Source organism: Pinus tabuliformis, chromosome 1_2 (genome assembly GCF_031772625.1).
Source record: "Pinus tabuliformis cultivar Carrire ecotype Pingquan chromosome 1_2, CPIR1, whole genome shotgun sequence".
NCBI classification, from domain to species: Eukaryota; Viridiplantae; Streptophyta; class Pinopsida; order Pinales; family Pinaceae; genus Pinus; species Pinus tabuliformis.
In genome coordinates, this window is record NC_142298.1 from 240,356,337 (window position 1) to 240,500,515 (window position 144,179).

Genomic DNA, 144,179 nt, shown 5'->3' on the forward strand with positions numbered 1-144,179 from the left:
GAAGGAAGGACATAGCTCTGTTTTAGAGCAGTGTTGATCGTGGAGCAGCATGGTTGTATTATGCATGCGTTGACCAGCGAAAAGGAGGTTTGATTGCATTCTTGGGTTGGGAAGCCTCTCCTAGGCTAGCCACATTGCTGGGAAACCAAACACTAGCCTGTTTGACCACAGATTTGACCAGTGTTGACTAGTTAGGGCTGACCGCAAAGCTACAGTTCCATTGACTATTGTTTGACCATATTTTGTGGACTATTTTGGTATGCTTACTATTGTTGTTGGAGGCCAAGTTATCCTAGGTTGACTTAAGGTCATTTGGGAGCTATTTGACCAGTTTTGACCTTGCTAATTTGTATTATACTGCTGCTGTTGTAAAATCACAAATTTTTTATATTGTGCTCTCTCTCTCTCTCTCTCTCTCTCTCTCTCTGTTGAATTATTGAAGAATATAGAAGAATTGATCAAAGGGTTTCCGCGCATTGGGGTTTATTCCTTTCTGGTGCCACATCTTGTGTCTCTTGTCTTTTGTTATTTACATTTATGTTCTATCTGCATTTTACTATCATGTTGATGTGATTTCTATATTGGAAATTGATATTCGGCTAATAAGAAGATTTGAAGTGAATTTCTCTTAAGCATAGAACATACCATAATTTAACATGGTATCAGAGCTTAGGTGAAGAAAAAGCCCAAACAAGAGAAAGAATCAATCGTCGAAGACAGTTGGAAAAAGTCAAAAGGCTTCATGGGTTCCTCATCACAAATCCCCGCCGAAGACAGTTGGAAAAAGTCAAAAGGCTTCATGGGTTCCTCATCACACATGCCCGCCGAAGACAGTTGGAAAAAGTCAAAAGGCTTCATGGGTTCCTCATCACACATCCCTGCCGAAGACAAGCTATGTGATAACTCTGACTATCACGGATAGAAGATGCCTCTTGATCTAACATTGGAAGGGCAGGAAGTGTTGGACCATGTGAGGGGTATAATTTCAGAGCCTCCATCAAATGCATCAGCTGCTACAAGGTAAAAATACACTAGGGGTGAATTCAAAGCGAAGAATATCATCTGAGACTCAATTGACAAGCGTCTGGTGGCCTACATTTCTGAGTTTAACACCTCCAAGGAGATCTACGATAGACTGGTAAGCTTGTTTAAAGTTAGTGATGCAAACCAAGTTTTGTTCCTCAAAAATAAGTTGAAGGATATTAAGAAGGGAAAGGATGAAGATATTCAATCCTCCTTCTTAAGGATCACTGAGATAAAGAATGATATTCTATCAATTGGAGAAGTCATTTCTGACAAAGAACTCGTTGGCATTATGATACAAGTGTTGTCCTTGATGGCAACTCACTCAGAGGTTGGTACAGGTGATGGCAACTTAATCAGAGGACAGATCTTAGTACAGCAGGCCAAGAAAGTTCATACACACAAGTTCATTAAGCCCAAGTCGCATATACAAGCAGGTTCACTATATACCAAGTCGCGTATACGCAGGTTCGCTATATACCAAGTCGCGTGTACACGCAGGTTGGCTTCAGTAAAAGAGCGTGTATGTGGAAAACTTATCTTTGGTCCGTGGCGGTTATTCCTTGGAAGTTGTGCCTATAGTTTTGGACCATGGTGTCTCGACGGACGTGTTGATCTCTAGATTTTGAAGCTGATGGTATTGTGTTACTATGGTTTTGGACCGTGGTATTGTAAAGGGCCTAAGGCTATATAAGGAGAAGATCATTAGGCAAGTGGGAGCATGCATTGTGTGTCTGACGAAGTGAGAAGACCTGGTATTACTGTTTATCTGTTCGGGACGCTTGGCAAGGGTCAGATCTGACAGCGAAGGCATAAGTAATTATTTCTAGATCTGCACGCGGGTTGCCTTTGGAGAAAGCGCGTATACATGCGGTTTTGGTACAGTGAAGTAGCGTATGCATAATAAGATCTGATATTTCAGGTTGCTATTGATTCTGGTGGTTGTTGCAGAGTTCTGGGCTCTGGTTTGGGTTCTGTGTTCTTGATGACATGGTTTCAGTGATTCAGTATTGGGTTGATTAATGAATTATGATGCAAGTATAAGTTGATGATTGTATTGCAGTAATGTTTGTTTTGTACTCTTGGATCCAGTCTGAAAATTGATGAAACGTGGTCCCTGAAGGAAAGAAGGTTGTAGGGTCAGCACCTACGTACTAGTAAATGGATCAGCTAGTACAAGAGCTGAGGGGGTTGTAGCTCCCTTCCAGAAGTAGTTGGAAAACGAGAGAGGGTTGTAGCCCTCTACAGGTTGTAACCTGCGTACTGGTATAAGGTTGCACCAGTACAAAAGATTGTAAACTGAAGTTTCTTATTAAAGAAAGAAAGAGACGACTTGCAGCAGGTGGTTTTCGCCCACATTGGGTTTCCACCTTATATCATGGTGTTCATATGTGTGGCTTTTGTGTGATGTTATGTTCTGTTATACTGCACCTGTTTACTTTTAATATGCTTAATAATGTTCTGATGCATTTACTGAAGATTAAGCTAACTGAATTATAAGATCTCTAGATATACGCTAGTTGCATTAGACACAGTAGCGTGTACACGCGGGTTCACTTAATTGAAGTAGCGTATATGTTTCTGAGTATGAAATTGGAAAGGTTTTACTGATCTGATAATATTGATTCACCCCCCCCCCCCCCCCTCTCAGTATTATTTCCAACAATTGGTATCAGAGCAGGTCCTTCAGAGGAAGCTTGATTGCTTGAAGGAAAAGATCCATCAGAATGGCTAATCCAGAAAGAGAGGCACACATCAGGCCACCAGTCTTTGACGGGAACAATTTTACTCACTGGAAGATAAGAACCACTGCATATCTACAATCACTTGGAGCAGAAATTTGGGGAATCGTAGAAGGAGGATACAAATTCCCATCAGCAACTCCTACAGATCCAGCAGAGAAAAAGCAATATGAGCTCAATGCCAAAGCTGTTACTGTCCTATTGAGTAGTTTGACACAATCAAAATTTATGAAGATCATGCATTTCAAATCAGCTAAGGAAATATGGGACAAAATCGTCACAAGCTACGAAGGAGATGATCAGGTAAAAAGAGCAAAGCTTCAAACTCTCAGAATCCGGTATGAAACTCTTAAGATGCATAGTAATGAAAGCATAGCTAATTATTTCCTGCGTATGGATGAGATTGTGAACTGTATGAGGGATCTGGGTGAAGAATTTGAGGAAGTTGTCTTAGTTGAAAAGGTTTTGAGATCTCTGTCTGCTAAATTTGATTCTAAAGTGTCTGCCATAGAAGAAAAGGAGAATGTGCAGAAAATCACCATTTCACAGCTTCACGGGATCTTAACTGCTTTTGAAATGCGACAAGAGGTACCACCAGAAGCCGCATTCGAAGTGTCAGAGGAAGAAGATGAGGTAAATTTTGTCAAGAATCTTGAACGGGGAACTGGACGGTTCAAAGGTAAGCTACCTTTCAAATGTTTTCTATGTGGTAGAGTTGGTCACTATGCTGCTAGATGCCCTCATAACAAAGGAAAGATATCTGAAGAAGATGGTAGAAGCTATTATACCCATATTACAAGTTCATTCAATGATAGTGAAGATATTAGAAGTCTCATGGCACATGAAAAGAAGAATTCTTCATCCAATAATAGCAAAGATATTAAAAGTTTCATGGCACATGAAAAGAAGAATGCAGAAACTGAAGAAGTTACCAAATTAAATGAACAATTGGAGACAGTAACCAGGGTAAGGGAGCAATTGCAGGATGTAGTAAAGGATCAGAGCATAACTATTCAAAGGCTTGAATCAAAGATCCTCTCTCTAAAAGAAGATCTTAAAAAATCAAGAGAACAGAACAGAGAAACTCTTGAAGATCAAGAACATGAAGTGATCAAACTAAAGCGACAAGTGGAAGAAGGAAGAAAAGCTGAAGAAGACCTAAGGAATCAGTATCTGAAAAAGGAAGAACAACATCAAGTTGAGGTAAATATCTTGAAAGGTAAACTAGAAGAAAAGGATAAGCTTTTACGATTTCAAGATAGTACTAAAGTCTTGGATGATATTCTTAATAGCCAAAGGTCTCCTGCTATCAAAACTGGTCTTGGTTTTCATGAATATGTTGAAGGTGAATCTAGTTCACAAGGTGAGGCAAGAAATTCTAAGGAGAAACCTGAAATGCTCAACAAGGAACAACCAAGGAAAGAAATTCCTCAAGGAAGATCCTTTAATCCTAACTATGGACGTGATAGACGATTATCTCCTCCACTGAATAATGTTGAATGTCATGTATGTCATAATCTTGGACATGTTGCAGCCAGATGTAGAAGTAGAATGGTTCAAGACCATTACAAAATATCATTGCATCCCAGGTATTTCAGAGGATATTGCTTTGCCTGCAATGCATATGGACACAAAGCAATTGATTGTGAAAGAAGGAACATGAAATATGTAAGATGTTATACATGCAACAAATATGGACATAAAGCAAGGGAATGCAGGAGCAGATTTCAAAATTCAAAACAAGAGGACCATACATCATCACAGTTCCAGGAATTGAAGAAGACAGAGACAGAAAAGTGTGGCATAACTCAGTCAGCTGACTTAACAGACACAGGGGAATCTGAAAGTGATGAATTTTAGTATTCCTTGCATACGCTGATATAATGAAGACAAGTCGCATATATACGCGAGTTACAGGCTGCAAAGTCGCGTATATGAAGAAAGGGCAGCAGAACAGACCCAGGTTCAGTCATGGTTGGCTTAGGCTCAGGGGGAGCAGAACAGACTCAGGAAATGGTTGGCTCACACTCAGGGGGAGCATATACTTCAAATAATTTATTGTTGGCATTATGGTTAGAAGTTGCTGATGAAACTAAATGATACATCTTGTTGTTTGATCAAAGGAATAGTATTGCAGACTGATGCTTATGGTACAGATCTGAATGGCTGGTCTTAGAACCTGCATCTTCTCAGGGGGAGCATGGATAGATTGGTACACTTTGGCATAAACAAAGGGGGAGCCAAATCAGAAACTTCAGCATGTACTCAGGGAGAGTATGGACAGCAGAAGGTATACCAAAGAAGAAAATATCTTGGTCCGCCCTTTGCCCTTGATGTCAAAGGGGGACAGTGACTTGGTGTGGTGGTTGCCATCAAGTCCAAAGGGGGAGATTGTTGGCATTATGATACAAGTGTTGTCCTTGATGGAAACTCACTCAGAGGTTGGTACAGGTGATGTCAACTTAATCAGAGGACAGATCTTAGTACAGCAGGCCAAGAAAGTTCATACACACAGGTTCATTAAGCCCAAGTCGCGTATACAAGCAGGTTCACTATATACCAAGTCGCGTATACGCAGGTTCGCTATATACCAAGTCGCGTGTACACACAGGTTGGCTTTAGTAAAAGAGCGTGTATGTGGAAAACTTATCTTTGGTCCGTGGCGGTTATTCCTTGGAAGTTGTGCCTATAGTTTTGGACCATGGTGTCTCGACGGACGTGTTGATCTCTAGATTTTGAAGCTGATGGTATTGTGTTACTATGGTTTTGGACCGTGGTATTGTAAAGGGCCTAAGGCTATATAAGGAGAAGATCATTAGGCAAGTGGGAGCATGCATTGTGTGTCTGACGAAGTGAGAAGACCTGGTATTACTGTTTATCTGTTCGGGACGCTTGGCAAGGGTCGGATCTGACAGCGAAGGCATAAGTAATTATTTCTAGATCTGCACGCAGGTTGCCTTTGGAGAAAGCACGTATACACGCGGTTTTGGTACAGTGAAGTAGCGTATGCATAATAAGATCTGATATTTCAGGTTGCTATTGATTCTGGTGGTTGTTGCAGAGTTCTGGGCTCTTGTTTGGGTTCTGTGTTCTTGATGACAGGGTTTCAGTGATTCAGTATTGGGTTGATTAATGAATTATGATGCAAGTATAAGTTGATGATTGTATTGCAGTAATGTTTGTTTTGTACTCTTGGATCCAGTCTGAAAATTGATGAAACGTGGTCCCTGAAGGAAAGAAGGTTGTAGGGTCAGCACCTACGTACTAGTAAATGGATCAGCTAGTACAAGAGCTGAGGGGGTTGTAGCTCCCTTCCAGAAGTAGTTGGAAAACGAGAGAGGGTTGTAGCCCTCTGCAGGTTGTAGCCTGCGTACTGGTATAAGGCTGCACCAGTACAAAAGATTGTAAACTGAAGTTTCTTATTAAAGAAAGAAAGAGACGACTTGCAGCAGGTGGTTTTCACCCACATTGGGTTTCCACCTTATATCATGGTGTTCATGTGTGTGGCTTTTGTGTGACGTTCTGTTCTGTTATACTGCACCTGTTTACTGTTAATATGCTTAATAATGTTCTGATGCATTTACTGAAGATTAAGCTAACTGAATTATAAGATCTCTAGATATACGCTAGTTGCATTAGACACAGTAGCGTGTACACGCGGGTTCACTTAATTGAAGTAGCGTATATGTTTCTGAGTATGAAATTGGAAAGGTTTTACTGATATGATAATACTGATTCACCCCCCCCCCCCCCCCCCTCTCAGTATTATTTCCAACAGAACTAACCATCACTACCCTTGGAGGGCTCCCATCCAAATGGTATATATTTAGAACCACTTTTCTCAACAAAGACCGAATTCTAGGATTTGAAGAATTGATGTCGAGATGCATTCAAGAAGAGACAAGGATGGTGGAGCAATAAATGCCTTCAAGCAAAGGCAACCCCACTGCTTTCTCCTCTCATGCCAAAAGGAGAAATAATTATGGGTCTAAAGGTCACTTCAAAGGAAAGATTGAATCAAAGGGTGGAAGGAAGGGAAGTGGCTTTGTTTGCAATAAATTTGGCCACTATGCAAGGGAGTGTCCAAATGGAAAGGACACATCACATGATGATGATCAAAATCACTCCCCAGGAAACTCCAACCACAATAAGAGGAATGGAAGTTTCAATGGAAAAGGAAGTGGTCAACCCTCCAAGAAAGCAAGGAACTCTAGGTATGAATCAAATGTTGTTAACTGATTCAAATGGATCCTAGAAAACCCTCTAAGTCTTCAAACACTCGAAAATATCATGAAAGAAGAACTTGAATAAATAGCGGATAACACTATCAAAAGGAAAAAACATGGAGAAAGCAGTGAAAACAGGGTTATCGAAGGCTTAAAGTAACTTTGTTTCAGAGCCATCAGATCTGGTCGATCAACGGTCCAGATTCGATCGGAAAATCACAATCGACAGTGACAAGCAAAGGCTATCAGTAGAGACCACATGGTATATGCGATAGCAATCAGCGGGGTTAACGAGGACCGTCGAACAAGCGCGTAGATCAACGGCCCACATTGCACCGCTGTATCGCATCGGCAGATGACATAGGAGCACTTACCAACGACCTGGGGCTCGTGCGACATGCGATTGCGACAAGGCGCATCGCAAAGTCGCATCGGAGCTACACAGGGGAGCGGATATATATATATATACATATATATAGATATATATATATACATATATATAGATATATATATATATATATATATATATATATATATATATATATACGCGATGCGATAGCCAGACCCGATAACAATATAAACAATATTCCATATGTTTTGAGATCCGCCCAACAAACAGTTTGTGTGTATTTTCCCATATTTCGTTTATTAAACGAAATACGAAAGGAGGCGCCAATGCGATGAAACTCGGACCCAAAAGGGTTTGCGAATGAAAATACATATTATTTCAAATCCCACTAAAGCCATTTTTACAGGTTTTTAATTTTTTTTAATACAAATGGAAATCATAATACAAGCGGGATTTCGGGAGGCCAAAAGGCTGTAAGTGGTTTGGGTCAGGCACCTCCCAAGCCCATACAATGGTTGCCACATGTCCAGGCTAAGGAGAGAGAAAACCACCCTCATTGAGTGGTTAACTCCCGTACCAAAAGGAGTCGCCCGAAATGAACCACAACCATTGGATCTGGATCACTCAGATCAACTGTGGAGATGCAATGTCGATATACAGACGGATTCGATAGAAGTTATAAGGCGGATTCATAATGTTTCAAGTCCGATAAACAGAAATTTGACGGAGTTTCACAGTTTGACTGTATTTCTCTATGTAAACAAAGAATGGTTATTTCGGGGATTTCAAACGCCCGATGACCCATTCCGTTACAGTACAAGTGGCCACCATCCTTGAGAGCATTTAGCAATGATTGCTAACGCTCAGAGGGGGATCTGAGCGGACAGAGATCGAGAAGCCAGAGAGCCCAAGAAGGTGAAATGAATAGACAACGCCAATTGGCTTTAAAGCTACAAACATAGAACAAACAAGGGAGGCAGTACTGAGACAGAGAAAAGACAGAGATAGAGAGTGATAGAGAGAGTTTGTGTACTCAAAGAGGCTTGACGGGTTCAAGCAAAACTCTTTTTGTTGTATCTATTGTGTTTTGAGACTCAATTTGAGCTCATACTATTGTAAAAATCTGCTTCTGAAGACATAATAGAGAGGCCACCACTAAAGGTTGGACCAGGAGATGTAGCCCAGGAGTTTTGGCTGAACTCCATATTAAACTTGTTGTGTTTATATGTGTTTATCTATTATGTTCATTAACTGCTTCATTGTCTATGTATTTCGCAATCTTATCGATCCATTGCACAAAGTAACATAGGCAAATCCATGCACATGAGTCTGTAATACCTTATTAATTGTCTAAGATCTCATTTTCAGATCAACTGGTATCAGAGCTTTAGGTTGCTAAGGTTAGACAAGCTTGTGTTGGATTGTTGAATGCTAACTAGGTCAAAGCTCAAATTAGGAGAAGTAGAACTAGTTGAGGCTAACCCAGAAATTGGAAGAGTCTATCCTTGGAGGAAAATGACAGAAGAAATTCCCTTAGAATCAGAGACTATCAGTTCATGGGCAGTTTCATGACCATGAGAGCCATGGTAGAAGAGATGTATCGAGAATTTAAGAAAGGTTGAAGTGAAGATACTTCCACCTCCAAACAAGACAAAGGAACAGAGGAACCTCTTCTAGATGGCCATTCAGAAGGCAAAGGGAAAGGGAAAGAGCCTCCTCTATCAACACCTTCTTCTAGCCCTTTGATTAAATTAGATGTAAAATTTGATTTGCCAATATATAATGGAGAATTAAATGCAGAAAAACTAGATAACTAGATTAGACATATTGATGTATATTGCAGGGTGCAGAACATCGATTCAGAAAGGAGAATGATTCAGCTGGCTAGCCTTCGCCTTGGAGGAACTGCCCTAGTGTGGTGGGAAGGCAGGACACAAGCTAATTTGAAGAAGCATGGTAAAATTCTTTCTACCTAGAGTGAATTTGTTTCTGCCATTAAAAAAACAATTTTATCCACTAGCTTATATGCAGCAAGCCATGATGAGTTGGCAAACTCTTCGCCAATTAAAGGGGCAAAGTGTACAAAGCTATACCCAGGAATTTAGAAAAAGATCTTTAATTCTAGGAATTTCTCTAGACTCACCTGAAACTTTGTTGAAGTATATAGGTGGTCTACATAGCTATTTGAGGCACATCATTCTCATGTTTAACCCTACTAGCATAGATTAGGTATCAGTTCAGGCTACACATCTAAAGGCTAGAGGCAAGATTGTGAACCCAGAGATTAGGGGATCATCAAAACCCACTACAAGCAAGAACAAGGAAAAGAGGAAGCAGAAATGGAAAGAGAGGAAGGCATACGTTGTACAGAAAGACAAACCTTCATGCACTCACTGCAAGAAGGTTGGACATGATGATGAACATTGTTGGTCTTTGCATCCAGAGTTGAAACCCAAGAAGTTCGATGGCAAGAAGAAGAAGACTTTTGCTGCTATTTAGAAAGATTTGGGGTCAGACTCAGGTAATGAAACAACAGTCATAGCTGCGGGTATAAAAGGTAAAAATTCTGAAGCATCTACTAGTAATTCTACACAATCTATTAATAATGAAGAAATTAAGAGGAAAAGACATGAGCTTTTTCATATTAGAGTTATTTCCAAGCATCAAAAGATTGATACTTTATTTGATAGTGTTTCACAAGTAAACTTGATTTCTGAAGCAATTGTAAAGAAGTTGGGATTACTAATCACACCTCACAAGAAGCCATATCCATTAGGTTGGGTATGTGATAAAGCAAAGTTACAAGCAACTAGACAATGTAAACTTAGGTTTTCTTTTGGGTCAACATTTGTAGTTGAGATTGAGTTAGATATTGTTCCCTTGGATATATGTGGAATTATTTTAGGAAGTCCTTACTTGTATGATAGAAAATCCATTTTCTATAAAGCTAAAAATAAGTATCAACTCACCAAAGATGGAATGGAATATATTGTAAGAGCTCATAAACTCAAAAATAATTACACTCTCATAAACTCAGGGCAGATGAAAAGAATTGTGAATTCATGCAAGCAATTTTTACTGATGGTTGTAAAGGAAAAGAACCCTGATAAAACCAATGTATTTGAAGTTGTGATGCTAAACAGAAAGCTGATTTAGAAAAAATTGTTTCAAAATATGATATCATATTTCAAGAACCTAAAGGTCTACTACCCAAAAGGGAAATTGTACATGATATTCATTTGCAGCAAGATGCTCCATTTCCTAACATCGGAATGTATAGGTTATCCACTTTAGAGAATGCAGAGATCAAGAAACACGTACAGGAGCTGATCGAGAAAGGGTTCATAAGACCAAGCACATCACCATGCAGATCTCCAATCGTGTTGGTGAGAAAGAAAGATGATTCATGGAGGATGTGCATTGACTACAGACACTGAATAAAATAACAATCAAGAATCGTTATCCCCTTCCTCACATTGATGATCTATCAGATAAGTTGAAAGAAGTTGTTTACTTTTCCAAGTTGGGCTTGCGTAGTGGCTACCATCAGGTCAAAGCAGCAGAACAAGATGCATGGAAGACAACTTTCAAAAGAAAGAAGGGGTTGTATGAATGGCTAGTTATGCCTTTTGGTTTAACTAATGCTCCTGCCACTTTCATTAGAGTTATGAATGATGTACTCAAGCGTTTTATTGATGATTTTGTAATTGTATATTTAGATGACATTCTTGTTTTCAGTGAAACATGGGAATAACATTTAAAGCATGTAAAGCAGACTCTAGATGTTTTGAAAAGAGAAAATCTCTATGTTAAGCTATCAAAATGTGAATTTGGCAAAACATCTTTGAATTATTTGGGTCATATTGTAGGGGGTGGTGCACTAAAGATAGATCCCTCTAAGGTTGAAGTCATTGTAAACTAGCCTAAGCCCAAATCTGCTACAAAGGTTAGAAGCTTCCTAAGAGCAGCACAATATTGGAGAAAGTTCATTGCTAATTTTTCCTTGATTGCAACTCCCTTACATGATTTGACAGGATTGAACGAGGTGTTTCAGTGGGGAGGAAAACAGCAAAAAGCCTTCGACACCTTGAAAGAAAAGATTAGTACAACACCAGTACTAACATTGCCAGATCTTCAAAGACCATTTGAAATTGAAACAAATGTCAGTGACTATGCCATGGGAGCAGTGTTGATGCAACATGGTAAACCCATATGTTATCATTCTTAGACATTTAATTCTACAGTAGTTAATTATCCCCCATATGATAAAGAATTGTATGCATTAGTACAGAGTGTGAAAAAGTGAAAACATTACCTATTGGGCAAAGAAATAGTTATTCATATTGATCATCAACCACTTCAATATTTACACTCACAAACTAAATTGCAGCAATCAAAACACTATAAGTGGATGGGTTTTCTACAACAGTTTCATCTTGTCATCAGATATAAGAAAGGCATGCACAATAAGGTTGCAAATATGTTATTTAAACATAATTCAGTATTGCATGAAAGCTACATTGAACAATATGCTCAAGATGTAGATTTTAAAGATGTATATGCAACTTTAAGTCATGGAAAACAAGTAGAAGAATTGGATTATCATGTTAAGGACCAACTCTTGTATCATTTGGGAAAGTTATGCATTCCTCAAACTTAAAACATAATCCGAGAAGCACATACTTCTCTAATATCAGGTCATTTTGGTGTAAGTAAAACAGTTGCACAGCTGCAAAGGTTCTGTTATTGGCCAAGAATGCATGAAACAGTTTCTATATATATTAAAGGGTGTACCATGTGTGCTAAAAGCAAGCTGAGCAAAATAAAACTAAGCTTTTACACTCCACTTCCAGTTCCTTCTCATCCTTGGGAAAGTGTTTCCATGGACTTTGTTGGGGGATTGCCAAAATCTAGAAAATGTCATGATTATTATATGTTATTGTGGACAGGTTCAGCAAAATGTGTATTTTAATACCTTGTAACACGCAGATTACAGTTGAGCAAATAGCAAAGTTGTTCTTTCAGCATGTATGGGTTCATTTTGGGTTACCCACTTTTATTGTATCTGATCGAGATTCCCGATTTGTTGGGAAGTTTTGGTCAAGTCTATGGGAGTTGATGGACACCAGATTGAAGAAGAGCACAACATTTCATCCACAAACAAATGGACAAACAGAGGTGGTTAACATGACAGTGGTCCATTTGCTCAGGGGCTATTACAACAAGCATCCCAAGCTTTGGGATGAACATTTATGTTATGTACAACATGCTTACAACCGTGCTAAACATTCTTCTACACAAATATCTCCTTTTGAGACTTGTTTTGGTTTTATACCAAGGTCTCCCTTGGATTTTGTCTTTAGTAAAGACTTAGCGGTTGATGGACATAGTGATGTGGACAAAGCAACCAAGTTCATTGAACAGATCCAAGAAATTCACCAGGCAGTGCAGGAACAGCTGGAACAAAGCCAGGCCAAGTACAAGGCAAGGTATGATAAGCATCGAATTGAGCATAGCTTCCAAGTTGGTGATCAAGTATGGTTGTACATCAGCAAAGATAGAATGCAAGGTGAAGGTAAAAAGTTGAAGCCAATAAGGTATGGGCCTTTCAAGATACTTGAGAAAATTGGTGAGAATGATTTTTGCCTTGATTTGCCAACTTACATGCACATATATTTAGTAGTTAATGCAGAGAACTTGAGACTGTTTGAACCTTCATTGATTGAAGATCCCAAAGAGAAAAGTCAGTTGCCTCCTATTAATGATCTGTTTCTTGAATATCTCAATGAGTTGTAGGAAGATACAGTTCTGGACAGGAAGGTGAGAACTACACGCAAAGGGGATGTTGAGTACCTCAAAATCGGACTCAGAGGTTCAAAACCAAGCAGTGCAAGATGGATAGAGATTGGGAAAGTGAGGAAGTTGTATCCTCACTTGATTAATGCTTAAAAACCAACTTTTGGTGGTCCAAAATCCTTTTTCAGTGGGAAAGCGTGATCCAAATGGATCCTAAAAAACCCTCTAAGTCTTCAAGCACTCGAAAATATCGCGAAAGAAGAACTTGAAGAAATAGCGGATAACATTATCGAAAGGAAAAAACATGGAGAAAACAGTGAAAACAGGTTTATCAGAGGCTTAAAACAACTTTGTATCAGAGTCGTCGATCTGGCCAATCAACAGTCCAGATCCGATCGACAAATCGCAATCGGCAGTGGCAAGCGAAGGCTATCGGCGGAGACCACATAGTATATGCAATAGCGATCGGCGGGGTCAGCGAGGACCGTCGATAAAGCGCATAGATCGACGGCCCACATTACCATATCGCATCAGCAGATGACATGGGAGCACTTACCAACGACCCAGGGCTTGTGCTACATGCGATTGCGACGAGTCGCTTCGAAGCTACACAGAGGAGCGGATATATATATATATATATATATATATATATATATACGCAACGCGATAGCCAGACCCGATAACAATATAAACAATATTCCATATGTTTTGAGATCTACCAAACAAATAGTTTGTGTGTATTTTCGCGTATTTCGTTTATTAAATGAAATACGAAGGGAGGCGCCGATGTGATGAAACCCGGACCCAAAAGGGTTTGCAAATAAAAATACATATTATTTTAAATTTGACTAAAGCCATTTTTATGGGATTTTAATGTTTTAATGTATTTTTTTAATACAAAGGGAAATCATAATACAAGCGGGATTTCGGGAGGCCCAAAGGCGGTAAGTGGTTTGGGCCGAGCTCCACCTGAGCCCATACAATGGCTGCCACGTGTCCAGGCTAAGGAGAGAGAAAACCACCCTCATCGGGTGGTTAACTCCCATACAAAAGAGCCGCCCAAAATGAACCACAGCCGTTGGATCTGGATCTCCTAGATCAACAGTGGAGATGCGATGTCCATATACAGGCGGATTCAATAGAAGTTATAAGGCAGATTCATAATGTTTCAAGTCCGATAAACGGAAATTTGGCGGAGTTTCACAGTTTTGACTATATTTCTCTATGTAAACAGAGAATGATTGTTTTGGGGATTTCAAAGGCCCGATGACCCATTCCATTACAGTACAGGTGGCCACCATCCCTGAGAGTGTTTAGCAATGATTGCTAATGCTCAGAGGGGGATCTGAGCAGACAGTGGTCGGGAAGCTAGAGATCCCGAGAAGGTGAAATGAACAGACAACGCCGATTGGTTTTAAAGCCATAGACAGAGAGCAAACAAGGGAGACAGTATTGAGACAGAGAAAAGACAGAGACAGAGAGTGATAAAGAGAGTCTGTGTACTCAGAGAGGCTTGAGGGGTTCAAGAAAAACTCTTGTTGTTGTATCTATTGTGTGTTGAGACTCAAATTGAGCTCATATTGTTGTAAAACTCTACTTCTGAAGACATAATAGAGAGGCCACCACTAAAGGTTGGACCAGGAGATGTAGCCCAAGAGTTTTGGGTGAACTCCATATTAAACTTGTTGTATTTATATGTGTTTGTCTATTATGTTATTTAAACCGCTTCATTGTCTATGTATTTCGCAATCTTATCGATCCATTGCACAAAGTAACATAGGCAAATCCATGCACATGAGTCTGTAATACCTTAAAAATTGTCTAAGATATCATTTTCAGATCATTAACAATAAACAAGATGAGTATTATCTGATATCGGCCCTCTCCACTACCTCTCCTCCAGACTCGATGGGCAATTGGTTTATTGATAGTGGTGCCTCAAGGCACTTCACTGGTTACAAGGAAGCTCTCTCTAATCTGATAGAGAAGTAGACAAACTTGGATATTATTCTTGGAGACAATTCCACCTATACCATAAAGGATGTAGGGAATGTTACTCTTCAATTAAATCAGGGTAACACAATTCATTTGCAAGAAGTCTTATATGTACCTGATCAAGAAGAACCCGGTGCCCATTTTGGCAATGGAAGACAAAGGCTACAAGGTGGCCTTCATCGATGGCAAGGTATGTGTGTGGAAAAAGAATTTTAAAGATGCCTTTACTCTTGGCTTCCGGGTTGACTCTTTATATCAAGTTGGAGGAAGTTCGTTGGGAGTCATGTCTTGCGACACATCTCTTCAGTTTGAGCTATGGCACTAGAGGTTTGCCCACCTTCATTATAAGGCTCTACCGGATGTAAGACAGATGGTGACAAGGATGCCCGAGTTCAAAGTAGAGCATGAAGGAGTATGTTCGGGATGTGCCGAAGGAAAGCTCAAAAGGGGACCATTCCCCTCTAGTCATAGCAAGACCTCTCACATTTTGCATTTGGTTTATTCTATCATATCTGGTATGATGCCTGTGAACTCTTTGGGAGGATATTTATATTATCTCACTTTTACAAATGATTGTTCTCGCAAGACTTGGATATACTTCTTGAAAAAGAAGGATGAAGTGTTCTCTTGGTTCTGTCAATTCAAAGCCTAAGTTGATCGAGAATGAAACCAAGAAGAGGATCAAGATTTTAAAGACTGATAATGGGACCAAGTATGAATCCAATGAGTTCCATGAATTTTGCAAAAAAATATCCATTAAGAGGGAGACCAAAACACCATACACTCCTGAGTAAAATGGTGTGGCTGAGAAGAAGAATTGTACGATGGAAGATGTTTGTTCCATGCTCCATGATCAAAGGCTTCCAAAGTTTCTATGGGCCGAAGCTGTGAACATTTCCATATATGTTCAAAACCGATGCCCTCATCAAGCATTGGATTCCAAGACCCCCGAAGAGATGTTCACTGGTAAGAAACATGATGTCTCTCATTTTAGAATTTTTGGAAGTCTTGTATATTTTCATGTGCGGAAAGAGAAAAGAAGAAAATTGGGTGCATCTGGAAACAAGCGAATCTTCGTGGGCTATAGCGAAAATTCTAAGGGCCATAGAATATATGTGGCTAGTCAAAAGGAATTCGAAATAAGTCATCATGTCACCTTTGACGAAGATATGGCTCTTAACAAGGTTGACAATCTTCCTATTCTAATGAAAGATAGATAAGTTGACACCGGGACACCGGATGACAAGGAAGATGAGACGATGCCCGATGTGGAAGAACCTATGGATCCTATTGATCCCCCTCCACAAGAGCCTTCCTCTTCTAGGAAGAGGCCCTCATGGCTTAGGGGGACTCTTGAAGTTGCCGAGAGACGTTGCACCCAGAGGGACTTTCCGTGAAAGTAAGAAGCCGACTAGGTATCAGGGATACTTGACTATTATGAGCACCATCATTCAAAATGAGCCTTCATCGTTCGAAGAAGTCGTGAAGCATCAAGTATGGAAGGATGCTATGAATGAGGAATAAGAGTCCATCGTGAAAAATTATGTCTGGGATGTGGTCCTCAGACCCTAGGACAAAACAGTTGTCACCTCGAAATGGCTTTACAAAATCAAGCATGGCGCTGATGGGAGTGTTGAAAAGTATAAGGCTCACTTTGTTTCTCGAGGCTTCTCTCAAAAGGAAGGTGTAGACTATGATGAGATATTTGTCCCTGTTTCCCAATACACCACTATCCGCTCAATCATAGGCCTTGCCGCTTCACAAGGATGGAACCTACATTAGATGGATGTCAAGACTGCATTCTTGCATGATTCAATTAAAGAGGAAGTCTATGTGGAACAACCCGAGGGGTTTGAGATTCATAATCAGGAATCTCATGGATGCAGGTTGAAGAAAGCTCTCTATGGGCTGAAGCAAGCACCCCGAGCTTGGTATGAGAGGATCGGTAGCTACTTGATGAAGTTAGGATTCACTAAGAGCGACATCGATCCAAACCATTACTTTAAGGTTGAAGATGATAAGCCTCTCACACTGGTGTTGTATGTTGACGACCTCTTTTTGACAGGGGCAAACCCTCTCATTCACAAATGGAAGAGGGATTTGGCATCCGAATTTGAGATGAAGGACCTAGGACTGATGCATTATTTCCTAGGGTTGGAGGTCTAGCAAAAGCCAGGAGAAAATTTCCTATCTCAAGGAAAATGTGTGGTGAAGATATTGGAGAGATTTGGTATGGTGGACTGCAAGTCCATTACTACCCCAATGGAGCTTAACTTCAAGAAGTTATGCGGTATTGTTGTCGGGCCTGTTCTGGGAAATGCTTATGAGTATCGTCAACTCATAGGAGAATTGATGTTCTTGGTGAACTCCCATTCGGATATATGTTTTGCAGTCAACACGTTGAGCCAATATATGGTTGAGCCTCATCACTCACATTGGATTGGTGCCAAGAATATTCAGAGATATCATTGGGGCACAATCACTCATGGGCTAAAATACACTGCCGGAGATGTGAGGCTACATGGATATTCCGATGTTGATTGGGCAGGCAGTATGGTGGACCGAAAGAGCACTTCCGGGTGTTGTTTATCTTTGGGTTCTGCTTCAATATCCTAGATGAGCAGGAAGCAGAAGTAGGTGGCTTTGAGCACCGCTGAGGCAGAGTACATTGCTGCGAGTATGGCCTTCTGTGAGGCTTTTTGGTTGAGGAAGCTCTTCAGTGAGCTGTTTGGACATACATTGGATACGACTGTGATCCTCTTCAACAACTAGAGTGGGATTCGTTTATCATAGAATCCCGTCTTTCATGATTGCTCCAAGCACATCGATATCAGGTACCACTTTATCCGGGATATGGTACAACGAGGAGCAATGAGGCTCCATCATATTGGGATTGATGAGCAGGTCGCAGACATTCTGACGAAGCCCCTAGGAAAGATCAAATTCTTGACTTTCTGAGAACAGCTAAGAGTTATGGAGGGTCCTGTCTGATGCATACATTGAGCTCTGGGAGCTCCCGGGGGCTTGGGGTACTTCTTGGAGTGACGAATGACCATAGGGTGACTCACCCTCCCCTAGTGGTGCGATATGTACAGAGTGAATGATTCAGCCTTCCCCTATGATACCCAGTGGCGACATGTAGGCAAGATGAGTGGTTCATCCTTCTCTTGCTGAGACATCATACCCATGTAGTCTGGGACTCATGGGAAGTACCTCTCATCTGGCCAATGAGTAGGGAAATGAGGATAGGGACCATAGTAGTACCGATGGATGCATCGTGTATCTACCGTACTCCCTATGCTAGGATGACATTGATCTAGGATCAATTGGAACTGACTTCGAGTCAGTAAGAGTGATATAACTCACTTTCTTTTGCAACTGATTTCAGATCAGTAAGAGTGGTATGACACACTCTCTTCATTGGGACTGACTTCGGGTCAATAAGAGTGCTATTAGACACTATCTTTTATCTAGGACTGACTTCGGGTCAATAAAGGATGGTATGATACATTCTCGATCATTTCTTCTTCTTCATAGTTCAGTAGAGCATAGCAGTACAGTGCAGGGAAGTGCATTTGATCGCAGAGATAGTACCAACAGACAGATGGATTAGCAAGATGGAGTTCTCCCTAATTGAGAGGGAGTGCTAAAACTGGAAACTAGGGCCAAACTCCATGTGGATCACCTCATTTATGGTAGCTGATATTTTTCTGGGATTCCTCTCATCGAGAGGTGTAGGATTGATCTAACGATCATCCAATTCCAACATGTATTCATGGAGATGTGAATTTATTTGTATTTCTTGACAATTTGTCAAGGTCGGCCAGCAAGCAAAATAGTGTTTTACACCCCCAGCTTATCCTCAACGTGGCATATAAGAAGAGGAGACCTTGAGGCATTATGACACTCATCTCACCATCTCATTCCTCTCTCTCTCCTAGTCTCTCGGGTATGCATAGGAGGAGGAAGGCACTCACACATGGGAGAAGGAAGGACACGGGTTTGTTTTAGGGCAACGTTGACCTAAGGTTGACCATGGAGTAGCAGGGTTGTATTATGCATGCATTGACCAATGAAGAGGAGGTTTGACTACATTCTTGGGTTGGGCAGCCTCTCCTAGGCTAGCCACATTTCTGGGCAGTGAAACGATAGCCTTTTTGACAACGGATTTGACCAGCGTTGACTGGTTAGGGCTGACCGTAGAATTACAGTTGCATTGACTGTTGTTTGACCATATTTTGTGGATTGGGCTGCTTACTATTGTTGTTGGAGGCTGAGTTATCCTAGGTTGACTTGAGGTCATTTAGGAGTTGTTTGAACAGCTTTGACCTTGCTAATTTGGATTATATTGTTGTTGTTCTAAAATCACATATTTGTGATATTGTACTATCTCTCTCTCTCTACTGAATTATTGAATAATATAGAAGAATTGATCAAAGGGTTTCTCCGCATTGGGGTTTGTCCCTGGCCGGTGCCACATCTTGTGTCTCTTGTCTTGGCTTGTATTCTGTTGTTTAGATTTATTTTCTATCTACATTTTACTATCATGTTGATGTGACTGCCATATTGGAAATTGATATTAGGCTAATAAGAAGTTTTGAAGTAAATTTCTCTAAAGCATAGAACATACCATAATTTAACAAGAATTCACCCACACTTGTGAACAGGTAAATTTATTTCCATTTCAGTATTAAAACAAATATATACATATTGAATTTCGTTATATGTTTTGGTCAATTTTGTTTTATTGTGTGGTTATTTTTTTCTTTTAATTGTATTTGTTTTTGCTTTTATGTATACCTAGCTTTGTCTTAAGTCACAACTGTTGTTACCTAAGTCATGACCAGTGTTTCCTAAGTCACAGTTGTTGTTACTTAAAATCGCAATTGTTGTTACCCAAAATTATCATTGTTGTTACTTTTGCGTCCTCCTCTATATCCAGTTTGATCTTTGTGTAATAGATCTTACTTGCAAATATATAAAAATGAAAATAAACCTAGAAATAACAAGATAGAAATATATAAACTTCAGATCTTTATTAATATCAAAACCCTTGAGGTAAGGAAACACCATACAATCACTCCTTAAGGAAGGAGAATACTCCACAAGCTATATGATTGTCCATACAATAGTTCTTGACATCTCTCAATAGGGAGTCTTTAGCCTTTATATATGATTCATGCATACAATACCATGGGTCATTACCATGGTTCTCTCAATACCATATATCTAATACTACGGGTTTACCTTATAACTATGGCCCATTCCATTATTATATTATTCCCTTTGGTACCTCCCTCTGTACCCCATACTCCTCCTAGGTATACTACATTTCACCCCCTTAAACGTGTTTCGTCTCCGAAACATAAAAAGAACACAAATAATAAAATCTACTCAAAAGAGTAGTCCACTGGTACCATGCACATGCATCTAGTCATCCAAGAGAAAGGTGAACCCTCGATGTAGTTGGTGTCTCGCTCGCTTGAGATGGAAGTTGACCCTGGCGGCTTTTCTGTGTTGATGTGTTGTAGGTGGATCGTCACCCCTCTCTATCTGTCATGTGGGGGTTGTTGTCCTTGTGGATAACTTCTTGTCATCATATTGGTTGTTTTCTTGCGGGGTGATGTGGGTGGTGATACGCTGAAATTTTACCCAACGGTGTATCTTTCTTTAATTCACCACGTAATGGAACCTGATTGGTATCTAGTACATGCTGTGGCGTTTTTTTTTGTTTCTTATCTCCCAATATTACTTCAACTATGGATTCCTCATCTGATGTGTCCGTACTTGCAACCTCTTATGCTTCAGCCTCCTTGGACTGACCTGTTTATTGATAGAAATATCCTATAATGTAATTTTCTTCTTTTTATACCAAAGCTTCAGAAATTTCTTCTGCATATTAATATTGATAGTATTAATAGATTTCATCCAAGCGTATCCCAAAACAACATCCACATTATCCATATCTGAAGCATAAAAATCAGAATGCAATACATACTTATCCATAGAAATCTTCAAATCTTTATAAACTTGAACATCTTCATTATCAACTTGTGTGTTTTTCATGTTTTTTGCTGGAACTTGCAATTGTTTGTCAAATTAACATTTATAAGATTTTGTTTGCAACTAGGATTTATAGACACAATGATCTTTTCCTTCTGAATATATCCATGAACCTGTGATAAGAAGATACCAGTAGAAAATAACTCCATATGTTTCTCATTATCTTGTTTTGCAGCATGAGACCATTTGTCTAAAAGGAAATTTTCAAATTCTTCATCTGAAAGTTTGTACAACTTCTTGATGTCAAGTGATCTCCACCATATGGAAGCCTCATCTTGCCAACCAAACCATACGAAACCTTTCCAATCTTTCCCATATTTGCATTCTTCAATGCTTATAAATTCTTCAATAGTAGGGCTATCATCTTTTCCTGTGAAAAACAACTTGCTAGAGGTCAAAGTTTAGTCAATATTGCCAGAATCCTTATTATGACCTGTTTTCGGAAATGGAACAGTCAATATGCATCTTCTCATGTGATAGAAATCGCGATCTAGGCACTGGAATTTCAGATTTGCACTGCGATTGTCCCGCCCTCACAAAAATTTCTAAAAAAAAACTATTTTTAAATCAGTGATCTCTCCGTCATCCGGACTCCAATTCGACCATTTTTATTTTTTTTTATCTTGGGTAATTTGTCAAGAGAATCTCAGATCTTCAATTAGTTTCTCAAAATTCCCCACAAAAATGAACAAAATTAACTGGATATCCGTCTTCCATGAATTTTCATCAAAAAAATTCTGCAACAGAGCTAATTTTTAACTTAACGATATCTCCCTCATCTGGACTCAGATTCGGCCGATTTTTTTTTTTGAATTTGGATATTTTCTTGCAAAGAATCCAGATTTGCAATTAGATTCTGAAAATTTTTCACCAGAAGTTTCAGATCTGATCTGCAAACTCGCTACCCCAAAAAAAAAATTGCAAAATAAATAAATAAAATCTCCTTGTTTGCCCAAGAAAATGCTCTGATACCACTTTCAATAGATCGGATTTGCAAATATATAAAAATGGAAATAAACCTAGAAATAACCAGATAGAAATAGATAAACTTCAGATCTTTATTAATATCAAAACCCTTGAGGTAGGGCAACACCATACAAGCACTCCTTAATGAAGGAAAACACTCCATAAGCCATATGTTTATCCATACAATAATTCTTGACATCTCTCAATGGGGAGTCTCTAACCTCTATATATGATTCATACATATAATATCATGGGCCATTACCATGGTTCTCTAAATACCATATATCTAATACCACGGGCTTACCTTATAACTATGGTCCATCCCATTATTACATTATTCCCATGAGTACCTCCCTTTGTACTTTGCATCTGCTAGTGTGGAGGATGACCCCTCAAGAGTATCACCATCATCAAAAGTGACAGGGTCTAGCACTAGGTCATTAAAATCCAAGTTGACCAATGCCAACTTAACATTGTTGTCCAAACCCATATCATCAAGAAAAATATCCCACATATTTTTCTTTCGCTTCAACCACTCCTCCCTCTACTTCTAAATAAGACGAAGGTTGGTGTGCAAATACACCATTGTCTCTACCCTACACTACTCAAGCTTGTTTTTCTTCAAACTATACAGATTCCCACAAGTGCTCCAATTCCTCTCGCAACAAGAGGATGAATTAACCTGAGAGAGGAGCCTCATGGCTAACTATTGTAGAGGAGGGCATGTTTCCCACCAAGAATAGGGCTTCTTAGCCCCCTGTCTCTAATAACATTATAGCCTGCAAATTGCCTAATGCCAATGGAAAACTATGCTAAGGCATCCTCGACCTCGTCAAGGGATTCTCTATCCTGAAATCTCTGTCTCAATGCATCCTTCCTCCCTAATGAAATCTCACCATCCATGTGAGAAGGGAATCTGCATGAAGGTCCACCATTCAACCACTCATGGTTGTAGTATTTCGATTCAATGAGTGAGCCAAGCAATGCAAAGGTGTGCAATTCTTGCCCCGCTTGTTGACAAGAATATCTTGTATGGTGGTGAAGAAAGCCTTTGTTGATGTCTCATACTCAGGGCACTCACTCTGGGAAATAATGGTCCTCGCAAACTTGTCATGGAATCTCATCCCTCATAAACCTCTCCTAGGATGGGTTGGTCTGTATCCGCAAATCGCTACAAAGCAATGATAGGGTCCATGATCTTAATAGTAAGATCTACCCTCTCCCATTAAGCATCATCTAATATTGTGGCCTTGACTCTTTTTAGGCCGCTTGATTTGTCTCTCCCCAAAAAGACCAAAACTTTGAAATAACCATGGCTCCAAGAGCGGTCTTGACCTCCCTCAAAATCTTCAGCATGATGAATTCAAAGGAAAATTGTGTATCTGCAATTTTCAACAATGATATATGTGTGTACTCTTTGTAGATTTTGAAGGAATTAGTATGATTGTGTTCAAAGTTGCGGATATGTCGTGCATCCTCGATAAGAGTTCCAATCCAAGGCACATCAGAAGCAATATATTTAAGTGCTAAATTCAAGGAATGGACAATGAAAGGTGTCTATAATACTTGTGGATATTTCGCTTTCACAATCATGCCAGCGGCTTTGCAAACAGGTGCACTGTCTGTAATGATTTGCACACAAGAACCAACAACTACATCTTCAATAAATTTAATGAACAACTCACCAATATTTTGTGCATCCTTATATTTTCCAAGAGCATCCACTGCTTTCAAGAAAATTGGTCCATTCAAGGAAGACGTCATGAACTTGATGAGTGGATGGCATGCTACATCTGTCCATCCATCAAAAACAATACTAACCCCAGATCTTGGCCATATTGATTTAATGGGCTCAAGCATTTTATCCACCTCTTTCTTTGTCTTACTCAACAATGTAGTTCTAAGCCTCTCTAACCCAGGAGGCACATACCCTGATGGAACCACTTGAGCTAGAGTTTGGCACATCTCAATAAATAAAGGTGATCGTGCAATATTAAATGATATGAAGTTGAGATAGAAAAAGAAGACAATGATGATATAAATCTCTTATCACCCCTCTTGCTGAAATTCTTGTCCATTGGACCAAGTGTCCTCCTTTTTGCTCCTTGACTTGCACCCCCATCGAAACTCCCAAATGGATAACTAGCATTGGTTTTCCTCAGGAATGGAAGGGGATCCTCATCCTTGTTTTTCTAGATGATGTAGCCACCATTGCCACACCAACATTGGCCTCTCTTTCTAATTCTTTCCTCTTATATGCAGTCACTCCTAAACATGCTCCACTTCCACAAGATAGTATGCCCAACAAATGTGCTTTCACACGAAAATGCATGCTCTTGAATTGAGTGTTGTAAAAGTTGCATATCCAAAGAACACCTACTCCCTTTAACTTGTTGTCCGGCCCTTGATCTCTTGTAACATAGTTCCACAAGGGATATTTACTTTCTTGACCCTGTTGTCTTGCTAAATTGATGTTTCTCTCAAAATTTTAAGTTGTTGCAGCCCCATTTCCAACAAATGGAACATTAGCAGACCTTGATGAAATTGGAAAAGGGGGGCTTACCAAAGGGGATATTCCTCCCCTTTTTTTGGCCCTTCCCTGCTACCCTTAATTGAGCCATGATCGCTGTAAAAATAAATAAAAAGTGTAAACAAAAATGGGCAGTCAAATTATTGTAGCAAAACTCAAAAACGCGCCTATCTCCTTTGCTAGTCACTCCCACAACTCTGAAACCATGATTGCAAATGAGCAAAAACAACCCAATTTTGGTTGTTATCAATTTCACGGGTCACTTTTTGGTGGACACGTGTCAGAAAAATCGTGATTCTTCGTGGGCGTAAATCGGACTCCTGTAGGGCAAGAATCTCGATTTTGTCACACGCTCCAAGTTAAAATCGAACACGTGTCCCTTGAGAATCGTGTATGACACAATGGATTCGTGACACATTGGGGGGGGGAGAATCCCGTGACTTAATCAGCCACCATACTTCCTCCAGCCACAGAAAATCACTTTTCACCATCCCACCATATAAATCTCTTCATTATGATTCCAACGAGCTATTACACTAAGGTGTTTCTCCAAATATTCCCCTTCAAACAACACTTTTAGCGTTTTTAATTAAACTATGTTGATAATAACCCCGTTTTGCGAGATTCATCAGAATACAATGGAACCAAGAATGAACTGTGAGAAACTACCCCCGGTGATGAAATATAGCAAGCAAACTCCATCAAACCCCATAAAACTCATCCAAAACCCTTCGGTCCCTCCAATGTCGTAATCTCCCTCATGTAACCTAGTTGTCGTCAGCCCTGGAAGTCCATCCTAACTGCATCACAAGGGAAACTGAAATGGGGACATTGAAAATCCTCCCCCCGAGGATTGCTTGCCCTCATGCAATCCACATTGATCAATTGTAAAGGTGTCTGCACACCAATACCTAGATCCCATATGTACCACTATACTACATCATGCCTGCATGCCATCCAACCATATGTGGATCCCTCGATACCTGGATCCCAAACAAAACCTTAGCTCATCCTACCACCAATAGACCTGTTAGCATTCCAGGAAGCTCTTCTAGATTGTAGCTCAGAGATTCTTGGAAACATATAAATCTTCAATATCATTCTCTGAACTATTGGAATGGATTGGGGTTTGGATCAAATCAGATCACTGTTTAAACTCTATTTTCACTCAAAACATGCATGAACACCCTCAACTTGACAAGGCTTTCAACCACTAATGCTCAATAGTTTATAGATTCAATGAATAGATGGAGAAACATGACTATACCAGCAGATACATACATAAACACATATGAATGGCCAACTACAGAAAGTAAATGAAGCTTACAAATCTAATTTATCAACGCAGAGATAAGATGACAGTTATCTGCCATTCGACGGAGAAGAAAACATGAATAGCCCATTCAAGTGTAAGCTTAGAACAGAGGAAAAGATGGTGATTGAACATATAACAGCAAAAGAAGCTCGTATTACTAGAATGAAGATGAGACACTGAGAGGAGCAGAGTCTCCACAGTCTCCAAAAGTTGAACCCTTGTTTCTTCTAACTTTCAGCCATTTATAGGATTTTTACAATGCTCTGGGGCTCTCTGAGGCTCAAGGTGTCTTAATCTATCCCCTCTGGCTTCTAACCGCTTGATGCCATAATTCTACATACATGAGCCAAAGGTCTCTTTTTCTAACAACACAGTAACGAAATTCTGGTAATTTTGCCGCGATGTTAGGTGGCTCGCTCAAGCCAACGATGCTCCACGATCACTTCTGTTAGTTCGGTTGCATCGTGATGTGGCTTTTTCCCCTTTTCGGCTTTCTGTCTCTCGGCCTCTATCCGCTCGAATCCCTCTTCTAGTGTTAAATAATCATTGCATAATGCCTTAAGGGGAGGTGGCCACCTATTCTGCAACGGATGAGTGCATCGGGCCTTTGAAATCCCTGAAATCATTGCTTTCTATTAACACATAGAAATGCATTCAAATTGTGAAATTCCACCAAAACATTGTTCATTTCAAACTTCAAAAGTCCTTAACTCCAGTCTATTTTCCTATCGGGTCCTCCCTCAATCGCTATCGCGAGTCGCTTCGGCCTTGTTTCCAAGGTTTCCTTTTGTATTTTGAAATACGTTAAAAACACTAAAAATCCTGAAAAAATGGCTTTGGTGGATCTGAAATATTATATATTTTCATTCCCGAACCCCTTCGGGTTCGGGTTTTATCGCATCAGCGCTGTCTATGTATATTTCGTTAAATAACAAAACATGCGAAAATACATTAACAAATGCCTTTCGGCGGATCTCAAAATCTATGCAATAATGTTTATATAGTCGTCGGGTCTGGCTAATTGCATTGCACATATACATGTGTATAGGCCCTGCTCCATAATGTTTCTCCGATTGCGATTCGCAGATTAGATTTGGACCGTTGATCGTCAAATCTGACGGCTGTTGTGCCAAGTTGTTGTAAGTCTCCACTAAGCTTTATTTCATTGTTTTCTTGTGTTTTTCGCCTCCCGATAGTGTTTCTCCGCCTGTTTGAAGGTTTCCCTTATGCGATGGTTTTGATATTTTGAATGATTTTAAGAAGATTTGAAAGACTTAGAGGGTGTTTTGGATCTGTTTGGATCAGCACCTCGGAGCTAAAACAAGGGATATTTCCGCTAAAAATAGCAGCACTGCACCTCAGGGGCTAACACTGGCTCCTTCTGGGGATGAAAGTCTCCCTGTGAGGTTTCAAGAACTGCAGACCACTGTCTTTCTAGTAACAACCAAAACAAACTTATCTCCTAGTGTTCCATTGGGCATGGAGTTTATTTGCATAGAAAACAAAAACTGAAAAAAACCTATTACAATATTAAGGCCTTAAAGCCTCATATGAAGTAAAGTTTCAAAAACCGCCCATTGACTGGGCCAGCAAAAACACCTTCACCCTCCAAATTGTGCAGAATGAAAGTATTGTTCATCTGAACTTGAGCAATGACAAATAGTCTCATCCATAAGGCATCAAATTTACCATGGTTGACCTTCTTTTCCTTCAATGCATCCCATTTGAGGATCCAGTTACCAACCTGAAAACTGTCCATTTTTGCCTTTTTATCAAAGGTTTCTTTAATCTTCTTCTGATGAATTCTTGACTTCTCAACCAGATGTTCTCTGGTCTGCTGTAATTCAACCAAGTTACTCATTCTCCTTGCCATGCCGTCCTCTTCATCCTATTCTTCTTGCAAGAATTTGGCCACAGGGAGAATCAGCTGGATAGGAAAAACAGCATCAGCGCCATAAACCAACTTAAATGGAAAATTTCCTATGGACTTCTTGTTGGTAACTCTGTCAGCCCACAGTGCAAACATCAACTTGGAATCCCAGTTCTTTTTGTTGTCCTCCAACAGCTTTTTTATTATGCTTACAAGACTCTTGTTAAATGATTTTGTCGAGCCATTGCCTTGAGGATAATATGAAGTAGAATGCACCAATTGAATGCCCATGGATTAACTCATGTCCACCAATTCTTCCGCCCTGAAAGTTGTTGCATTATCAGTGACTAGTTTGGTTGGGCAACCGAATCTAGTGAAAATATTCTCATTCAAGAACTTTATGATAACCTGATGATTAGCGTTTTTAGTGGGTATAGCCTCAATCCATTTAGTGAAATAATCGGTGGCTACCAAGATCCATTTGTGATGGCCACTGGAATTTGGATTGATCTCACCTATGAAGTCCAAGCCCCACTATTGGAAGGGACCATTGGTGTGTATTGGCTTCAAGGGCAGAGATTTTAGTTGTTGTCTTCCTGCAAACCTCTAACATTTGTCACAAGACTTCACAAAAGAAAACACATCAGAGAACATAGTAGGCTAATAATACCCAGCTCTCAGGATCTTGTGGGCCGTAGTTTTCCAATAATGATGCCCTCCGCAGATGCTAGAATAGAACTGGTGCGTGACTTCCACAGATTGTCCTTTGTCTAGACATCTCGAGAGGATCCCTGATGGGTCTTTCCAATAGAGCAGGTTTTCATTAATGCAGAATTTGGTTGATCTGAACTTAATGGCCCGGACTTGACTTGAGCTATGCCCTGGAGGGACTTCTAGCTTTTACAAAAAATGAACTACACTGGAATACCATTCACAAGTGGCTAAATTTTCAGCCAAAGACTAATTCTGCTCTTGCTCTTCTGCTGCTTCCTCTGTCTGCTCACCACCTGAATTTGAACTTATGCAATTGATGTCTAACAAACTGCAATTTTCCTCAACCATAAACTTAGCCAAGCCCTGGCCTTTGACAAGCTTGGTGGGCTTCACCTCAATGTTGAATTCTATGAATTTTGCAATCCATTTAGCTCTTTCTCCATGAATATCTCGCTGAGTTAGGACGTCTTTTACTGAGGCTAAAGGTACATACACAACCACTTTGGAATGCAGAATATAAATTCTGAATGCCTTTAAAGATTTTACGAGAGCATAAGCTTGTTTTTCAATAAGGTCATACCTTAGTTCAGCGTCCCTCAGAGTTTTGCTGAAAAAGGCCACAGGGTGTTATACACCTTCATCGTTTTTATGCGATAGAACTGCTGCAAGTGTATCATAAGAGGCAAAAGAAAAGATGTAAAACTCCCTGGTATAATCTGGGCTGATTAGAGTGGGAGCTTCCATGATAGCTTGTTTGATGGCTTCAAAGGAGCTTCTTGCACCATCTATCCATTTTATTTTTGATCCTTTCTTTAGCATGGAAGTGATGTGTTTCACTAACTCTGCGAAGTTTGGAATAAACCCCCTGACAAAGTTAGTTAATCTTACCCAGGAAAGATTGAATGTCCCTTTTTGACCTTGGGATGGACAATGTCCGAATTGCTTGAACTCTTGCTGGATCGATCTTCACACCTTCAGCAGAAACAATATGTCCCAACAGAGTCCCTTCTTCTAAAGAAAATTGTGACTTCTTTGGGTTCACAGAAATTCCAAAACGTCTGCACTTTAGAAACACCTTCTTCAAATGCTGCAAATGGTCCTTGTGACTGCTGGAAAACACTATTATGTCGTCAAGGTAAATAAGGGCAAACTTGTCCTTCTCTCCCACAAAGACTATGTCCATGGCCCTCTGAAAAGTAACCCCAACATTCATCAGTCCAAAAGGCATCTTGGAGTACATGAAAGTGCCCCAAGGAGTAGTGAAGGCGATCTTTTCCTGATCTTCTAGATGTACAGCAATCTGATTGTAACCTGAAAATCCATCTCAAAAAAGCAAGACTCTAGCCCCTAAACATTTTGCAGCAAGTGTTCCATATTAGGCAGGGGTAGTTGTCTTTTTTTAGAGCATTTGTTCAAATTCTTGAAGTCAACACAAAGTCTGATTTCTCTATTCTTCTTTTTTACTACCACAAGGTTAGCTATCCACTTTGAATACCTTAGGGGAACTATGATCTTGGCATCCAGCAGCTTCTTGATTTCCTTGTCAATCAAAGACAATAAGAGAGGGTTGATAGGTCTTAATTTCTACTTAAAAAAGATGGTGTTCTTCTCCAGTGGAATTTTATGCTGAATGATGTTGGTGTCATAAGTTTTAAGCTCATTGTACTCCCAAGCAAAAATATCAGCAAATTGTTTCATCAGGGTGCAATACTCGAAACTTTGGGCAAAAGATAAGTGAGTGGACAAATTTATGTACTTTGGATGGGCTAGACTCCCTACATTATGTTTATGAACAGCAGACTCATTTTCTTTTTTGGCAATTTATAAGGTACATCATTATGATCAAACAGCATCTCTAGGGGCACCAATCCTTTGGGTATATGGTTACTAGGCCGTTGAACAATGCTATCCTGCCCAATCTCGTCCTTTAGCTTGGACTGGTTGCATTCTTCAATGGTTTTGTTTTCTTAGTCGATGTGCATTTCAGAAAATTCATCAACAACTTGTAAAAACCTATTAATTTCATCCTCATCTTCAAAAATTTTCCAGTGTTTAACATTGTCAAGCAGAGATGGTCTATATTTCACCTGAACTTCATAAGTCAATCTAGGAGGCAAAGGAGGAATAAACATGCTAGCAGACACAAGAAGGGAATTAGCGAGTTGGTTCTTCATTCTCGGGATGTAAGAAATGCTAAAAATATTAAAAGAGCCATTGAGCTTCCATACCTCATCTCTGTATGCTTTCAGCCTTGGATGCTTTTCTTGGAAAGTTTTGTTGACCTGCTAAATGATAAGCTCTGCATCTCCAAACACCTTCAGACCTTTTATGCCCATTTCTTTAGCAGCGTTTAAGCCCAATATCAAGGCTTTGTACTCTGCTATGTTATTTGTGACCTGAAAAGTTAACTTGAAAGATAAATGAATGCATTCTTGTGTGGAGGACACAAGGACTACACTTGCCCCTGCAGCTTCCTTAGAGCAAACTCCATCAAAGAACATGTCCCAAATTTGTGGGCCTTCTTCCTCTGTGATCTGGCAAACCAGTTTCTTAAGTTGTGTGGAGGCCAACTGGGATTCTTCAATCTGAAGAATACAAGCTCCAAAATCAGTGTCGACAACATAGATGGGATGATTAGTGGGATTCCTTTCATCACTGATGATATAAGCCAACTGAGCTTCTCTGTATAATCTCCTACTCTCACCTCCAAAAACTGGGACAATAGCATAGGATAGATCATTTTGCAACGTTCCACCTAATCTCTTGATCTAACCTCTGGAGAGCAACATGCCAAACTTGGAGGTTACATCTGCTACCACAATATCCATAAACATGCTCTTCATGGGCATTTGAGACAAAGTGATGGCTAGGCCTTTGATTAATCCCAAACATTTCACTTTTCTAGAGTCAAAAGAAAACAGGTCATGACAAGACTAGGTAATGTCAAGACCCAACTCATCCATGACAGCCTTGGGCATTAGATTATGGTTGACTCGTGTGTCCAGAAGGCAGTTGTGAAGGATTTTTTCAAGAATAATCAAAGAGACATAGAATGATGGGGAGTTGTCATCACAATTTTCAATCATTGGGCTGAGAACAACAGCCGATTTGTCGTCTTGCAGATTTACATAGTCAGTGGAGGCTTGGATGGCTTTAGGCTCAAGGGCCTTGAGGATAGATTTCTTGAAGGACTCATTCTTCACTAGTTCAATCAGAGGTATAGGTATGCTTAGCTTCTGAAATTCTGATTCAAAACTGAAAGGAGAAGGAGACTTGTCAAGGCCTCTTACCTCGTGAGCTGGAGGTTTGAGGATGATGGGATCAACTGCCGGTCGTTTCTGCTTTTTAGGTTGTTGTATTGCAGGGACAGCATCTCTCTGAATAGGAGTTTCCTTGGCATTATTTATCTTCGACCTCATATTATATCTGTGTTGATCCTCAGTTTGCAGAACAGCTTCACCATCCCACTCTTGGTTGATCTGATCATTGAATAATGACTTTTCATAGGCAGCTGAGGTCAAAAAGGAGGCACGGCCTTTGTCTTCCAGACAATGGATCTCATCATCTTCTTCAAACTTCTCTTCTTCCATGACTACATTCTGAAAAGGGGTCTTCACCCTTTGGTCTTCATTGACATCTTTGCTTCTTTGCAGAATCTGCAACCGCTCATTAGCTCTTCTATATGGATTTGGATTTCTAGGAACAAAGGTATTAGGAACTCTTCCTTTCGCAGGGTGTTGCTCAACCTTTAATTTGGAGATTTCTGAGGCTAATGACTCTATCATCTTGGTCATTTTATCTATCTTGGGATCTGAAGATGATGAAGATTCGCCCCTCTGTCTCCTTCTATCAACATTCCCCTTGAGCTTCTTTGCAGCCATGATGTTTGATTATACTTCCAAGGCTGCATCCTGCATATCAGCCAAGGTAGCACATCGTCTCTCCCTCAACAGTAGACAGAAGTCATAATCAAAGGCACTGGCATATGTGAGTTTAACAGAGGTAGTGGTGGGTTTTACTTCAGCTGGTATCTTGTTGTACATGCAGTTAAACCTCTTATTAAAATCAAACAACAACTCACCATTTTCCTTATTTAAGTTCCCAAACTCGGTGTGGTAGTAGAGTAGATCCTTCTTATCCCCCCAATGCTTTAGGAATGCATCATCTAAAGCCTCAATATCTGCTATAGACCTTGGGGTCAGTTCTCTGAACCATTTTCTAGCCTCTCCATCTAGACTTTGGACAAAGACTCATCCATACATCATCTTCACTAATGTCCAGGTTATCAGCATAACTATAGAATGATTCAAGATGTTCCTCTGCTGAAACACCTTTAGTCCTAGTGAACTTAGGCCTATACTTCTGATATTCTACAGTAGGCATGGCATTCAAAGGAGTGGATAGTACTAGAGGTCCATACCTAGCAGCTATGATTCTTTCCATTTTGGTAGGTGCTTGTGGACCTACCATAGCTGTGGTGGCTACAAGGGTACTGGAAGTCTGAATGACAGAGGGTTGAGGAGTGACTGATAAGACTAAAAGAGTATGATGGATAGGAGGATAAGTTTCCTTTGGGCTTGCAACAAAAGGAGAACCTAAAGAATAAGGAGCTGTATAAGTCTCTGATATTTTTTCTTCACTGCTAGTATTAGATGTTATACTCTCAACATGTATTTGTTCTATTACAGGATTTTCTTGAAGAGATATAGAATATTGTTTAGAACTACCTGAACCTGATGCTCCTTTCTGCAATGCCTTTCTTTCTTTGATGATTCTTTCAGGGTCAGGTACTAGGTCAGCTTGTGGCCTCTGAGGATTTCTCCGAGTATGCCTCACAAACTGAGCCAGAACTATGAAGTGGAGTCGCCAAGAGGTTCGTCCTCTAGTAGAGTCGCCAAATAGATGATTACAACCCAAATAGTGTCCAACTTTGTCTATCATCAAAGTTGGATCTGTGTCGTCCCCCAGGGACGCTGAGCTTCAGTCTCCTCTCCCCGGCAATGGCGCCAATTATGTTAGCACTCCAGGAAGCTCTCCTAGGTTGTAGCTCGGAGATGCCTGGAAACATATAAATCTTCAATATTGTTCTCTGAACTATTGGAATGGATTGGGGTTTGGATCAAGTCAGATGACTGTTTAAACTCTATTTTCACTCAAAACATGCATGAACACACTCAGCTTGACAAGGCTTTCAACCACTAATGCTCAATAGTTTATAGATTCAATGAATAGATGGAGAAACATGACTTTACTAACAAATACATATATAAACACATATGAATGGTCAGCTACAGAAAGTAAATGAATCTTACAAATCTAATTTATCAATGCAGAGATAAGATGACAGTTATCTGGCATTCGACAGAGAAGAAAACATGAATAACCCATTCAAGTGTAAGCTTAGAACAGAGGAAAAGATGGTGATTGAACATAGAACAGCAAAAGAAGCTTGTATTACTGGAATGAAGATGAGACGCTGAGAGGAGCAAAGTCTCCACAGTATCCAAAAGTTGAACCCTTGTTTCTTCTAACTTTTAGCCATTTATAGGCCTTTTACAATGCTCAAGGGCTCTCTGAGGCTCGAGGTGTCTTAATCTATCCCCTCTGGCTTCTAACCACTTGATGCCATAATTCTACATGCATGAGCCAAAGGTCTCTTTTTCTAATAACACAATAACGAAATTTTGGTAATTTTGCCGCACTGTCAGGTGGCTCGTTCGTGCCAACAATGCTCCATAATCACTTTTGTTGGTTCGGCTGCATCGTGCTGTGGCTTTTTCCCCTTTTCAGCTTTCTGTCTCTCAGGCTTTGTCCGCTCGAATCCCTCTTCTAGCGTTAAATAATCATTGCATAACGCCTTAAGGAGAGGTGGCCACCTATTCTGCAATAAATGAGTGCATCGGGCCTTTGAAATCCCTGAAACAGCTGCTTTCTGTTAACACAGAGAAATGCATTCAAACTGTGAAATTCCGCCAAAATAATGTTCATTTCGAACTTCAAAAGTCATTAACTCCGGTCTATTTTCCTATCGGGTCCGCCTTCAATCGCTATCTCAAAATCTATGCAATAATGCTTATATAGCCAGCAGGTCCGACGAATCGCATCGCACATATACATGTGTATAAGCCCCACTCCATAATGTTTCTCCGATTGCGATTCGCCGATCAAAACTGGACCATTGATTGGCCAGATCTGACGGCTTTTGTGCCAAGTTGCTGTAAGTCTCTGCTAAGCCCTATTTCATTGTTTTCTTGTGTTTTTCACCTCCTAGTGTTTTTCCGCCTGTTTGAAGGTTCCCCTTATGCGACGGTTTTGATCTTTTGAATGATTTTAAGAAGATTTCGAAGACTTAGAGGGTGTTTTGGCTCTGTTTGGATTAGGGCCTCGGAGCTAAAATAGGGGACATTTCCGCTAAAAATAGCAGCACTGCACCTCAGGGGCTAACAAGACCCACCTGGATCCCAATCCCACTAGAGCTAATCATCGTCACCCATGCCCTATGGCTCCAATTATGCTATACCCCTAGCTAAGAATATCCTCCCAAGAATCACCCCATCAATAGAATACCAACTCATAATCTCTCACGAATCCATCATGTGGGAAGGATTGAATGCATGAACACCTGCACATGGAACAAGTCTACTATGTTAATGCTACTCCATGCTCACTCATGTTGATCTGCCCTGCCAACCAACAAGATCCACCTAGGAAACTTTGCCCCTCTCTCCAATGTATAAAGGTGGGTTGATAGCGTTGCAAGCCCTATCGATGTACTCTTGAAGAGGGCAACTCCCAAGTATGCTCCTCTTATTGCCTTGTGAGAGACTTTAACCATCCCTCAACACCAAACTTCTTGGCTACTGACTCAGCACATACCACTCTAAGCTCCTCAATTTTATTGTTTTGTTGCAAGATGGTACCCCGAACTGTCTGGATCTTCTGGTTCAACACCATAAGATCTGTCCTAAAATGTGCAATCTTCTCTTGGTGGCTACCATCTGAAAGTTTTGGAGCCTTGCTAAATGCCTTTGCATCCATTTACACCCCATCAGTGGTTGGTCCCAAAGATGAATGCTCAACTCCCTCAACCATGACTCCAACTTGTGCCTTTAACAAGCTCTCCAATGATGACCCATCATGCACACTATGTACATCATGTTCTTCCTCCATTTTACACCCCTCTAAGTGCTATCCACGTTGGAACATCACTAGTGGCTCATCCCTCAAGTCTCCCTGAATATTTTCTCCTTCACACATGGGATCAATCTGTTGTTCATCATTTTCAGCCATCAAACATGAATGCATAGGTGAGCTACTATCAACATCTTCACATTGCTCATGCTTTTCAAAAGTAACCTCATGAAAATCAATGGACTCAAATATAGTAGAAGAATACTCGTCGGAATGGTCAAAAAGAATCTCCTCCATTTTCCATGAGCATGAGTGATTAGGCTCCCAAGGCCCCTTCTAGTTGAAGCAAAAAAAATTCCTCCTCAATTCATTCGTGTTGCTTGCTTGGACCTTTGCGTCTTTGTCTTCTCCACCAACTCACATCCTCATCAGTCCTTCCTTGGTCAATTGCCTTTTGAACAGTTTTAAGTTTTTCTTAACCAACCTTTCGACTAGTTCAAAAGCCGTGGATGAGACAAACTATTCCTTCCTCCAAATGGCCAATAATCTAGACTGCAACATCTTACAAATGTCATCATAGTTACCCATAACTCCAACCATGATTTCTAAGATCTTGAGCCTCTTTCCACATGTAGGACCTAAGGTGTCATGCAGCCCTTGAAAATTTTCTTCTATCAGCTGAAAAACTTCCCCCATAATATCATCATTGTAAGGAGGCATGGGTGAAGTTATCCGAATGATCTCACTAAGATAAGAAGCAACAATAAGTTTGACTGCCTCACAAGGGTAGTCCAGGTATTTCTATTGTATCAAGGCAAGTATTGTTGGTTTTAGAGCCCGAATTAAAATCCTCAAATCTGATTGCGTCATCTTGGAAAGTTGTGAGTCCAATTCCTCCAAATTAAGGAGGGCTTTCTCGATCACGTTCATGTTCTTCAAATCGAACCCAAGTGCAAAGAACCAATTCCCTATCTCCTTTTCTTTCTGAAAATCCCTCAGCTGCTCCAGCTATAGAATAGCATAGATTCCCTTTGAGAAGGGTCTTCTGTTCTGTTTTGTTCTTTGGCCCAAGGAGCTTTGCAGCCCAAAGAACCAAGTGCAAGTGTTGTCTTGAACTGTTGTTGATTCCATCTTCTTTCGGAGTTATTAAGAGTTTTTTTGAGGTCTTCTAGGGTTTTTTTTAATTTCCATCATTATTTAGCAGCAACATGTACAAGGTTATAGCACAAAGCTATACAAAGTCAGACTCTTGACTCTCAACCTCGATCAACTCAGCAAGATTTTGACCCATAATCAACTCAACCAACACACCCTCTGACTGTCATAGCAATAAACTTTTGCTTACATGGCCAACTGACTCAAAACATAGACTTCTCACATCAAGACATAGTAGCATAATCATGTACTCTGACCCCCACTTTTTTTTTACAGGGCCTCGGGACTATGACAAAGACATAAATGATCATTACAAACTCAGCCCATACATCTCTTCAGTACAACAGCACATCCCTACTCATAGAAATAATCACCAATTTTTTCCACTCCAGACTCTAGCAAGACTAACAATATAAAACCATACATTAAAGCTACAGCCATAATTCTGTCATAAACAAACAGCTGCATACACTCCCTCAAATACATGGCTTATATCATTTGAGTTGTTTTTAATGAGACTTTTTTGAAGCTTTTCTGGTAGGTTTTTCCGGTCTAATTTTTCTAAAATCCGGCAAGAATTTATTGAAATCACAAGTTTGGTGGGTAACCCCTGCACAATCGCAGTGCCCTAGGGGTTTTCCAGGGTGCTGAATCCATATATACAATCAAAAAACCAGTTTAAATAACACATATCAAGATTTCACCTTAATGCTTTCCGCCAGATTCCGGCACCGGAGAGTCCAAAAAGTCGCACTAAAAACAACTCCTATATCATTACATTACATTGGCTCAGACTCAGCCATACAAAGACACCACTGCTACAGTCAAACAATCTCTTTGTTACAACAGATCAGGCTCAGCTATGAACCCTTAACCTTATAGATTTACAAGGCAATATCCCCACAACATAACAAAGACAAACAGTATGAGAATCAATTTATGGACAGAACAACCTACACATTATTACTGTCCACTAAAATTAGGGTCTCGGCCCTTCTTCACAGCTCAGACTTTTTCAGCCCTGTACATGGAGATTTACACACAGCCATATGCCCAGAACCACAAAAGACTCCACCAGTAGACCTACAAACTCGCCCATTCAGAACCTGAGATGCTCGTTCAAGGAAAGACAAAAAATTTGATGAAGTATATATGAACCTGGGGACTGCTCCTTGGAAATCTGAAGATTAATTAGGCTCCTCTGCTACATCCAACTCGACCTGGGTACTATAGATAACTTGGTCTTCTAAGAGTGGTAAGCTCAGCCCCCTTGACAGCAAGTTTGTTTCTCTGCAATAGTTTGACCCCTCTGTAGCACTAAATTCGGTGTACCTATAGCAAATACTAGTCTGAACAATAGCTTGGCATTACCTTCGGCCTTCTGATGTCAAGCAGAATAGCTCGGTCCAATGATAAAATCATTGATAGAACCCCGGAACTATGTCCCGCAAAGCTGGTCCAACTCGACCTCTGAAAATCAGCACTAAATTCAGCAATAACTTAGCCAAGAGGGAACTCAGCCTGATGAATAACGTCTGCAAATTCTGCCTCCAATCAATACAATGACACTTGGTCTCAGAAGATTAAATGAGCAACTCAAAACTAAAGATAAACTCACCCCCCCCCCTGGATGTCAAATTTGACGTTCTGAATATGAGAATTTCAGCCCTCTGAAATAATTTGTGGGCAATGTTGTCCTCCAATTGAACACAGTTCAGTCTTCAATTAATGCAAAGGAATGCTGGACTCGCCCTCTAAAGTGGATCAGCGTATAAACTGGCTCTAAGAGGACTTCAAACCTTGAAAATATGACAAGATTTGGTCTCTGAAAAGGGCGATATTCAGCCTCCATCAGATTAATCTCAGACCCCTGAATTTATACCAGCTAAGCTGCAAGAACAAAAGGCTCGATTGCACCTTCTGCAGATCTATAGGTGAATATGCAATCTAATATGATTCCATACAGAGGTCGTCATATGTACAGGAATGTACAGAAGCACACAATACTAGATTCACACTAGTGATTGTTCATTTTATTAGGAGGAGAATGCGCACAACATTCTCAGACTTCGAACCAACACTCATTTGAACTCAATCTACCTGATACTTGACTATGTTAGGCACTCAGGTACTGGCTTTTCACGTACAAATGGGCAGCATTCTTGAAAGCAATTGCATAAAATAGTTCAGCGGTCCCACGTTGGCTTAATTTGCTCGACGTCCTTCAGGAGACTCACACCTGTAACAATTGCATCCTCATCGACTTTGTTGGCTCTGCTTCGACAATATGATTCTATCGGCCCACATTATTGACCCCTTCGACCTGGTTATGGCTAGCTGGTTCTGGAAATTCTCATGAAATTAGATCAACCTCTGACTTGCCGACAACCACATCGCATTGCATCAGTCGATTTAGCAATTCGGCTCCCGACAGTTCAGATTACACGCAGATTGCCCCACTCAACGTATTTGGGCACCTTTGATTTACATGTCGATCTAATTTACTCACAAGCAAAACAGTCTCGGCCTCCCTAATGAAAATACGGGTCATATTAAGGAAACTTGGCTCTGCAATGCAACCTCTGTCTTCCACGGTCAGCAAACTCAACCTCTGATCCTTAGCATCTTGATTTGTTGCTCACTCTCCAAATCGACCAATAATACAATCGGAAAATAATATGCTCGACCAAAAACTCGACAGGTGCCCATAGCATCGATTCTAATTGCAATATTCGACCCCCTTTTTGTTTCTATTGACCGCTACTCCTCAAGTGCACGCTCAGGCAAACATGCACAATCAATTTCTTACGCCCAGCACATTTTCCGCCGTTCCACCAAGCTGCGATATACCACGAATCTGGGGGAGTCACGCTATCACCCCTGACATGGAACGATTCTCCCTTGCGTTTAGAATGGCAACTTGCAGAAATAAATTATGGGTTCCACTGACGATATAGAGGAACTTTGGCATAATTACAATGCCCCCGCACAACGACGGCTCAATGGTGTGCAGAGTTTGACCTCTGAAATGGACAGACATTCCCTCTAATCCACTTCAGAACTTTATGTAGAAAATGCATGAAAATTTTGATTTGCTTGAATGAACAAATCTGAAACTAACTTGTAACCCAAGACACAAAATTTTCTCTACTTAATTTGCAGTGGAATAGGAACAGAAATAACAGAGTCACACAGTATCAAAAATACAATTTTTCTAGGAAACCCAACTAGGAAAACCGTCTGCTTGATTGAGAATTTTATTGATAGAAAAATGAGCAATAGATCTATTACAAAAACAATCTTGTTTCAATAGAAACCAATCTAATTATCTCTGATTGTACCAAGCTGAAACACCTACAAGACTCTGATCCTTGCTTCACTCTTTCCTTGTTCAAATCCCAAAGAAATTCTCCTATAAATCTGCGCACAAGCCTCTCTTGGTAAACTGATCCTCTCACAAGCTCACACACAAACACGAATCTATGTTCTATACTGCCTCGTCTCACCAACTCTACTGCCTTGTCTCACCAACTTGTGCTACAAAACAATGAATAACAATGTGGAGACGAGAACTGAGCGTCCCACTCCAGCACATCCGTCGAATTGCTTCATGAATTGCCCTAACTTATAGGAATTCTCCCTAATTTTTAGGAATTCATAATTTTTAGGAACTCGTGCATGCTAAAGAAAACTGCTTCTTGGTCTCTTTGACAAGGCACAAGTCAAAGAAAGACCTTTCTTGCTACTATTTTCAACACCTTTTAGTCGGTGCTTAGACATAATGAATTCAACCAGATCACGGGATTGCCATAGATCTCTATGCTTTCACAAACTCGGGTAAAATTTTGGTCAAGAATTCAGCTTCAACACAAAATGATTTGGACACCTGCAACAACTGATAAACCTGGCCCAACAATTTGATAAGAAAACCTTCATGCTTGCAGGAAAACCAACTCTGCTACCACTATAATATCCCTTTCACTATTTTTGACACAATTACTAGGGAATTTTCTTTGGCAAAAATTATTTAACGAATTCCATCCAAACACCATACAATTATGCAAAATTTAACACAATAGATGTTGCTAGCAAATAAATTGAATTTGCAATTAAACCCAGAAAAAAAATGAAGATGTTGCGGCAACAAACTCAGGTTTATTATATTAACCAGAATAAGGTTTAATATGATAATATAAACTGGAAGATAGTTGAGACATAATAAATGCGGCCTCCAAAATATTTGCTGCAATACTGAACCTGGCCTCTAAAACTGTCACTGGAAATGACGCCCAAATTAGAGATCTTGATGATCCCCACTCCAATCTCCAGATCTGTTCAACAACTGATAACAAAAGCTTTATGAGGTTTCTGAATGAAATCTCCTCAATAGTGGGTTGAGGTTTCATTAAACTCACCAAAACACCCTAGGGTTTTCGTCTTGGGGCTGACTAAAGCTGAAAACCAAGTTCTCCAAATGTCACCAACAGAAAATATAACCAATCCAAGATGTCCGCAAATGACCTGATTCTCCTCCTTTTAAGGGCTTGATGGATCTTTCTCCATCTAGAAGTGCTTTATTTTATTCTCACTCTAGAGGCTTCTCTCCTTTTCTTAATTTAAGTGACTTTTTTATTTTATTTTATTTTATTAAAGTCACTTTCCTCTTGGCCTTTTCTCCAATTAAGCAATTTTCCCCCCTTCTATTTAATTAAGAGACTAATTAAAGTCACTTTTAATCCTCAGAAATAACTAATCGACCACCATGCTTCCTCCAACCACTAGAAGTCACTTTTCATCATCCCACCCTATAGAGCTCTTCATTCTAGTTCCAACGAGCTATTACACTAAGATGTTTCTCCAAATATTCTCCTCCGAACAACACCTTTAGCGTTTTTAATTAAATTATGCTTAAAATAACCCTATTTTATGAGATTCGTCAAAATACAACGGAACCAAGAACGAACTATGCAAAACTGCCCCCGATGATGAAATACAGCAAGTGAACTCCATTGACCCCATAAAAATCATCCAAAACCTTTTGGGCCCTCCAATGTCATAATCCCTATTAAACTTCCATGAAACTCTGCAACTACTTGGATGAATAACTAAAAACAAGGCAACTGAAAACTGAAACCTAGTTTACCTTCACCAAGATGCATAGTTTCTTAACAACTTAGAAGCAGTGAAATAAACACCAGAGATTAAAAAAAAAACACATCACACAAATTGACACAATTGTTTACCCTATAAACCCAAAAGGGAAAACATGCTTTCTTTGTTGTGATATTACATTATTTGTTCTTGAGCAATTGGAACTATTACAAAGCAACCTGTATTTGAGAAAGCATTATACTTTTTTTCAATGTTGCACTAATCGTTATCGGGATATTATCGGCGCGGGGAAAAAATCGGAAAAAAATTGTAAAAATCGGGAAAGAATCAGTAAAAATCGGGGAAAAATCGTAACATACAAAAATATTCATTTTTTGCAATTTTTTTATATCTAAAGCATCTACAACATAAAATATATACATTGACACATAAATATGATAAAAAAACTAATATATAAGATGTTTAATATCATTTCTAATGCCACATCACACATAACAATGAATCATGTCCTAAATAGTAAGTCCTGACTCATGACTCCCAACTCAGCCTCAAAATATCAACAAAAAATATAATAATGTATCTCATACCATGAGTCATAATGTCATATACAATGAAATGAACCAAATAACTAAAGTCTAATACTACTAATTTCCTTTGCCATCTAGATGTAGATGTCGGTGGAGTTGGCAGTAGATTTTGTTGTGCTCTAGAAGCTAAGGAACTAGGAGCTACAGGAGGTAGACCACGTCCTCTACTGGTGACAGGGGTAGCTTGGGTCACCTCCTCCTCCTCATAAAATAAATAAATTTTCCACGATTTTTTCCCAAAAAATCGCGATTTTTTCATAAAAATCGGCTAAAAAAAACTTTATTTTATTGCCTGATTTTTTTTTTTTTGAAAAAATTGCGATTTCTTGGCAATTAGTGCAACGCTGCTTTTTCTCACTAATCTCAACTAATACAATTGATCTCGACCCTCTAGCACGCAACTATTCCCCTACTTCCTCCTTGTCTTGCCTGCCTCTTACTTGAATCTACTCCTCCTTCCTTGTGCACTAGAGCCCCTGTTTCCTTGTGCACTTCTCCTATTTACTTGCGCACAAGGAGATCCTATTTCCTAGCGCAATTTTGGCTCCTATTCTCTTATGCAAATATCTACAGGGATCCTATTTCTTAGCGCACTTATGGATCCTATTTCTTAGGACACAAGCTTCCTCAAATCTGCACACAATCAATCTCCTAGGACCTTGCGCACTTGCAATCTCCTATTTTTAAGGACACAAACTCTCTGCTCTCTCCACAATCAAGAATGATCTCACAAACTCAAGAATTGTCTAGTCTCACAAACCTTGTGTACAAAACTCATGATTCCCTGTGCCTTATTCCTCCTCTTTATAGACCCAATTCAAGCATGCAAGGGGCCTAGCTCAATTTAGAAACTCGAATGCTGATTGACAAGTTAACTAAGAGTCCAATTGATTCTCTCTCCAATCAACACTTGGAGTATTAACTCGTTCTCCCTTCAATCAAGATTGAAGACTAACTCACTCTAATTGAACTTGTAACTGCCACCTCGTTTTGTAGTCAAACTGATGAAGACTCCACTTAACTGAAGCTCCAACTCTACGCATGCCATCTTGATGATTATTCTAGTAAACTGGAAATAAACTCATCCTAACTGAAGTCTAACTCATGAGCTCACACTCATACTGAGAGAAAGACAAATCGAGGTCTTCACTGGCTAAGGCACAAGCCAGAAGACCTTTACTCGCTACATTTTAATTTTTTAACAATCCCACACCTGTAACCTGGCTGTCACCAACCCTGGAAGTCCATCCTGACCGCATCATAAGGGAAACTGAAAATTGGGACATTACAGCATATTGGGTTTGTCACTAAGTTCTGTTGGATTATTTGGCTCCAGTACTTCATTTTAAAGTGGCTCCCTCTCTATAATTGCACATATAGACAACAAAGAACTGCAAAAGATCAGGAGAGCTTTTAAGATCACAAGAGGAAATGATCCAAGGTAATAGAACTTCCATATCAACTGTTACAGCCAAGGTGCATTATAATGAACAGATTGCTTCTATCATGAGCACTCTGGTTCAATTAAAGCAGTAAACTGCCACCCTTGACACTGAATGTGATATAATAAGGAACCTGGTTGTCAACCTGCAAAAAGATTCTCAATCCGGGGCATCCAATCAGAGGATGTTTGTAAGTTCAGGTCATGGATAACCGCAGGCGGGTACAGTGCAACAGCTCTTTGTGGGTATAGAGATGGGGGCTGTGCCAACCAATATTGACCTCAAAGAGACCAAAAGCGGCCATATTTTCTGATAGATTATGTTTCTAGAGTTAATAGAATACAGGAGCAGTAAATATTGGGAAATTTTGCCAAAGACATGTAAATTTTGTAGTCTGATCTGAAACTATTTATCTTGTTAAAACTTGAAAATAATATACTGCTGTTTAGCTCAGCTACAACCTTTAATTAATATAATTTACTCAGTTTTTTATTAAACACATAAACCAAAATTAAATAAATGAAAGAAAAATGGGAGCTTCAAGGTCTTTATATTTCATGTCTATCCTGAACAGGAACAACTCTGGTATTAATGTAAAGGACTTTATTCTGGACAAGAAACTCCCAAACTGCACTCAACATAGCATTATTGTAGTCAGTAAATTCTTTTCCCACAGAGACATTCATGTTGTCAAATAAATAATATTAAAACTACAGATTCACTCCGGCTACTCATTCTAGTAGGTGAAATACTGATTCATTAAATAATAATATGGGATGAAGTGCTCTTTTATTGCTCAAGAGTGGCAAGACATACCATTGTCCATCAACAACCACAGCACCTATGAAACATCTGTTTTTTAGTATTAACAAATATACTTCCACTTCAGCCAAACTACGTGTCACAGTTGTCTCTAGAGCAACCGTCCTTTATTTTATGTACAAGCTCAAGGTTCCAACTTGAGAAGAGATATCTTACAGAACTTCCCAGTCTGAATCAGAGATTTCAGCACTAGGACATTCGTTGGTGACTGCAACATCTACAAAAAGGTTAGAAAATGATTCATCAATTCCATCCCCAGTCTGAGCATATTCCTTTTCATACCAATAAGCAGTTTGTTCTTTTTCATTAATTTCTACAGACAGACACTCTTTGAGATCCCCTTCCTGCACCAGACAATAATTTCAAAAACGTTATTAATTTAGGGTCACACATACACCAACGATGACAGAAACATAGATATTATATCATATATGTCTAATAGTCGATAAGGAAATGAAAAGAATTCTGTACCTTAGAGAAACTAGGGGTGTTTGCAACAGAAAGTTCAACAACAGAAAGGAATCTTTTTGCGTCTCCATTTAAGTTATCCAGTTTAACAGTTACAGTTTCCTCGAAGTTCTCCTCCAATGTCCTTTTTTCTCTAATATGCCTGTCCCTGGAACTTAGGCTACCTCCTAATTGCATTTTACATGCATTATCCAAACCTCCCATACCCACCTGTTCTGCAAGGCCTTCAATTCCTGCAGCATACAAACACAATTTTGCATTCTACATTTTTCAGCAACTCTTGTTTGCCCATGAATAATAGATTTAACATCTCCATCAAATATAGTGTTACAATTGATCAAGAGAGAAAAGAGAAATGTTGAGACTGTGTTCTTATGGGTTTGTGACATAAATTTAATACAAAGCATGGTCACACATTATGATAATACAAACCACGAGACTCTTCAATCAAATTTAGAAAATCTTTATCTTCTATACCAATGTTGCTATTGTATGATGCTCTAAGAATAGCAAGAAACACTGTTTCTAAAATGCAGGTGCGACCTGTTGTAAATCAATAATTTGAATAAGAACATCGATTGTGTGCTTCCCACTAGGAATAGGGCCACCTATCAGAAAAGCTTTACTATCTTAAATTGAGACCATTTTAAGAATCATGAGATAGAAAAGGCTTGATAAATCAGAGCAATGGAATTTAAATGAAATTGCACAGCATACTGTCTTTGAAGTACAAATACACCTTATGACAAGGCATCATCGTGTGGGCATTATTGTGACTATGTGGGCTATCATTTCTATGGATTTCATTGTGGGGTTAGCAAAATCACGTAACAAATCAGTGATAATGGTAGTTGTTGATTACCTTTCCAAATATGCTCTTGTGCTTTACAACATCCACTCAAGGCCTCCACAGTAACACAAGTCTTCATGAACAATATTTTAAACTGCATAGCTATGTAGCACGGGGACCCATCCCCCCAAAAAAAACCCACGTATCCTGCATCCCCAGGTTCTGGGGACATTTGGACCCTTACGAAACATCCCCAAACTGTTGGGGACTTCATCAGGGACTTGGTGACTTCCTGGCCGTCGCCAAACTACTGGGGACTTCAACAGGGACTTGGGGACTTCCTGACCGTCCCCAATATGTTCTGGACAGATTTCAGGGACGTTCCGAACAGATATCAGGGATGTTTTTGGCAGATTTCAAGGATTTTCTAGACAGATTTCAAGGATGTTTTGGGAAAATTTCTGGGATAATCCAAGCATATAGCTTCAGTTTTGACAATCAAAGACATTGATGATTGAACGATATGATCATTTTTCCTGTCCATTATTTTTGTAATGCATGAATCTAAACTTTTTGTACAAGTTGCAACTCAAAACATAGGTTTTGTATGATTGGTTTCAATTTGGATTTCTGATAATTTAGATATTGTATTTTCAACGGGAATATTACAAGCAGCAGCCCGCATGTCAAGAAAACAGAAAATGCAACATTTTAAAAGGCTAATCCTTATGGTTATTGCTCTTCTTTTTCATTTCTCGGATCATCTCAGCTTTTACATATTGTACATAGGTTTCGAGGATTCATTCAAGTTCAATGCTTCCACCATCCCAACCACAATCATTATGAAAACAATCAAATAGTAGTGACTTGGATTGGATACTAAATGTTTAAATAATTCCTATTCAATCCCCTTCTTAATCTAAAATATTAATTTAATCTCTTTACAAAACCAAAATATTTTATAGTGGTTTTCAACACAGCTGTAAAAAATTGCAAAAACAATTGAGAAGTGAATGTCTTTCACGTTTAACACAGTCATCATTAATAAGAAATAAGAGGACAGAAAAAATAATATAAAGACAGTTCTATGTTTGATAGATGCTTTATTGACCTTATTAAAAATTGAAAGTAGTTACAGTTAAGTTTCCTAAAGCTAAAGCTAATGTCTAGTGACCAATTACGGAATGTCACTCAACCCTTTTTTAAATTGCTCAGGATTTTTAATAAAGTGGTGTTGATAATTTCGGCGATTTTTCGCAAAATATCGCGAATATCGCGATATTTTCTGGCAAATGATATCTCACCTAGAAAATATTGCGATATTTTCTCTTTTGAAAACATCACACGATTTTCAAAATATCATCGATATTTCGCTAAAATCTTGCGCGATGATGCAAAATATCACCAAGCGTGCAGAGTCGAGCTACAAAAGTGTTTTTGGTGGTTTTTTTTGTCATTTTGCTTTGTTGGTCTTGGAGAAGGAAGGGGAAGAGCTTTGTGGTGGTTCTTGTCAAACCAAGCAGTAACTCCTCAAAATCAATTCATTCCTATTCATTCAGGTTGGCCTTTATTATATACATGAGGGAGACACTGTTCACTTCATCTCCCGGTGACTATTCATATTTCTTATTATTTATTTACATCAGTTACACTTATTCACCCAATCCTAATGATTAGGTGTCAACATTCCCCCCCTTAATTTGAAGGGATGTTGGTGAGTCCAAGCATCGTTCTGAATTGTTCAAGCTTTTCTCTTCCAAGCGCTTTGGTGAAGATGTCTGCAATTTGCTCATTAGTGGAACAATGGCGGAGATGGATTGTTTTGGCCTCAACATGATGTCGAATCAAATGATATTTAGTATTGATGTTCTTCGTTCGATCATGGAACTTTGGGTTCTTGGCCAACTTTATTGCCAAGGTATTGTCAACCATGAGTGGAGTCGATTGTACTTGTTTTACCTGCAAATCTTCAAGAATTTTCCTAAGCCACACAATTTCTTTTGTTGCCTTAGCTACTGCCACATATTCTGCTTCTATTGTGGAATCTGTTGGCACTGATTGTTTGTGTGATCTCCAGGAGAGAGCTCTTGATCCAAGACTCATAGCATAGCCCAAAGCAGATACCCCAGTTTCTTTGTCTCCATCGAAGTCTGAATCACAGTATCCAATCAAGCTGAAGTCGTCCACCTGTGTATACTTGATTCCAAAGTCTTGAGTTCCCTTCAAGTACCTTAGAACTCTTTTTGCAGCAGACCAATGTCCCTCACAAGGCTTTTGCATAAACCTGGAGAGGATTCCAACAGCAAATGAAATGTTTGGTCTAGTAGTAGTTGGGTAGTTGAGACTTCCTACAAGCTGTCTATACTTTGTTGCATCCTCAAATTCTTTTCCTTCAATGGATGTGAGCTTTAAGTTTTGTTCCATTGGAGTAGTAAGAGGATTACATTCTGTCATGCCAAACCTGTTCAACAGATCTCCAAAGTACTTTTGAGAAAGAAATATGGACTTCGAATGTTGAGTTACTTCAATACCAAGATAGTAATGAACATAGCACAAATCAGTGATTTCAAAACCTTTCCTCCATTCCTTCTTTATGGATGCAATGTAGCTTTCATTGTTCCCTGTCATCAAAAGATCATCTACATATACCACAAGATATACAACTGTTTTGCCAATTTTCTTGACAAATAAAGTTGCATCATCAAGATCATAATGTTTGAAATTGATTTCAGAAGATGCTCAGTTAGTTTTTCATACCAGGCTCGCGGTGCTTGTTTGAGGCCATACAAGGATTTCACAAGTTTGCATACTTTATGTTCATGTCCTTTCACAATAAATCCTTCAAGCTGGGACATTAAAACATTCTCTTTTAGATCTCCATTCAAGAAAGCAGTTTTTACATCCATTTGATGGACTTTCCAACCGTTCTGAGCTGCTAGGGCAAAGAGTGTCCGGATGGTAGCCCATTTTGCTGTGGGGGCAAAATTCTCCTCATAATCGACCCCTTCCTTTTGTGCAAAACCTTTTACCACAAGCCTAGCTTTGTGCTTGTCAAGTGAGAGCCATCAGCTTTATACTTGTTCTTGTAGACCCACCTGCAGCCAATTGGTTTGGTTCCTAATGGAGGATCAACTAACTTCCAAGTGCCATTCTTTATCAGGGCATCATACTCCTTTTGCATCGCTTCTTTCCATTCATCATGAGAAGCAACTTCTTTGAACTTTGAAGGAAGTTGGTTCGAAATCTATAGACAAATTCAATTCACAATCATAAGAAACATCCATATCAACAGGTGAATCAGAGTCATCTACATCACCTCCATTTCGCCGGTTTGAATTTCTAGTTCCTGTCTTTCCAACCTCATCAGGATGAACACTTTCAAGTGTCTTTGTCAGCCACTTTGGGGGACCTTTCTCAAATGGTCCAGGATGCTCCGTTAATTGAGTTGGGACTGAATCAAGGTTGAGTCTCCTAATTCTATCAATCACATCACTTAAAGTATCATCCGTTGTGGGAGTTTCATGCGGGGGAGAGAGTTTTTCAGAAGAAGATTCCACAGGTTGATCTAGTATAGGAATCCGCCCTTCAAGATGTGGAATCTAATTATCAAATTCTTGAAATGATTTTGCATTTGCGAATCTATCCAAGCGATCAAGTTTTCGCTCAACAACATTGTCAATTTTGGATAATTCAAGAAAGATTACATCTCTAGATACAACAAACTTTTTATTGACTTCATCATAGAAACGGTATGCTTTCGAGGTGTTTGAATACCCCAGGAAAATACACTTACGAATTCTTGCACCAAGTTTGTTTCTATGTACCTTTGGTATCAAGGCATAACAGGTGGAACCAAAGACCCTGAGATGCTTTACCAAAGGAATGTGCCCATACCACATTTCATAGGGAGTCTTGTTTCTGATAGCATTAGATGGACATCTATTCTTTATATATACAACACATAGAACTGCATCAGCCCAAAACATCAATTTTACATTTTTGAAAAACATCATGGAGCGCACCATATTTAAGATTGTCCTATTCATTCTTTCACCTACACTGTTCTGTTGGGAATTATAAGGCACAGTTGTTTGATGTTTAATCCCATGTTGGCGAAGATAGTTTTCAAATTCATTTGAAGTATATTCTTTTCCATTATCAGTGTGAATAGAGCCAATATGAGATTGTGCATCATTTTCAATCCATGTATGAAAGTTCTTGAATGTTTGAAAAGCATCAGATTTGTTCTTCGATAAATAAACCCAACACATTCTGGTGTAGTCATCAATAAATGTCATCATATATTTATTTCCATTTGCAGAAGGAACAGGCCTTGGACCACACAAATGTGAATGAATGAGCTCAAGTTTTCTATGTGCTCTTGAATGTGAATCATGAAAAGACTATTTGCTATGCTTTCCTAGAATACAAGCATCACATTGCTTAAGTTTCCTGGGAATTGTAAGCAAACCAGCAACACCATTTTTCTTTAACAAGCGAAGGCTGTCATAGTTCAAATGTCCAAATCTAGCATGCCATAACGAACTTGATGGAAGTGTACCTTCTGCATAATAAGAGTTGTATGAGAAATGTTGTGCACGAGCAAAGGTACCCTGCAGCTTGAGAAGCCTTTCTTCTTCTACCCCCCTCATGACAAGTGAGTGGCCAGATGCTTTTCTCACCTCAAGCTTGCCATCAAACATATGAATGGAGTGACCTTGCTGGCGGATGTGGACCAAGGAAAACAAGTTTTTCTTCAGCTATGGGAGATATAGAACATGATGCAAAAGAAAGTCTGGGAGACCAGGCAATTTGAGCCTAATTGTGCCAAGCCCTGATGGCTTGAGTTTTGATTGGTCTGCAAAGTATACTGCTCCATCAACATTGTCAGTAAATTTTTCAAAAAAATCTTTTCTATGAGTCATGTGGCAAGTTGCCCCTGAATCAAGCAACCAATCATTTTTCCAAGAATTAAGTGAAGCATTAAAAAAGTCTTCGTTTACTCAAAGATTACATTGTGCCACAACATAATGAGCGGATTCAGGTGCTTTACCTTTGTCTGTGTCATTAGTTTTACCTTTGGGCTGGTTTCTTTGCTGCTCAATTTTGTCCCAAGGTAACTTGCATGTAGAGGCATCATGTGATCCATTTCTTTTGCAGCGTATGCAGTGCAAATCTGACTTTTCTCCTTCAGAGTGCCTGCCCCCCCTGCCTCTGAAATATCTTCCTCTTCCTCTTCGACCACCTCTTCCTCTAGAAGAATCTTGGGCAAGATTCTTTTCTTTATGAGCAAGGCACACAGCCTCTTCAGAAGAATCAAGGGTTGTCTTCTTTCCAAAAGATTTCTCTTTCAACAAATTTTTTCACAAGAGTGTCAAAGGTAATATCTTTGAGATTTCCATTTGCTTGAAATGACTCAAGATAATTGGAGTAAGTAGGATAAAGTGCCTTGAGAAAAGCGATAAGAGGAATGCCCAATTCAACCTTAGTGGCTTTGATATCATGCATTATAGATTTTACTTTGGATGCAAGAGCAAGAGGATCATTATTTTGTAATTCAAGTGAAGAGTTTAATCATGAGTTGAACAACTTCAAGTGCAAAATGTGAGTCATAGAGTTCTTTCAGCTTTTGTAAGGCTTCGAAAGCAATTGAAAATGGCGAAATATGGCGACTCACCTCTTCACTTACAGATGTTGCAATTAATGCATAGGCTTTGTTGTTCTTATTTTCCCAAATGGCGAACTCTTTGTCTGAGGTAGGTTGTTCTGGCTCTTTGTCTCCGTCTCCAACACACACTCCTTTCCACAACTCATTGAAAATGAGGGTGTGTTTTAGCATCCGAGACCACTCAGGATAGTTCTCCTTGCCAATGAGAACTATTCCCACAATAGATGATTGAATGCATTGTAAAATCTGTGTACAATGAGAAAAAAACTCACTCTTCTACTAGTAAAACAATTTGCACTTGCTGTGTAAAAAAGAAAGAAAAAAATGCACTGTAGTAAAATATAGCTCTGATGTATATATCAGAGGTACCGTGACAGCGTATGGAGGAGGGCAATATATGATAATGGCGGAGTCTTCAAAACACTTTACTATCAGCATGATACCAATTTAAATGAAAATTGATTATTATAAAACATTTCCCAAAGAAATATTCAGATCAGCTATGCACTCTCAAAAAAATTTCAAATCTCTTCCTTATCAGTTTTTTTTTTTTTGCAGGTTATAGCAGATAGTAATCAGCACCAGAGTATGGAAAAAATTGCTTCATAATCTGCCAATTCGCTATGTTTGCCTTTCACAGATGCCACACGTAATCTTTCTTTGAAACCTCGTCAGCGCCCCCACAACCGAACGAGCTCTCCACGCTGTACGTAACCATATAATTGAACAACCGAACGAGTTCTCCATGTTGTATGTGACCATATAATTGAAAAGATTAGATGAAATAGAGGTGGTATGGAGAAACTGATGGTATGGTAACCGGTGGTATAAGTGGAGGAGGGGCCGCATTGTGGAGAGGCCGCATTATATATTTTATGCAACACGCAGGGTTCAGGCCTGGGATCTGTTACCGGGACTAGGAGGCGTATGGTATGATTGTTGCCGGTGTTATGTCAACCAAGGGGGCGGAGATATATAACGGTCTTTAACTGTGTAGAGGTATGAAGGTCGTGGTCGAGGTGTATACTAATTGAATGGTATGGAGAGCGGATGGAGAGGTCGAGGTGTATGACGCAATTTTAATACATGAGTACAACTCACAGCGTGCAATTGTGGGCACTCATAGAATATGGAACTCACAGCTAAAGGGTATATACCACTGCAGAATACAATCACGATATACATACAACTCAATGTTTAACTCTATTCGGTGCTCGAAAATAACAGTGTTCTAACATAATACCATTTGCACAGGAAGAAATAGCACCTCCAGGAAGAAATACCATACACCACAGCACCTTCAGCTTCAATGCACCATTCGATGCAACAACTAGCTCCAATGCAATGAATCGACTCCTTCAACAGTAAGATTATTGCTGAATATGACATGCAGTAACGCACTTCAACGAATGTATTAAACAATGAATGAGATTTCACAGGGATTTGACAGAGATGTCAGCCTGCAGAACATGGGCAGAACATGGGTAGAATATGGGCAGAATAGGCAGAAGGGAGTTACAAAGCAGAGGGAAGCCAAAAATGGCGCTGGCTCTGATACCATGTCAGACCAGGCAGTAACTCCTCAAAATCAATTCATTCCTATTCATTCAGGTTGGTCTTTATTATATACATGAGGGAGAGACTGTTCACTTCATCTCCCGGTGACTATTCATATTTCTTATTATTTATTTACATCAGTTACACTTATTCACCCAATCCTGATGATTAGGTGTCAATAGTTCTCAAGGAGGGATTGAGGATCAAACAGCGATTATAATCACCTGAAAAATATTTTGTGGATCAAAGATTCAAGAACAATGAGACAAGCTTCATTTCTTCCATTAATAGGTATGTTCTTAAAAATCCCTATGTTAATGATTTTTTTCATAGATTTAGGGTTATTTTTGCTTGCCTCTTTGCCTACCAGCGTTTTGCTTTTTTTTTTCCATTTGCTATGATTTTCATGCCCATGAGCCAATGCAAGGGTTTTCTCCATATTTGGACAACAAGCTTCATTTTTTTTAACTTTCGTATGCACCCTCTTATTGCCATTTTTCATTGCAAGTAACGTAGTAAAAAAAATATTTTTTAAAATGAGGTGGCTGTTATTTTTTGTGAATGGGGTTTAATGCCAATTTTTTGTTTTTTTGGTGTCGTAGGTTTGAAATTTTGAATTAATCCACTACAAATATGCCAAAGCCCTTGGACCGATTTTAGGAGTATGTGGAACCTAAAGGTGGGACAAATCGGGCATATCTAACATGCAAATTGTGTGGGGACAAGATGACAGGAGGGATTAAGCGATTGAAATACCATCTGGCTAGACTCCTTGGACATGATGTTGGGCATTGTTCAAAATCTAGTGCGGAAGTTATACAAAAAAATCTTGAAGCAATTGATGAAAAAGACAGAAAGAAAGAAAAGGTAGAAAGAAACAATGTTGAACGTGCAGGTAGATCTTTTGGGATATCTTCTGATTTTGAGGCTGAGGGTAGTGGGAGGGGTTCCACAACGTCACTTGCTAGTGCTAATGTTACTAGGAGTGGGAGGTCATCCTATTTTGTTCCACGGACAGGACATGGAGCACAACCTTCCATAAAATCAGTGGTTAAAAAAAGGAGAAGCAAGAAGTCGATAGAGTTATGGGGAGGTGTCTTTTCTGGAGTGACTTACCTCTCAACATCACCAAAACCATTCCATTTTGGCAACCAACGTGTGATGTTATTTCTATTGTGGGCCCAGGGTACAAATTGCTATATATGAGGAGTTGCAAGGCCAATCCTTCAAGTAGAAAAGCATGACATCAACTCTAGATTGGTGGAGTTGAAGTGGACATGGGAGGTGTCTAGATGCAGGGTGATGTCTAACCGTTGGACAAATAGGAAGGATAGGACCCTTCTAAATTTCTTGGTACATTGTGCTAAAGGTACCATGTTTATTAATTCAGTGGATGCATCAACACATAAAATATGCAGCCTTGATATGTGAGTTGTTAGATGGGTTCGTATGAGAGATTGGTGTGCAAAATGTGGTGCAAGTCATAACAGATAATGCAGTTAATTACGTGTCTATCATCAGGATGCTTATGGAGAGGCACTGCACATTGTTTTGGACTCCAAGTATAGCACATTGTATCGATTTGTTGCTTGAGGATATGGGGAAACTCTCCTTCATCAAAGAGGTGATTAATATGGCTAGGAGCGTCCCCAAGTTTATATATAACCATGATTTTGTTCTTAGCCTCATGAGGAGATACACTAGAAACAAGGAGTTGTGGTGTCCTACAATCACACGTTTTGTTAGCAACTTAATTACTCTCCCGTCTTTGCTTCGATGCCAATTTGAGTTGAAGCAAATGTTTGTTTCTGAAGAGTGGCGTGATTGTAGATACAGCAGGAGACAAGATGGGAGAGCCATTGCAAAAATGGTATACATTGACACATTTTGGCAAGGAATAGAAGAAGTGTGCTCAGTTAGTGAACCTATAGTAAAAGTTCTGAGATTGGTAGATGGGGAAAAGCCTGCAATGGCTTAATTGTATCATGTATGAGGCCATGGATAAGGCCAAGTACGCCATTTGTGCTTTTTAAGCAAACAAGGGTTTTGTTGGGCTTAATAGACAGATGATGTTATGGGATGTGATTGATAGTCGGTGGACAGGGATGCTTCATCAGCCCATTCATGCAGCAACACTCTTCCTCAACCTCGCATTTTCATACAAATGTGGCTTTGATTTTGATGGCAAGGTGATGGAAGGGCTCCATTTCTATATTCATAGGATAGTACCTGATCCTGAGCTTCATAGAAAAATCAATCGTGAGATACAATTTTATCCAGATTGTGTTGGCCTATTTAGCTTTGATGATGCTATTAGGTAAAGGACCTTCTTCATGCCACATAAGTGATAAGTCATGACTCACTAGAATTTTAAATTTAGAATTACTTGTTTATAATTCTAGATTTTTTAAATTCAATTACGTTTTATTTGAAAGTTTAATTATGTTTTAAGTTTTTAACTTTTTTATTTCTTTATTTTGTAGTAGATATTTGGTGGCGAAGCTATGATGCAAGGGCACCAAATTTGCAGAAATTGACCATAAGAATCCTAAGTCAAACCTATAGCTCTTCAAGGTGTGAGCGCAATGGGAGTGTATTTGAGAAAATACACTCAAAAAAGCACAATAGGTATAAATTTGAGCTTCAGCCTTCAGTTTAGCAATTACATTTATTGTAATTTTAATTTATGACCCTCCAGTGTCAAGAGTCAAGAATAATTAGTTTTTTTGACACTCTTACAAGTTGGAGTTCTCACGGCTCAATGACTTAGCGTATGTGCATTACAATCTCCGACTTCGAGTGAAGAAAATAGAAAAACCAATGGATCCAGATGTCATTTCCTTAGACAATATTGATGTATTGTCTCAATCGAGGGTGGAGTCTGAGGTGCCCATCTTGGAGGAGTCACCTACATGGTTAGAGGAACCATTAGTACAGAGGCAACAAGAGAAGGACTTGGGGGAGGAGCAGCACGAGGAGGAGAAGCAAGAGGAAGAGGAGGAGGAGGAGACTGTGGGAGCGTCAGCATTAGCACCATCTGCTATAGATATAGGAGAGCACTGCTCCATACCCAGCATTCGTTATTTGACGTTACGTGCAGAATCAAGGCCTTCTACTGCTAGGGGCAGGCCTGGCAAACAGCCCATCATGTTTTCTTGTAAAAGGGAGAGAGGGCACTGATCTTAGATAGCTAGCTGCTAGTTTTATTTGTTTTGCTACATATAACTCATGATGATGAGACACTATTATATATGTGATGTTATTTTGTATTGGTTCTCCACATTTGAGTCCTTGATTGGACAATTATCAAGGTTCAGCGGGATTTGGTATTGCCTTTGTTGTATCATTCTTATTTTACATCCACTACATCGTATATATCAGTGCTTTCTTCGTATTTATGTGCCAATGTGTTTATTTCATGTTGTTATTGCTTTATATGATTAAAAATCTTTAAAAAATAAAACAAAAAATGAATATATTATGCATTTTTTATGTTTGTCGATATTTTTCGATATTTTGCCGATATTGCCAAAAAGATGTTGTCAAGACCCTCGCCGATATTTTGCTAATACCGATATTTTCAACACTACTATAAAGCATAGCTTGTTATGCTTACAAGCTTGAAAAAATTACAAAAGTTAATATGGTAAATTCTGAATATATATAGAGAGAGATCATTTTCGTCCCCTGAAAAATTTGGGGGTGCACTCTATCCATTCCAAGGATGTGTCCCCGTCGTTCCCCTGTGTTAGAAAATCAGAAAGGCAAAAATGTTTTCTTATGTTAATAATTACTTGTGATATTTTTGCGTTCTTATTAACTTTCTTATGTTCTTTTATCTTTGTTTCATCAAGCAATCAATAAAACAAAACATGAAGATCAGCGACACTAGATGTAACCTATCAGCCAGGGCAAAAACCCCTCTATAGAGGAAAACCCAGTCAAACTCTTCCACTAGTAAATCAAATTGAGATAGACCAAGACCTTATACCCAAAAGACCTTCCTCTTCCACCAAGTCAGTCTTCCTAGTTGATTTAGCAATCTTCAGTAGTTTCTTCCTGTCTAGCAGCTTCAACCCATCAACAATCCAAAATTTAGACCCCCAGCAACTTCAGAATTTCGGCCCAGCTACAATCCAAAATTTTGACCTCAGCAACTTCAGAATTTCGGACCAACTACAATACATAATTTCAACCCCCAGCAACTTCAGAATTTTGGCCCAGCTTCAGGACTGTAGTTTCGTCCCTTCCAACAGCTCAGTAGCTTCACACGTGTGAGAGAGAGAGAGAGAATTTTGACTTTTTGTGCTTGATGAAGAACTCCTTCTTCACTAGCCCTTTCCTCCTTGTCCCTTGAATTTCGCACTTTTTCTTGTCCTAGAAATTGCATATCGAACTTGATGAGTGAGTGCTCCAAATGAGGTCGAGTTGTTGCCTTTATATAGCAGATTATGCCCCTCAATTAGGCCAACTTGTCCAGTTTGAGGCCGACTTGGTCGAGGAGGCCTAAAAGACCTAATTTATATCAAAATAAATTTGTTTCTTGGTTGACAATGCCCATGAAGGGTCTATTACATTATGACATGGACAGGGACACTTGACATAAAACCTAGAAGCCTACAATGGAGGCTTTGACCTATAAACCATTGACCCAAGCAGAGAACCCGTGCTTTAATAAGTCAAATTTCTTTATTAATAAAATTTATTTTCCTTTCTTTTAATAAATACATTACATTATGACTCAAATACAATTATGAAGACCAACACTAGTTACATTCTTCAACACTCCCTCTTAACTAGGGAGGCATTCATAATTACATATATATAGAGGTACATGGAAGATCTCAAAGTGATACTCTATGAAGGGTCACAGCACACACAGTGCTATAGATTAGATACCTGTACTCTAATTGGGTGGGGCTAAGGTGGACTCAAGTTTTAGCCACTATAGGTACCATAAGGATTTTAAGCTCTACCACCAACCCAGGGATCTAGGTGTGTATCCAAGGTCAAAGCTCCATGATCAACGCCACCCTCCCTATTTCGGGATGTAGACATCAACACATAGGTCGGCCAAATGTCCTCCCAAGCATCTTGCCATTAGATGTTTCATATCTCCTAATCAACTAAATCAAATATATCCACCAATCCAAGCATGCTTCCAACGTTCAATATTTTATGGAGAGGTCCTGCACAATCACAACCCCAATTAGTGATAAACTTTCAAATGTATAGATACAAGTAAACACAAACCTTCGACGTCCTCAATCATTATGATGTTGCTTATATCATCTTAATCTTATCGGAAGTTTTCCTTTTCCATTTCTTCAGCAACACCAAATATAGTCTCAGTACTTCTCAGGTCATGTGTTTATAACTTCATGAATCACGAACCTTCATCTATAGTACTTTTATTCATTCAGTTTCATTCTTACTTCAAGGTATTCATTATGATTGTCATAATATTCCCTCCCTCTCAACTGGAGAGATATACCCTTTCTTCTATCCAGACTGCCTCTCAACTTGGGGAGATCAACAGCTTCATAACTTCGGAGATCAAAGCTTCATTTCTTTCTTATGGCATCAAGGTCATCTTGATCATCATCATTCTTATAGCTTCTTTCATCATTCTCATCATTATCATCTTCAACTTATGAATATCTTGAAGATTATGTACCTGCAAATCTTCAACAGCGAGTACAACCAAATACAAATATACAGAAGCATGAAGACAACTATAATATGTTTATCATGTCATTACAACGGAAGCATCAAAACATTCAAACTTTAGACATAAACCCTAGACTCCATCTTCGAGACATAAAACCTTAGATATCAGCAATTTAATAACAATCCAATCATAGTACAATATATCTAAGGTTTCAACAATAAGCTTTTAGAATTACATGTCAGATTCTACTAGGGTTTGTTGCAAACCCTAGATTTTATAATCAAAACTAATTCATATCAATAATCAAAAACACTATCATCGTGTCCTAGAATATCAATCTCTACTAGGGTTTTGTTACAAACCCTAGATTTCGCAGACTAAAACATTAAGTTAGCATACCCGCATATACATATCTAAGATGCACTAGCATTTCACATCAATATCAATTAGGTAAACCCAAGACACAAACATCGATACATCGAAGTTAGATATACAACAATTTTCACCAGTCTAGGATTTTGATCAAACATACGAACATACACCAAGGGTTTCATTCACAAGATCTTACTGTAAAGGTTTAGTTCACAAACCCTAAAAATCTAGGGTTTCATTATAAGTTCTAGATTTTATCAACAACCATAAGTAGACTAGGGTTTCATTATTGGCATACCCTTAGCATCAAGAGGCTAGGGTTTTACAATAAACCCTAAAGGTTAGGGTTTCATAAGAATGATCAAAATGATAGTGTAACGAGGGTAGATTCAATCCAATGACTAATCACCCTAACAAGTATATTTAAGATTCAAAATCCTAGACATAAGATGTCAATAATATAAAGAAAATTACAAAAGAAGAATGATCGTACCTTTTACATGAATAGAACTTTATAAAAAAACTTATAGTCTAAGACATACCTTGAGTTGTTCTTTAACAAACCTTGTAGGGCATCAATTCTTGAAGGGCTTCCTTTTGCAACAGAACTTCTTCCATGTTTCAAGTCTATCCTTTAAAGTCTCCTCCATAACTTTTGTTTATTTTGCAATCTTTCCTATCAAGGAAAATACAATGAAAAGGTTATTAGTATATAATATAAACAATCTTGATATGAGAGCAAAACCAAACATAAAAAAGGAAATAAGGAACAAGATACTTATCTTTTGGTAAAATGGTGAAGGCTCCCTCTTAATCCAATCTTTCTAAGGGATACCTACAACTTATCAAAATAATTCAAAAATGTTCTAACAAGATATGTTAGACATACAAACTCTAGAGATCAAACATAAAGGAAAACAATACAAGACAAAGAAGGATATGTAAGAGAGGACTTAGTAGTATTCTGATTCTTCAGCCTTGTTCTTCTTAGGTGGAGCTTCATCGGTAATATTTTCTTGTTCCCTATCTCTCTTCTTATTCCTTGGATTCTCAAGACATTGAATTTTGTAATGACCCATCTTATGACAATTGTAGCATTCAATCTTGGATAGGTCAACTTTCTTCTTTGGTCCTTTGAACTTTTTGAAGGTTCTCTTCTTCATGTGATGAGCAAAATAGGCATTATATGTGTTGTCTTCTTCATCCTCCTTCTTTTTGTTTACTAATGATATTCAGGGTTCTTCTTGATTGCATGCATTCCACATTTGTTCGAAGGTTGGAGTATCCTTCCAACCGCTAATTCCTTATGCAAAAGCACTCCAAGGATTTAATAGACCTAGAAGAGCGGCAATTACAAGTTCTTTTTTTGGTACAACCTCATATATTGCTTGGAGTTCATCTCTTATTCTAGATATCCTTACAAAGTATGATGATACAGTATTGTCTCTTGTCATCCTTATTGTCCTTAGTACACCCTTGAGGCTTGTTATTTGACCAATGTTCTTGATGGTGAATAATTTGGAAAGAGCTTCATACATTTCTTGAGCCAAGTCTATGTTGGATATGTATGGAATTAGGTTGTCCTTTACTTCATCTACTATCAGATTCATGGCCAAAATTTCGATTTCTCTAAACTTCTCCTTTCCTGCATCATTTGTAGGCTTCTTGACCTTTCCTTGAACAAGGTCCAAAACTTTGTGCTTAGCGAAGATAAGATCTATCCTCTTTTTCCATGCTAAGTAGTTGGAGACTCCTTCTAGCTTGTTTTCTCCCTTCATTGTAGTTGACATAGTTCCTATAAATAGTAGGCTTCTCTTTGTTGATTCGGGGTGGCATCGGATGTGCTCTAGCCACGAAATTTGGCGAAGAGGTTAGGGCACATGAGATCTCCAATACCCAAAAAGGGTTTGGGCAGATTCTAAACAGATCAAGAGATATTAAAATAATTAATATTTTTAATGGAGTCCCTAAGCATAAACTTAGGGAAAATAAAATATTAATGTGTATTAATATGAATCTGTGTTAGAATGGTCCAAAAGACATGGATCAAGCCAGATCTAATCTTAGCCGTTATGTAGGGACTTAATCTTGACTGTTGATATGTCAACAGGAAAAGTATAAGAGGAGGCTTGAGGATCACTTAGAGAACACACCAGATGATCAGTCATTCTATTCTCTAGAGCGGGTTTGGTAAGAGAGATAGAATCAGTGATCGGGAGAGCAGCAGAGGGGCATTGAGTACAGAGAAACAAAGAAGGTAGAGATTGTGTTGGGAGAGCAACGCAACAGCCAAGGAGGGTGACGCAGAGACAGCAAGGGCTCACACAAGGTCACGCAGAGGCAGCCAAGTGTTGCGCAAAGCACCAGAGGGACTAGCGCAGATGACGCAGAGGCTCCCAGAGCTGACGCAGGGCCAGCGTGAGATAGAGAGGGGCTGACACTGTCCAGATTGGGCAGACGCTGGGGTTGCAGGAGCACTTTTGTGCTAAAGGGTTGCCGGAAGGATTTTCCGGGGTTTCAACCAGGAGATTTCTCTCAAACTGTGAGGTATAGCTGCTAAGGAAATTCTCTATTGGGTAGGCCAGTTTCGGCACCCAGATTGTACTCTGATATTGCTTAATAAGAAAACCCTCAAATAGCTGCACTGGTTTTCCCGCATTGGGTTTTTCCGGGGACATTGGTCCAAAAATAATGGTATCATGTGGTGTGTTTGTTCTTGTTTCTTTTAGTTGCTAATTTATAATATGTTGAGCATGCACTGGTGTTTATGTTCGGTATTTACTTTGTAAATAACTTGTTAAATAAAAATAACAAGTAGGTAGGAATAAATCAGAAAAAGTGCATGAAGGGTTTCTACACTAAGTAAACTTAGAAACTTCAACATGGTATCAGAGGGTGATTGCAGATCATTGGAGGACTAAAAGACATCAGCCAAGCGGAGCAATAGCAGCAGAAAACAGATGTCCCGAGGTGACAGAAGCTGCTTCCAGCAACGCAAAAGCCAAGAAGTGTGACGCAGAGCCAGCCAGAGCCACGCAAAAGAAGTCAGGAGTTGCGCAGAGCCTCAGAGAGGCCAGCGTTGCTGACGCAAAGGGCCAGAGGGCTGACGCAAGGCATCCCAGGGCTGACGCAGACCCATCTGGGGTGATGCAAAGCCAGCGTGAGGCAGAGAGGGGCTGACGCAGTTCACAAAGAGGCAGTTGTTGGAGTCTAGAAGGCTGCAGAAATATTGCAGAGTGGAGCTGGTGAGGTACTGTAGTCAGAACAGTACCTGATAAAGCAGGGCCAGAGGAGTTGTTACCGAGGGTTTCTAGCCGAGGAACCTGGATCATCAGTGCAATTGCACAAGACAATCAAAGTAGGGGGCATCTCGACTAGCGACAGGAGGATTTCAAGGAGGGAAATCAGGACTCACAGGGAGTCTAGAAGAGAACTTCCAAACGGGAAGTAGAGACTCAGAGGAGTCGAACAGAGAACTTCCAGGAGGGAAGTAAAAGAGCGTCATGGCACTACACGGGGTAAGAGACTAGGATAGACTGGACGAAACATCGAACTTTGCAGTCTGGAAGGCCAGAATCTTATCAGTGCTTGATAGGAATCGTGTCAAGAACTTCGCCTTGAAGGTTATAGCTATCCCAGTCGACCCCAATGATAACGACAAGTACGAAGAGGCGATGGCGAGGGCCAAGTGCATTATCCTTGATGGGGTCAAGGATCATGTAGTACCACATATAGTCGAGAAGGTAACGGCAGTTAAGATGTGGGAGGCTCTCAAAAACCTGTACCAGCATACTTCTGTGCAAAGAAGAATGTTGCTCGACAACTAGATGAGGCCATATCAGATGAAGAAGGGTCAATCGATTGACACCTTCCTCGGAGGACTAAATGAGATCCGAGACCAGTTGACTGCTATAGGAGCGACACCGGATCAGGAGCTTATGGTGAGGACAACCCTGAATGTTGTCTCATAAGATTGGGAAGTGTTTGTCCAGAGTATCCTGGGCAGAGGAACTCTCCCACCCTGGGACGAGGTGTGGGCAGCTCTTCGCCAAGAAGAGATCAAATGGCAATCGAAGACAGGTAATAGCAGCAAAGGGATCAAGGTCAAGTAGGAGGAGGAGGATGTAGCCCTAGCATCTAAGGGAAAGCAAGAGAAGCGGAAGAAGAAAGATCTTTCCAAGATCAAGTGCTTCCACTGTGGGGAGATGGGTCATTATGCGACGCAGTGCCCAAGGAAGAAGAACAAGGGAGAGTCTTCCAAGACTAAGGCAGTGCCAGCACGGGCAGAGAAGGAAGTTTTGACAGACGATGATTATGCCATGAGTACACACGTGCCACTTGAGCGGAAGTGGGGAGACATCGAGCTGTAGTCAGGAAGACTACAGGCGATGAGGGGCAGGATCCTCGAGTTACCGAGCCTCTTGGATTAGACCTTGCTACGAGAGCCCCAACGAAGAGTAGCAGGACTGGCTGAGGGGTAGAGATGGATGCGGATGGAGCGGCAGAGAGAGCTACAATGCAGGAGTCCTAAGACAGTGCAGAGCTAGCAGGTTGCAGCAGTGCGAGGGGCGCAGGAGTGTTGCACCAGTGTAGGAAGGCACAGAGAGGTGTGCAACGGTGCGAGATGCAGAGAGTTGTTGCAGTAGCGCAGAGGTCAAAAAGAGGGATCACTTCTCAGCGGCAGAGGGAGCTTCAACATCAGTAGGTGTTTCTAGCCCAACAGGGAAGTCAGTTGGGAGATCAGTTACTTACTTCTCAGTAACTGAGTTGCAGTGCAGCAGTGGGCAACACAATGCAACATGATGAGAGGAGGTGCAGTGCAGATGCAGTGTTGGGAGAAAGGACCAGCAACAGCATAGATGCAGAGGGAGTTGCAGTGCAGATGCAGTGCTGGGAGAAAGGACCAGCAGCAGCACAGCTGCAGAGGGAGTTGTCGTACAGATACAGTAGTGGCAAAGGCAGAACCATGGGCAGCAGTACAGAAGGCAACAGTGCAGAGAATGTTGGGCAGGAAGGCCTAGCATCAGCACAGGTACCGATGCCGAATGATCAGAGTAATACTCAGTGAGGAGTATTGCTAGAGCACAGTCCTCGCTAAGAGGGAGTGTTGATTTGGGGTAGCATCAGATGTGCTCTAGCCACGAAATTTGGTGGAAAGGTTGGAGCACATGAGATCTCCAATACCCAGAAAGGGTTTGGGCAGATTCCAAATAGATCAGGAGATATTAAAATAATTAATATTTTTAAGGGAATCCCTAAGAATAAACTTAGGGAAAATAAAATATTAGTGTGTATTAATATGAATCTATGTTAAAATGGTCCAAAAGACATGGATCAAGCCAGATCTAATCTTAGTCGTTGATTAGGGACTTAATCTCGACTGTTGAGATGTCAACAGGAAAAGTATATGAGGAGAACACACCAGATGATCAGTCATTCTATTCTATAGAGCGGGGTTTGCTAAGAGAGATAGAATCAATGATCGGGAGAGCAGCTGAGGGGCATTGAGTACAAAGAAACAGAGAAGGCAGAGATCGTGCTGGGAGAGCAGCGCAGCAGCCAAGGAGGGTGACGCAGAGCCAGCAAGGGCTCACGCAGGGCCACGCAGAGGCAGCTAGGTGCTGCCCAAAGCACCAAAGGGGCCAACGCAACTGATGCAGAGGCTCCCAAAGCTGACGCAGGGCCTCATGGGGCTGACGTAGGCCTAGAAAGGTTGACGCAGGGCCAGCGTGAGATAGAGGGGCTGACGCTGGGGTTGCAGAAGCAGTTTTGTGCTGAAGAGCTACTGGAAGGATATTCCAAGGTTTCAGCCAGGAGATTTCTCTGAAACTGTGAGGTATAGCTGCTAAGGAAATTCTCTATTGGGTAGGCCAGTTTCGGCACCTAGATTGTACTCTGATATTGCTTAATAACAAAACCCTCAGATAGCTGCACTGGTTTTCCCGCATTGGGTTTTTCCGTGGGCATTGGTCCAAAAATAATGGTGTCATGTGGTATGTTTGTTCTTGTTTCTTTTAGTTGTTGTCCTGTAATATGTTGGGCATGCACTGGTGTTTATTTTCAGTATTTACTTTGTAAATAACTTGTTAAAGAAAAATAACAAGTAGGTAGGACTAAATCAAAAAAAGTGCATGAAGGGTTTCTAAACTTAGAAACTTCAACACTCTCCTTATATAATCTTTTTCCTTAATGGCCTTCCTTTGATCCCCTTTTCTTCAATATATATTCAAGCTACCTCTTTCTTTCTTCTTCACCTTAGCTCCGAAACCATGTTAGAAAATCGGAAAGTAAGAAAGATTTTCTTATGTTCATAATTACTTTTGATATCTTTGTGTTCTTATTAACTTTCTTATGTTCTTTTATCTTTGTTTCATCAAGCAATCATCAAAACAAAACATGAAGATCAGTGACACCAAATGTAAGCTATCAGCCAGGGCTAAAACTCCTCTATAGGGGAAAACCCAATCAAACTCTTCCACTAGTAAATCAAATTAAGATAGACCAAGACCTTATACCCAAAAGACATTCCTCCTCCACCAAGTCTGCCTTCCTAGTTGATTTAGCAATCTTCAGTAGTCTCTTCTTGTCCAGCAGCTTCAACACAGCAACAATCCAGAATTTTGAACCCCAGCAACATTAGAATTTTGGCCTAGCTACAATCCAGAAATTCAACCTCCAACAACTTCAGAATTTTGTCCCAGCTTCAAGACTACAGTTTTGGCCCTTCCAGCAGCTCAACAACTTCACACGTGTGTGTGTATGTGTGAAAGAGAGAGAGAGAATTTTGACTTCTTGTGCTTGATGAAGACCTCCTTCTTCGCTAACCTTTTCCTCCTTGTCCCTTGAATTTCGCACTTTTTCTTGTCCCAAAAATTGTAGATCAAACTTGATGAGTGAGTGGTCCAAATGAGGTCAATTTGTTGCCTTTATATAGGAGATTTTGCCCCTCAATTAAGCCAACTTGTCCAATTTGAGGCCGACTTGGTGGAGGAGGCCTAGAAGAACTAATTTATATCAAAACAGATTTGTTTCTTGATTGACAATGCCCAAGAAGGGTCTATTACACTATGACATGGATAAGGACATTTGACATAAACCCTAGAAGCCTACAATAGAGGCTTTGACCTATAGACCATTGACCCATGCATGAAACCCATGCTTTAGTAAGTCAATTACTTTAATAATAGAATTTATTTTTCTTTCTTTTAATAAATACATTACATCATGACTAAAATACAATTATGAAGACCAACACTAGTTACATTCTTCAACACCCCGTCCCAGTACCAATGCAACATAGCTACATAGCATGCCTAAATCCACTATGACTGATCATGATCCCACCTTCAACAACAATTTATGGCAAAAGTTGTTTCAGCTGCAAGGTATCCAATTGAATCTCAGCATGGAATATATCACCACCAAACTAATGGCCAAATGGAACTAGTCAACAAATGTTTGGAAATTTATTTACATTTTTTTGCTTCAAATCAACAAGCCCCATGGGCAGGGTCCAATGATTGCCCCTCGCCAAATGGTGTATTAATACCAACTAACATGGTGCTACTAAAATTAACCCTTTTGAGGTAGTCTGTGCCTCTCTAAATTTCAAGAGGTGGACAACACTTTAACAGCCCATGTTGACATCTTCATACCCTCAAAGATAATTTATTGTTGGCTCAAAAGAGCATGAAGCAACAAGCGAATCAACAACACTCCAAACACAATTTTGAAAAAGGGGATTAGGTGTTCTTGTGTATCCAACCTCGTAAGCAAACCTCACTCAAAGAGAAGAGCCACCAAAAGTTAGCTCATAAGTTATGTGGACACTATACTATAATCAAACATATAGGTCCGGTAACTTACAAAATTGGCTTTGCCCAGCCATTCTAAGCCCTACCCAGAATTTCATGTGACCTGCTTAACAAAAATGCTTGGGTCCAATTGTAAAATTCAAACCAGCCTTCTAGAATTGCACAAGGAGAGTTCCATTTAGTTGCATCCTAAGGCTATTTTGGAGAAACCTGAAATCATCTTTGCCTATGCACCACCCAGGAATTTTTAACTCAAGGATACCTAGCTTGAAGATGTGTTGACGGTGTTGGACCCACCAACATGTAAGGGGATCTCCCAGGTAAGAAGTCCCAATTAGACCTCAGACCGTTTGGTTTAGGAGTCCCAATAGTGGGTCGTATAGCAATGCCTTGGCCGCGATGTCGCACAGAGGCAAGTAAGATAACTCTGTCAGTAGCATGGGTGTGTCTGTTGCAGTGAGTCAAGGAAGGTGCATGAGAGGTTCTAACACAAGTGGGTGAGATGAGGGTGAAGGTGAGTTCCAGGTTGAAAGGGATCAGTCCCAACTCGACTAGGAACACACAACACACAGGACATACACAACTTCCGACAGAGCAATCCACTCGGATGCGGTAGTCACAACATACAAGGTAAGATAACACGTATAGCACTCACGTATCAATTCGAACGAGTGCAATGGTTTTTACAGCAAGGTTCATGTGAAAGGTCTGTCTGATGTCCGGCAGAGCAGTCGACATAGACGAGACAACATTAACAGCATATACAACATATTTCCATTAATAGATTATGCATTACAACAAATGAATCAGTTCAAATGTAGAACACAGGTTAAAGCAACATGCATTACAAGTGTTAAAGATCAGTCTTACCACAGATACAATACATGTGTGAAAACGTGTTGCCTCTTATTATATAAAGAAGTGTAAATCATACAATACATCCCCATGTAAACCCGCTAGCCCCAACAGTGGAATGTTACAGCCACATCTGCCTGCTCCTCCAAAGAGATGAACTAGTTGTGTGCAGTGGAGAAGCCAAGGCGCGTTACAATACTGTCCAAGCTCTTTCCAAGATAGTCTTATCAGAAGCTTGGCTGACCGAAAGCCTATACAATGAGTTATGAGGGACTATTTATAGCAAAGGGTGGGGTGACCCTTGACATTCCCCTTTGTGACAATTCAACTACCCTCATGACTCTTCACTACTCTATGAATGTTACATCCAACTATTGACACTTGACTTACACTTGACATGACTCAACATTACAATGCACATGTACTCATGTGAAACAACATGGCTTGAGCAACCCTTGCAAGACATCACTAACACTCGGTTCGTTGTGATGAGACCAACCCTTTGACATGCTTGTGATGGTGAAAGTGGTGAGCTAATTCCAAGCTTGGTCGTCCATGATGGTGTGCATGCATCTCATGGTGACATCTTGTTGAAACAAACTCTTGCCTCCGTTGCAATTGGTGCATTGGTTCATCCCCTTCATCCAACTCGTATGCTAACATGCACATGGTCTTCTTGGTGCGGCTGAACCGGCAACACACGGATGCATAGTGTCCGTGTTGATCTTCAAGTGCATGCTAGTGGTCACGCGCATCAACTTGCCGAAGTACATGTTCAGCTCCCGTTGGACTTGCTTCTTGTCTTCGCCTTGGTGAGTGTGTTGAATGAGTTGTATTGCATGTGTGCACACAATGACATGAATGTTGTTGAATCCCTTGCATGGGATCAACAACGTTGCTCAACATGTCTGCTCTGTGTTAGCCGTTGGGATGGATCTTTAACTTGTACGGGCACAGTTTCATCCGTGAGTGCACGTTGCACCCACTGTTGTTCCTGATCCTGTTGCAACTCGTTCGCCTATCTCTACAACTTCATGTTCTTCGTTGAGTTACTACTTCAACACATGCAACTCCTCCTTTGTTCCATTCTCTATCTTCATGCGACCTTCATGTCACGCCGTCACCTCATAGCCTGAGTCTCCAAAGTTGCTTTCATTATCAGTGGATCTACTTGATCTTGCAACTTTGTCCCGCCTCTGTGTTGTCAACAACCTTCCTCTTACATTCGCTGTGTTCGGTATGCTGCCTTCAGCTATTGTTCATGATGTTGCTTGTTGTGATGTTGTTGTTGTCATATCTTGATGTCCTTGTCTATGAACAACTTGATGTCTCCGTGAGTAGGCAAGCTCATAGACACTTGATCGACTGCATCTCCAAGTGTGCTCTAAACGGTGTCTTCGACTTTTCTCTCTTGGAAACCATTGTACCTGCACTGCTGAGAGGCAAATGAGCACTTGCAATACCTGGGGACATGGCAACACTCATGGAAAGCAATTTGTCAGTCGAAAACCAAAATGTACTTGAGAATTGACTTGCAACATACCTGTGTGACTGATCATGAAGGTTGCGCACTTTCAGCCGGAAGGTCGGGAGACCGACTGCCAAGATTGCACAAGGCACAGTCTGGGTTGCTAGGAGACTGACCGACTGCTGGAACTGCGCAACGCACAGTCCAGTCTGGCTGCTAACTGCTGGGATTGCGCAATGCGTCTTGGCAACATGCATCTTGATATGATGCATTACTTTCTAGGGACTAGAGGTTTGGCAGAGACATAGAGAGATTTTCCTTTCTCAAGGAAAGTATGTTGTGAAGCTATTGGAGAGATTTGGAATGACGAAATGCAAGCCCCTAGCCACACCGATGGAGATGAACTTCAAGAAATTATGCGGAGATGTTGTTAGACCCAACTTGGCTAACCCCTCCGAGTACCGACAGTTGATTGGAGCATTGATGTTCCTAGTGAACACTTGTCTGGATATATGCTTTGCAGTTAACACTTTGAGTCAATTCATGATTGAGCCCCTTCATGCACATTAGGTTGTTGCCAAACACATTCTAAGATATTTGCATGGATACACTGATGTTGACTGGGCTGGAAATGTTATCGACAAGAAGAGCACATCTGAGTGTTGCTTTAGTTTGGGATCTGCAATGATATCTTGGATGAGCAAGTAACAAAAGTTTGTAGATTTAAGCACGGCTGAGGCAGAATACATTACTACTAACATGGCTAGCTGTGAGGCAGTCTAGTTGAAGAAGCTCTTTGGAGAGTTATTTGAGCAAGTCCTAAATACGATAGTGATATATTGCGACAACAAGAGTGGGATCCAATTGGCAAAGAATCTCGTGTTTCATGACAAGTCCAAGCACATTGAGATCAGATATCATTACATACGTGACATGGTGCAGAGAAGAGTTGTGAGACTCTGTCATATTTCCACTGATGAGCAGATTGTAGACATACTCACCAAGGCTTTGTTGAAAGGAAAGTTCTTGGTCTTCGAAGAGCAGCTTGGACTGATGGATGTGACCCTCCCGAGTAAGGATCCTGGTTGATCAAGGACAATGAGCAATGCTCTTCCACCTATCTGAGCTCCCAGGGTGAGGAATTGAGCCAAAGAGCTCCTGAGGTTGAGGGAACTCATGGACAATAGGTGTGTTTGATCCTTACCTCACGGTAAGTGTGTATCTCCCCTATTGTAATCTCAGGGCATTTCTGATCCTTACCTCACGGTAAGTGTGTATCTCCCCCTGCCAAGTATACCCCAGTATGCATCCTACCCACAAGTTGGGCTTGTTAGGATTGTTCCTCCCCATCTGGCCAATGGGTTGAGAAGATGACTTGGGTGTGTTTGATCCTTACCATGCATGGTAAGTATGTATCTCCCCCAAGTGCCTTAGGTTGTGTCTGATCATTACCTTGTAGGGTAAGTGTATCTCCTCCCAAGGTAGTGGATACAGGTGTTCTACCACTTGACTCTTAAGGGTCGTGATGGGAAGGTCAGCAGATGATAGGATAATTGCAATCCTTACTTCACGATAAGTTGTATCCTGCCTATTATCCTTGGATAGTGGGTTGAGTTGGGCTCCCCTATGATGTGGGTTGAGTTGGAACTCCCCTATGGCAGACGATAGGATAATTGCAATCCTTACCTCACGATAAGTTGTATCCTGCCTATTGTCCTTGGATAGTGGGTTGAGTTGGGCTCCCTTATGATGTGGGTTGAGTTGGAACTCCCCTATGGCAGACGATAGGATAATTGCAATCCTTACCTCACAATAAGTTGTATCCTGCCTATTGTCCTTGGATAGTGGGTTGAGTTGGGCTCCCCTATGATTCATTGGATACTAGGTGGTAGCAGAGACTCCCTGATGGATAGAGGGTGGTAGCTCGAGCTCCCCTACGATGTCAAATTCTTCTTTGGTTAGATTTGAGAGTGTTCAGCAGATGAGTATGTGATGAGTTGTGACGACATTTCTTGATGACGAGATATTTTGAGATGGCACATATGTTATAGTCAATAATTTGTCTCTATCTGAGAGGAAGTGTTAATTTGGCAACTCAAGGACAAATTCCCTCCTTTGGACAGTCTTCCTCATCAAGAAAGACCCCTCCTAGCCCTTGGAAGAATTTAATTTGGTTAAGGAAAAATGTATTTTTAAGGAGGAAACCCACATGTGCACAAAAGTACAGGTCGGCTTTAAAGAGAAATTGGACACCCTTGGAAGCATATAAATACAAGTCAAGTGACCCTCATTTGGACATCATCAACAATCATCTTCTTCTCTCTTCTTTGTTTTGGCTTGCATAGGTCTGAGGTTGGTTCGCGAAATTGGTTCGTATAGGTTTGAAATTGCAAGGTTTGAGCTCGCATGTGTGAAGAAGGGATTTTGATCTGTAGCTGCAAGGTTGGAATAGGGAATTCTCGGTTGCAGTCGCTCACATGATAGGGTGCTCCCTATGGCTAGAGAGCTATAGTTGCTCGCATGGTCACTAGCTCCGTGCGGCTTTGACCTAAGATACATTTTGACAGTTGACTGCAGACCTTGATTGTTGACCACAGGCTTGGAAACTCTAGTTTGCATTAGATCTATCTATTGGGCTCATCTCTTGGATATTGTTTGGTTGAATTTGTTGGATAGCCTTGTGATTGGTGAATTAGATCATTGTACTCTCTCTTTGTTGAACTTTTATGACAATCTAATAAGAAGAAGAAAATGAAAGGGTTTTCCCCCTTGTGGGATTTTTCCCTGGTCTTTGACCAAATCCTTGTGTCTCTTATTGCTCTTGATTGTCTTCTACTGTCTATTGTATTTACTATTCTATCTACAATTGCTCTTGATAATTTAAGAATAAATTGTGTTGAAAGATTACTAATTAAAGAGAAGAATTGGGCTAAGGTGATTGTAACAGCATAAAACAACGGAAAATTAATAGCCATGTCTACCTTGCACCCTCCAATGAGCTTCTCTACACCTATAAGAAACAAGTAATCTACATACAACTCCAAAAAAACAAATCATTCCCAACAAATATATATTATAAATTGGGAACCACTTCACTTTTGGTGAAGCCCATACTCTACAAATATCCATCTATCTTGGAACACCATGCTCTCAATGCTTGCTTGAGTCCATACAAGACTTTATCAAGCCAACACACATGGAACTTCTTCCCATTTACCTCAAAGCCATACGATTTCTCTATGTATACTTTGTCCTCAATGATTCCATTAAGTTATCTTTATATCCATCTAATGGATCCACCATGCCATAAATGAAACTAAGGACATAATCTAATGAAAGTGTACCTGGCAGCTAGAGCAAATGTCTCATCCTAATAAAAAGCAGCGAACATCGACAAGGCCAAAAAATCGCGATTTTGCAAATTTTTCACAATAAAATCGTTATCTTTGCAACAATGAACTAAACTACATAGCCCTTATTTGTGAAAATTCCTACACTCTGAAAGAACCCCTACTGCAGCAAATCTGAATCTGCTTCACCTACTTGATTTTTAAATTACATTCATCAAGTTATTCTTCTGAATACTGAAGCAAATTACTTTTGCAGCCTACACTAATTAAATATTTGATCTCATGAAACAGAAAACAGAGCAAAGAACAAGATACATAGGACACACTTATTTTTGGACAAAATAGTCCCAGCAAAAACCCAATGCAGGAAAACTGGTGCAGCAGTTCTGAGGGTTTATTATTATGCAGGAGAAATATCTGAATACAAATCTAGGATGCTCATCTAGCAATCCTTTACAGAGAAAATACTGGCAGAAAATCTGAGTGAGTTTTACCTCACTTCACCCGGCAGAATTCTCGTTGATCCAGCACAAGACTGGCTAACCCCGACTATTTTTGCGTTGGCTCTACATCATCCCTGCGTCACCTTCTCTACCCTCTGCGTTAGCTCTCCCGGTTGTTCCGGCAATTTTGGCTTCTACCCTTTGCATCAACTATTCTGGCAGTTCCAACTATTCCCGGTAGTCCCAGCTTCTGCGCTCTACGTCAGCTTTCCTGATTGTTCCGGCAGTTCCCAGCGATTCTGGATTCTGCATGACAAGCAGTTTTTCTGCTCTGCTGGCTCTCTCCGCCTATCTATCTGTATTCTCCGGAAAGTCCTCCCTGATTCTCACTGCCCCTCTGCTGCAGAATGATCACTTAATTCGAAATCCTTAACAAACCCTACCCTAGGAATCGAATTCTTGATCAATTCGCTCTCTCCGTGTGTGTTTCCAAATGAACCCCAAGCCTCCATTTTATAGTTTTCCTGTTGAGTCTTCAATGGTCGGGATTAAGTCTCTAATCAAGGGCTAAGATTAAAACATCACTTGATCCGCCTTCTAAATCATTCTCACCCATGTTTTGATTAATACCCATTAATATTTTAATTTTCCTAAGTTTAGACTTAGGAACCCCATTAAAAATATTATTATATTAATAAAATACAATCTGGGTGGAATTTCACCAAATGGTTTTTGGGTTCTTTAGAACTCATGTGCCTTAGCCTCTCCACCAATTTTCAAGGCTAGAGCACTTTCGATGCTACAAAAAACTAACATTATCGTCCATAATCAAAACTAAAAGCAACTTTTGACTAAGACTTTAAACAAACAAACTATCAAAATCTAAAGAGTTATTTGACTCAAGTTGGAAGGATATAGTACCAATTCCTGCTACAAGCTACTTTGCATCATCAACAAGCTCAACTTGTACTCCATAGTGTTCATCTGTTAGACTAGAAAATAACTATCAAGCTGACATCATATTACTAGAAGCCCCATTGTCCATATACCATGCATTCTTCAGAACGGTGTTGGTAGAAAGGAAAAATACCATCAAAAAATCCTTCTCAAACTTGGCAGCAAAGTCATTCACATGAGTTTCTACAGAGGCTACTACCAACTTCTATCGTTGCTCCCATTTACCCTCCTTATCTAGAGGCTATGATGCATTACGACTATGCTTATGACAAAAGAGGCACTTGGATTTACTAAAGTCCTTCCTTCCCAACTATGAGGCTAAATCCTCATTCTTTCCCTTACCCTTGCTAGGTCCTTTACCTCTACATTTATTTTTATGACCAAATAGGGCTAGGTTCTTATCATCACCCTTAATGTTGACCTTTAACTCCATCCAAGTTTCCTCTTGGATACAATCATTCTACAACCTTTAAAAGTTAGGAAGATTTCCATGAGCACAAATACCTTTGACAAATGGCTCCCGTGAAGCTACAGATCCATTCAATGCCATGTTCACTAACTTTGCATCTGCAATCTTCTCCCCAACTACTACAAGTTGATCACAAATTTGCATGACCTTCATTAAGTGACAGGCAACTGAATATGATCTAGTCATCTCTATGGATCTAAGTTTGTTCTACAGTGTCATCTTCATGTATATGTTCTCACTCTAGTAGAAGGCAACCAGCCAACAAAGTGATTGAACCTCTTCTTTGAAATTTTCTTCTCAAATATATGAGAGATCAAATGATCCTTTATAGTGTCCATGATCATCCACTTGGCCTTCACTTCTTCTTCTTGTGAACTACAAACTTTTGTGGATATGTGGCTTCCACCACAACATTTTTTGCAGTGTCCTAAAGATCATTCTCTTCCAACAAGAGTGTAACCCTAACTTAACAAAATAAGAAATTTGAGGCACCATCCACTCTATCCTCAAACCAAGGCTAGCTGATGCCATCTCTAAGATCTACTATACAAATTCACAAATATGAAAATTTGTCCTTAAAAAATATTGAAACTCTCTAACCGTTGGTCTTTCTTTCTAGTAAATGATTTACTACTACAAACCCTTGAGAATCTCAATCAAAAAGAAGCTTCGATACCCTTTATGGCATATTATGTATCTCACCTAGGATAAGTAATCTCAACTCTATAAAGTTAGGACACACATTTGGCCTTTATATATGAGAAGCTCATCATCTACTAGTTGATATGTTTCATCTTTCCACTCTGCTTTCTCTTCTGTAATCCCTCTTTCACTTGAAGATAGTATTCATCTAAAACATGAGCTTTAGGTGCCCTATTTCTTGCATCAAATTCACATGTCGTAATAACTTATGAATGTTTACTCCTAAGTGCATAAACAGTTTTACTCTCTTTTCATTTTATGTATTTGATTTCAAAACTGTATTCAAAAAGAGACTACAACCACTTCCTTTGCCTTACAATCAAATGTGGTTGGAATAAATTGTATTTCAAGCAAGCATAATCTGTTCTTAGGTCAGACTCTCTAACAATCAAGTAGTGCCTTCACATTTTTAAGGCATTCACTAGTGCAGCAAACTTCCAAGTCGTGTAGGGTAATTGAATTCATGTTATTTCCACTTTCATGATTCAAAGCAAACTACATGATCGATCTATGTAATTATATTGATTCCTTCTATGCATGCATCCTACAAGCCATAACAACTTCATTCATAACTGCTATCTTCATAATATGTGAATGGGTCGGAAACTTCTTCAATGCCTGAAAACTTTCTATATGACACTTCACCCACTCAAACTTGTCTCCTTTCTTTTAAAGAGATGTTGTACAACAACCAATTTTAGACATCCTTCTATGAATCTTTTAGTATCTTGCACATCCCATAAATAATCTCACGCCTAATACATTCTTTAAAGCAGACCATCCCATGAATACTTCAATCTTCTTTGGATCTGATGATATTCCTTTCTTAGAAATAATGTGACCCAAATATTGAACTTGTTTTTGAAAGAAGTCACACATGCTTAACTAATCACATAACTTAACATTCTACTAACTGAGGTGTTCTTCATGCTTCCCCTTCAATTCAAAATTTATAATGTCATCAAGGAAGACATGTACAATTCTATCCAATTCCTTACAAAGCATATTGTTCATGATGTGAGAACTAACACACATACATGGACAGGAATACACATGTATGATAGAGAGTGGACTCATCAATTCATTAGATGATGGAATGTCTCATTACATAGTACAAGAGAGGAATACATTATGCAACTCCCAAATACCTAAATATTGATGACTGCATTAATGGCTACACTAAATGCCCCATTATTACATCACTCTATTGATGAGCATTTATTATTAATCTAAAGTCCTAACTCCTAAGTTCTAAATATGACAATTATCTCCATCACCCTCCCATAATGGTCATTTTACATGCTTGTTCAAGATTAAAAAAAACAACAACAAAAGCTTTGGACAAGCAAGATGATTCTAGTCCACAAGATAAGATCTTCAAAATAACAGCTAGAAGTGAACTATATGCAGCAAGGTTGATGAAGTACAATTCACACCATTGTTTGACCATTGACTCACCAGTGGAATGAGAGCCAATTTTGACTTAATAGTCAACCTTCCACCATTGCCATAGAATTTGGCTTGTTCATTGAACTCACCACCTCCACATCTTAACAGTCCAACATATCAAGATTTTGCTTATGCTTGCTTCTCTGAGGAAGCACCATCATCTACGCCCTCCCCAAGGGTCTTCCTCCTTACCACTTCATCTTGACCCTCCCAAGGATCTTCTTCTTATGAATTACAACCAAAAATGCATAATCTACCTACTGTTTTCCTTCTTTGTTGATTACAACTTATTTCAGAAACAATGTCATCTAGGGCTCCATATCTTGAGCTCTATCTTCCCTAACAACTCTTTTATCCAAGCATTGTGGTTGATTTTTCAATGACATGACAGCCATTTTCTTGTTGAATCAATCTTGCATTCTCAATTTCTATCAACCAAAACAGAACCTATTATTCCACACCCACAGCAACCATCCTTTTGACATTCTTATCACCAACAAAAAAACTATTATCGTCGAAATTTATATGTAAGTTGGAGCTATGTTCCATTATACTACTCATTGAAGGTAGATTTTTCTCCAAACAAGGAACATAACAGACAGCTTCAATCTGAAGTTGTACATTTCCGTTCCTCTAACCCTATATTCTTCTCCACCAGTCAACACTTACACAACAGAATGAGACTGAGATTTATCCTCTACAAAAGCAACATACCAATCAACACTGTTAATAAAATGACTAGATGCTCCTAAACTAGCATCCCAAACAACCTTATCACTCTTTGAATCATTGTTTTGAGCCATGAACACATAGAACTCTTCCTCCTCGTGTTCAGCCATATTAACATAGTTCTTTCCAGATTGGGCATCAGAAGAACTCTCTTGGTTGTGCCTTTCATCCTACAATCACATCCTGCAAACTCTACTTAAATGTCCTAATTTTCCACAATAAAAACATCCAATTTCTTTTCTAGTTTTACCTGACTGGAAAGAGTCATACACATCATTTCCTGCCCTCTATTTGCTACCCTTGCTCTTAAATTTCACTACAAGTGCCACCTCAAAAGACTCAATACCACCGTTATTACCAAATTGCTTTTACATGTTCTGCTCCAAGAGCTTAGTTCTCAACTTGCTCGAATGTCAAATCTGTATCTTCTTCACCTATTGTCCAGTGAATTGGTTTCAATTGATCTCTAATGACCTTGCTCTTAACAAATGGTCTTGCAAGGAGTCAGACTCTTTCCATTTGAATTGAGAACATATTAGTACAAACGCTCTAACTTTGTTTGAGGTTTCATGGATCTTTCAAAGATTCCTCCACATGACGCATGCATCATTACCATCTTGAACTTCAAGAAGCATCCCATTAGTTATGGAGAGATTGATAATTATCATAGCCTCTCAATTCTTAGCATCATCCTCTGCTTGGGCATTTACATCACTCTTAATCTGCACTTCTTTTCCCAATACAAGTTGGCCCAGACATCTGTATTAAAATATGGCAAGCATCTTCTGTTTCCATGATTTTAAATCTTGAACATTAAATTTTTCATTTCCGTTCAACATTATATGGGCTAAAGTTGTCATCTTTCTGTAGTACAAATACAGCAAATAAATCTGAAATTCACAGCTACAGCTTAGCAATTCATAGCCCCACAGCTGTCCCAAATAGAAACACACTCTAAATCTAAAAATCAAAGTCTTGAACTTCTTGCTGCTCAAGTTTATTTTTTTATCTTTGTACTATGCCCCGAAAATCAAAAAGTCATTGTTCTTGACTATCACTCCATAAAAGAGTGTAGTTCTGAATACAAATGCATAATCCTTCTTCAAAATTAATGTCAACACCAATGTTGCATGACTCGTACTCGTATAAGACTTATCATGGCATTGACTCGTCGACTCGTATAAGACTCAAGAACGACCCTTATAAGACTCGTCAAAATACGGAGAGAGAGAAACAACAAATAACAAAAACAAACAAACTTAAAATATGGTTAATTTTAAGCACAAAAAAGAAACTAATGACAATTCCAATCCTTATAAGTTATAAAAACCACAATATATGCAATAATTCATAACATCATCTCATATCTATAAAAGCACACATAACATATTCAATTTTTGTAAGCAAAACATTTAGATACTAAATAAGAAAAGGACTCATGATTCCATACTTAAAATAAAAAATGTCAGCAAGTTCAAAATTCAAATACATGTCATAAATGATAAATGATTGTCTCATAACAATCTTGAGTCTCATCACTCATGGACAACCACACCTACAATAAGCCCTCGTGGAACTAGTGGTAACATCGAAAGGCTGAAGCAATTGTGAGGCAGGTGCATTTGGAGTCTCCATTTGAGATGGCAAAGTAGAGAGATCTTCAGTCTATTCATCAAGCCAACTCAAATCAGGGGCCTCCTCCTCCACAACCCAATCAGACCTAAATCAATAGTATCCAATAAAATTGGATCTGTATCCTTTGGTTGCACATGTTTTGTGAGCATTTGAAGGTTGTAGTAGATGAAAACCAACTTCTCCAACCTCTCATGCTCCAACCTATTTCTCTTTTTGCTCTGGATGTGCTCAAACACTGATCAATTACGCTCACAAGAAGAAGCACTGTAGGTTTGACTCAGAACTCTGATGGCGAATTCTTGTAATTGTGGTGACTCAACGCCACAATCTATCCACCAATGAGCTGTAGAAAAACAACAAAGGTTATCAGTTTGCAATGCCAAACATATAAAAGAGAACTAGCAAAATTACAAGCTAAGTTCTAACAATTTGCACTTACAAGGCATTTTCTTATCCTTGAGACGTTGGCTTGAGCTTAATCCAAACATGCCAGATGATTCCTTGTACATATCTCGTTGTATGTTGATTTTGTCCTAAATATCTTGATCCGGGAACATCTTCTCAATGCATATCATGACACCTCTCATCACCTCGGGACCTCTTCGAATGCTAGACCCCCCATTATAGCATAAGCTCGGATTGAGATATGCTCCTGCTGCGCGCCATGGTGAATGTAGTTGCTTATCCCACCTAGAATCAATAATTTGCCATATAGGGAGATATTTAGATTCATTTCCCTTATAGAAAGTCTTGATGGCCTCTTTGGCCGTGTCGATGCCCTCATAAAGATATCCCATTGCAGGTTTCTCTCCATCCATCAATCTCAAGACTTTCACAAGGGGCTCAGTGAAGTTGACAATCTCAGTGACTTTGTCCCACAAACTATCACAAAAGACAGATGATTTCACAGACAATGCGGTTTTGTGCTATCTTTCCAAAATACCCATTGTTGGCTACAAAACATTCTTCTCAAAGCTTGGTACTCATACAAAAGGCTTTGGAGGGAAAGAAAGTTTATAGCAAACCATGTGACAGTTGGGCGACTAAGCTCACCCTGTGTGAATTCCCTCATAAGGTTCAAAACCCAAACATGATTATAAATATGCTTGGTAATTTGCTTGCATTCTTGCACAACATCTTGCACCCACTCCAACTTCCCAATGTCCTATAGCATCAAGTTTATGCAATGGGCAACGCATGGAGTCCAAAAAATGGTGGGATATTTGGCACAAAGCAACCTTCCAGCTGCCACATAATTTGTTGCATTGTCCATGATTACTTGGACAACATTCGCAACGCCAACTTCCTCCACCACATCAGCCAACAATGAAAAAAATCAAATGTGCATCTTTTACATTTGCAGATGCATCAATGGATTTTAGGAACATGATTCCGTTAGGGCAAGCTACAACAAAATTTATTATTGTTCTACCCCTTTAATTTGTCCACCCATCAAACATAATTGTACAACCTGTAAATTTCCATGAGCTTTTAATGGTTTCAAATTGTTCCTTGACACACTCAAGCTCCTCATCTAGCTCTTTCCCCCTAAGTGCATTATATGATGGGGCTTTGTATCCAAGGCCAACACTCGCAATGGCATCCACCATGGGTTGATAAAAATAAGACTTTGCATAGTTGAATAAAAGACTGTTATGGCACCAAAACCTCCTCACTGTCATATATGCCTCCTTTCTCTTCTTTTCATTAAAACTCTCCAAGGTTGGTTGAGATCCTAGAGTTGTACAAGGACTGACGAAAGAAGAGGTTATACTCTTGTTTTCCACAACACTTGAAGAGGAGTTACCAATACTTGGACTTTGAAATTGTGTTTCACTCTTAGATGAAGATCTACCTATCCCAACAATCTCATCCTTCCTTCTTGCCCTCTTAGAATTTCCTTCTTTAATGGATTCCAAAGCAGTTGTCATTTCAGTAGTGACTTCACTAGGGAAACTTTGACAACATGCCACACCATTCCCAGGAATTTTGGCTAGGTGGTATTTCAGCCTGTTTATAGTTGCATGCATTGTGGCATTGCAATAATTGCACTTGATATGGTGGTCATTACTGGCAATGATTCGTTGACCATGTGCCCATGCCAAATCACGAGACTGTTTAGAACCCTTTGGTGGCATGGTGAAATCTAGAAGAAAAAAATGGTTTTTAATTTTTTTTTTTGGTTTTGAAATTTGTTTTTAATTCGCAAATTTTTTTGGCCCTGTGGCTGAGTTTCTTAGCCTCACAGGGTCGTTGTGTGGCTAAGAAACTCAACCACAGCCAGCCCCAAACATTAAAAAAAAATATATATATATATATATATATATATATTAAAAATTTGCAAACATAAAAAAAAAACAAAAACAAAAAACAAAAAACAAAAACAAAAACAAAAAAACAAAAAACAAAAAAAACAAAAAAAAACAAAACAAAATTGAATACATGGAAAACATTCAAACAAGGTTCATGAAGCCTACCTGAAGCTAAGTCTAATCCGATGAAGCCTCCTTCAGCCTCCTTTAGCCTCCTCCAAGAGCTCCTTCAGCCTCCTTTAGCTTCATTGCTCAACACTCATAAAATTAGCCAAACACTCAAATGACAAGTGAATGAGAAATGGAAGGGAGAGAGGTGCTTATAAAGCATTTTTTCCCTCCAATTTCCCTTTCCCTCCACCTCATTTCCAAAAAAGTCAAAAAAAAAAATTAAAAATCAAAATTCTGAAGAATTTGTGCCTTTTGAGGCTCAACGGGTCCTATACGGGTCCGATGAGGGTCTAATAGGCTACCCGCGAGTTGTATACGAGTAGTCGAGTTTAATGTTGAACCCACCGGATCCGAGTCTTATCCGCGTGTTCTATGCGGGTGACCCGACCCAGTATAAGACCCGTGTAGACCCGCAGGTACTCGCGGATCTTATGCGGGTCATCTTTCACTGGTCAATACAAGCAATCATAAAACTTATTAGTATCATTTTCCAAACTATTTTTTCTTCAAATTGACTCAATCCTCCTCTACCCCATGTGCTAACAGGTTCAAATAATTTGTAACCTCCACAACGGTGGCCCCTCCTGTTTGACGGACCGATTCCTATTCATCAGCTCAATTTCACAACTCCCTTGATGGAAAAAAAACAACCCTAACAAATTTTAATTTTCTAACCATTGACCTTCATAGCATTGTCCCCATATTGTTGTCCCCATTCATGTTCCCCATTTTTTGGATGACAACTCACACAACTCTTTTTAGGAACCCTACACCACACGACACTCAACACTTCTTTGCAGACACTCTTATCCCTGTGCTTTATCCTCATAGATATATATCAAACAACAGTTAGATATCAGATGGAAAATTGCATGGGACAAGGGTTCATCTAATTTCTTAACAGTCGACTTCTATTCACACAATCTCAATTCTTTTATAATTCCAATTTGCCGCATCCATAAACTCCTATAGCAGCTCAATTCACCATTTACAATTCTACCATGAACAACGTAACCTTATTCTCATGAAACCCCACTTGATTCTGATTTCTTCTAGCTGTTATAATCCTTATGATAGGTCACAATCATAAATTGTATACACATGTCACAAGTTTTGGCTATCACTAATTTATATTCTAGAATTCTATAATAATAATAATATATTTATCATCTATTCACTTGTGTGTGGGCAATCCTTCGATGCCTTCTCTGATCAAAGAAATCCCTTGGCACCTTCACCTGCTTCTTCCCTTCTCTTCAACCTGACTTAGATAAAGTATGATTTTACACACAGATACACAGACAAGAATACACATAAATGAGAAAGAGAGGAATAATTCATTCATTAAATGGTGCAGTGTCTTATTACATAGTATGAGAAAGGAGTAAATTATGTAACTCCCAAACACCTAACTATTAACAACTACATTAATGACAACAATAAATGCCCCTTTGTAACATCAATTATTAGCTAGCATTTATTATTAGGCTGAGTCCCAACTTCTAGATGTGACAATTATCTCCAACACAGAAGGCACATAAAGATAGTTGGTATTGTTGACCACTCTGTGTCAACGACCCCATAGCAGTACACCCCCTTTTTTTCAAAAGGGATATCGCTTAATCGATGTGTCTGTGCCGTCCAGTTATCATCATCAGGCTGATCATCATGTTATAATGTAAACCCATTCTACATGTATATGATGTAAATAATCTCAGCAGAACCGTGTCATGTATGTAAAGACCTAGGTAAACCTACCTTTCTAGTGACGATTTCCATTCTGGGAGGTTTTTTGTCTCACCGATCCATTCTCAGATGGTAGGTAGAGTTTTCCCCTCCAGTCTTACCCCAAAGCTGGAATGGATTTTGTCGCTAGGATCATAGGCAAGTCCTAGTGTTCTAGATCAAGTTTATGTAAAAATAATTTGGGAATAATCCTAACAATTTGGTTATATTATTTTATTACAGATTACTTGGTCTACTGGATTATATCTATATCGTAGAAGTGGGTAATTGTGAGGGTCTATTACAAATGGGTTTTCCCCCTTATGATGTAAAAATATGAAAATCATGATGTAAAGTGTCTCGAGGGTTGGAAAAATAATCTATCCCCTCAAAGGTTAATTAATTAAATTTTCTGGCCAAAAATTAATTAAAATCCTAAGCCAGAAATGTAATTAATTCTAGGTCCTAGGTAAATTTAAATTCTCCAAAGGCAAAATTCGTCGGTCCTCAAAAATTAAATTTTAAAAGGTCCCGGGACTAAAGTAAATTAATTATTTTGATAAATTTTAAACCTTTGATCCCTAGGGGTTAAGTCAAAGTCAAAATTTTGAGGAAATTAACTCAAAAATTTAATTTTTGAGGAAATTAACTCAAAAATTTAATTTTTGAGTTAATTAAAATGCATTTAAATGAAAATTTCGATTTTCCTCAAAAATAAAATATTTTGACGGATGAGATTAAAAGAAATTTTGATCTTCATCAACGATCGAGATTACTTTGACAAGGATCACTCGAACCACCCGTTGGAGGATTTATCTTTAAATAGGAGGTCATTTTTCAATCAATTTATCCAATCTCTGAGTCATGTGCTTAGCAAAAAGCTCGTGTAATCTTTTTCTGGATAATAAAGAAAGACTTTGGGGTTAAATTCTGCTGGTGTTACTCTTCATGAGAATACTGTAAGATGTGTTGTTTTCATGCATAATTTTTTCTAAAGCCATTGATGAAAGCTTGTGTGCTTAGCAAAAAGCTCGTGTAATCTTTTTCTGGATAATAAAGAAAGACTTTGGGGTTAAATTCTGCTGGTGTTACTCTTCATGGGAATACTGTAAAATGTGTTGTTTTCATGCATAATTTTTTCTAAAGCCGTTGATGAAAGCTTCTGAAGAGTGGTTTAAGTACAAGTATCTTGCTCAGTCATTGGGGTTTGAATAATAATCTAAATTTTGAACGTAATAACAGGTATTTCTATTTGTCTAAATTTTATTATTATTTTCTCGCGCTATTTTTTATGGCTGGATTGAGTTTTGCAGGGAAATTTTGATTTAGATCATCGGGCGTTAGGGGAAGTTTTCAGTTGGACCAGACAACCCTCGGTCCGTATTTTCTGAAGAACCCAACTAAATTAATTCTGGGCTTATCATAAGATTTTTGTTGGTGATGCACGAGGGTTTCGAGTTAGCACCTCCTTTAAAATTTTAAAAATCTTTTAATTTATGTGCAGCATAATAATAGATCTGGCTACTTAAAGCTTTCAACTTGTAATTATTGTAATTTAACTGGTTTTTTGGCTATTTTTCTAATTTCATCATTGTATATATTGTTTCTGGGTGTTTTGTTTTTGTCATTACAGGTACAGATCTGAAGGAGAAATTTTATTTAAACCCGGATCTAGGCCTTGGAGGGGAAGATCTGGCCTCAATATCACTTTGCAGGGATATTATTCAACTTTTTTGCAGTCCAAGGGTTTTAAAATTTTAAAATCTGAAAAGTTTACAAGGGTTTCAAAGCCAAATCTGAAACATAAAATATATTGGTGTGAAATTCGTTTTTTTTCTAGGTCTATTTTGGGTTTTCTGAGGCTACCGTTGGCTGCCTCGGACTACTACCTGGGTTGTTTTTATCCTTTTTGTGCAGAAAATTTCAAATTTTTTTTTAAAAACCCTTTACTCCAACCATCATCTCCCTCTGCGTTTTTCTTGCCCTTCTTCCCCTAGCGTTGGCTTTCCTCCTGCGCGGCATACTTCACATCCACGCAACTCCCTTACCCCTCTTTTTTGCGTTGCCTGCAGCATTTTCCACCTAAACAACCCTTCTCTGCGGCTCCCTCTCATTGTTGACCTGCGAACTCTCTTCCTCATCGTTGTCCAAGCTCCTCCCGCGGCTCCCTCTCTTCATCAACCTGCGAAGTCTATTTTCCATCGTTCCTTGTAGCTCTCCCACAGTCCATTCCCTTCACTGTTGTCCTAACCTCCAAATAAAACAAATTCGATTTCCTTTCTGGTTTGCTTTTTTATGTTTTCATATTTCGTTAGGGTTAGTTCTTTTTCATACAAATTCGATTTTTTTATTCAGTTTCTTTTTTCGATTTGTTTTGTTAACATTTCATTTTTTTTGTTTTGATTTTTATTTAAACACAAAAGAAATCTCAAAAATTTTAATTTTTTATATTAATTTTTAATTTTGATTTTGATTTCATTTCTTAGGTTGCTTTCACTTTAATTTTTGTTTTGATTTTAATTTTCTCATATGACTTTGGTTTTATTTGTGTTTTGATTTATTTTTTAAAAACAAACAATTTTATAAAAAAAATCATTTTCCATTTTTTATTAATGTGACTTTGATTTTTCTAGAAAATTAAATCAAAAGAAGACTTTGGGCTTTCACATTAAAAAATTTAAATTTTTATGTGGCCTTTAGCCCATTAAAAAATTGACTTATTAAAGCCTTTTGATTTCTTTACTTTTGTCACATTAAAAAATTAATTGATCATTCTCCACATTAAATTAGCTTCATAAGCTTAGCACAGTAAAAATTGCCTAAGGAATAATTAAATTGTTAATCTAAAGTTCCTTCTTGGTATCCTTTTTTTTGTGTTAAAAGTAAAATCTAAAAAGAAAATTGTGTGGTATTGATATTTTCATTTCTCTATAGTCAAACACGCTTAAATCTTTTTAATCGCTTCTTTAGTCAATCTTTAGTCAAGATTCACTTTCCTCTTTGTTTTGGTGGCTAATTGAACTTAGATATGGTAGATATGGTAGCTCTACTGGGCATCTCTCTACCATCTTGTTCACTTTCCTCTTTGCTTTGGTGGCTAACTCAACTTAGATATGGCTTGTTGTGCTTACTCTAGAACCTCAACCATGGTAGATTGAGGAATTGCTTGACGATCTTCTAATGCACCATAAATTTTAGGTATTGTAGGTGCCACTTCATTCACAGTGGTAGCCCCTTGGATATTATTGACAACTTCTGTTTTGTCTTTCCTTTATGGAGAACACTGCATCAACAAAACTCTTCTCCACAAGCATAGCATCTTGGTTGCGTTCTACTTTGAATACACTTGAAAGAATTTTTCTGATTTCTAAGGAAGTGTGACTTAAATACTTTTTTATTCTATCTTTCCTTTCTTTCCTTCTGTCCTTCCGAGTCTTTTGGAAATCATGCTCTTAGTTTGTTGTTCACAGTCTTTAGCCTTTCAAACTGCTTCCTCAAGAGTTTGAGACTTCATAATCTCAATTTAGTTGTTGTATGGATGCAAAAATCCACTCGGAAAGCAATTTATTTTCAGCTTTTCACAGTTGATGTATTTTACGTACTTCAAAAGTTTCATGTACTTTTTTCATATTCATTAACGGACATTTGGCCATACTCATCAAATTCATTGACTTACTTCTCATAGTAGTGAACTAAAAGATATTTCTGTTTGCGTTACTTTTTGAAAAGTTTCTATACCATATTTTTGCCATTAATCCTCTTCACATACATGCAATTGCTCCCACTATAAAGATACTTTTCCAGTCATATTATATGTTGCAACTATAGCCTTCATGTTTCCAAAATAATCATGGAGCTCAAAATACTTTCTCATCCCCAACATCCATGAATTAACCTCTTGGCCATATTTGATTTTGCCATCAAAAGTAAGTGACTAACCCTTGCAAAACACGTAAATTGTCTCAGTGGTATCTCTTTCATTTGTTCTGCTTTCTAAGGATTGTAGTTTGCTCAAATGGTTCCACAGATGCATAAGATGATTCCGATGGTGACAGTTGATATGCATCATTAAAGGATGACCTCCTTGACCCATGAGATCTTCAACAAGAATCCGTTCTTGAGCTACTTCTGTTCCCATCTACATGATTGGAATATGACTTACTTGCGGCTGTCTCTATATTTATATCAAACTTAGAAGAATCTTAAAATTGATTTGGTTATGCTTCTCCTGGACTTTCACCGACTTTTCATTGTCTATTCTTAAAAGTTTAAAACATTAGACTTGGACCTTGGGCTCCTCACAGTCTCGACTAAATCCAGAGGTACCTTTTGGTTCCCATGTCCAATAGTATCCATCTTCACATTCATTTCACCTGCAAGGACATCTCCTTCTAAGTTGAAAATGTCCCAAGGGCCCTGCTTTGTTGAATATTTTGAAATATCAGAAATGGTTTTCAAGGAACTAAATGTATAGGTTTATTCTTCTCTGAAATAGGATTTTAACAACCATAATTTTGCTTGAAAGGGATTCTGAAACTAGCTGCCACAGATTCCAGAATTTGGCAACATTCAAGTTTCAGCATTTTTTGTGGCGCAAATAGAGGTCTGGGGCCAACTTCTGCCCCCTGTACAAGGTAAACCAAAGGAGAACTAAGAAAAACACAATAATAAGAGCAATGTTTTAAAACTCAGACTTGGCCTCAGAAACGGTCAAGGATCAACTCAGATTCGGACTTGGCCATGACCATGATTTGGACTGGTTTGAATTTAATGACTCGATTTACATAAAATATAAAATATTTAATTTTAATGAAAAAATATATTTTGAAGATTAAAAGCCTTTAGCGACAAAATATGTCAAGTCTACTCATAGATATACCATGTAAGGGTGAATATATCAAAATGGCACCAGGTGCAAATTGCAATACATATCACAAACAAAATGTATCCATATCCGAGTTTAAAACACTGCTTCTATCCTTGATAACCCTTCCAAATTTGACCTCATATAATATTTAGCAAGTTTTATTATATGCTAGGGTGTGCTTTCCAAAAGGATATCCACTGGGAAGCATATTGTGGCAGTTTCTTGTGTAAGAGGAAGTTGTATTGCAAAAAACTGTGATAATGGGACAGTCAAAAGAAATCGCGACCAGACAGAGATACAACTGATATCACTAAGATGAACTTCCATTTGCAAATGAGTGGAAATAACACCTAATCACCAGCAACATTCCATGTTACAATCAGCACTGAGATATGTCACTGGTAGCAGTTTTATGAGTATTATTGGAATTTTGCTATCATCCATCTAGATGTTGCAGCCACTAAGACACAGCCTAGTTTTAAAAACCGGTCCGGTTGAACTGAAAATTGGTCAAACCGGCCGGTTAGCTCCCTGAGATATCAAACTGACCTAACAAATCCGATTGGTTGGTTTGTCAGGACAGATTGGTTACCAAATCGGACAGTTTTGGTACGAAACCGGCCGGTTCAGCCGATTTGGTACCTGACCGACGATTTTTGTAAAAAAACAGCCAGTTAGGAAGCCACGTGGTTGGGCATGTTGATGGAACTCCCAGGTGGTTTTTAGCAAACCTCAGTAGGTTCCCTTCTAAATATGGCCCCCTAAGCTTATAAAAGAATGCCTAAGATCCTATTTGCCTCACACATTTGATTTCTAATGTTTGTGTGCATATGAGAGCTTGGACAGTTCTGCACCAACATTGAGTTTTGGAGCAACAACAACAAGTTTGGAGGTTCTTTGTCATCTTCGAGCTAGTTTGGAGCTGTCTAGTGGAGTTGGGGGTGTTGATCCGGATTCCGAATGCAGATCTGGTAGTTAAACGAAAAGTTGAAGGAAGTCAACCAACAAGACCAAGCATGGCACATGGTGACTCGGCGAACTCTTGCTTCTAGTTCTGCTAGGCCTAGTGTTGTTGCTCATGCTACTACTAGTACTGCTATTGAGGCTGGAGAGGAGTTTGAGGAGTCCTCAAACTCTAAGCTAGATGATGTTTATGTAGCTCCTGGTGATGATCCCATGTGTAGTAGTGGTGATGAGTTTGATGAGTGATCATGTCGATCAGTGATTTGTAGTAGGCTAGTGGCCTAGTAGCTTGAGTTGTAGCATTGTTTTTGGACATAAGATGCCATTTAGAGCCTCATTGTAGTATTGTTTTTTGACTCTAGAGACCATTTAGAGCCTCATTGGTTATGTATTTTATCAATGATATCATTGATATGTATTGCTCTTGGCGCCATTTTGATATATGCACCCTTACATGGTATATATATGAGAAGACTTTTCATAGTCTGACTCTAATGGTTTGGAATCATGGTTTGTAATCTTATAAATATCTTTTTCATTAAATTTAATTAATTTATGTATGTTTTCCAATTCCGATTTATTGAATCCGGTTCGATCCGGTTTAATCTGGTTCCGATTTAAATCACGGTTAGATAGGCGACCGGTTTGAAAGCTGATTCCAGTTTTTAAAAGTTTAAAACTATGAGACACAGTAACACTCCAGTTAGAGTTAGCTGCCTATTATGGCTTGTTTCAGTGCTAAAGGGGGCTTCAAACAGAAATTCAACCTCACTCTGAATGATAAAAACTTCATAATTCCAGATCCATCCCTCAAAAATTTGACTTTTTCCTATAAAATGCACCACAGTGGGGTCTCAGACCAACTCAGACGAGTTTGACCAGTTTTATAATAACGGACTTTTTTTCTTATTTCCAGTTTCAGATGCCACAGGTGTCTCAAATAAAAAGGAGATATGAATATTACCAGTTCTATCAGCCAGCAGCATGCTTTCAGATCTAACTAAAGGATTAGCCTGCCATACCAAATGCTCTGCATTTTCATGTACACAAAGATTTTCCTGCAAAGTCCCTTTATCTTCAAATTGATCTCCAGAGGGGTCAACCTCAATATCACAATCCATCGTCTTCTTCTCAGTTGGGTTTTGTGATGTTAATTGTACAGAAATGTTTTCTTCCTGAGGACATTGACTACCTAGCTGTGTTGCAGTATCTGTAGTACCTGAAGCTGTCGTTTCAAAGACTGCTTCGTGATGAAGAAGTGTTGGCTCTGGATATTGAGAATTTTCTGTCTGAATGCTTTCTTTATCTGGCTCTGACTGTTCCAACAAGTTGCAATCTTCTGTGGAATCAACAGACCTTTTCAAAGATAAGCACTTGATGTCTACTTCAGGAGCTGGTGGAAGAATATCTTCCATAAAATCAGCAAAGAATTTCTGCACATTTGTGCCAACTGCACTCATCTGATTTTCAACGTACTTAGTTGTTTCCTGAAAACCCAAAACATTCTTCATTAAGGAATTTCTTTTATTTGAAAAATGTTATGATGGCCACATAATGCTGATTACCTTGTCATGTCAAACTCAAATAAAGAGGATCACACTTAAATCACCTAACTCAACTAGATTGCAACTTCTCCTTATGTAAGGCAGAGGGTAGGAAAAAAAATGGTTGTGTCTAGTAGATGAAACAATAATGGAAATGAAATCCCTGATACTTTCATTCTTAGAAACAAAAAATGTACAACAGAAATGCCATTATGAAGCAGAAACCAGTCATTGCATACATATTCCAGGACATTTATTAGGTGCAAAACCAAACATGAATACGTGGATTCATAGGGCCTAATAGTTTTCTTACCTGCATTAAAAGGGTATGATCTTTGTCCACTTCCTCACAAATTGCCTCAATTTTTTGGTACATGAGGTCAATCCAAGATAATCCTTTTGATGAAACCTTCAAAAATATTGGGGAAGAACTCTTGGGCACCATCATGTACAAGTATCTTTGTCAACTGCACCGTAAACAAACTGAATTTGAATAATGTCAACTAGTATTTGACTCTAATCTGTCCTGTCTGTCCTTGATTATCTGCAGGTGCAAATATGAGTTATAATTATAAGATTTCTCACATTAACAACTAATTTTCGTTGATAATATTAATTCAATTACTATTTCACTAAGCAGGAAAATAATCTTAATCTTGTTGCCACGTCCATGTAAGTGTGAAAATAAAGATGACAGGAAAATGTAAAGCTTGTTCTTATGCTTAACTTGAAAAAAAGTCACCCCCATATCACCCCCTTTAGGATAAGTTATGGATTTGAAGGGGATTTATTCTGCCAAAATTCACTGACAAGTTACATCCAGGCTCAATCCTTTAATAGGAAGCCTGTTGGAGGGCTTTATGTGTAGTATAACTAATAGACGAAAGGGTTTTTTTGGTCGGAATCCGCCAATACAATTTCTAGCGAGATAGTGATTTCTTCTTCTTTAAAATGCACTTTTGAATGTATAAATGGATTCAGCACACTGAAAATCCCTTGAGGCACTCGAACTTTGCAAATTAAACAACTTAAACTTATGATTCTCAAAAATTTCTACCAGATTTTGGCCAAAATTGACTAGAAAAATATGTCCAAAAAAAGGCCATTTTGTCTATTAGTTAGACTATGCAATAATTTTATAGCAAACCACACTTTCAGTCCAGAAACTTGATGGGATCTGACAGACATTTTCCAATTTTGAAAATAAGAAGTTGTCTTTTGTAAATTTTGACATTGCAGATAGATTCCCTGGCTTCCATTTCCATCTGGGCACTTCAACATTGCAACTACTATGATCGAACCTGCACTTCAAAAATCTGGGAAAATTCCTGCAGATCTGAGGGCAATGCACTGGAGAAGAGGTTATGTTTGGTACAAGATTAGCATGTTCCCTTATTCCTCCACCAACCTCACAAGTGAACCACAACCCATTGGCTATTTCTAGAGATATTTGACTTTGAAAAACCGCCTAAAACCTCTCTCTTAACATGCAAAGCAGATCTATGCGTAACTAGTGTTTCATGAAAATCACCAAGCAAGCACATGGTTCCCTTCCGTTACTTGTATTAACACTTTATTGCTCTTGTAACATAAAAAATTTCGAAAGCTTTGTTTCTAGCTCCAGCTATATATTGACTTATTTTACAACGATTTCAGCCTTAAAATCAGTCTTTGCATTCGAAATTTACATGTGTCCCTTCTCTACTAAAGCTTGAATAACGAAATAAGGATTGGAACTGTTCAATACTTTGCCGGATGGTGGCCTAGTATTCACATTGAAAATTTCCTAACAAAAAACTTAATTGTAAATACTAATATTTGATAGGCTAAACAGGAAATATGCAATGTTATTAGAGTAGCCACAATCGAGAGCCCAATAATCATTTTATTCATTGAACAATTCAACTAAAATCAATGGGGTCGTGGTAATGACGATGGTGGCATGCGGAGCCCCCCAGCTTCACCGCAGTACGAGAATGTGAAATCTGTTTTTCGGTTTCCTAGGCCGGCTACATGGAACCACCCTCTAATGGGCTGGGCACACTTGCAAGAGCAAGCCGATTGCAAGCAGCATCAGTTAAAATATAAAACATTTATTTTCAGTTTTAGTACTTTAGTAAGTATATAATATATCAACCCCCATTCCCCAATCACAGGTTGTTCCACCCTACCTTCAATTCCCAATTAAGAAATTCAAATAAGTTCTCAGATTGGAAGCCCTCTTCTAAATACCGAAAACAATCTGCGAACTCCAAACAAACAACTCTCTTAACTATTCACATGAGTAGGACAAGCCGACGGTTACAATGACAACAAATAATCTCTATTCAGTACTGCTTTTTAAATCCGTAGAACTATATTTGTAAAGATCTCAAGAATAAAATCGTTACAGCGAAAATTTAGTCAGTAAAATGGGCAAACAACAAAACGATTCAACCATAGAAAACCACAAGAGCGATTGCACTTTGAACAGAAGGAAAGGAAAAGGATCACCATCGACTACTTTCTAATATCTAACAAATAAATAACATTAAAGTATGATGGCAGCTTATAAGGGAAGCGGCAGCTTCAGCTATAGTGAAAAGCGTACACCTTTATACCATATGTACTGTACTGGGCTAGACTCTATCAACAATACAGGCCTTACAAATGATTTTGAGTATACTCCCAACGCCAATAATTACAACTTTAATAATCAGAGCCTCCCCTATGTAATGAACGACTTCCACCCCTTAAATTTTGATTTTACTCAAATTTAATAGGCAAGCTCGTACTAAAACATAACTATAAATTTAAATAGACACCCACATTCTCAACTCCATATTTACCATGCAACCATATTTTCACTGTGACCTGGGATGTCCACCCACATTCTCCCTGTGCTTCAGTGGTACTCGGAGACCTCACATGAACTCTCTCAACGTGAACTTTTAATCATGGTCTATGTTCTGAACATCTCAGTTCATCTCACCCTTCCGAAAATGATCCAACACAGTCGATACAGAAGGGCTTGACAAGTCGAAACCTATTACTCTGCTTTGTGTTCACTGTACAAGACTATTGATCCACCCTTTGTGCACTGTACAAGACTATTGATCCACCCTTTGTGTTCCCTCTACAAAAGCTTTAAAAAGTGAATTTTGATACCTATTCAGGCACCTTGATTGGAGCTAAGTTGATGCCTATTCATGCACCTTGATTGGAGCTAAGTTGATGCCTATTCATGCACCTTAATTGAAGCTAAGTTGATAGCTATTCAGGCACCTTAATTAAAGACAAGTGAAGAATAACAGAAATTGTGAAGTTGTTCATTCTAAAACCTAAGTTGGAAACTGGTCCTTTCATAATAAAGGCCCAATCTCTAAAACACCCCATAGACAATGATATTCATAACGAGATATTTCTAACAACAGTTGAACTCGACACCTGAAAACACAAAACCCCCAGCAGGGCAGAGGTTCCATTTTCAATAGTGGAGCCCGACTGCAATCATCATATGGAGATGATATATTTAATTAGGTACACTAGTTAAGCCGGGCGAAAACTATTCAGGCGCACAGCCACGAAATTTAACTCCTAGACAAATAAAACCGACAAAATAGACTGCGGCGTTGTTATTATAACTACGTATTAATTTATTTCAAAAACCACCATCGAAGAGCAATAACTGGAACTACAGAATCATCACACCTTCCGGAATTTTGATGGATTCGATCAAGCTCCGCTCCCTCTGCAGCTACTGGGTGATGAGAGGCGAAAGATGATGATGGATGATATGTATAACAGAGGTTCGGACTTGAAGGGAATATTTTATTTAGGTGCCACGAAAAGTGTATGGAAGTGGGAAAGCTGACATCGACAATGACATGGACATGGACAGAAGAGGAAAAATGAAGGAAAGAAAAAGACCTTACTCCTAATTTAGAGGACATGAAGAACAAGATCTCTTGAAAGCACGCATGCCACTGGGACGTGTGCCTTGTAGTCGAGTGACACATATCCGAAAACATATGCTCTGTTCAGCGGGAAGCCTGACAATACGGTGGGTTTGTTAACTTGACCGGCCCTCCAACGGGTTTGTGTGGAGTGGGTTCTATGCGGTAACGCTGCTGTGGATCGATCGCGAGGCCTTGCTTCGTGTTTAAAGTTGAAAGAATCTAGCCAAATAAACTTATCCACCTACACATAAAATTATGATGCTCGCTTATAAAAATAGACTCTACAGTGCATGGCCTCTGAATAAAGGAGGAGTGCGGCTTCTCATTTGGCTTGCCCTTCCTCCCACGATAAAACAACAAATCCATGTCTATTTCAAATGATGTCTAATCCAATTCATGTCTATTTCAAATTTTATGTCCTCTCCTCTACTTTTCTGTAGGATGTGAAATTACTTGTTCCTCTCCTTTCCTGTAGGCTGTGAAGTTACTTGTTGCGTATGACACGAAATAGACGAGTGACTTGGGCTTTAAGTCTGCAAAATAAATAAAAATTGCCCAGGTTGACTATGATAACTTTGTCTGAGTAGGCCACCCAATCAGTTAGTGATTTCAACTCTGAAACACTCGTTAATTTTGATGGTTTCCGCTAACTTTAGTGCTCGTTTTCATCATTTTTTAGGTAGGAAAAAAATCTTCTTGTTTTCAGGGGCAAATCACCCTAACCAGCAATTCGCCCATTTCCCGTAGAGTTACATCCCCGATACCAATGACATTTATTCATATGATTTGTTTAAAGTTATTTATTCATATGATTCGTTTAAAGCTATAGTTTAATTGTTACATGTTTTGGAAGGTTTAAAGTTATTTATTCATATGATTCGTTTAAACTATAGTTATTTATTCATATGATTCGTTTAAAGCTATAGTTTAATTGTTACATGTTTTGGAAGGTTTGTTAAGTTTATTTTCTAGTTTAATTTGTGTAAAATTTATTAGGAATTTGTAGTTGTGAATTTTGATTGTCTCAAAAGAAATTTAGGTGTTGAATCCATATACAATCAAAAAATCGACTTTAAATAATAAAGATCAAAATTTCAACAACAACGAAAAAATTCCACAATCTCAATACCCAAATAATTTTTCAAAGTACTAAATTTTATATATAATCAAAAAAAAATTTAAACAACAAAAGTGGAAATTTCACTAAAACAAATTTTAACTAAAAAAGTAAAAACTTCTATTACATTTAGTCAACTCCATTTGGTAAATAGAACTTGCTCACAAACTTTTTTATTTTGAACTTGCACATGATCAAGTGAACTTTTTTTATTTTGAACTTGCTCATCATCAAGTGTTTTTGGATTTTCTCAATTTGTTTTCATTTTGAAACGGGGCCGTGCTAGCCCACAATTCATGCCCATATAGCATCACTGAACAAACTAGAGTCCAAAAAGCACTTTAATCATTTTCCAATCGCCTCTCTACATCTATTTTGAAGAGCATATAGTGCTTACCACCCTCCTAAAATTCTCTTCATCTACTTTAAGAGCATATAATGCTTTCCACCCTCCTAAAATTCTCTTCTTTCTTTCTGCAGTCCTCCCAATTGAGTTTGTTGTTGAAATCAATCCCAAAGTACTTGTACTCATTTACTTCTTCAAGAATGTTGTCTTCAAAGAAGAAAGTATGTTGGTTTTGCTTCCTTTTATTAGAGAAAATCATTATTTTGGTATTTGCTAGTATTGACGTGCATCCCCACTACTCTGCAAAAATGGTAAAGGGCATATAAATGCATTTGCAATCCATGGACCGATTTAGAAATCAATACAATATCATCAGCATATAAAAAGAAAAGCACATGCATAAAAGTATCATTGTGCATCAAGAAATATTTATTTTTTCGGAATACACATTACATGTGCAAAATATTAGAACATTACACTTTTAACATGAATGTGTGTGACTCGTTTAATTTTTCTAAAATCCCGCAAAAATTTATTGAAATTACAAGCTTGATGGGTAACCCCTGCATAATCCAAGTGCTTTAGAGGTTTTTGAGGGTGTTGAATCCATATATATAGTTAAAAAACCAGTTTAAATAACACAAATCAAAATTTCACCTCAAATTTTTCCGTGGATTTCGGCAACAGAAAGTCCAAAAAATCACACTAAAGACAACTCTTATTATATTATATTATATGTTTAATTTTATATATATTATTATATTATATTATAGGTTTAAGTGTAATAGTAAGTTTTTATGAAATTTTTAGATAATATAAATTTGTTAATTAATTTTAAAGAAAAATGTGGTAATAGTTTAATGTATTTTATTTTTCAGTTAAATTTATTATTATTTTATGGGAATTTATATATTTGATGTAAATAAAAAATATTTAGAAGAATTAATATACTAATTTTTTCAATTTTATGATAAAAATAGTAATAAATAAATAAATAAAAATTTAATCATGTAAAAAAAATTATAAATTCAAATAACTAAATTTCACAAATCTATTTTATAAACTTATTAAGACTTTGGTGGGCCTAATAGTTAAGAGCATATGCTTTCTCTTAAAAAGTTACAAGTTAAAAATACTTAGTGCGCAATTAAACAAGGGCTACATAGTAGCTAATATCTGCCACTTAATTAAACCGCTTTTGCTTGACCTTTTGAAGTTTTGGCCAAATAGACAAAAAGATGTGCAAGTGGGACATGTGGCATCAGTAGGAGTTGAAACATGGCTATACGGACTTGAAGTGGTAGTACTGATGATGACATAGCAGTATGGATGCTAACATGGCTATATGGATGTTGATGTGGAAGTATGGGTGATGGCGATGTTGTGACAGCACAGATGTTGATGTGGCATGTTGATTGGACTATACAGATGTTGATGTGGCATGACAGGTGGACTAATCATAGTGTGACATATGACAAGGAAAACTAACACGACTAATAGGTGGTAACACCCGAACATGACATGTGGCAATGTTGACATGGAAAGAGGCTCATATGGTGTTATGTGGCACTAACGTGGTGGTGATGTGGCACTGGCAAGGCACTGACGTGTCTAGAAATGTGGCGATGGCATGGTGTTAACATGGTGGTTAATTGGGTGTATATGTGGTTGGCACATGAACCAACCAGAGGCTACCACATGGCAACCTACGATTGGCCAAGTTGAGCTAAGGTTTGACTGAACCAAAAGTCTATTTGGGCACAGAAAGGTCAAGCAAAAGCAGTTTGAACCCTTAACCTCCTCCAAAACAATTCACTAAATTACCATTGGGCCTGGGCCATCAACCTTTTAATTGAAATAAAACATAATCAAATTTATTTAAAGTTAATAGTTCCAATTGATCGGTTAAATATGGTCGTTGGTGGGTCCAACACCATGACCTCCTCACTCACGGGGCAAATATTTTACGAACGTGCCAACGGTTTATGTTGTATAGTGAACTAGTGAATCCATATTTAAACTTTATGAGTAATCCACTTGTTTAAAATGGGCAGCCCAAGGGCTTGACGTCCATGCCATTAGTTTATTGCTTTGTATAGTAGAGACGGGGATACTATATTTTAATTGTAATATTTCCAAAGCTTGAAAAATCACAATGGTCCACGGGTTCAAACTTGCGTCCTGACTTTTAGAAACCATCACGTTTGCTAATGTGCCACATCATTGTTTTAGTGAAGGCTATCGAACTAGGATTATTTTAGGTTGTCAGTGTTATGTGTTTTTTTTTCTAAGAAAAGGAGGTTTTAAGGCTTGTTTTGCTTGTCCGAGAGCGAGAAAGTAGTTTTTTTTGGATACCACAACTTTTGTAGCAAATCCAAGGACGAGTTTTGTTGCGGGTTGGAGCCCTGGTGGATGTAAACATCATTTTTGCATCACATAATATATTAGTCACTTATTGGAAGTTTCCTTGGAGATGTATTCTAAATTGGGCAAACTCCATATCAATTTGTGTTTTCTTGTCTCTATATTTTCTACTGTTTATTTCTTCAATTCGGCCTTTCAATTTGTTTCTTAAGTTAATTCAGAGTTATAATTAATGCAAATTAATTTGTAGATTTTAGATCAAGTTTGGTATTAGAGTAGGTGTGACAGGATTTTCAAGTGTTGAATGCTTACTAGATCTAAGCTCAAGCATGGAGAAGGATCGCTTGAAGAATACAATCCTGAAATTGTCTTGAGACATGCAACTCAATGACAAGAAATGTCATCACCAAGAGGAGGGAATCCTTTTGAATCTAAAGAGGATTTCAATGAAGCATCTGTGGCAATGAAAACTATGGTGGAAGAGTTATATCATGAATGAAAGAAGTCCATAGAAAGTGTTCCAACTGTAAAAGTTGAAGGAGAAGGATTTGGTGATTTTCCTAAGACCACTCCTCCATCCTTGTCATCTTCTTCTTCTAGTTCAAGTGAAATTTCCTCTTCAAAGAAGCATTCTAAGAAAACTATGTTTGTGGGATTATAATATCGCTTGGCATTTATGGGGATTGTGTTGGGAAGCACATATTTGTATGACAGGATGGCCATCTTCTACAGGGAGGAGAACAAGTACCATTTCATTAAATATGGGATTGAATACATTGTGAGAGCTCATCACATAAAGATTTACCAATCTCTTGTCAATACATGACAATTGAAAAAGGCTAGTAAATGGAAGCGAGAACTTTCCACTCATGTTTGTAAAAAATGAGGAGTGTGATCCTAGAGATGAAATAGTTAAAATTGTTTCTAACTATGATAAAGTGTGTCAGGATTCACAAGAATTACAACATGAGGATTTGTTGCATGCAAACATCAAGAATTCATGCTTACAGACTATGGTTGTGAGTGAAATAGATTCATTGGTTAATGTTGTTCTTATAAAGGAGAGTAAGCATATTGTTGATTCATTCTCATTAGCAACTATGTGTTCATGTTTACAACTATTTTGTTGGGTATGGTTATCAGTTGCAGTGATGAATACAATTGTTTGTGGAAGTAAGAGAATGACTACTTATGTGAACAATGTTATAACAATTTTCATCTTTATCGGACAACTTATCGTGATAAACAAATGTTTACTATCTAAGCGCAATGGATGGATATCGAACAAGTGAGGAAGCATCACCCTCACTTACTCTATGAATAAATGAAAACTTTTGGTGGTCCAAAAGTTTCCAATCGGGAGCATTAATCCAAGTGGATCTTTACAACTGATAAAAATTGATGTTCTCAAATGTTGATGGAAAATCTATCCATATCGAAGAACTCGTCGAGATATTTCTAATTATGTGTGAATGAAGTCAAACAAACTTTGTGATAACAAAAGATTTTTGAGTAATCAGTTCAGATCCATGGCAGATACACAGTTTCGATGCAGTGCAAGAAAGGGTTTTACTACTGTAAGAGCTGTAGCCGCTCACGAGATTGACCTCCTGGGCACGATCTCGACAACCAGCCCGCAGATCCTTCTGGAGACCCAACCAAGGACCCCAGGGACCAAGGAAACCCTCGCTGCCGCCGAACTGGAAACTCACAAACCGGCCAGAGCATGGATCTCTCATCTGATGGCCATTATACCCAATCCGCCAACTGGAAAGGTGAGATCTATCCAGCTGCAGGCCTCATTAGGGCCATCCACAAAGCTGCACACCCTATTGATCTCTGGCAAACCGTCTTTGCCCTATGCATGTATAGCAAAAATCACCGGACGATAGATGTAAAGGAGGTTGTGGAGGATTTCAGTCCAGATCCAAAGCTACAAAACCCTGAGGCAACCGGGTTGCAAGAGGGACACATGAGCGCTGGAAGGACCGAATCAAGCAAACTTCAACCAGGACAAGGAATGGAAGATAGAATTGTCATTCACAAGCAAAATGACAAAGGAATGGTAGTCAGGCAAGATTGGAAAGCGCGTGAAAGGTTGAGGGTCATGTGGCTCGTTGTGTCGCTGTACATCTTCGGATTAGAGAGGGTTAAGGCCATCAAGGGGAAAATGAGACTCAGGGCGGGGCTTTCCTTGCCAAAACTGCCAGGCAATGGGAGATCTGGGCCTACTTGATAAAAGAGGGTATTGGGCCTATGGACGATGACCTCGACGAGCCTGAATAGGGGATAACAAGGCATGGACAGAATCCCAAGCTTTGCGGTGCTCTTGGACAGACAGAGAAGATAGATCCAACAGATCGAGACCTAGACAAGGTCGATCCCCCATGTATGGAGGAAGATCTGAGGAAAATTTTTATCAGATCGATAGAAGGAAGACATTACTGCCTCCAGATCAGCAAGGGGACGAGCATTCAAGAATTAAAAAAGGAGATCCAGAAAAAACTGGGAACCCCAACAAAATACCAAAATCTGATATATACAGGATACAGTCTGCAGGACAATCACACACTTCAGGACTATGACGTCATCAAAGATTCAACTATCATACTAAATCTGAGACTGCGGGGCGGATGCAAGGGAGCCAGCTCTAAAACTTCAGGCTCCTTTCGTGATGCAGTCAAAGGGAAGGAACAAATGCAGAACAAACCAGCACCAACATCAGAGCTACCAGGCCCCTACATCGTGGAACAGAAGCCAGAATCTCCAATGCTTACAGTATCCCTACCGGAGGTAACTGATCTATACACAGATTTAGCCCATAATGTTGTCATCTGTAGATTTAATGGTTTCTGGCCAAAATCAAATGCACTGCATCAATGGATCTTCTCCAACTGGTCATCTAACTGTGAAATTTACCTATGCCCAAAGGGGTTTTTCATAGTTAGATTCAACACAGAACAAGAACGAGAAAACATCATCAATCAAGGGCCTTGGTTTTGGGGCAATGCCGGCCTCTTCATCACCCCCTGGTTCCCAGACTTCGATGCCAATACCATGGTAGTTTCAACAATGCCAGTGTGGGTAAGGCTACATAACCTCCCACTACATTTTTGGCATCGCAAAGTCTTAATAGCCATTGGGAACTCCTTGGGGAAGTTCCTAAAATCGGATGAAGACAGAGCTATTCGGGGAATCTTCACATTTGCCAGAATATGTGTAGAAGTGGATCTGAGTCAGGGGCTACTAGATCACATCACACTGAATTTCAATAATTCGCTGTGGACACAACCGCTTGACTATGAAAACACAGCTTTCAGATGTCGCAGATGCTTGCAAACAGGGCACCTCCAATACGCCTATCCACTGGCTAGGAAGGAGCCCAAAGGGATCAAGAAACAACAGAAAAAGCCCAAAGGTTGGCAACATATCGAACCGTTGGAAGAAGAGGGTTTGAAGGCAGAACCTACAAGCACACAAATGGAACAGGAAAACACACAGGAAGAGAATACCCGAGAGACTAACTTGGGGAAATACAATATGAAACAGGAACAAGATTCTCAACTGGAAATAAGTGGCATCAAATGAACACATGGTTCTAAAGGATCGGAATCTGACAAAGAACATCCAACGAATACAATGAAAAACCAGCTTGTCATTATTGCTCCCACTCCCAACACTGGAGGTTGGCGAAGAGTGGAGAAGAAGGGCAGGATAGCATAGGCCAGCTGGAACATTCTTTTTCTCTTTTTTTGTTTTGTATTCTTTTGTTTCCTGGTTTCAGGAACAGCTCATATGCATATGCTTTAAGCATCTACAAAATGTAATTTTCTTCATATGAATAAAATTATGACTTTTTTCTATGGGAAAACAAGTCAAAAAAAACTTTGTATGAGAAAGCTATGGCCTTATGAAGTTTTAGCCAATCAAACAAAAATATGTGCAAGTGGGACATGTGGCATCACTAGGAGCTTACATATGGCTATACAGGCACTGACGTGGATGTTGATGTGGTAGTATGAATGTTGACATGATAGTACATATGTGATGTGGTAGTACATATGTTGATGATGAGGTAGTACAAATTCTGATGATGATGATGCGGTAATACGGATGTTGATGTGGCATGTTGACTAGACTATACAAATGTTGACGTGGAATGATAGGTGTACCAATCAAAGTGTGACACATGGCAAGACATGCTGACATGCACCACAAGTATCAACACCAAAATGTGACATGTGACACTGATGACGTGGTAGGAGGTTGATATGTTGTTGATGTGGCACTGACATGGTGGTGGTCTGGCACTAGAAAGGCACTTAATTATCTGGAAACATGGTGGTGACATGGTGGTTGACTTGGCATAGATGTGGTTGGTACATGGAATAACCAGAGGCTACCACGTGGCAACCTACGATTGGCCAAATTTGGCTAAGGTTGGATTGAAACAAAAGTCTATTTTGGCACAGAAAGGTCGAGCTAGAGGTTTGAACCCTTGACCTCGTCAAAATCAGTATGTTGAATTGTCATTGGGCCATCATCCTTATAATTGTAATGGAACAAAGTCAAATTTATTTAAAGTTAATATTTCCAACCGATGGGTTAAATATGGCCATTGACAAGGGTCAACCCCGCAACCTCTTCGCCGACATGCTAACTACTTCACGAATGCACCAACAATTTATGTTGTATAATGAACTGATGAAGCCATATTGAACTTAATAAGTAATCCATTTGTTTAAAATGGGTGATCTATGGGCTTAAGCCTGCAACCTTCATGGAATAAATCCAACTAACCATTAAACCAATTTATTGCTTTGTATAGTTGAGACAGGGATATTATATTTTTCACTAGTCAAACAAACTTTCCATTGCACCAATTTATTGCTTTGTATAATGGAGAAAATGATATTATATTTTAATTGTAATATTTCCAAAGCCCAAAAATTACAATGGTCTGCGAGTTCGACCCTATGACCTGATGTTTATAACCCAACGCCTTTGCCAATGCATGACACGATTTTTTGGTGAAGGCTATCGAACTAGGATCTTTTAGGTCGTTAATATATTGTGTATTTCGAAGAAAATGAGGTTTTAAGCCTTGTTTTGGCTATCTGAGAGTAAGAAAGTGGTTTTTTTAATACCAAAACCACTGTAGTATATCTCAGAACGGATTGTTGGGTGTGGAGCATGATTATTTAGAGGTCTTTATTTCAGCTGGATGTATACCCCAGGAAATTTGTACAACCCTCCACGGGAGGGTGTGCGGGGGGGACTTGTCCCCCCTGCAGGGGTTTGGGGGGGCCAATCCCCCCCGGCTGGGGGGTCCGGGGGCCAGCAGTCCCCCGGCGGGGGTTTCGGGGGCAGTGCCCCCGAAGCTAAAAACAGATGTAAAATTGCCTTGTAAAAGTATAGTAATTTCTAGTCAATCTGGGTCGTTCATTAAGCGGATGATCTGACGGTAGAACTTATTTTTAGTTTAGGTTTTTTTGCCCTAGAAGACAACCCCTCTCTTTGTATGAGGGCATTGTATTGAGGCTGTGTAATAGATGTGTATTCTCCGAGCGAGAAACAAAGAGGTGAGACTGTGAGAGAAAACAGAGGATATTACAACGGATTTGCTGTAGGTTGTGTCTCTTCATTTTGCTGGATAATAGAAAGGAAGGACTGGTTGTTCGGGGTGGACGTAGCCCAAACTGGGTGAACCACGTATATCTGTGTCTCTCTGGTTTTACGCGTTTTCTATGTTTATATTTATGCGATATTCTATGTGTTCCATTGCTCTGTAATATATAATTTTCTATCACGGATTTTATTGTAGATTGGATACCTGGTGGATGTAAACATCATTTTGCATCACGTAATAGATCGGTCACTCATTAAAAGCTGGCCCAGATGTAACACACCCTCCCACCCCCTTATATTATCTCGGATTATGGGAAGTGTTACTTAATAACTTAACGTGGCCTCCAAGGTTTGTTATGAAGATGGGGGTCACAAAAATCCTTCCTTTACAAAGTTTACGAAATTGAATTCTGATACCACCATTGTGTCTGCCTCATCAAGAGATTTTTGGTGATATAAATTATACCTCAATATAACTCCTAGATTGAAAGTTACGCTTAGATAAATCTTGCTTGACAAGAAAATGCCACATCATCAAGTTGACCATGTGGTGCCCACATGGCTTCAAAGTAGCTCTAATAGGTCAACAGAAAAGGGATGTATCAGGTCAAATCCACATCATGTTGCTCGATGGTATCATCGTTGGTAGTGTTCAGCATGAGCAAAAGGTCTAGTGGTGGGTGGCGAGAAGTGCTAAGGTTTCACACTAGAACCTTATGAAGGCCATCCCTAATTGTAGTGATCTCCTACCTTCTATCAAACTAACAGCACTCAGATCGTAGTGGTGGCTGATGGCCTGACTGCATTGTTATATGAGATGGAACCTTGGTTGGATTTGACAACTTCTCAATGGCATTTTGTCCTCACGAGGATAGCTCTAATTCCTCGATGATGAGTAGTGGGCAGTGTAGGACCCCAGGTGGTCCCTACCATGTGTTATCCCATGTGGGTCCCACCAAATCCTCCACCTTTAGAACACGCGGGGATTCTCCTCTTTAATCCTTAGTCGAAATTAAATCCTAATGGGTCCAAATAACCATGTCATATTGTCGCTTTGATTGTTGTTGCCCACAACACAAAAGCACCAAGACCTGGCAGTGAGCGGTGAGTGGTGGAGGGTTCCACACCATAACCTTGGTCAGGTCAAAGCCTAGCTTCTGATTCTACCTGGATTTTGTTCCAACTTATTCTCACCAATATCTGAGGTCTAAGTGTAGGGTCCACCCCCAAGTTGCGTCACCTTGACCATGTCATTGGGGCATCAGTTCTTACCATAATAAGTTCTCTCCTTCTTTCATGTATAAGATTGTGGTCAGTGGCCAATATCGGGCCATTGGCACAAAGCCTCTCCACTAAAATATTATGGAGTCTGACAAACTAACCACAAGGCATGGTTCCATTGCTGAGGTTCCTCCATTAATATTTCAGCATCAAATTTTATTTTATGTATATATTTTGTATCTGTATGTGAATCGTTTTGCCCCAAACTTTGATGACCCAAAAAACCTTCAAACTTCAGGCATTTTGTAACAAAAGGAGGTGTCTACTAAACTTCCATTTTTCTATATGGTAACCAACATAAGGCTTGAGGTCTCAAACCCTTAATTTCCATATATGTACAAAAGAAGGAACCATTGTTGCGATTTCCATATTTATATGTATAATGGAAAAAGGCCTTGAGGTCCTGATAAACCTCAAGCACTGCCACCTTTTACAAGATGCTTAAACTAAAACATCAATTAACTAAAAACACATATAATTGCATAAGAGGAAATACAGCTCATCTACCATTCTAAAAATGCTAAGATATTATTTATATAGCAAGATATTCATGTAAAGAAAAGAAAAGCAATGAACACATAGTTTAATACTTCCATCATGAACATAATATTAACCTATACATCTCAAGCTTTTATTTATATTATACACAAACAAGACAATTGCAATTTGTAAGTATGACAGGAATCATTATAATTCAAGCATTCAACACAAATGTAAACCTGTAAGGCATCTTATCAATCCCAAGGTGGACTATGAATACAAGGAAAATACCTTCTAATGGAGATTATAACAGAGGTTTTTAATGCTATAAAATTGACAAAAATTGTCCAAAAAACCTCTGCTACAACTTCCATTTGTGGTAGCAAATGTTTTAGCGGAGCTGATAACTGAACTTCATCACAACTAAAAAAAATTAAGCGGTCGAAGGTTTTAGTGGATGTTTACTTAGTGGTGCACTTACTGGACAAATCACACCAGTGCGCTACCAATATAAAAGCATCGGTGTTGTAAATTTAAATAAAATCGTTAGGACTAAAAACAAACATTTGGAGCACCAATGCATTAAATTTATAAAGGCATTGGATCTTTAATAATAAAAATGCATCAACTTGTATAATCTATGATACCATGCACCAAGATTTTTAATGCAAACAACACCGGTGCCTGAAAAGTATACCGTCTCGGTGCTTATGTCTTCTAAAAATGCCTTGGGAAGTACTTTTCAAGAAGGGCATCGGGCAGGCAAAAAACTCATGTAGCCCCAGTGCCTTTATCTTCTCTAATGCACTGGGTTGTTATGCGTAACAATGCACCGGTGCTAAAGAGTTGTATAAAAACACCAGTGCATTACTTATATAAAAGAAACGATGTCGTTAATGGCGTCGGGGTTGGAAACAATATTTTTGAGCATCATGGCATTGGTTTTATGAAATCACCAATGCTTTAATAATAACAATGCACCGGATCATACAATATATGGTACCATGCATTGGGACGTTAAATGCAAACAACACCGATGCTTTAAAAGATAATGCTCCAGTGCTTATGTAATTGTGAAAGCCCCCATGTTGTAATTTTCACAAAATGCACTCGAGTAGACAAAAACATTTTGTAGTTTTGGTGCTTTCACATAATCTAACGCACTGATGCGTTAATGGTAATGATGTACCGATGTGTTAAAGGTGAATCATACCAGTGCATGAAATGTATATCTTCCCAGTATGTATTGATTTTACACATGCACCAAGATTTTGTATGTACGAATGCACCGAGATACCATTTTTTATTATTATAAATATCGTTGTTGAAAAAATCGTATTCAGAGAAGTGCACATTAATATACGATGTCTTGGTATCCATTTTCTCTTTTTTAGAAACATCGACCTGTGACAGTGCAATTATTGTGATTTTTTAAATTCGTTATTCATCGAAAAATCGACATATATCTTATAACAATATTCATATAAATTAAATTTTGATTAGTGCATTTGTATATGATGTTTGGATTAATTTGTTATATCATCAGATTTCACATCTCTTCATTATAATATTTAATCATCCATATATTTAATCAGTGGTGTAACATTTCACAACGACATTGGACAACACAATAGAATAAATTAAAATGTATTTTATTATATATGAATAAGAGGCTCTTTGTCATACAAAATGGGATAGTTATTAGTAACCCCTTGTCTTTCAATTGGGACACTATGTCCATTACATTAAACAAAATGTCTAATTTTCACAGACAATTATTTCAAAAAATACAATAGCTTGCATTGATGTCCAAATAGATCATCATTATTCACTGGAAATGTTGTCAGTGCTCAAGCTACTTCCATAACTAGGGTTATTTGGGCGAATGTTTTGTTGATTGCATCGATTGTTTTCTTATTCTTCAAGTTCCATCTACAAACATAAATATAAAGTGTAACGATTGTATTTACATTGGTGAGAATAATGAAAATTGAAATAAATAATACACATCAATGTAAATTGAAAAGAAATGTACCATAGCAAGAATTGAGTCTTGAACTATACACATTAATTCAAAACCAAATCCCATGCCTTCTTTCAACGACTCTTTTGTTGGCCTAGTTCCATACTTTGTTTCCTGTAAGTTTTATACCCCATAATAAATCATATATTTAATATAAAGGTTTTTTTGGTTCTATTATTATAAACTCAGAGAAGTAAAATAACATAGGTACTTACAAATTCCACAATTAATTTTTGATATGCCAACATATATTCACAACCCATACTTAACCCAATGTCAATCAATTCTTCCAATGGCTCTCCTTTGTATGTTAGCACCTATTTGAAGACATTTAAGGATGGTTGTTGTAAAACAACTTAAATATACAAAAATGAAATCTTAAGTTGTTATAAGGAAATCTTAACAATTACTTACAAATTTTGATATCAACCATTTTCTTCCTTCTTGTCTTGTTTTATGTGTTGAATGGGTTCTATTTTGTTTTCTTTTCCACGAGAAAATATTTGAAAACTAATATTTAATGTTAAATTATTTGTTTATATGTACCCAATAGAAATATTGAATGATTACATTCATTTGACGCACGTTGTTGTTGAGATGGCTCCTATTGTGATGCTTTAGACATTCCTACTGGCATGTTTCAGATATTAGCTCATTGATCCTTTGAGATTTTCATAATTTTCCTAAAAAAATACTAAACTATTTTTATATTAATATATGGAAACTAAATATAACAAAATTGATATTAATAAGTGAATGTGTTGTAGTAATATATACATATAATTCTATAAAAGCATTTTAATTAGGAATATTATTTTTTGAATGATACTTTTTTATTGTTTTATGTTTTTACTATTGCAAGTTTGACAGGTCTCATTGACCATTGTTATGGAAATGCTTCCTATAGTTTAAATATAACTTGGTTCTTGGAATTATTGGATTGATTTCGATATTGTAAGTGGAAAGTACTTCTATACATTCGTTCCACTATATCCCTCATAATTTTGTAAAAGTTTGCCCTTTTCATTAACCCTCAACACCACTCCAGATGAGCTAAGGACCAATTCATCATCATTTACATGTTTTGTAATTTGTATTTTCTTAGAACGACATTCTTTTCTTTCGTTGTTGGTCCATGTAGGGCATTAAACATATGTGAATTAATAGATTGTTTGAAACATGTTATCTAATATTCTTGAGTATATTATTAATGAAAATTCCAAAAAAATAAAACTCTATTGAATAATAATTTTTCATTCACCTTAATCATCCTTTTACAATTTTCCATCAAGGTTTTACACTCTTCTACACTTAAAAAACAAAAAATTTATCTTATCGAGCTCTCTCATTTTTTGGTTCTGCATGACACAAACTAACAAATAAATATTAGTTAAACTTACATATAGTTCAAACATATTAATTTTGTAAAGAATTTACAAAAAATTTTCCTTTTTTGCTTTTCTGGATGTTCTATCGTTGTGTCGATCAATATTTTTGTTACTTGACCTCTTCTCAGACATTATTTTTTATCAATATACAACTTGTACCATTCAATACATAACGCATTAAATATATTTATAAACAAATCACATAATTTTCAACCAAAAAGAGGTTTGGTAATCGATGCACTTATGTGCATACACGCACCGATGCATTTAATTTAGTTAACACACTGACGCATTTAATTGTTGAGCATCAACAATGAAAATCAATATTTTTAAATAACTTTAAACTCTAACGATAAATCACAAACTCTAGATAAACTTTCTCGTGGGCATATTTTGATGGTTCTGCACAACCTAATAGTTGTGGTGGTGGAGTTGTTCTTTTTCTTAGAGAGGATCAATCTTTCAAAATGAAAATGAGCCTTGGTAGGGGTACAAACAACTATGCTAAGCTAAACAGTCTTAGGCTTCTGCTCCATTTTGCACTTGAGAAAGGTTGCCGATAGCTTCAATTTTTTAGGATTCCAAAATAATTATAAACTGGTTCAATTAACTATCAAATTGTCATGTGCACACACTCAAAAATTGGGTGGAAGATGTATTATCATTAAAATCACAATTTGACTTAGTGATTTGTTGTCATATCTATAGGGAGAGAAATCAAGTTTTTGATGGTTTATCCAAATAAGCAACGCAACAAGTATTTGGTACTTGGATGATATCTTAACATAATGGACAAGATTTCTATCATTATTACCATCGACCATTTATCGAGAATTGTTCATAAGATGCAACAACAAATTTTGACACAACAACATAACATGGACACATTTTGTACATTTTTGTTTTTACAGATGATACTATGATGATATTTCAGATATGAGTTTTATTTTTGACTATGTATAGTTGTTTTATGCACTGATATTGGATACATCATATGTATATATTATGGGTATGCTCATAGTGGTGTGGATAATCCATGATCACCTTTTTTTGACATATGCTCCTTTGAAGTGTCTATAACTTGTACTTTTCAATATTATATATAATGAAAGTTACGAATTTTCCTGGGGCGGGGGGGGGGGAGGGAATGATAAAAACATCGCCATCAAAGTAAAAAACAAAAAATTAAAAATTAAACACAAGTTTTGTGGATTTAATGGTGTTATTTGTCAAAGGCGCTCTGGTGCGTTGTATTGCATAGGGTGCACCAATAAACAGAAGTCATTGAAAAAAACAAAGAGGGCTAACATGGTTTGGATCTGATTCAATAAGTACTCCCATTGCTTTACATGTCAAACGCCTTATATAGTAACACAAATCCATTAAATCTAAAATGCATGTCAGGCCAGGCAGTAACTCCTCAAAACAAATTGATCGTATATTATTCCTTCAGGTTGGTCTTTATTATATACATGAGGGAGAGACTATTCACTTCATCTCCTGATGATTGTTCATATTTCTTATTATTTATTTACATTAATTATATTCACCCAATCCTGATGATTAGGTGTCAACATTCCCCCACTTAATCTAAAGGGATGTTGGTGAGTCCAAGCATCATTCTGAATCGTTCAAGCTTTTCACTTCCGAGCGCTTTGGTGAAGATGTCTGCAATTTTCTCATTAGTGGAACAATGACGGAGATGGATTGTTTTGGCCTCAACATGATGTCGAATCAGATGATATTTAGTATTGATGTGCTTTGTTCGATCATGGAACTTTGGGTTCTTGGCCAACTTTATTGCAGAGGTATTGTCAATCATGAGTGGAGTTGATTGTAATTGTTTTACCTGCAAATCTTCAAGAAGTTTCCTAAGCCACACAATTTCTTTTGTTGCTTCAGCTGCTGCCACGTATTCTGCTTCTGTTGTGGAATCTGCTAGAACTGATTGTTTGCGTGATCTCCAGAAGACAACTCCCGATCCAAGACTCATAGCATATCCTAAAGTAGATACCCCAGTTTCTTTCTCTCCATCGAAGTTTGAATTAGAGTATCAAATCAAGCTGAAGTCGTCCGCCTGTGTATACTTGATTTCAAAGTCTTGAGTTCCCATCAAGTACCTTACTACTCTTTTTGCAGCAGACCAATGTCCCTCACAAGGCTTTTGCATAAACCTGGAGAGGATTCCAACAACAAACGAAATGTCTGGTCTGGTAGTAGTTAGGTAGTTGAGACTTCCTACAAGCTGTCTATACTTCGTTTCATCCTCAAATTCTTTTCCTTTAATAGATGTGAGCTTTAAGTTTTGTTCCATTGGAGTAGTAAGAGGATTACATTCTGTCATGCCAAACATGTTCAACAGATCTCCAATTTACTTCTTTTGAGAAAGAAATATGGACTTCGAATGTTGGGTTACTTCAATACCAAGATAGTAATGAACATAGCCCAAATCAGTCATTTCAAAACTTTTCCCCAATTCCTTCTTTATGGATGCAGTGTAGCTTTCATTATTCCCTATCATCAAAAGATCATCTACATATACCACAAAATATACAACTGTTTTGCCAACTTTCTTGACAAATACAGTTGCATCATCAAGATCATAATGTTTGAAATTGAGTTTCAGAAGATGCTAAGTTAGTTTTTCGTACCAGGCTCGCGGTGCTTGTTTGAGGCCATACAAGGACTTCACAAGTTTGAATACTTTATGTTCATGTCCTTTCACAACAAATCCTTCAGGCTGGGACATAAAAACATTCTCTTTTATATCTCCATTCAAGAAAGTAGTTTTTACATCCATTTGATGGACTTTCCAACCGTTCTGAGCTGCTAGGGCAAAGAGTGTCCGGATGGTAGCCCATTTTGCTGTGGGGGCAAAGTTTCCTCATAATCGACCCCTTCTTTCTGTGCAAAACCTTTTGCCCCAAGCCTAGCTTTGTGCTTGTCAAGTGAGCCCTCAACTTTATACTTGTTCTTGTAGACCCACTTGCAGCCAATTGGTTTGGTTCCTAATGGAGGATCAACCAGCTTCCAAGTGCCATTCATTATGATGGCATCATACTCCTTTTGCATCGCTTCTTTCCATTCATCATGAGAAGCAACTTCTTTGAAGGAAGTTGGTTCAAAATCTGTAGACAAGTTCATTTCACAATCATAAGAAACATCCATATCAACAGGTGAATTAGAGTCATCTGCATCACCTCCATTTTGCCGGTTTGACTTTCTAGTTCCTGTCTTTCCAACCTCATGAGGATGAACACTTTCAAGTGTCTTTGTCAGCCACTTTGGGGGACCTTTCTCAGATGGTCCAGGCTGCTCCACTAATTGAGTTGGGATTGAATCAAGGTTGAGTCTCCCAATTCTATCAATCACATCACTTAAAGCATCATTCGTTGTTGGAGTTTCATGCAGGGGAGAGTGTTCTTAAGAAGAAGATTCCACATGTTGATCTAGTATAAGAATCCCCCCTTCAAGATGTGGAATCTGATTATCAAATTCTTGAAATGATTTTGCATTTTCGAATCTATCCAAGTGATCAAGTTGCTGCTCAACAACATTGTCAGTTTTGGGTGATTCAAGAAAAATTACATCTCTAGATACAACAAAAATTTTATTGACTTCATCATAGAGACGGTATGCTTTGGAGGTGTTTGAATACCCCGGGAAGATACACGTACGACTTCTAGCACCAAGTTTGTTTCTATGTACCTTTGGTATCAAGGCATAACAGGTGGAACCAAAGACCCTGAGATGCTTACCGAAGGAACATGTCCATGCCACATTTCATATGGAGTCTTGTTTCTAATAGCATTAGATGGACATCTATTCTTTATATATGCAGCACATAGAACAACATTAGCCCAAAACATTATCTTTACATTTTTGAAGAAGAGCATGGATCGTACCATATTTAAGATTGTCCTATTCATTCTTTCAGCTACACCATTCTATTGAGGATTATAAGGCACAGTTGTTTGATGTTTGATCCCATGTTGGCAAAGATAGTTTTCAAATTCATTTGATGTGTATTCTTTTCCATTATCAGTGCGAATAGACCCAATATGAGATTGTGCATAATTTTCAATCCATTTATGAAAGTTCTTGAATGTTTGAAAAGCATCAGATTTGTTCTTCGATAAATAAACCCAACACATTCTGGTGTAGTCATCAATAAATGTCATCATATATTTATTTCCATTTGCAGAAGGAACATGCATTGGACCACATAAATTTGAATGAATGAGTTCATGTTTTCTATGTGCTCTTGAATGTGAATCATGAAAAGTCTGTTTGCTATGCTTTCCTAGAATGCAAGCATCACATTGCTTAAGTTTCCTAGGAATTATAGGCAAACCAGCAACACCATTTTTCTTCAACAAGTGGAGGCTGTCATAGTTCAAATGTCCAAATCTAGCATGCCATAATAAACTTGATGGAAGTGTACCTTCTTCATAATGAGAATTGTATGAGAAATGTTGTGCACAAGCAGAGGTACCTTGCAGCTTGAGAAGCCTTTCTTCTTCTATTCCCCTCATGACAAGTGAGTGGTCAGATGATTTTCTTACCTCAAGCTTTCCATCAAACATATGAATGGAGTGACCTTGTTGGCAGATGTGGATCAAGGACAACAATTTTCTCTTGAGCTGTGGGAGATATAGAACATGATGCAGAAGAAAGTCTGGAAGACCGGGCAATTTAAGCCTGATTGTGCCAAGCCCTGATGGCTTGATTTTTGATTGGTCTACAAAGTATACTACTCCATCAACATTGTCAGCAAATTCTTCAAAAAAATATTTTCTATGAGTCATGTGGTAGGTTGCTCCTGAATCAAGACAATCATTTTTCCAAGAAGCAAGTGAAGCATTAAATAAATATTCATTTACTCCAATATTACATTGTGCCACAACATAGTGAGCGGATTCAGGTGCTTTACCTTCGTTTGTATCGTCAATTTTACCTTTCTGTTGGTTTCTTTGCTGCTCAATTTTGTCCCATGGTAACTTGCATGTAGAGGCATCATGTGATCCATTTCTTTTGCACCGTATGCAGTGCAAATCTGCCTTTTCTCCTTGAGAGTGTCTGCCCCCCTCTACCTCTAAAATATCTTCCTCTTCCTCTTTGACCACCTCTTCCTCTGGAAGAATCTTGAGTAGGATGCTTTTCTTGATGATGCTTTTCTTTATGAGCAAGGCACACAACCTCTTCAGAAGATTCAGGGGTTGTCTTCTTTCCAAAAGCATTCTCTCTTTCAGCAAATTTTTTCACAAGAGAGTCAAAGGTAATGTCTTTAAGATTTCCATTTGTTTGCAATGACTCAAGATAATTGGAGTACGTAGGATAAAGTGCCTTGAGAAAAGCAATAAGAGGAATATCCAAATCAATTTTAGTGGCTTGGATATCATGCATTATAGACTTTACTTCAGATGCAAGAGCAAGATGATCATTATTTTGCAGTTCAGTGAAGAGTTTAATCATGAGTTGAACAACTTCAAGTGCAGAATGTGAGTCATAGAGTCCTTTCAGCTTTTGTAAGGCTTTGAAAGCAGTTGAAAATGGCGTAATATAGCGACTCACCTCTTCACTTACAGATGTTGCAATTAATGCATAGGCTTTGCTGTTCTTGTTTTCCCAAATGGTGAGCTCTTTGTTTGATGTAGGCTATTCTAGTTGTTTGTCTCCGTCTCCAATGCACACTCCTTTCCACAACTCATTGAAAATGAGGGTGTGTTTTATCATCTGGGACCACTCAGGATAGTTCTCTTTGCCAGTGAGAACTATTCCCACAATGGATATGATTGAATGCATACTGTAACCAAAAACTTCTGCTGCAAAATTTTACTCTTAATAGGAAAAAAATTATAATTCTGATATGATTGGACAACAATTCAACTCGACAGCAAATATCAATGCCCAAGACTGTAAATACACAAAACTGCACAGTGCATTCAACACTTCATGCCACAGTGCTTTGACCCACGTCCTCGTTTTAAAAAACTCTATTCATGCCACAATGCTTTGACCCACGTCCTCGTTTTAAAAAACTCTATTCAACATATGGCATTTAACGATTTCATATGCCCAAAAACTTCAATACATACACAAGTGGGGCAACATTCAATATATATGCAGTGTTCAACATATATGCAGCGTTCAATATATATGCAGCGTACAACACCAAGACAGCGTTGAATATATAGGCAGCGTTTAGCAAACTTCAGACTTGGATAGCAGCGCACATACATTTTTTTTTATTTAAAAAACATTCAACCATATCACACAGCCACCAGATAGTTCCTCGTTCCTTGAGATGCAAGAGCAAGAGCATCAAACGTAGCATTCCTCGTTCCAATTTCTATGTTGGAGAGCATTGAATTCCAAAACCAGTGACCAGAATTCCTGAAGTAGACTTGGCTACCGCTGGAATCTTAGTTCAAAGGCTGTGAGGCTAAGCTCTCCACCCACGTAAGTGAAACCCTGGCTGCTGCCGTAGCGTAGCTAAGGTTTCAAAAACGCTCAGGCCTCAACTTCGAAAGACCGAGATTTGCGTTTCACGCAGGACAGTATCAAGAATTCCTTCAGCGAATACCTCGGCGGCAGGAAGCTGGGAGAAGCGGTGAGGGACATTAAGGATGGAAAGCTCGAATTGGGCCCTCTTCATGTCCATAAAGGAGACGATGGCCACCTTTATTGCGACAACAATAGAAGCCTCTACGCGGCCCGGGAGGCCGGCCTTGAGTCTGTTGAGGCCATCCAATGGATTTGCAAAAACACCGAAGCCATCCCTTTCTCTTATCGACCTCCAGGAACGTGTTCAACAGTATTGCCATACGCAACATACCAGTTCACAGTTATTAAAAATTTGCAGGATTTGTTCACGGGTTCACCACAATATCATTCAATGCAGAGTAATTGTGGATCAATATCACATGGGTAACTGAAAAAACAAAGGGTGGAATGGTTTCTGCAGCAAGAAAAAAACTCACATTCAATTCTGGAAGCCACGATGATTATGCGCAGAAGACACACAGATAATGATCATGCGTAAGACAGTGGTAGCGACTGTGGAGGGGATAGAGAGCACAATAGATAGACTCCACAGGGGTAGTGGACAGACTGCAAGAAACTGGTAGAAGGGAGTTACAACTAATTTTGGGAGCTAGCTCTGATACCATGTCAGGCCAGGGAGTAACTCCTAAAAACAAATTGATTCGTATATTATTCCTTCAGGTTGATTTTTATTATATACATGAGGGAGAGACTGTTCATATTTCTTATTATTTATTTACATTAATTATAGTCACCCAATCCTAATGATTAGGTGTCAACAATGCCTAACATGAAAAGCCTAATTGTGAAGTGGCAGAGGGAGTTAAACCCTAACGTGAAATTTTGCAGACACAGAAATGAGAAGAAGCAAGGGTTTAAGGTAAGTATTGATTGATTGATTGATTTATATTTTATTTATATTTTTTTTTTCTTTTTTGAATTTTAATTAAATCTAAATAGGAACATAGATTGTAAAAAAATTTATTAGTAAAATGAATAGTAAACTTTTTACTATGTAGATTTTTATTTATTTATTTATTTTTATTTATTTTTTTTAATTTTTTTATTATTTTTATTTATTTATTTTTATTTTTATTTTTATTTTATTTATTTTTTTATTTATTTTTATTTTTATTTTTATTTATTTATTTATTTATTTAGTTTTATTTTTTTTCTGAATTTGAATTAAATCGAATAGAAATTGTAAAAATTTGTATTAGTAAAATCAACAGTAAAATTTAAAATTTTTACTATGCAGGGTTTTGAGTGAATCACTATACTTTTCAAATTCTGATCTTTTGAATAGTTTTGTTGTTCCAAAGTATTTTGCTGCTCCACAGTGCTCTGAGTATGTCTCTCTTACAAATATCTCCCTTGAAATTGTGGGAAAAATAATGAAATAGTGAATAGCTTCTTACTATTTAAAAGACTTTGTGAAATTAAATTTTGAAAGATCAATTACTGTTCATTTTTCAATTTGAAAAAACAAAGTCGCACTTTTTTTCTTCAGTTTTTTGGAACATCAATGTGTTTCTTAGTAAAAAGCACCAGTGTGTTTACTAGTAATGTGCATCGATTAAGATAACTTATCGGTGAGCTAAATTTTTTTAATGCACCGATATGATTGAATTCCTTTTTTTATTTTCAAAATCCCGAAAACGAGTGCAATTATTATTTTAACACATCAGTGCGCTTAGTCTTACAAGAGCACTCATAAAGTTATTTGATTTTTTATTTTCACATAAAATGGCATATCATCTCAAATTATCCTTTAGGATGCATCCACATGAATCACAATAGTTCATAGTATACATTTTCCTCATAAATTTGTCCTATTCTTAAAAAATGGTTTGAAAACTATATTGAAATTTAGATTGTGGTATGTTTCTCGAAATTAATTTTAAGTATGTACACAAATTTATTGTTGTTTTTGCTCAAATGCAAGGAGAAAATATCATAATATCAAATGGCCAATTCTTCAAATTCTAGCTCGTTCCATATTGCTCAAAGTCTTTCGCGGAGTTCTCTCTTTCCATCTCTAGTAAGTTCAGATTTTATTTATATTTCGATTATCTATTTTGTTTTTTTAATCCATATCGATTTGAATAAAAATTTATCCAAATTTGTAGGATCCTGATTCATAATCAAGTTCAGATGCAAAAAATATTCCACCAGTTCAAAAATGTTGGAAGCTCTTATTAAGAGTAGCATACTGCAAGCAATTGGTAGATGAAAATGGACAACTGTTTTACCCTACCAATTGTAACATGCCATCTTCCAGCCGCAATCATGGGCCAACAATGGTATAGTTGTTCGTTATAATGCTATTTCAACAAACCAATTGCATTGTTCTTACTAATATCGCTGATATACTAATGTTCAATATTTTTTCAAATTATGATTCTAGTGATGATGAGCGACCCACCTACCATCTTTAGGTGCATCCCACTACAATGTCAAATCAAGAGAAGGTTGAATTAAGAGAAAAACTCAAAGAGGAAGCATACTAAGAATGTTTGAATCAACCACATATTCAATTCCCATTACGTCCAAATTCACCAATTATGAATGGCTACAACAACAGTAGTTTTTCATCACAAGTTGGAAATGGAGGCAATCAAATAGAGGTTGGCATGGATGATTACTTATGGGATAGACTACCATGGAGATAATGTTGTTAGATGCATTCCAGAATGATGAGCTAGGGGATGGTGCTCATATCACTGATACCTTTTTTGATGGTCTAAAATTTGCTTCCACCACCCCTCTCTTTGGACCTGGCGGCCAGTCAAAGTCTACCCAGCTAGGGACAATGATGTTATTGTACAACTTGAAAGCAAAGCTTGGCATGTCGAATGCATGTTTCTTGGAAATATTGAAGTAATTGACCTTGATCAAGCCCCTTATATTTTGAGAAATCTTGTCACACAATCAACATTAAAAATGGTCAGTTTTATGAACGTCAAATATTGAAATTGTACATTTATATTTCCCACCAACCGCATGTTGTTCAAAGATAAGGTTCTTTCGAGTGATAATGGCATGCCTGATAGTTGCAAAGAGGCAAAGTAGTTGTTGAAAATGTTGGGTGTTGAGTACATATCATATCATGCATGTTTGAATGATTGTATTCTATATAGAGGAGAATATGAAGACAAAGAGATAAGTCTAAAATGTGGGAATGACATGTACTGTAAATAAAAAAGGGTAAATCACATGGTCCTCCTCATAAGATATTGAGGCACATGACTATAATATCAAGGATTCAAAGACTCTTTCATTGCAAATAATTAGCTATGTTGTAAGGATGGAATGCCTCACATAGAAGTGAGTTGGGAGTTATTTGAATCCTAATCGATTCAATAGCCATGAAGCATACAAAGGATGCACCAGAAAAATTCAAGGATGAAGTACAAAGTCTACGACTCAGCATAGCCATGGATGAAGTCAACCCATATTCCCTTGAAAACACCAACTATTATGTTTGGCCTATTGTAATGAGCAATAACAATATCCCCCCATGATTGTTCGTGAAGAATGAACATCTTATGTTGGCTCTCATAGTCTGTGGTAGGAGTTAAGTGAAGAATATGGATGTCTACTTACAACCATTGGTAGATAAATTGAAGGAATTATGGGAAGGGATACATGTATACGATGTATCAAGACCCATTGCAATAGAGAGGAGTTTTACATTGTATGGCATATGTGCTTACACCACACATGATTATCCAGGCTTAGGAGTTTTATCTAGTAAATTACATGTTTATTGATTTGTTTATATATGTAACAATATTGTTTTGCATATTAATTTAATTCATTGCAATTGTTTTGATCTTCATGATCACTAATGTGCCCTGTATACAATAATTTCGCAGGTCTTGTAACAAAAGGGTATCATGGATGTAAATGTTGTGGACCTTCTCTAAAGGCTAGGTGGTCTAACCACCTACGAAAGCTAGTGTATGACTGCTCCAAGGTATTCCTCCCATAAGAACACCCTTACAGAAGACACACATCCACTTTCAATACTAAACCAGAGAGAACCCAAAGGCCTACAATAATGACATCATTTGAATGGATTAAATCATATGAGAGAGAGAAGGAGAACGAGATTACATAAATTTTAGATTCAAATGGGGATCCTATGTTCAATGATCTAGAATTTTTCGACACCTATGTTGAGAAATTGCCCATTGGGATGAAAATGAAATATGTCTTTTATGAGCTCCCATATTAGGAGCATATTAAGATTTCCCACTTACTAGATCCCATGCATATATTAAAAAATGTTTCATCTTCTTTATGGAGGCACATATCATCAAAATAGTGACACATTGGCTGTTACGAGAGATCTTATTTCTTCAAAAAATAAAAATAAACATTGCCTAATGCAAGAAAGTAAGGGAGAGGTTGGTCCCTCTTGGTCCTTCAAAGAAGGTGATGTCTGATGGATCTTGAAGAAATATGATATTTATTTGGAAAAGGAAGTTATAATGGGTGTGAGGGTGCCTTCTTTATATGGGTCTTCACTATGGCACCGCTTCACTGTGGAAGACCATTTGTTGGGGTTGAAATCGCATGACCATTTTAACCTTTTAAGGGTACGCATGTCAAAAACATGATTTTATTATTTGCTATTATTTTTATGCCATGGGATAAGATATAATTAATTTTTGTATGTTTATTCTTTGCAGTGTCATTGTTCTCTGCTCATGCATGGGTGTGTGAACCATGACTTCTCCCAAGACCTATGACGTGACATATCTAAATTATTTGTATTTGTACATTGGATCACATCAAAGGAGATTCATATGGCTAGCATTCCATGGTGGCGTCAAGAGATAGTTGAGATTGTTTTTATGTTTGAGAAGGAATTGTCGATGAGCTTCATGGACTTGTAAGTTCATCTTCTAATTCACTTAGTATATGAGGTTGAATTAGTTGGGGTGGTTTCTTATCGTTGGATGTTCTTCTTAGAGAGATACATGAATAAATTGAAATGTTTTGTTTGACTAAGGGAAAAACTCGAGGGCTCTATGACAAAGGGGTGCATATCGTATGAGTCTTTCTATTATGCCATTGAATACATCAAGCAGATCGACAACACACTAGGTGAGGTGATATGGGATGACAAAAGGGATGAAGACAAAAGAGAAGGGGAGCTTCTCCAAAGTAATGGAAAAAGATGCTTGATAAAGAGTAAGTGACTTATTATTTATCAAATTTCTAAACAATAACTATTCACACTGAACTTCATAATGTATATTTTGATCTCATATGTACTATATATGTTGGTTTGATTTCATAAATTGAAGCCATCAACAAATTCATTCTTTATAATTCGGAAGCGACACGGCCGCGGGTTGCATTGTACGAATATAAGAGGAGGAAATGGGACAATGACATGAAAGAATTAAAACGGTTGAACTGTAGAGGCACACCTTATCTTAATTATTTAAAAGTATACATGCTAATTATATGCCCCAATTGTTAGGTTTCTAACCAAGTCAGAGAGAAATACGATGCATCTGGTTGTTACCTGTGTGCTGAAGAGAATGCACTAAACATAGGGATTGGGTGCAACAACTTGGTAATAATATCTTTCTGTACATTTTTAACTTCATAATGCACCTATGAATTGTAACATCTATATTTTATATTTTAATTATGTTCAGTTTATTAGACACGTGAAACTATGTTTTTTCCATTTTTTATAGGTGCATTTGTTCCCATCTATGTGGGCACATGGACATCAAATAAATGAAACAATTCAAATATTTTTGTAAAATATATGGTGGGCCAACCAATGTGACAATCATATCTAGTACAATAGTACTAGTGGAGGCTTGATATGTAGTAGAAGACGATGGATGGTCAACTGCCTCAAGAGTTGAAGTAGGAGTTGGAGGAGGAGGTAGTTGGTCTACTCTTTGAGGAGAAACAGACAGTGGGTGAGGTGAAGGAGGATAAGGTGTAGTACTACCAATATGATCACCACCCTGATCATCATCTGATGGGACAGTACTAGGTGAAGACTGTGTATCTGCATGGCCATCCCTCCTCACTGCCAATAACCTAGTAGCTCTGAATATGACACATAAGACTCGTCATATCACATAACAAGTCCCTCCATGGCTCCAAGAGCCTAAGATCTACCCTAATGTCTCGAATTGTTGCATGGCGGAGTCCCTCCTTAACCAAAAGTGTAGAGAGTTAGTCACCCAACTCCATCATGAATATAATATCAGGCCTACACAGGCACATGCCCATGGGTATCTCCATCTAAGAATGTCCCTCACCCGCTGGGACCTCGACCATTTCCACATCTGCATCTGATGGGGGAGGAGGCATGTCCCCAACAAATGTGAAAATATCTACAAAATATATAGTACACAACAATAATTAGACAATTTCATTAAACAATTTAATAAAACAAGTTAAAGAACCTGCTAGAATAAATTTTATTGTAATTAATTAAGACAGTAAAATAAAATAAAATTAATTTAAAGAAAACACTAATATTACCTCTATCATCTACTGTCTCATCTTGTGTGAAGAGGATGTTGGGACACTATCAACATCCATCCCTGATCCAGGTGGATATTGGTGGCCACTCGCCAATTCCACTTTGAACCCCACCATTGCTTCTTTCAGTTTTTCAGTTTCCTTAATTGTAGCACAATTTAGTATTTTTAGCAGTTTTTCGGGTCCTAAACTTCCAGAGCCGTTTTAAGGCCCTAAATGACGTTTTTTTTTTTTTTTTAATCTACCGCCAGCGATTTTTTGTCTAAAATTGCCTTTTCCGTCGTAATCCTCGGAGAGATCTTTCCAACAGGCTATCATGTGCATCAAATGGAGGTAATATGACCAAGTCATGACCCCAGGAAGTTGGCTGTCCAACTCACCCCAACGGGGCCCATAAACTCTTCATGTTACATCTCCTCGGGTTAGGGTTTTGGTTGTTTAGGGTTTGCTCTTATTGTTCAATAATAAAAAGGCCCTTGAGCCTCATTATAAAGCAGTTCAGAGGCATGTAGCCGCCACATCTCTTCTCAGAGATAAGCTACCATCGCCCTAGCTGGTTTATTTCCATTCATGTTTATAAGCATATTTCAGTATTTTACATTAATAAAATGTAGTATTATTTCCGCTGCATCTCTATGTTTATGGTTATCTCTGTAATTTGTTGTGTTCTTGTTTAAATCTGGATCAGTGGTATCAAAGCGGTCTGCCTCTTTTTCTCTGTTTTTCTTTTCATGTCCCCAACGAGGTCGGGATATAAGGAGTTAGGGATCAAATTGGTCAAACCTTTGCAAGACCAGCCTCGCAAATCCTGACAACCTCCCATGGCAGATGAAAAGAAAGACGAGGGGCAGGAGATCCTATCAAAATCTTGCTTGAAGAAGCCCTTGAGCGACAAAGGAACGCGATGATGGACAACTTTTTCTAGATCCTTCAGCGGCTACCCAGGGGTGACGCATCGGCTTCCAACAACTACTCTAGAAATGCCACACCGTTTAAGGTACAAGTTAATTTTGAAATCCCCATATTCGAGGGTCAAATAGACGCAGATGCCATCGATAAATGGTTAAATTTGCTAGAGGGTTATTTTTCTGTTCATGATTTTTCCAGTCAGGAAAATATTATTTTCGCTCTTCTCAAAGCAACCCCCCACTTCAAGGATTGGTGGGAAACCTACTACGAGTAGAAGGATGAAAGTACAGGTTCACTATTTTCAACCACACCCACTTGTAATTCATTCTGGGATGCCATCAAGGAGTAGTACTACCCTGTCGGAAGCTATGAGGATCAATACATAAAGTGGACCACGCTGCGGCAGGGAAGGGACCAAGACGTGCTGGAATTTACCAATATTTTCCATAACCTTCGCACAAATTTGGGTATCAAGGATACAGAACAACATTTGGTACTCAAATACCACGTCTGCCTGCATAAGTACATCCATGAAGAAATAAAATTCCTAAACATCTCCTTGCTGGGCATGGTGTACCGATATAACGTCAAGGTCGAGCAAAAGTTTAAACAGAAGAAGCGAGACTTTGGATCTGCAAATCCGAAGCAAGGGAAAGGTGCCCCCAAATCGTAGAACAAAGGACAAAGCCAAGGCAGGGTAGCCCAAGACAACCTGCCAAAGCTGCAAGCAAAGAACATTGTCGTGAAGCCGAAAAAGGACACGGGAAAGTGGTGTGAGTTCCATAAGAGCTCCACTCACAACACAAGTGAGTGTCGGACCAAGTAGTCGCTGGTGGTTGAGCTAAAGGTTTAAGAATCAGATGCATGTTCCGACTCTTGAGTCAGAACCCAATAAGGGGAATGAAAAAGGGAAGTAGATTATCGATGCAGAGCCCAACGTCATCGTTACCACCATGAAGATCTAGAAAGAGGAACCCAAAGATCCAGAGGAGGAGAAGCGTCTCTTCCACTCCCAGATGTGGGTAAAGGGCTCCCCGCTACAGTTCATTGTCGATGGCGGGAGCCAAAAGAACCTCATTTCGGCAGAGGTCGTGAAGTGGTTGGGCTTACCGACCACAACACATCCACAACTGTACACCGTCGGGTGGCTTCACCAAGGACGAGATCTTCGCGTGAGCCAACAATGTCGCCTTCCATACTATTATCACCCCAAGAAACTCTCCTAGGTTGTATATCAAAGATGCTCGGGAACATTACAAACTCAACAAAAATGTTGGAAAATGGTGAATGAATGGAAGGAATGATGCATATTCAAGCTAGATAACCACTTCTACTATGCTTAACCCCAGACATGGGTGAACACCCCCAGACTACAAGGCTTTAGACCACAAATTACTCACAGTTTAAGGAAAACGTGATGATGGAGAATACTGATCACACCAGCAGATGCATAGGACCCTGTGATGGCCAGCTGCAACCAGTAAGGAGGTCTGCAAATATATTTCCTAATGCACAGATAGGATGACAGCTCTCTGGCATTAAAATAACAGAAACTTGCATACAAATTCAATTATAGATACTAGATCCTAACACAGAGGTGGGATGACAACCCCTCTAATGCTAAACATCATGAGCACATGAACAAATGCATAACAGGCACAGCCTGGAACAAAGAAGAAGAAGTGGAAAGTGAGCAATTAACATCAAAAGAAGCTTGCATTAGTTGAAAATGAAGACCAGAAGCTACAGGTATCACAGTATTTACAGTCTCCAGAAGTTGAACTTTACATCAAAATAACATTCATCAACCTCTTACATTCTGTTTCTGGGTATATATGGAGGTTTATTACAAAAAATCTGCTATGCAATGCGTGGAGGGGTCATAACTGACCACCAAATGCATTTACAATCAAATATGGGTCTCTACTGCAAACTGTGTATTTTAATGAACAAAATCGTCCTTTCTGGTACTCTATTGTACTTCACGAACCGGTGGAATGCCGTGTTTGTCTGCTCAAGGTTGTCCTTCTCGTCCTTCGGGTGTACAATGTGTTGAATGCAGTGGGTGAAGTATTAACTATGCAAAGTATTTGGTGAGCGATCGCCTCATGCTTCGGGTGAATGATACAAGGTAACGGGACGAAGACAAGATGGAGGATGTATGGGCGGGACATGAAGGCAATATTGGCCGTTGGATGAAGTAAACGGATGGCGGAGATCGACTTGGAGTGGCTATCGGGAGCAAATGGGAGCGGATGAACGAGGGCCATTGGATCGCGGGTGGCAGATCCAATGGCTGACAGGCAGCTAACAAGCGCGGGAGATAACGCGTGGGGGTCGTACATGATGGCGGTAAGTGGTTTCCCCGCACCGCTTCGGGATGGCAGGCAGTTTTTGTATGTGGGGGCGCGAGCACATATGATGAGCGACATGTGGCTGGAGGGTTCGGCGGGAAACCGCTTTACTCGCGGGCTTCGTGCGGTTTACGGGAGCGGGGGGAGCATACACCGTTGGATCTTCGTGGGATGATTGGACGGCCAAGGTTTACATCACATGCTTATTGCTTGATGTGACAGGGAAGCGGCCTTGCCAATAGCATTTTTTATATGTGCGCAGTCATATAACCACGGATTCATGGGTTTAACCATGCGCCTGGGATCTGAAGGAAATAGGATTTATACAGGGTTTATGGAGAAACTTAGAAGAAAACGGAGGAAACACATGCAGTGGGGGGTTAAGTAAATACAGTTTTATGTTGAATTTTGGGGTAAAACAGGGATAGCGGGGTTCATGGAAGTGTAGGGAAAAATGGAGGAGAAGAGAGAAAGACTGTTGTGAGCCCTTTGCAACCAAAACTAGCACTGCCCAACCTGTTTTTATCCATCAATGTCGAATGACATAGCAAAGCTAACACTGGCTCCTTCTGGAGATGAGATCCTCCCTACGAGGTCTCAAGAACCTGCAGATCAATGCATTCCTGATGAAAACAAATTACCCAAAATTCCTAATGTTCCATTGGGCATGGAGTCTTCTGCACCTATACTAAAACCGATAAAAACACAATATTTACAACTTTTAAGGCCAAAGACCTTAAACAACATAATTCTTCAGAAAACGCCCATTAACTAGGCCATCAAAAACTACTCCTCTCATATTTTTCAGTATGAAGGTGTTGTTCCCTTGAACCTATGAAATGATGAAAGGCCCTGTCCAGAAAGCATCAAATTTCCCATGATTGTCTTTCTTATCTTTTAGTGCATCCCACTTCAAAACCAAGTCACCAACCTAAAAATTATCTGTTTTTGCCTTCTTGTCAAAGGCTTCCTTGATCTTTTTCTGATGTGCTGCAGCCTTTTCAACCAACTGTTCTCTAATTTAATGTACCTCTGCTAAATCAGTGATCCTCTTTGCCATTTCTTCTTCCTCATTCTGCTCTTCTTGAAGGAATTTTGCCACAGGGAGAGTTAGCTGAATTGGGAATACAACTTTAGTGCCATATACCAGCTTTAAAGGAGAATTGCCTGTGGATTTCTTAATGGTTACTCTGTCAGCCCATAGTGCATACTTGAGCTTGGAATCCCAATTCTTTTTATTATCTTCCAGCAGCTTCTTAATTATCCTTATCAGACTTTTATTAGAGGATTCTGCTAGACCATTTCCTTGAGGATAATATGAGGTGGAATGAACAAGTTTAATCCCCATTGAATCACACATCTCCACCGGTTCCTTTGCCCTGAAGGCTATTGCATTATCTGTGACTAATTTATGTGGACAACCAAACCTGATAAAAATATTTTCAATTAAAAACTTCATGACCACCCTATGATCAACCTTTTTGGTAGGGATTGCTTCAATCTACTTAGTGAAATAATCAGTAGCTACTAATATCCACCTGTGCTGGCCACTGGAATGTGGATTGATTTCTCTAATAAAATCCAAGCCCCACTGCTGAAAAGGTCCTTTTGCATGTATTGGTTTTAAGGGCAGGGACTTCAACTGCGGTTTTCCTTCAAATCTTTGGCACCTGTCACAAGATTTAACAAATGAAAATACATCAGAAAATAAAGTGGGCCAATAGTACTCAACTCTGAGAATCTTATGGGAAATAGTTTTCCAATAATGGTGCCCTCCACACATGCTGGAGTGAAACTGCTGCATGACTTTTATTGACTGTTCTCTGTCCAGACACCTCAAAAGCACTCCAAATGGATCCCTCCAGTAGAGCAGATTTTCATTAATGCAATATTTAGCTACCCTAAGCTTCATAGTTCTGGCTTGACTTTGAGTAAATCCTGAAGGGATTTCTAGCTTCAGTAAGAAATTAATTATTGCAGAATACCAATTACAGGAAGCTGGATTTTCGGCCACCAGCTACTTTCTCTGTGGTTTAGCTGCTTCCCTTTCTTCTGTCTGACCATATTCTGCAATTGTGCACAGGAAATCAATATCTAAAGATCTGCAATTTTCTTTAGCTAACAACTTGGCAAGACGTTGACCTCTGACCGGCTTAGTGGGCTTCAATTCTATATTAAACTCTATCATCTTTGCAATCCATTTTTCCCTTCTTCCATCAGCATCAGGTTGTGTTAAGACATCTTTTATTGCAGCGAAGGGTACATATGCAATTATCTTGGAATGCATAATGTAAACTCTGAAAGCTTTCAAGGATTTGATAAGGGCATATGCTTGTTTTTCAATAATATCATACCTCAGTTCAACATCCCTTAAATTTTTGCTGAAAAATGCTACTGGATGCCCTGAACCTTCTTCATCTGCTTGCAATAAAACTGCAGCAATGGTGTCTTCAGAGGCAAATGAGAATACATGGAACTCCTTGCTGTAATATGGACTTATTAATGTGGGAGCCTCCATAAAAGTTTTTTTAATTGACTCAAATGATTTTCATGCTATATCAGTCCATTTGATTTCTGCCCCTTTCTTCAACATGGAGGTAACATGCTTCACCAATTCTGCAAAATTTGGAATAAACCTCCTTACAAAATTAATTTTGCCCAAAAAGGATTGGATATTTTTCTTCAATCTTGGGACAGAAAAAGTCTGTATTGCCTTTACTCTTTCTGGGTCAATCTGGACACCTGCAGCAGAAACAATATGTCCCAACAGCTTGCCTTCTTCTAAAGCAAATTGCGATTTCTTATGATTGAATGAAATCCCAAACCTTCTGCACTTCAAGAACACCTTTTTCAAATGCTGTAAATGATTTTGATGGCTGTTGGAGTAAACCGTTATGTCATCAAGGTAGACAAGGACAAATTTATCCTTCTCTCCTACAAATGCTATATCCATAGCTCTCTAAAAGGTAGCTCCAGCATTCATCAACCCAAAAGGCATCTTGGCATACATAAAATTGCCCCAAGAAGTGGTAAATGTGGTCTTTTCTTGATCATCCGGGTGCACAACAATCTGATTAAAGCCTGAAAATCCATCCAAGAAAGACATTACTTTGGATCTTGAGACCTTCTGTAGAAAATGATCCATCTTGGGTAGAGGATAATTGTCTTTCTTTGAGCACTTGTTTAAATTTCTGAAATCAACACACAATCTGATTTCTCCACTCTTCTTCCTCACCACCACTAGATTGGCTACCCATTTGGAATATCTAAGAGGAACTATAATCTTGGCAGCCAACAATTTTTTAATTTCTTTTTCAATTAGAGGAAGAAGCATAGGATTTATTGGTATCAACTTCTGTTTGAAAGGAATAGTGTCTTTCTCCAGAGGGATTTTATGCTGGATTATGTTCTTATCATACATTTTCAGATCACTACACTCCTAGGCAAACACATAAGCAAATTGCCTCATTAATTTGCAGTATTCAGAACTTTGGTCAGCAGACAGATGGGTGGACAAATTTATGTATCTAGGCTGACCTAGACTTCCTATGTCATGCTTACAGACTGCAGATTGATCTTCTTTCTGGGCAGCCTTGTAAGGCACATCATTTTGGTCAAACAGTCTTTCTAAAGGAATTAAACCCTTTGGAATATGATTACCAGGAAGCTAGACAATGCTTTCTTTACCAATTTTACTTCTAAGCTGGGGCTGTTATAGACACTTTTGGGCACTGCAACCCCAATCATAAATTTCCATAAACCAAGGGCTCTTAAGTCCCTAAAAGTGTTGTTCCAACCTCTAAAAGAAAAAGGTCAACTGATTACATCTTCTCCCAGAAGTTCTCCATGAAAAACTGCTCAGAACTAGTCAAAACTGGACCATCTCACCTGCTCCATGGTCAAAGTACACTGCATCCCACCTAAATACACATAGTAGGTGCGATGCATCTTGAAAAGCCCTTCTATGGGGTGCGATGGGCGAGAGTGGACAAATGGCAGGGTCAATCTGCAAGGTGGAGGATCATGGAATCTTCTAGAAACTTCTCCCGTGACACTTGCCTCTCTGCATTCACCTAGGGATGAGTAAGAGATCATCAATCTCCAAGTGGAATCAAGAACTATCAGAGAGAGGACACTAATCAACTCTCAAAAGCTGACTCACCCCCCTTGCAAACATCTATATATGGATCCCTCATCCCAGAGATCCAAAGGCTGGAATTTTGTATCTTGTAAGGAGGTGTTGCTGGTTTCTTGGTGCAATATCATAGTGTTGGGTGATCTAAGCTTTTCATGAGGTGAAAAAGGGCTTTCTTGCTGAGAGGATGATGATGGGTCAGAACAATTGGTTGTAATCCTCTTTGCTCTTTCTTGATTATCAATAAAGCTATTCAAGTTTTCCTCCACATTCTTGTATGATTGACGTTATGTGCATTTGTGTGGTCAATATATATATGGTCCTATATTGTTTATGATAATAGATATATGTTCTTGGATAGTGTTGTGCTGCTTTGATTCTACAGGACCTGCTCTGTGAAGCTGGGTAGACAAGGAAGCGAGTAGCAAAGATCTATCAGAAGGGAGAGGAACCGAGCAAGGAACCAAGCGCAAAACAAAGGTTGGTCTCCTTATTCCCCTCTTATCTATTTCTCATAAAGGAAAACGAAAGTAGTTTTAGTTTGTTTGTTTCTAAGGTAGCTACCAGCCTTAGTGGGACTAGCAGCTCTGCATAGACACTAGTTTTCCCGATAAAAAAATGGCGATTCCGCTGGGAGCGAATAGATTGTTTGTTTATCTGCATTTGTTTACTTTATAAACTTACAGACGGAGCCTGAAGTTAAGCCAGCTAGCCTTCGAACTGCATTTGCTATGTAAGTGCAAAGTAGATCAATTCTGCTTCAGTCTATCTCCAGGTTTTGTTTATGAACTGAATAATTGATTTACAAGCTCTCTAATTGCCCTTGTGGTGGCTCTAGTAACCTCTTTAGATCTACCCCTGTGATTGATTTACTGATTACCACTTGCTCGGCCTAAATCCTTGAACTGAGCTGCAAACTGTGACTCGAAACCCAGTTAAAGTCTCGTCCTTGGTCCAGCGCACTGTCTCTTCTGTGAATTCTAGATGCATTGCACTTCCTGAGTGTAGTAGGTGCGCTGCATCTCCAGTTCACTGTGTTACAGGTGCGCTGATCAGATAAGGCCTTTCCTGCTCCTAGATTTGGTTTCTGTGTTCACTCTTTTCAGCTCTATTCAAGAGTTTTGCTGCCTGTAGTCAGTACACCTCTGTTGAAACCCCCTTCCTTGCCATTATTCCGCCTCTATTGTGCAAAGGACTGTAATTTTTTATTTTTATTTTTAATATGTATTTTGATCCATTTTCAGTTCTCTTTTACGAAGAAGTAGCGTAATCGTACTGTCGTTTCTTGATTTGAAAGTGTCGCAAGTGTCATTTTCAGTCATAGAAGAGAATCCGATTGTTCTTGATTTTCGATTACACTGTTACTCTTGTATTTGATTTGAATTAGTAGTTTTTCAAGTGTCGAAAGCAAGTTTTCATTTCCAAATCGCAAAGTGTCATCATTGTCCTCATTTTGTCTTGAAAAGAAACTTGTTAGTAACGTCGCTTTGAAAAATAATTCAGATTTGTGCTTAGGTTTCTTTTTATCATTCACACATTAAGAAGGCTGAAAACAAATACATGCACGTGCATTTGCATTTAGACTGTTTGTTGGTTTTATTTAGGACAATGCATATAGTGTGTGCTCTCTTCTCTATGTTGAAAGAACGCCATCTCTCTTTCCTTAGTAGCTAGGATTTTCATTGCAAAAAGAAGATTAAACGACTGTTTATCATCTTAGATTTCATTTTAGAAATTGTACATCTACATCACGTGGTGAACCTGAAAGGCAAATTTCTTAAGCAAGATCAACTGTAAAATAAATTTAATGAATCTAAAAATGCTTTGGAACCTAACGCACAACATCTAGAAGTCTAGGCTAGAGACGTATTCCGGCGTCGTAAAGCCTGGTAACTGTTGTTCTCATTGTTGGTTGGGTGATTCCTCCACCTTGAAACGATAAGTGCCAGTACAGACTTGTGCTCCCACGTACCGTCGATTATATATTGGGAGACCACAATAGGCTTTATCCTTTATCCATAGGAAGCCGTGTTTGCCGCCCTATCGATCGCAATGCACTGAACACAACATTTAGGAAGATTGATTGTCGTACCGTAAAAAGTATTCTGCAGTTTTGCGATTGGTTTGGTAATCCCTTTGTCTAGATTTCCAGAGCAGTCCCTTTCGTTCCTTTTCAGACTCCTTAAAGGAAAAGGTCCATCTGAGCACTTGTCACTTCAGGATCATTAAAAATCGAAGGCAACTAGAGCCATCTTTTGTTTTTCTCGACTCTTAAAAATTGAAAAAACAAGTTGTGTCAAAGCGTCTAAAATTAATCTAATTCGGAAACATACTTCCCCTTGATTTTTAGTTGATCGAGTAATCTGCAATCGTGGAAGAAATTCAATTGAAACCCCGTCGTTCGCGGAGGCGTACGAGTCAACCATATTTGTCCCCAGAATCGAAACTGTTACAGACAAAGCGAACTCGTTTAACCGATTCCAAATCCCCTGGTAACGTTAGAACAAGTGTTCCAACACCATCAGAGACTCCGGTTACTCCAAACGTTTCTGGTATCCCTGCCTTTACAGAAGAAGTTCAACAGCCACCAATGGATAGTAGAACTGATCCTAGTGTGAAGGTAAACACTTGTATTACTGAACCAGCTCCATCTATAGCTGATTCCAAAGGTGTTATTCCCCAAACATCTGTCGCTGTAGATTCTATACCTTCTTCCACCTGGTCTGATTGCTATAGAAGAGATTGTGGAAGATCCTCCATCTAGTACTCCATCGTAGTTTGGAGTCGGGATTACCCTATATTCTTCTTCATCAGAAATTAGTCTACCATTATTGGAAGCTCCTGTAGAATCGCTAGGAAATATTTTGGATAGACTAGAAATGTCTGAGCAACCGTCGACATCTAGGACTGTGTCATCCGACACAGCGACGACAGAACTTCCTGCTGTCACTCCAACAATGTTCGTCGGCATACCATCTATCCCAACTAGCTCTCAATCTCTAGAAGGGGCCCATTTAGGGGCTATTTCGACAGTATGGTCTGTTCTTGTTTGTTCATCTGGAATAGTATCCGGGAACTCTTATGTTGAGTCTCAGCAAATTGATCGTCCAGGGTGTCAATTTGGGCAGTTCGGTTCTCAAGGACAAACAATTCCTTTGAGTACCGGATTACCGCCGTATGGGGGGCAGTATACCCTTTCATTGTCACCTCTGGGAGGACAACCATACGTGAGTTCACAACAAAGTTCAGGTTATGCTGGAATTACATCTAGCGGTTGGGTGCCAATATTGTCTCAACAACCAAGAGTTGTATATTCGATGCGACAATGTTTACCTATGTCAAATATACCAACTACGCCGGCTATCGTGACAGTGTCGCAAGTACAAGCGTTGCCTGTTGTATGCCAACCTCAGGTTTCTCAGGTTGTAATGCAATAGCCTCTTGTCCTTGCGACTCAACCACAATCACCAACTAGTGGAATGACATAGGCCCAAACGGGTACAATTACCCCTCATCTTGGTCAAACGGTTAGTATTGGACAACAGCACATGACTTCGAAACCATGGCTGGTGCAATACCAACAACCACAATTCCAACAAGTATACCAAGGATCTGAGCAACAAATCTTTGCAAATAGTGGGCAGCCGTATATTCAAAACGGTCAAAATCGACCATTCTATAATGGTTATGCCCATCAACCTTACCAAAGTTACCAGCATCAAATGCATTATGCTGGTATGCAAAGACCAACTGCTCAGGCAATTTCGTCATATCCTGGGTATGCTTCGCCAAACCTGAATCAACAGTTACCCTTTGTGGCAACTTTAGAGTTACCAGATCTAAATCGGCTAACAAACGATCCAATTGCTTACGCCCCTTGGTGGCCAACGATTCCGCATAAACTTCCGTCAGATATTCCTAAATTTAATGGAAATCCGTGTGAAGACCCGTTGAATCATGTGATGACATTTCATCTGTGGTGTTCATCAAACACCATAAATGATGATTCGATTAGGCTTCGCCTTTTTCAGAGGATGTTAACTGGTTCGACAACAAAGTGGTATATCGAGTTACCCAGAGCTTCGTTTGACAACTTCAGTGCCCTAGCCACAACCTTTTTAACCCATTTTCAGTTACTGATAAGGTACAAAACGGGAACAGAAATTCTTACCAATTTCAAGCAAACAACGACCACTCACATATCTGACCATATTCATGAGTGGCGACGTCATCATAGAATGGTAAAAACGTATGTTCCTGATCAACTTTTAGCTGAATGGTTTATTAAGTCATTATTACCTTCCATTACAGAAGATGTTGCAAAAGGAGGAGTCATCACTGAAGAGCAGGTTATTGCTCGTGCGCAATATTTAGACTTGATTTATACTCAGTCTGGCACGCTCTACAATAAAATCCCTGACACTCCCAGACTGGAATTTTCCATCCCTCCTCCTCCTAAATCGAACAATGACTCTCATGCTGGCGATGGCGTGATTGGTGCGACAGACACGAAATCGACAAAGGCTACATCTAAAAAGGCCCGTAAGATTTCCAGTCAAAATTCAAAAGAAGAACTTCTCGCCTCGGAAGTAAATGCCGTCTCGACTGACAAAGGCAAAGAAACCAAGCAACCAGGAGGCAAGAAGAAAAACAAAGGGAAGAAGAAGAAACAGGAGGAATCATCACCTGAAAATTCTTCTGCAAACCCCCCTGGAGATAGGAAACCAAAGAGTCCATGCTTAATATGTGATGAGGATCATTGGAAAAGAGAATGTCCACATAAAGCTGAGCTTAAAAGATTCTTCAAGAATTCAAAAACCTCAGCTATATTGACTGATCCAGGGACAAATCCAAGGACAAATCTGGTTGCTAGTGAAAATGCTTCCCCGTCCCAAGTGCTGATGTTGTCGGTTTCGAAACAACAAAATGATGCTTGGATATCGACAAGGAATAAATATTACGTGAATCCATAGCCGTCGAACAACAAGGATAAGGATCAACCTAGTAGTTCGACAACGACTTCGACAGAAGTTGCGCCGCCCATCATGCTAGAGCTAACAATAAAACCGCCAAAGGGAGTAGTACACAAATCGACATTTAATCCTCGTGCCAGAGCATCACAATATTATAACATAGTGGAAGATCTGGCCCAATCGCCATCTGCTATGTCGACACTTGAAGTACTACATAATTGCCCATCCCAAGAGCAGGCTTTATTATCAGCTATAGGTGGGATAGACCCAAAGGATTCTAATCTGGTGTCTTTTAATCACAAAGGATACGATCCTCAGTTACCAGCTCAACTAGCTTTCCTCATTCAGGTGAAAGCCCTCAACAAAACTGTTCATCGAACAATCATTTATGAGGGGGCATCTACATGTATTATGTCGATGAGTTGCTGGAAAACTTTAGGATCTCCAACCTTGTCACGATCTTTGACGACATTAAAAGAAATTTGATGGACGAACATATACCCCGTATGGTATTCTAAGTAACTTGCAAGTTTAACTAGGGGGGAAAACAATAGAAATAGATGTCGAAGTAATCAACGGAAACCTCAATTACAACATCTTACTGGGAAGACCATGGATATATGCTATGGCTGCGGTTGTGTCGACCTACTTTAGAAAGATTACATTTCCTTTTCAAGGAGGAATTACAATCTTCGACCAACAAACATTTCTCCCCAATAGTTCCCAAGTTACGGGAAGCATTCCGATGATCCATGGAAGCCCCCATTCACTTTAAAATATCGGAGTAGGCCTACTAAAAGACCATATATTAATGGGGACTTTTGCCCTCCCGCCTCCAATCAATCTGGCGGAAGTGGCGATGGTAGGAACCTGCAATATGATATCTTCGACTCAAAAGATCTTAGAAAACGATATTAACATGGATCATCCGTGGTGTATTGCCTCCAAGCCCAATAGAAATATTGTAGCAATCAATGTTTTTGGCATGGGAGACAAACCCAAATCAACGCTCATCGAGTGTTTAGATAGATAGGTCTAAGGAATATGGCACCCCTTCAGATCCTTGGTCGCAAGTGCATTACACCGACAAAGGAATTGTTCAGTCAATGACAATTGAAGGGGCACCATGGGAAGATTACCACCATTGTTCCCATCTTCCGCATTGTCAAGAAGATACTCCTGATAACCTTCATCATCCTTCAGTTTTTGATTTCATATCAAACACTGTAAACACGGTGGATTCCGAGCGAAACTTGTCCAATATTGAAGAGACTATCGCCATAAATATCTCAACCAAAATGGATGTTGTAGAGAATATTTATGTTGGCAAATGTTGTTCTCCTTCAGAACTGGAAATATATAATGCTCTCTTTTGCGAATTCAGAGATGTCTTTGCTTGGTCATATGATGAAATGCCAGGCATTGACTCGAGTATAGTTGAACACGAAATCAAGATGTATCTAGATGTCAAACCGGTACGACAACGGCTACGGCAGGTGCACCCCAAGAAAGCCGCTTCCATCAAGGAAGAAGTTGAGAAACTTCTCCATGTTAGTTTTATATACCTGGTTCCTCTAACCGATTGGGTATCGAACATTTTTCCTGTGATGAAAAAACAAGGAACGATTAGAGTGTGCGTCGATTATAGGGATGTAAATCAAGCTTGTCTGAAAGACAACTACCCTACACCCTTTATTGACTAGATAATTGATGAATGTGCCAGATGTGAAATATTTTCATTTATGGATTAATTCTCCGGGTATAATCAAATAAATATCCGCCCACAGGACCAGTCAAAGACTGCATTTATTTGTCCGTGGGGCACATTTGCATATCACAAATTACCCTTTGGTTTAAAGAATGCAGGGGAAACATTTCAGAGGGCAATGAATTATGCCTTCCATGACATCAAAAACATCGTTCAACCATATCTCGACGATCTTCCGGCTCATTCGCGAAAGCGGACCGATCATCCGCAACATTTGAGAGCGATATTTCTACGTTGTCGACACTACAAGATACGACTCAATCCACACAAATGTGTGTTCTGTGTCAGTTCTGGCCGTTTGCTTGGCTTTGTAGTCTCAAAAGACGGGATTCGTCTCGACCCACGTAAGGTTCAGGAAATCATAAATTTGCCTCCACCTTCAAATTTGCTTTAGATTCAGAAACTCCAAGGGAAAGCAAACTTTCTGAGGAGGTTCATTCCAAATTATGCCGAACTTGCTAAAGGTTATACACGTCTATTGAAAAAGGAAGTGCCCTTCGTCTGGGATCAGGTCGTGCAAGCTTCCTTTGATGCTTTAAAAGAATCCCTAATGAAAGCATCATTAATGTACACTCCTGATTATCAAAAAGACTTTAACCTGTATCTGGCTGCAGCGGATACAACCATCGCAATGGTTTTAGTTCAAGAAGACAACGGAATTGAACATCCTATATATTATTTGAGTAGGAACTTAAATGATACAGAAAGCAAGTATTCCTATGTTGAAAAGCTGGCTCTCGTAGCTGTTCAAGCGATACAGATATTTCGACACTATGTCCTCTTTCGAAAAACTACCATTTTGTCAGATTGCAACCCCATGACTTATATATTGTCGCGACAGTTGCTGGGGGGCAAATATTTGAAATGGATAGCAATTCTCCAAGAGTTTGATCTGGAATTCGTAAAATCCAAATCAAAGAAATCCCTGGTTTTCACGGAATTACTATGCCATCTCCCATCGTCGTCCAACGATGAAACATCCGAAGAAACCATCGTGGATGAATCATTGTTTCTGATATCTTCAAGCAATCCGTGGTATGGAGATATAATCATCTATCTCCAAACCCAAAAATATAGGTCTAATACCTCCCACTCGAAACAAAAATGTATTCGATACCAATCAAAAGACTACATGATCGTCGGTGATACACTCTACCGTCGTGGTGTCGATACAATTCTGAGGAGGTGCCTCACCCACGAGGAGGCCAAAAAAGTCCTGAATGATTGCCATTCAAGCGCGTGTGGGGGGCATTAGTCTGGTTACACTACAACACAAATTTTTTTATGAGCAGGATACTTCTGGCCAACAATGTTCAAAGATTGCATAACCACAGTCAGAAGTTGCCATGCATGTCAAATTTTCGATAACAAAGCCAGAAAACCACCCGCTCCTCTGCAACCGATAGTTGCTGTTGGGCCATTCACCAAATGGGGCATTGATTTCATGACATGTAACCCCACCTCGACCGGGGGGCATGGGTATATCATAGTCGCTGTAAACTATTTTACCAAATGGGCCGAGGCGATGCATACATTAGATAACAATGACGAAACAACTGCCCTTTTCTTTTTTAATCATGTAGTTTCCAAATTCAGCGTTCCACAGGCTATAGTCATAGATCATGGATCACATTTTCGCAATCACATGATGGTTGAATTGCCTGCCAAATTAGGGTTGTCCCACGACAACTCTACTCCATATTACCCGCAGGCCAATGGACAAGTTGAAGCAATCAACAAAGTCCTGAAGCGGATGCTGCAAAGGATGATTGGAGTCCACAAAAGGAGTTGGCACCTAATCCTGTACTCAGCCTTGTGGGCATACCGAACATTGGTAAGAAATGCAACCGGGTTTACACCTTTTCAACTGGTGTATGGCCTAGAAGCAATCTTACCAGTTCAGTGTGAAATCTCGTCCCTCAAACTCGCAGTCGACCTTCTCCCCGGAACTTCAGAAGAGGAGGCTCGTTTCTTGGAACTAATCCAATTGGATGAAACCCGTCGTGATGCCGCTTTGGCTAACGAAGCCCATAAGAAACGAGTCAAGGTGCAGTTCGACAAGAATGTCAAACCCCGTGTCTTCTCAGAAGGTGACTTGGTCTTACTTTATGACCAGGAATCCGATAAATTGGGAGCAGGTAAGTTCAAGTCTTTATGGATGGGCCCCTATATTGTTAAGCGAGTGTTAGCAAAAGGAGCCTATGAGTTAATGGATTATGACGGGATTCCACTGGCGTAACCCTGTAACGGGTTGTACCTTAAGCGTTACTACGCATGATTCAGTGTGGTAACCTATATGCTTTTGTTACATTTTTGTCTTCGCTAAGAGTATTTGTTTTTTTCAAGTAATCCACTTTTTACATTTGTCACAGATGTCGAACCTATTGGAATCTTTTGTTGGATATGTCGACGGAGCGAGTCGTAGTTCGCAGAATCTATCTTCTGCGGCCTGGGCCATTTTTGATCCAAGCGGCGAGTTAGTAAGTTTCAGAGGGGTATGTATTGGTCGGTCAACAAATAACATCGCTGAATATAGCGCATTGATAGAACTTCTCTCTGATGCCATCACACATGGCATAAGCCGACTTGTCGTCAGGCTAGACTCACAGCTCGTCATACTACAACTCACTAGTATCTACTCCGTCCGAAATCCAGCTATCTATAGTATGTTCCTGAGGGTCAAGATTTTGGAAAGACAATTTGATTTCATTCAATATCAGTATATTTCCAGAAACTTAAACACATTAACAGACTCATTGGCAAATTATGTGTTAGATATACATTTGCAACATTTATAAAAAGAAGCATTTCATTAGTATTTGCATCAGGATCATGTAACTTAACCAAAATAAAGCTCCGAAAATAAAAAAATATATATATACTGTTTATGGTTTACACATAATGTTCTGTAACCAAGACAAAATTGGTCAAATGACCCAAAACTCAAAATGCTAGGGGGCACCCTAGTCTAATGATGCTGGTGATAACAAGTCACCGCCTGTGCAATCATGCGTAAAAGCCTAGTCCACCGACTCGACACACCAGTAGTATGTCGCTGCAACCTCAGGGGCAGCTCGTCGGTCCTCACATCCGGAATACCAAGAGTAAGGCCCTCGACCTAATCCTGCAATGCTAAAAGAGTCTCGACTACATCAAGGTCACGAAGGATAGCCCTTCCCGCACCCTCTCCTGCTGGAGCGGCAACTGGCACTCTCAGGCGTACTACTGGTCGAACTGGTCCAACATCTGCATGAGCACATGAGTTTTGATTAGTCCTGATAGAAGAAAGCACAAGAACATTATAAAGAGAAATGATAAACAGAGATATGGTCAGAGAATTTACCGATGACACCCCACTGCTCGCCAGCAGGCAGTACCAAATCCGGATCACCCCGGAAGTCCATACCAACATATGGATACTCGGAAAAAACCATCTCCTGACGGTTGAACCACTCAAAAAAGGTATCAGAGAAAGAAATCTGGGACTGACCAGCATGTCTGGCCATAAGGTCGACCCATCTATGCATCCGTGGCTCAGTCGGTGGAGGTAAACCAAGTGAAACATACTGCGGCTGCATCAGCGGGATCTTTTCCAAGGCGAAAGTTGTCAAGATAGAACCATATCCAAAGTTCTTCAATCTTCCATTTTTCACCTTGGTTAGTTGTTCTTTCATCACAGAGAGTACTGTATCACACTAGTTGAACACCTTTGGTTCAAGGCATTCCAAGGCGTACTACATATAAGACCTGTTGGCCACGTGAAGTGCCACACTACCAGCCAGTCTAGCAAAAGTGAACAGAATGGTCCTCAAGGACCTGTCAGTGACATCTCGGATAATGATCTTGCCGTCCTTACTCGGCTAAGATCCCTCTTTGCAATACCTACGAATGTAATCTCTCACAGATTCACCCCCACGGGCCGAACTTGATAATGAGATAGGGGCACCCCACCTCGATAAGCCGGTCAAAAAATAGATGTCCACGATAGTCAAGGGGATGGACTTGCCCCTAATCCGGAACACATGGGTGGTAGGATCCCATGCATCAAGAAAATACTGCAACAAGTTGATTTGTTTCCTCATGCAAGAGATGCGGAAAAACTTGAACAGGCCACAGTTCCATAGTGCATTTACCGTAACCGGATCATGTAAAGCAAGCATGTCCTCTTCTTCATGCTCACGTTCTCGCCATGTAACAGGCATTTTTCTCCAATGAATCTTTGAAACATACAAGATAAGAGTCAAGGTCCTGATTTGGTGAGAAACATGCAAAAATTTCCATGAAAAACTGTGCATAAATGGCCCTTTTTGCGCCCATCGCACCCCCAGCAGTGTTCTAGGTGGGATTCATGCTGACTGGCCAATGGCCAAGCCAACATGCATCGCACCTTTCGATGTAGAAGAGGTGTGATGGAGCCAGGGCGAGTTTTTCAAACCCCAGAGGCTCAGAAAAACCAGAAAACATGCTCAGAATGCAAAATGGAAAGGATGAAATTAGAGAGCTTAGGTTTAGCTCCTACCTGGTCCAGACGGTACCGAGAATCGTCCACAGAATCTCCTGAAATCAGCTAGTGAAAATCAAGGGGGAAAGCACCTCCAAAGCTCCAACAAACCAAAGTTCAAATGGAATGGTAAAATGAGAGGTAAAAAGCACTTTTAAATTACTTTTCACGTAATTCAAGTAAAATATTAGTGTTTTAACTCATTTTTCAAAACATATATTGTTCGTTTCTAACTAGTTTGATGAAGCAATTGAGTAGGCAGTACAACCGTTGAAAGAACAAAGTTGTCAATGGTAAAATCAAGACAATCAATGACCATTTTATCAAGCAGTTTTAATGCAGAATTCAAGCTCGTTAAAAAATAAACATAAGCAATGAGAAAATGTTCCCCCAGAGTTTAAGCTCATTAAAAAATGAACCATTCTTCGGTAAATAACCATTTTGAATGTATTACCATCAACCTTTGAAGCCTTGGTCGTGTTCTCATCATCACCTCCACTTTGTTTTGGCCAATCATTCACCTCCATCTGATTGTTTACCCTTTTAAGGAATAGCTGCGAAGAGTGATCCTATTAGCCATCCTTGTGACACTGCCGTGATTGGAAAATTCCAAACCTTACATGGAATCAACTGCTACCCATATTTATCACTCGTTCCTCAAAACACGATTCTCCTTTAAGCTCTTTTCAACTGACTCGTAAAATATGAAAAGATTTCCGAGCCATTGGCCTCTCCAGCTCGTTAAAGGGACCGGAAGTGCTATCCCTCCTTTAGATTTTAATCTTTTTGGACTTGAGGGATTATTACACAAAAATATCGAGTGCTTGCTTTGTTCAACTCGTTAAAAGTACCGAAAATCCATCCCTTTTGTATTGTTTTATACTTTTCGGACTCAAGGGATTATATGACGAAAAAGGATTATTGGAGTTTTCTTTACGTCCCTTTTCAGACCCTCTAAAATTGAAAAGGACAGAGTTATCCTTGTCGTTGAACTCGTTAAAACCGAATAGCGACAAACTTGTCCGTACATACAAGAATGAGTTTGATTATCGCTAGGCTCGTTAAAACATAGCGATGGGTTTTCCCGAAGGGAAAATTATAGAACAAGCATATGTTATCCTCCTCAAGCTTGACAAAAATAAAGAGGTACTGGTCAGCAATGACTGGGGAAAATTGGGAAGAAAACTTGAAGAAACTTTATCAGTAGCAAGTCGCTCTTGAACATGACACTTTCACTTCGCATCCGAGTCGGGTTGGGTTGTTCCATTCACTGGTCACATCACCATGGTTCCGTCACACCATCCATATTTGGGGTTAATGCTACCGATCCATCATGTCAGTGTCGCCGATATGTTCAAGAGAAGTCGCTCAGAGAATTCACCTGTGTCTCACCCACTACAATACATTCACGCTCCATTCTTTCATGACCGCCACCCTGAACCTTATATCACCAGATCGTTTTCACCTCCATTAAAATCATTTGCTCCGTTCCATGTCATTGATGTGGGATTAATTAAGGCCCTCCTATGACGGATCGGTTCTTGTCGACATCAGCCCATTATCCAAGAAGTCGATCTAGGAACAACCCTTTCAATACTTTGAAGCTTGCATGCCTCAATGGAAAGTTTCTCACTTTCGGCGACAGGTTTAGATCAATGGCCTTCGACTGAAAGATTTTGCGTGGTGTTCGACGCCAAGTCCCTTATTCACACCACGTGAATTCTGCAGTACATTGAGGGTCATCATCATTATCGGTGATTCCTCTCGCGCATGTTAACAGCTTACATCATTGGCTGGTAATCAGGCGATGTCTTTCCATGTTCGACTCCAGAACATCTCTCACATGGATCGACTTGTACTTTGAGTGAAGATCGAACGATATTGAAGACTCTGGATCTAGTTTCATCCATCCGGGTTGCGATATATATTCAGGGAAATAAAGACATCAAATGTACATCATTACTGCACAGATAATCATCCAATCTAAGGGATGATGGCTCTACCAGAATCATCAGTCTACACTCAGACGATTGTCTGTCTTATGTACATGAAAATGAATTTATAAAGCTGAGCATGGGAATGCCCGCCTAAGCTAGATCATGAAAATATTATGAAGATAATGTATTGTATTGTATCTTATTATAGATCGCCTTCCAGCTTGAAAGAAATTCAGATCCTCATGATAAAGCATTTCACCCGACATCAACAGATTAACGACCTCATGCTTTGGGGGGCAAATGTTATAGACATTTTTGGGCACTGCAACCCCAATCATAAATGTCCATAAACCAAGGGCTCTTAAGTCCCTAAAAGTTTTGTTCCAACCTCTAAAAGAACAAGGTCAACTGATTACATCTTCTCCCAGAAGTTCTCCATGAAAAACTGCTCAGAACTGGTCAAAACTGGACCATCTCACCTGCTCCATGGTCAAAGTGCGCTGCATCCCACCTAAATACACACAGTAGGTGTGATGCATCTTGAAAAGCCCTTCTATGGGGTGTGATGGGCGAGAGTGGACAAATGGCAGGGTCAATCTGCAAGGTGGAGGATCATGGAATCTTCTAGAAACTTCTCTTGTGACACTTGCCTCTTTGCATTCGCCCAGGGATGAGTAAGAGATCATCAATCTCCAAGTGTAATCAAGAACTGTCAGAGAGAGGACACTAATCAAATCTCAAAAGCTGACTCACCCCCCTTGCAAACATCTATATATGGATCCCTCATCCTAGAGATCCAAAGGCTGGACTTTTGTATCTTGTAAGGAGGTGCTGCTGGTTTCTTGGTGCAATATCATAGTGTTGGGTGATCTAAGCTTTTCATGGGGTGAAGAAGGGCTTTCTTGCTGAGAGGATGATGCTGCGTCAGAACAACTGGTTGTAATCCTCTTTGCTCTTTCTTGATTATCAATAAAGCTATTCAAGTTTTCCTCCACATTCTTGTATGATTGACGTTATGTGCATTTGTGTGGTCAATATATATCTGCTCCTATATTGTTTATGATAATAGATCTATGTTCTTGGATAGCGTTGTGCTGCTTTGATTCTACAGGTGCTCTGTGAAGCTGAGTAGACAAGGAAGCGAGT

The 144,179-nt window shown here is 39.0% G+C and overlaps 1 protein-coding gene and 1 long non-coding RNA gene across 5 annotated transcripts; both read right to left on the minus strand.

Moving 5' to 3' along the window:
- Positions 1-39,370: 39,370 nt before the first annotated feature.
- Positions 39,371-41,387, minus strand: LOC149205273 (uncharacterized). Its single transcript, XR_016251866.1, has 2 exons — positions 41,291-41,387; positions 39,371-41,217 (listed from the first exon to the last, which is right to left on the minus strand). It is a non-coding gene; the product is annotated as an uncharacterized LOC149205273 (long non-coding RNA).
- Positions 41,388-44,756: 3,369 nt separating this feature from the next.
- On the minus strand, positions 44,757-95,196 carry LOC149205274 (uncharacterized). 4 transcript variants are annotated; one of them, XM_089394970.1, is made up of 5 exons: positions 94,732-95,196; positions 91,131-91,361; positions 90,238-90,760; positions 45,310-45,539; positions 44,757-45,182 (listed from the first exon to the last, which is right to left on the minus strand). In XM_089394970.1, exons 2-5 carry the CDS (start codon positions 91,263-91,265, stop codon positions 44,991-44,993), a joined length of 1,080 nt encoding a protein of 359 aa, XP_089251096.1. In that variant the 5' UTR covers positions 91,266-91,361; positions 94,732-95,196; the 3' UTR covers positions 44,757-44,990. The 4 variants fall into 4 exon arrangements, with proteins under 4 accessions (XP_089251096.1, XP_089251095.1, XP_089251097.1 ...); XM_089394969.1 differs by having other exon boundaries at positions 94,727-95,196; XM_089394971.1 differs by lacking the exon at positions 94,732-95,196 and adding an exon at positions 94,508-94,710 and having other exon boundaries at positions 90,493-90,760.
- Between the last annotated feature and the right edge of the window lie 48,983 nt (positions 95,197-144,179).

Bases quoted from the DNA above. Each gene is read 5' to 3' on its own strand.
- LOC149205274 (XM_089394970.1), bottom strand. From the start codon at position 91,265: ATGATGGTGCCCAAGAGTTCTTCCCCAATATTTTTGAAGGTTTCATCA. The intron at 90,761-91,130 runs GTAAGAAAACTA...TTGGGTTTTCAG, and splicing joins ATCATACCCTTTTAATGCAG to GAAACAACTAAGTACGTTGA. The intron at 45,540-90,237 runs GTAATATTCATA...TGTATGCTGCAG, and splicing joins GCTGCTGGCTGATAGAACTG to GAATTGAAGGCCTTGCAGAA.